Below are 143,163 nucleotides of genomic sequence, written 5' to 3'. Positions count from 1 at the left end.
TATTAGGTTCCTATCACTTTAAAAAATTGTGTCACTGATGAGGTGTTTTGAGTGTCCTGCCCCGACCTCATTTTTCCATTGTAAGTCCTGTGGTTTTTATTGTGCAATTTTGCATAGCCCAGTGAATTTTAGGAATGTGTTTGTTGCATCATAGCCAAGCTGATATATCTGATCTGTTGAGTGACTGAACCAATGCTTGTCTTTCTGAATTAAACCCTAATTTACGCATATATATATATATAAAATTTTGTTTTTTAAGACAGAATCTCCCTCTCACCCAGGCTGGAATGCCGTGGCATGATCTCGGCTCACTGCAACCTCCACGTCCCAAGCTCAAGCGATTCTCATGTCTCAGCCTCCCAAGTAGCTGGGATTACAGGCACCTGCCACCACGTCCAGATAATTTTTGTATTTTTGGTAGCGATGGGGTTTCACCATGTTGGCCAGGCTGGTCTCGAACTCCTGGCCTCAAGTGATCCGCCTGCCTTGGCCTCCCAAAGTGCTGGGATTACAGGCATGAGCCACCGCACCCAGCCTGCCTAGCCTATTTTTCTAATATTCTAATGAAATACATTTGCTAATTGCTTATTAAGGCTCTTTACAGCTGAAAAGCTTATGGCATAACATCGAACAATGTAGTGTTAATGTAAGGACGGGAAGCACCCGGTAAATGACAGCCTCCCTCCTCCTGCCCAAGACCCAACCAGTTCAGAGATAACACGACAAAGGGGACTCAGGAACATGCACACGAAAGCAATGGCTTTGTCACAGATCACGTCTGGGCTGGAGCGGGTAACTTTGGTGGCTGCACCAAAAGTTATGGATCTTCTCATCCCTACATCGCAGATTTGGTCTCACTGCCCAGAGTTAGGCAGCCCGGGTGGGAGTTCCCTCTTGAAGTTCATTGCAGGGAACTGCAGGTCAGAACGTGAGCTTCCTGCAGGCAGCAAGTGCCCCTCATATCCCAGGAGCTCCCTGTCCTATCTCCTGGTCTCATCTTACTCCACAGGCCTAGTTGGGCCAGGAAGCCTTGGACTCCTCTCTGAGCCTTTGGCCCTAGGCCAGAGAGAATCTCTCTGCTCTCCAGGTCTCTTCCTAGTTGAGAGGAACTGGGATCTCAGTGCCTCCGGGCACAGAGAGGGAATGGCATTCCTGCGAAATAAGCAGCTGCCACTGGCATCAGCGGGGAGCGACTGCAGAGACCTCTGGGAGGACCAGACCAAGGCCTGCTCTGGGAACACTGGAAATGCCACAACCACACCGAGGGCTTTCTGCCAACGGACACAACAGTGTGGACAAAACAATGTAGACAAATAGCACGACAGTGTAGACAAACGGGACGGAACCACCGCAAGACAAGCGGTTATTTCCTTCCCGACAATAAAGTAGATCAGATAACTTGAAAAATCTTTTGAGGCTGGACATTCTGAATTAAATATGACAAAATCCATTCTTGGATAGATGCAACTGTGGAAAAAAAGGAAATCTTGCAAACAACAAAGCTGCTGGGAGTGTGAGTGGCCACTGACACTGATGCAGCTGCTGCCCCGGAGGAATTCCTCATCTCAGGAGCCCTGAGCTTCGGCTGTAAACGAGACTGGGACTTCCACACAGGTGTGCATCCTAGAAGGGCCATATATATACTCAGTGAAAAGGTGAATTCATTTTCCAGCCATCAGCAAGCAGAGGTGAGAAAGACATTTTCCTATCCAGGGCTCTCATTAAGACAATAAAAGTGTCTCCTGTAAGATTTGTGACAGGTGCCCCATCCTCTTGCGTGTTTGGGTTTAAACTGAACATCATTTTTTTGAGGCCCTGGAACCAACAAGCTAAGAAACCAACATTAAGTGGCCCAGGCTGAAAGATGCTTACAGGGCCACACAGCAATGGAAGCCAGCTGCCCTGGAGAGGTCTGCCTTCCCTTGAGGCAGAGAGCCAGCCAGTTCAGCCTCATTTTCAGGCTGTAAGATTAGCAGATAAAAGATATAACATAAATATTATTTAAAAACAATGAGTTACTGAATAAAAATACTGGCTTGGGCTCAGCACAGTGGCTTATGTGTGGAATCCCAGCACTTTGGGAGGCCCAGGCAGGAGGATGACTTGAACCCAGGAGTTGGAGACCAGCCTGAGCAATGCAGCAAGACCCTCTCTCTGCAAAAAAAAAAAAAAAAAAAAAAAAAAGTTTTTAAAAATTACCAGGCTGATTACATTAAAGGCGTTGAACAAAAATAAAAACTGACAGGGTGTGATGGCACGTGTAATCTCAGTTTCTTGGGAGGCTGAGGCAGGAGGATCACCTGAACCCAGCAGTTCAAGGCTGCAGTGAGCTATGATCCTCTCACTGAACTTTAGGTGACGGATTGAAGCCCCATCCCAAAAACAAAACAAAACTAACTTTTGTAGAATACCCTAGTACCCAAGGTCAGAAGGAACAGGAACTGACATGGGTCTTCAGTCTATCTTCTCGGGGCAGCAACTACTCCTGAATTTCCCTTCTTCGTGGCCTTTCCTGTGGACACGACTCCAGCATCAGCCCCGGAGACTCCCCGCAAGTTCCCCATTAGATCCATCTTGCTTGAGTTGCACTTCGAAGATTCGACCTGGAAAAGGCGGCTGCGGTGCCTCGCGAAGTTCACTGGATGCAGCTGACCCTTCCACATTTCTCCCAGACATGCTCTCTGTCCCTCTAGGGTCACTGCCTCAGGAGCTGGGCATTTCTAGACAAGTCAGGTGAAGCGACTGTCATGGCTGCCACTTTACACCATAGATGTGTAAGTGCACATATGTGTATATGTATGTCTATATGCTCAACGAGGGCCAAAGTATCCAGTTCCTAAAACTAAGTTTATTCTCAAATGAACTATGTACAGGAGAGAAAAAGACTGACACCTGCCTTGAATTTGTGGTGAATTGCTGTATTAGTCCATTTTCATATTGCTATAAAGAACTGCCTGAGACTGGGTGATTTATAATGGAAAGAGGTTTAATTGACTCACAGTTCAACATGGCTGGGGAGGTCTCAGGAAACTTACAATCATGGCAGAAGGCGAAGGGAAAGCAAGGCACCTCCTCCCCAAGGCAGCAGGGAGATGTGCTGAGCAAAGGGGAAGAGCCCCTTATAAAACCATCAGATCTCGTGAGAACTCACTATCACGAGAACAGTGTGGGGAAAACCGCCCGCATGATTCAACGACCTCCACCTGGTCTCTCCCTTGACACATGGGGATTATGGGGATTACAATTCAAGATGAGATTTGGGTAGGGACAGACACAAAGCCTAACCAGATCACTTGCTTAAGGGAAGTTTTTCTCTTCTAAACCAGATTGTAAAGGTCTTTTGTTTGTCCCCCTTGGGGTTTTTCACCACGGGGTCCTGGGCCTTTGGGATGAGCTGGGTGGGCCTTTCCGTGGACAGGAAGTGAGTGCAAGGTGAGTGGTGGGAGAACCTGCAGGCCCCCCACCCCGCTCCCAGGGGTGAGTCCCTTCAGAGGAGAGTCCAAGTGATAGCTGTCACTGACATGACTTTTCTCGTGGCTACAGATGGTATTTTCCCTGGAAATCTTCCTCCAGCTTTGGGAGTGCTCTCAAGTGTGGGGGCATCAGAATTGCTTGGGGTGCCTGGGAAAACACAGATCCAGGCTGTAGATTATATTGGCTCATGGATGGTTTGATTCACCACAAAGTCTGAGAAGCATTTGCTCTACAAAGTTATTTTTTAAATTATTTCACTATAATTGTTGATTTTTGTTTTTGTTTTTTGAGACAGGGTCTCTCTGTCACCCAGGCTGGAGTACAGTGGTGCAGTCATGGCTCACTTCTGTCTTGAACCTTTGAGCTCAAGGGATCCTCCTATTTTAGCCTCCCAAGTACCTGGGACTACAGGTCTACACCACCACACCTGGCTGAGGTTTTTAGTTTTGTAGAGATGGGGTTTAGCTATGTTGCCCAGGCTGGTCTCAACCTCCTGGGGTCAAGCAATCCCCCAGCCTCAGCCTCCCAAAGTGCTGGGATTATAGGCATGAGCCGCTGTGCCTGGCTGACAGTTTGATTTTTCATATGCCATTGAAGTCATTTTACCTCATGGTTTCGAAATACTTTTTGGTCTTCTTAGCAGTTTAAAAATATTTTTTGTTTTTTCTCCTAAGTTTGGAGCTTTCCTGTTACTAATTACTTTTTTTTTTTTTTTTTTTGACAGGTGCACACTACCACATCCAGCTAATTTTTGTACTTATTTATTTGTTTTGGTAGAGCTAGGGTCTTGCTATGGTACCCAGGCTGGTCTTCAACTTCTAGGCTCAAGCAGTCCTCCTGCATCAGCCTCCCAAAGTGCTGGAATTACAGGCTGAGGCAGCGTGCGAGCCCTAATTACTTTTATTAGGCCAAATTCCTTGTGTGGAATTCCTGTGCTTTGCACACAAATTGCCAGGTTGGCCCCAGAAAGGTGGATTCCATTTTCCCCTTTCCGTGCCTATGTGGGTGACCAGTGTCCCGAATCCTACAGGAGCTCTTGTTGATCTTTGTCCTCTATTCTCTGAGATAAAGTCCACCATGGATTTCTGCTGCTTTTATTCATTGTCAGTCCACACATAGGGACAAAGTACTGTGCTCTCCTTAGAAAGCCATTTGCTAAATGAGAACTCCGGGGAGGGCGGGCCTGAAGGAACACTTGCTGTCAGTCATTTCGATCAGGGATCAGGGCAGAGACCACTGGCATGGGTAGAGCTTCCCCGCCATTCCCCATGAGGAAGGCAGGGCTGATGGGGGACGAAGGGTGGGCAGTGGTGCTTAAGAAGAGGAGAAGCCCCAGGGGTAGGCAGTCTCTGCTGTGGATTTCCCTGCCGTCAGCCCCAGGCACTTAGCAATTCTTGCTGTCAGATTCTCACTTGCTCTCACCTGTGCTGCAGGAAATCAGGGTCTTGTGCCAGATGGGGTGGCCTGAGCCCCGGGCCCCTCACAGCATCCAATGGCAAAGTCTCAGCAGAGCCATTGCCTAAAGATGTTAAGAGTATTAAATCAAAGCACAACATGCCTGCAGAAATGTATACAAATCATCAAGCTACAGCTGGAAACATTTTTACAAAGCAAGCCCACCCACGGAATCAACACCGTGAGGCCACTTCCCACCCCTTCCCAACCTCCCCGACTAAGGTGACGGCTGTGTTTCCCTTCTTCTAACTCCGTGAACCGGTTTTACCCGTTCTTGAACTTCATTGTGTCAACATAAAGGAAGAAACTGAGGCAAAATTAACATAAATAGAGAGTTTATTTGGGCCACGCTGGAGGACTGAAGCCCAGGAGACATAGACTCAAGTTACCCTGACGATGAGCTCCAACAAGCAGCAGACACAAATAGATTTTTAAAGGAAAGTTGAAGGAGCTGTATGGTCATTTACCAGCAACGTACATTGGTTCTTTGAAATAGCATCAGTGCCTTTCGGCCGGAGCCGCCATCTTCCAGTAATTCACCAAAATGATGAACGCAAAGGGAAAGAGGAGAGGCACCCGATACATGTTCTCCAGGCCTTTTAGAAAACATGAAATTGTTCCTCTGGCCAGGTATACACGAATCTATAAGAAAGGTGACACTGTAGACATCAAGGGAATGGGGACTGTTCAAAAAGGAAGCCCCACAAGTGTCACCATGGCAAAGCTGGAAGAGTCCACAGTGTTCCCCAGCATGCTGCTGGCATTGCTGTAGACAAACAAGTTAAGGGCAAGACTCCTGCCAAGGGAACTAATGTGCGTATTGAGCAGATGAAGCACTCTAAGAGCCGAGACAGCTTCCTGAAACACATGAGGAAAATGATCAGAAAAGGAAAGAAGCCACAGAGAAAAGTACCTGGGTTCAACTGAAGCTTCAGCCTGCTCCACCCAGAGAAGCACACTTTGTGAGAACCAGTGGGAAGGAGCCTGAGCTGCTGGAACCTCTTCCCTATGAATTCATGGCATAATAGGTGTTTTTTTTTTTAAAAAAAAAAAAACCTCTGGACTATAAAAATGTTTCTCTTCATTGAGAAGTGTGGTGTCCCCTCCCCCAAAGAACTATTTAAAGCAAATTTTAATTGTGTCCTAATTCATTATGTAATGTCTTTACCTTTCGAATTTAACATATTTCTTGCTGAAAGACGTGAGGTAGCTTATTGTGCAACAAATTACTCAATTGGTTAGAAAATGGCCAGGTATTACATATGAAATATTTGTACTGGTTTGAAGATAGTCCCTCTAAATCATCAAGGGAGAAATAAAATAATTTACAAAAAAATTGCATCAGTTATTGATTGGCTGAACCTTGTTGTTTGTATCACACATTTCAGAAATGTAAAGATAATGGGCAAGGGCTAAGCTCTGATTTTTTATCTTGCCCAAATTCCTTTCTAAGGGGTCTGGGGAGTCATGCCCTACAAACCATAAATTCTCATCAGATGGGTTTTATTTAACCCTGTATATAGTGACTTACTTTCCAACCTGACTCTGGCATAACAAGGAAAAAAATCAAAACGTTTTACCCCAAAATACATTTCCTTGCCATACCTTGATATTGCCCTGCAAAGTCTCTTGTGGGAAAAATCCAGATTCTATAGGACTCTGCTTTCCCCTTTGTTGTTCTTCCTTTCTTTTCAGATCCAGGAGATAATCAGCTAGAGCCAGGTACACTTGTAGGTCTGATAAGAAACATTTTACAACCTGCTCTCTCTGAAGTCTGCGATCCGAAAGAGCTTTCTCCGCACAATAAAACTTGGTCTCCGTAATCCTTCATCTTAACCTGAACATTTCCTTTCCGTTAACCCCAGGTCTTCAGATAAACTCAACCAATTGTAAACCAGAAAATGTTTAAACTTACTTACAGCCTGGAAGCTCCCGCTTTGGGTTGTCCCACCTTTCTGAACTAAATCCTTGTATTTCCTTTTTTGTTTTGTTTTGTTTTAAGGAGTGGAGGCTTTAATAGGCAACAAGGGGCAAGAAGGATGGGAGAAGAAAGAAGCTCCCCTGTACAGAAACAGAGGTAGGGGCTCCAAAGCTGAGAGAGAGAATCTCCAAACCCATGTATTTCATATATATTTTTGTTTTGTTTTGTTTTGTTTTTTTGAGTTGGGGTCTCGCACTGTCACCCAGACTGGAGTGCAGTGGTGCGATCTTGGCTCACTGCAACCTTCACCTCCCGGGTTCAAGCGATTCTCCTGCCTCAGACTCCTGAGTAGCTGAGCTTACAGGTGCCTGCCACCATGCCTAGCTGATTTTTTTTATTTTTAGTAGAGATGGGGTTTCACTATGTTGGTCAGGCTGATCTTGAACTCCTGACCTCGTGATCCACCTGCCTCGGCCTCCCAAAGTGCTGGGATTACAGGCGTGAGCCACCGTGCCCGGCCCTCTTAAATATATTTGATTGATGTCTAATGTCTCCCTAAAAATATATAAAACCAAGCTGTATGTACCCCAACCACCTTGGGCACATGTTCTCAGGACCTCCTGAGGGCTGTGTCATGGGCCATGGTCACTCATATTTGGCTTAGAATAAACCCCTTAAAGTATTTCACAGAATTTGACTCTTTTCATTGACATGGATAAGGATCACATTGTACAACTTGTGGCAACTTTTAGGAAGTCTAGACAGTTGGCTAGTCTGGAAACTACAGGGAAGGAAAGAAAAAACCTTTGAACAGTGAACCCCAGGCATGGCTGCTGGGATCATCTCTCTCTGGGCCTGATAAATTTGCAGATCTCACATTCCTCAGGCTGCTCCGAGCCACTTTTCTTTCTTATTTCCTCCTTTGGATCAAGATCTTGCTCTCTGAAAGTTTTGATGATCAATATTTTATTTTATTTATTTTAGTTTTTTGGAAATGAATGCTCAGTGTTGCAAAGAAGAACCAGCACTGGGACAAAGGATCTCTCAGCAAGGCAAATTTACTTCTGCAGAAAAGTGCATCTCACATACGGAGCAATGGCAAGAGCACACAGAACAAAGGAAAGCAGGAGTGTTTATTATCTCAACGCAGCTTCTGCTTCTGTGTCTTTCCCCTATTGGCTAGGATTGGACAGCACAGGTCCCCCAGGACCAAAGTAGCCCCAACTGGCTAAACATTTAAACTTTTTTAGATAAAGTAGGCACGAAAGGGAGGTGAGAAGGGAGAGAAGGGGGGTCATTTACGGAGGAACTAGGAAGGTAACCTATTCCCTAATAAAGAAGGAAATGTGGACTGGGGTTGTAGCAAGTTCAGGCATGCCTAGGCATGTTCAGACAAGTTGGGGTGCAGCAAAGGCAAGGAGGTATTCGGAATTATAGGATAGAGAATGAGGAAACTGGATAAGCTGTTTGAAGAGGGAACCTAACTGTATCTAACATTTTATTTATTTATTTATTTATTGAGACAGGGTCTCACTCTGTTGCCCAGGCTTGAATGCAGTGGCGTGATCTTTGCTCACGTCCACCTCTGTTTCCAGGGTGCAAGCAATTCTAATGTCTCAGCCTCCCGAGTAGCTAGGACTACAGGCATGTGCCACCATGCCTGGCTAATTTTTTTATTTTTAGTAGAGACAGGGTTTTGACATGTTGCCTAGGCTGGCCTTGAACTAACTCCTGGCCTCAAGTGATCCGCCCTCCTTGGCCTCCCAGCGTGCTGGGATTATAGGCGTGAGCCACTGCACCTAGCTGATCAACATTTTAAGTGTAAATTTGCCCAGCATCACTGGGAAGGCTCATTCTCACATGGGGAGTGAGGAGCAAGAGGAGAGGTGCTCTGGCTCCTAAACTCAGTGAGGTCTCCAGGCAGAAGATATTGGCAGCACAATGGGACAGAGAAGCAGGATCCCAGGCCACCTGCTTGGAGAGAAGCTGTGGTGTGGCAGATCATTCCTAAGTGTTCTAGCTATCACGATTTTGGTTTTTGTTCTTGGCTTTAGACATCTAGAAACACAAGGCATAATCAAGTGAAGAATAAGAAATATGATGCAAATAAAATCCCAATCTGGAAAGCATTCCTATTCCTAAAGGTAATCAATCATATAAATCACGTGAGGGGTCTGTTTTTCTAACATCCTGCTTTTTTTTTTTTTTTTTTTTTTTTTGAGACAGAGCATCACTGTGTTGCTCAGGCTAGAGTGCATTGGTGTGATCTCAGCTCACTGCAACCTCTGCCTCCTGGGTTCCAGTGATACTCCTGCCTTAGCCTCCTGAGTTGCTGGGATTGCAGATCTGTACCACCATACCTGGCTTTTTTTTTTTTTTTTTTTTTTTTTTGTATTTTTAGCAGAGAAGGTGTTTCGCCACATTGGCCAGGCTGGTCTCGAACACCTTACCTCAAGTGATCCGCCCACCTTGGCTCTACAAAGTGCTGGGATTACAGGTGTGAGCCACCACACTCAGCCCGTTTAGCTTTTTGAGTGATTTCTAATCAATTTCCCATTTCTCGTCCTGGTCTGAAGAATAAGGTAACTGGCTACAGATCAGCTTCAGCTGGGGTTCTCCAGGTGCAAGATACCCATGCATGCAGGACTGCCTTTTTATTTATTTTATTTTTTTAAATTTTACATTAAGTTCTGGGGTACATGTGTAGAATGTGCAGGTTTGTCACATAGGCATACGTGTGCCATGATGGTTTGCTGCACCCATCAACCCGTCATCTAGGTCTTAAGCCCCACATGCATTAGGTATTTGTCCTAGTGCTCTCCCTCCCCTTGCCCTCCAACCCCTGACAGGGCCCCAGTGTGTGTTTTTCCCCTCCCTATGTCCTGTGTTCTTACTATTCAGCTCGCACTTATGTGTGAGAACATGCAGTGTTTGGTTTTCTGTTCCTGTGTCAGTTTGCTGAGAACGATGGCTTCCAGGTTCATCCATGTCCCTGCAAAGGACGTGACCTCGTTCTTTTTTATGGCTGCAAAGACTGCCTTTTTAAAATGAGAAATGCGAATGCATGAGTCAGTGCGTTTGAGTTTAGCTGCACAAGGGATTGGTAAACAATCCCCGACATGGGCCCTTCCAGGGAGCTGGAGCGAGTACCTTATTTGATAGAGTCCTTGATTTGATGTCTTTTCCAAGAATCAAAACCTCCTAGTTGCAGGCCATGACCTCTGATGTCTTCATCTCCTGGGTGTTGACTCTTCAAAGAATCCTTAATTTAGAGTTTTTAGTGAGAAGCTTGTATAAGGCCTTGCAATTATGAAGAATGTCACCTTTAGGATGAGCTGGTTCACTGGGCTCCATCCAGGCACATGGGGCTTCCTGCAGTTATTTCAAAGGGAGAAAGCTGAGGTTTTCCAAACTGATAGAAGGTGATTTAAGCAATACCAATGGAAAAGCCTTAGGCAAGACAAGGTTCAAAGTTTCTGTAAACTTTGCCAGTTGTTCTTGTATCTTCCCATTGAGGCAGGAAAATAAGGTCTGGAGGCAGGGAACATAAGGCCAATTCACACTTCAGTTACAACAGGAAATATCCTCTCCATAGGGCATCACTATACTTCATCCTCTTCATTTACACAGGGTGTACCCCAAGTAGAGGGTATTTAAACTCACAAAAACTTTGTAACAGGGCGTTTGAGCCCCTATGCTCAGGCCTGCTCCCACACTGTGGAGTGTCCTTTCATTTTCAATTAAACCCTTCATTGGCCTGGGCACAGTGGCTCACGCCTGTAATCCCAACACTTTGGGAGGTGAGGCAGGTGGATCACCTGAGGTCAGGAGTTCGAGACCAGCCTGGTCAACACGGTGAAACCCCGTCTCTACAAAAAGCACAAAAATTAGCTGGGCGTGGTGGCGGGTGCCTGTAATCCCAGCTACTTGGGCGGCTGAGGCAGGAGAATCACTTGAACCTGGGAGGCAGAGATTGCAGTGAGCTGAGATTATGCCACTGTACCCCAGCCTGGGCAACAGAGCAAGACTCTGTCCCAAGAAAAACAAGACAAATTCCTTCATTCTTTCCTTGCTTTGTTTGTGCGTTTTGTCCACTTCTTTGTTCAAGACACTGAGGACCTGGACGCCCTCCACTGTTAACACGATCTGTGTGTTCCTCCAGGCCAGAGACTGAGGGTGGCATGCACAATGCAGTGGTGAAAAATCGCAATATGTTACGAATAGACAGAATTGTCTGATAGGTGAAATGAGTTCCTCGGTTGCTGTGAAACTTGGAGGACTCCCCAAGAAGGAATAATCTTCTCTAGCAAAAATTTACCTACTGCTCAGGCCGTGGCTCTAGGGCATGGCAATGCTTCAACCCAATTAGAAAACATGGAAGTCATGACCAGGATGTATTTGTATCCTTGAGATAAAGGCAGTTGAACAAAATCCAGATGCCAGTATCTCAAAAGGTCCTGATGGGAAATGTCTCAGGGAAAAGCCCTTGAGGAACATGGAGTGCTTTTCAGAATTGTATTGGCACAAACAGTATGGGGGGAGTATACTTTTTTTTTTTTTTTTTTTTTGAAATGGCGTTTTGCTCTTGTTGCCCAGGCAACAAGTCTTGTTTTGTTTTGAGACAGAGTTTTGCTCTGTCACCCAGGCTGGCATGCAATGGCGCAATCTTGGCTCACTGCAACCTCTTTCCTCCTGGGTCCAAGCTATTCTCCTGCCTTAGCTTCCCAAGTAGCTGGGATTACAGGCACCTGCCACCATGCCTGGCTAATTTTGTAATTTTTTAGTAGAGATGGAGTTTCACCATGTTGGTCAATATGGTCTCAAACTCCTGACTTCAAGTGATCCACCTCGGCCTCCCAAAGTGCTCAGATTACAGGCATGAGCCACTGAGCCCAGCCGAGAGTACACCTTTTGAGGCATCATGGGTGATGGTTTCCAGTGATATTATTTTTCCATGAAATCATTTTATCTGACTCCAGTGAGTTAATTCATTAACATATTGTAAAAAGGGTAACTGAAGTCACGAGAGAAGAGTTGGTCTATCACTGAACTGTACTATAAACCTGTTTCAGGAAAGGAACTGACATTCCCCGCTTTCTTTTCCAAAGCTTTAACTCTTTTTCAGGGCCTTTCTCTGTGCTTCCTTCAGCAAGGTTTTTTTGTTTTGTTTTGTTTTTGAGATGGAGTCTCACTCTGTCTCCCAGGCTGGAGTGCAGTGGCATGATCTCAGCTCACTGCAACCTCCGCCTCCTGGTTTCAAGTAATTCTCCTGCCTCAACCTCCCGAGTAGCTGGGACTACAGGCGTGCGCCACCACACCTGGATAATTTTTATATTTTCAGTAGAGACAGAGTTTCATCATGTTGACCAGGCTGGTCTTGAATTCCTGGCCTCAAGTGATCCGCCCACCTTGGCCTCCCAAAGTGCTGGAATTACAGGCGTGAGCCACTGTGCTTGGCCTCCTTCCACATGATTTTAATTTTGGCGTGCGCTTGCAGGGATAGCTCAAGATGTATAGGTTTTGGGTAAGGAAAGACACTCAGGCAACATTTTTGGCCACAGCCTCTGTGAAGCAGTTGCTCTTACCATCAAAAGTGTCTAGCTTTCAATGTCTAGGAATTTTGATAAGGGCCAGTGATTTCAGTTTTTGAATGACTTCCAAGAGATCAAAGGCCTGTTGGCCATTTTTAAGGGATTGTCTGGAAGAAGTCAGGAAGCTACGTTATTTCTGGAGCATCCCCGAATCACGTGCTGCTGTAAGTGCCCATCTGCTCTCTGTGTAAATGTCAGCAACCTTGCTTTCTACTCATCGACAGGCTCTGGCTAACGCAATCAGTTTTGCTTGCTGGAACAACGTTGCCTCTGGGAGAATCTTTTATGACTTCAGTCACAGAGACGACTGCATCACCTTGCAGTGTCTTCCAACATTGCCATTTAATTAGGAGCCATCAGTAAACCAAATTACATCAGCATCCTCTGTAGTGTCTCCTGTGAGTTCTGCCTAGGAGTGAGAATTTGCTGGGTCAGGGCAATACAGTCAGGGAGCAGCCCATCAGAAGGCAATGGCAGCACAGTAGCAGGGCTAAGATCCCTACAATGGGAGAGTAATGTGAGGTGAAGGCAAGGGAAGAACTCCACATGAAGCAAGCCTGTGGCCAGAGTGATGCTGCTGAGGAAAGAGAGCGACCCTCTCACATTGTTTTCTATTGTTTTATACTCAGTACCTGTTTTAAGAAAAAACAAGGAAGTAAAACCAAAGACAGGCAGCCCGGCACCACGCCTGAAACCAGGCCTGGGCCTGCCTGGCCTAAACCCAGTAGTCAAAAATCAACTTATAACTTAGAAACTGATGTTATTCATAGATTCCAGACATTGTATAGAACATTGTGAAACTCCCTGCCCTGTTCTGTTTCACTCTGACCACCAGTGCATGCAGCCCCTGTCACGTACCCCTGCTTGTTCAAATCAATCATGACCCTTTCATGTGAAATCCTTAGTGCTGTGAGCCCTTAAAAGGGACAGAAATTGTGCACTCGGGGCGCTCGGATTTTAAGTCAGTCGCTTGCCGATGCTCCCAGCTGAATAAAGCCTTCCTTCTACAACTCGGTGTCAGAGAGGTTTTGTCTCAGCTTGTTCTGCTACACTGCAAATGATGAGTTGAAGAGCCTATCCACAGCATGAGAAATGTCAGGCCTCTGAGCCCAAGCCTGCATGTATACATCCAGATGGCCTGAAGCAACTGAAGAATCACAAAAGAAGTGAAAATGGTCGGTTCCTGCCTTAACTGATGACATTACCTTGTGAAATTCCTTCTCCTGGCTCAGAAGCTACCCCACTGAGAACCTTGTGATCCCCTCCCTGCCCACCAGAGATCAACCCCCTTTGACTGTAATTTTCCACTACCTACCCAAATCCTATAAAAACAGCCCCACCCCATCTCCCGACGCTGACTCTTTTTTTGGACTCAGCCTGCCTGCACCCGGGTGATTAAAAAGCTTTCTTGCTCACACAAAGCCTGTTTGGTGTTCTCTTCACACAGACGCATGTGAAAAGAAACACAAATGATGTGTGGCTGAAATTTTTCTCCCAATATACGTGGGTGCTTGTGACCATAAATGATCAGGCAGGGTTTGCCATAAGTTGCTCACATCATCCATTGGTTCTGAATTCAGAAAGTTTTCTTTCTTTTTTTATTTTTTTGAGACAGAGTCTCGCTCTATTGCCTGGGCTGGAGTGCAGTGGCACAATCTCAGTTCACTGCAACCTCCATCTCCTGGGTTCAAGCGATTCTACTGCCTCAGCCTCCCGAGTAACTGGGATTACAGGTGCCCACCACCATGCTGTCACGTGCATCTGTGTGAAGAGACCACCAAACAGGATTTGTGTGAGCAACAAGACTGTTTATTTCAAGCAGGTGGGCTGAGTCCGGAGAGTCAGTGAAGGGAGATAAGGATGGGGCTGTTTTATAGGATTTGGGTAGGTAATGGAAAACTACAGTCAAAGGGGGTTATTCTCTGGCAGGCAGGGGCAGGGGTCACAAGGTTCTCAGTGGGGTAGCTTCTGAGTCAGGAGAAGGAATTTCACAATGTAATGCCATCAGTTAAGGTAGGAACAGGCCATTTCCACTTCTTTTGTGATTCTTCAGTTGCTTCAGGCCATCTGGATGTATACAGCAGGTCACAGGGAATATGATGGCGTAGCTTGGGCTCAGAGGCCTGACATTCCTGTCTTCTTATATTAATAAGAAAAATAAAACAAAATAGTGTTGAAGCATTGGGATGGCGAAAATTTTGGGTGGTGGTATGGAGAAATAATGGGCGATGTTTCTCAGGGCTGCTTTGAGTGGGATTAGGGGTGGCGTGGGAACGTAGAGTGGCAGAGATTAAGCTGAAGGAAGATTTCGTGGTGAGGGGCGATACTGTGGGGTTGTTGAAAGGAGCATTTGTCATATAGAAAGATTGGTGATGGCCTGGATGCTGTTTTGTATGAATTGAGAACTAAATGGAAGACACAAAGTCCAAATAAGAGAAGGAGAAAAACAGGTATTAAAGGAATAAGAATTGGGAGGACCCAGGACATGTAATTAAAGAGTGCCCAAGGGGGTTCGGCATAATTACTTGCTTGGTTGGTGGGTTTTTGGGCTCTGTCCTTGACAGAGTCCTCCTTTGTAAGTTGGAGGTCGAGCTTGGTGAGGTGTGTTTTTAAAAGACCATTAGTCTGTTCTACCTTTGCTGAAGATTGAGGACGGTAAGGGGTATGAAGATTCCACTGAATACCAAGAGTCTGAGAAACTGCTTGGGAGATTTGACTAATAAAGGTCGGTCTGTTATTGGACTCTATAGAGGTGGGAAGGTTAAACTGAGGAATTATGTGCCGAGACCAGCTCAGTGGGGGAGACCCTAACCCAGCGGCGCTAGAGGAATTAAAGACACACACAGAAATACAGAGGTGTGAAGTGGGGAATCAGGGGTCTCACAGCCTTCAGAGCTGAGAGCCCTGAACAGAGATTTACCCACAGATTCATTAACAGCAAACCAGTCATTAGCATTGTTGCCATAGATACCAAATTAACTAAAAGTATCCCTTATGGGAAACAAAGGGATAGGCCGAATTAATTGCAGCAGGAACATGCCCGTAAGACACAGGTTGCTCATGCTTTTGTTTGTGGCTTAAGAATGCCTTTACGCGGTTTTCCGCCCTGGGTGGGCCAGGTGTTCGTTGCCCTCATTGCCATAAACCCACAACCTTCCAGCTTGGGCGTTAGGGCCATTATGGATGTGTCATAGCACTGCAGAGATTTTATTTATGACCAGTTTTGGGGCCAGTTTATGGCCAGATTTTGGGGGTCTCGCTCCCGTCATGTCTCCCTTCTTTGATTTGCAAAGAGATAAATGTAAGGGCAGCTTTGTCACGGTGAGCTACTTCTCGCAGGAGTCGGGATCCGCATCTGCAGACTGTACAAAGACAAACAACACAGATTAAAAGCACAATTGTTATTGAAATCACAGAGCTTCCAAGTGTTTTTATCCATTTAAATGGGTTACTAGCTGCTAATTTGTCTGCAGCTCCTTCAAGCACTCCGGTTCCTGGCATTAAGGTCAGGTGTGCCTGGGATGCTTTAAATGTTCTTTTAATTTTGCTACATCCAAAGACAAGTTTTCAGAATGTCCTTCTTTTTTTTTTTTTTTTTTTTTTTTTTTTTTTTTTTTTTGAGACAGAGTCTTGCTCTGTCGCCCCGGCTGGAGTGCACTGGCCAGATCTCAGCTCACTGCAAGCTCCACCTCCCGGGTTTACGCCATTCTCCTGCCTCGGCCTCCCTAGTAGATGGAACTACAGGCACCCGCCACCTCGCCCAGCTAGTTTTTTGTATTTTTTAGTAGAGGCAGGGTTTCACCGTGTTAGCCAGGATGGTCTCGATCTCCTGACCTCGTTATCCGCCCGTCTCGGCCTCCCAAAGTGCTGCGATCAGAGCGTCCTTCTAATGCTTTTTTATTCTTTCCCAAATTTTGATCTTATTAAGAGCATTTAATAGCACAAATCCTTATGTTTAGCTCCTAGAGCGGGCCATATCATTTGAGGTTGAGGTGCCACTATATCGCCATGGTTCCAGATAATAGGAACTTTTGCCATACTTCTTATCATTTTTACCATCTGACAATTTTGTTGATATCATCTGAACATAGTGTTGCCATAGCATGCAGACTGAGAGGTGCAATTCAAGCTAAACATCCCCTTAGGGGACCAATTAATAATGATTCCATAGGATTCATTGTGCAGCACCTCTGCCTGTTCTGCAAAGCAATCTTCCTAAACAAGTATGTTCATTTTTCTAACTGGATCCAATCCTGTTTACAAATAGGTTTTTGAGGGTGGTATGCCTCAATTATAGGAGCAGATTTATTATGGTAAGTACTGAGATCAGAAAGCATGTGTAACTGTGTCATAGTGATTGCATCCAGGCATTATTGCCAGACAAGATTGATAAATATGCCCAATAAGTATGATTGTTCTCTGTGTCAGCCCTTATTGAAGGAATACTCACAGCAGTGGTGATAACCGCTATCATAGCTACCATCAAATTATTCATTGTGACTGGTTGTCCCACTTTCTTCAGGTTTTCTTCCACCATCTGTGGCAGCTTCTTGATTTGTCCCCAGGTGGGTGGCTGTGTTTGACGGGTGTTGCTTGTGACAGTTGGGGTCCTCCTCAGTGTCAGCCTTGACATGGTTGCAACCACGGGGTCCTCGGGATCCTCCCGGAATCTCCTCCTCGGCATCTGGCTCATTATAAGGTTTCAGGTGTCTTAATGGTATCCAAATTGGCTGTTGATTTTGGCCTGGAGAAATACAAGCATAACCTCTACCCCAAGTTAGTATTTTACCTATTTCCCAACTTTCTGTTACTGGGTCTCTCCACCAAATCATATATTTTGTTTCTGTCTTTGCAGCTGGTTTCTGTAGATGCTGTTCAGCTGCTGATAACATCTGGCCTTTGGGCAGGCTCAAAAAATTTAAAGTTAATAATGCTAGGTTCAACTGCATTTATGGGGTTCCATATACTTTATCTCCCCCTTTCTGCTTTTGCAACTGCTGTTTTAGGGACAGATTCATTCTTTCCACTATGGCTTGTCCCTGAGAATCATATGGGATACCGGTAATGTGTTTAATATTCCACATAGAGAAAAATGTAGCCAGAACTTGGCTAGTATAGCCTGGGGCATTATCTGTTTTAATAGAAGCTGGAATGCCCATCACCACAAAACACTGCAAAAGAGGATGTTTAACACACGCAGAAGATTCTCCTGTTAGGCATGTAGCCCAGACAAAGTGAGAAAAGGTGTCCACACATACATGTACATAAGCTAGTCTCCCAAACGAGGGAAGATGTGTGACATCCATTTGCCAAATAGAGTTCGGTTCCAGTCCTCGAGGATTAACTCCTCCTGTAGAAGATGAGGAATGTACCATTTGGCAAGTTGGGCATCACTGGATAATAGCTTTAGCTTCTTTCCAGGTATTGCTGTATCTGCGTTTGAGACCAAAAGCATTAACATGGGTTAAATTGTGAAAGTGTCTAGCATTAGATATTGCAGTAGCATCTAGGCAATCAGCCATTTGATTCCCTTCAGTCAAAGGTCCTGGAAGAGGTGTATGAGCCCTAATGTGAGAGATGTAAAAAGGGTGCAGTCTACTCCTAACTGATGTTTGCAATTGGGTAAATAAAGTCATCAGTTGTTCATCTGTATGAAATCGTAACTGAGAATTTTCAATTAACTGTGTGGAGTGAACCACGTGTGAAGAATCAGAAATCACATTAATAGGTATATCAAAAGCAGTCAATACCTCAATTACAGCTACAAGCTCTGCTCTTTGAGCTGAAGTATAGGGCGTCTGAAAAACTTTACTTTTTGAGCCAAAATAAGAAGCTTTACCATTACTAGACTATCTGTAAAAACATTCTCAGCACCTTCAATTGGTTTAAATTTAGTTATTTTAGGGAGAATCCAATTAGCTAATTTCAAAAACGGAAACAGCTTCGTTTTAGGAAAGTGATTATCGAGAATACCCACAAAGTCAGCTAAATGGGTTTGCCAAGTAAGACTATTTATAAAAGCTTGCTGTATTTGTGCCTTCATGAGAGGGACAATAATTTTTCCAGGATCATATCCATGTAATTTAACAGTCTGAGTTCTCTGAATCCCTCTCATAGTAGCGATTTGATCTAAATAAGGAGTTAAGAGTCCGTGAATTAGTATGTGGAAGAAAAAGCCACTCTACTAAGTCCTGTTCTTGGACAATAACACCAGTAGGTGAATGCTGAGTTGAAAAGATTAGCAAATCAAGAGTCTTCTCTGGATCTATTCTATTTATGTGAGCTTTATGGACTTGCTTCTCCATCAGTTGTAACTCTGCCTCCGCCTCTGTTAATTGCCGAGGGCTAGTGAGACTAGGATTTCCTCTAAGGATAGAAAACAGATTACTCATGGCATAGGTAGGAATGCCTAGAGCAGGTCATATCCAATTAACATCCCCTAGTAAGTTTTGAAAATTGTTTAATGCTTTTAATTTATCCCTACATATGGTTACTTTCTGTGGCACAATGGTAGTGTCATTTACTAAGGTCCCCAAGTAGGAGTAAGGAGGAGTAGTCTGAATTTTGTCAGGAGCTATAATTAAACCAGTGTGAAAAATTGAATTTTGCAAGTGATCATGACATTGGAGTAATATTTCTCGAGTAGGGGGAGCACAAACTTTATCATCCACATAGTCTATATAATGGTTCTGGAATTAGAACTTGTGCTCCCCATTGTTGTAATAAATCTCTTCCCCATAAATGTATAGGTACAGAAGTTATAATTGGTTGACTAGTCACAGGTTGTCCATTGGGCCCCTCACAATGCAAAATATAACCACTTTGATATACTTCAGCGGCTTTACCAACTCCAACTATGTTAAATTGAGCAGGTTGAATTGGCCACGTGGATGGCCAGTGCTGTAGAGAAATGATTGAAATGTCTGCTCCTGTATCTACCAAACCTTTAAATTTCTTTCCTTGAATAGTTATTTCACAGGTAGGACGTTTATCAGTAATTTGATTTACCCAATAAGCTGCTTTGCCTTATTTATTTGTGCTTCCAAATCCTCCTGTTCATTTAATTTCACTTTTTCCCATTCCCACATACAGCACAATCAGGAGCTGTGCTATGCACTCTCCTGGCTCTGCTTTCCAGGGAACAGAAGTGGACATAACAATTTGAGTTGCCCCATTATAATCTGAATCAGTGACTCCTGTATGTATTTGTATGCCTTTCAAACTTAAACTAGACCTTCCTAAAAGTAATCCTATTGTCCCTGCTGGCAAGGGTTCACAGACTCCTGCTGGGACCTTTTGAGGGGGTTCCCCGGCAGAAGGCTCACAGCTTTCGTGCAGCATAAATCTACTGCAGCACTCCCGACTATGGCGGGGGACAGACATTGTACAGGGGTGAGGGAATGACCTGAGCTGGAAATGCCCCTGTTTAGAATGGGGCCTGGTACGGGTCCCTCATGGCGTTTCCCAAAATCGGGTTCCCTTCTTATCAAACTTAGAGTGACACTGACTAGCCCAGTGTTATCCTTTTTTACATTTTGGACATATTTCAGGCTCAACAGTTTTCTTTTTTCCTCTATCTGGTGGCCTGACTCGCTGATTTTTTTCTACATTCTTTTTTAGTATGACCGTGCTTCCCACAGTTAAAACAAGCTCCAGGAAATGGAGTATTTCCTTTATCCACTCTCAGTCCTGCCATTGCCTGTGCCAACGAGGTAGCTTTATGCAGAATACTTCCGATGAAATCACAGACCTTGAGATAATCAACTAAATGTGCTTTCCCTCTGATAGGCCACAGAGCAGCCTGGCAATTGGGATTAGCATTGTCGAAAGCTAATAACTGCAACACTGTGTCCTGAGCAGCAGAATCCGTAATCATCTTTTTAAGAGACTCTTGTAACTGGCCTATAAAATCAACATATGGTTCTCTGGGGTCCTGTTTTATAGCACTAAAGGAAGGGTATTGTTCCCCACCTGAAGTGATTTTTTCCCAAGCTCTAATGCACACTCCTTTAAGCTGTTCTATGGCATCACCTGTATGACCAGTTGTGCATCTAAACCAGCCCAGCCGCCAACCCCCAAAAGTCAGTCTGCCATTATAATAATTTGAGGTTGGGCCTGGGCATTGCAAGCAGCTTGAATGGAAGCTTCATCTGCCCACCAAGTTTTAAATTGTAAGAACTAAGCAGGAGTTAGACAAGCTCAAGTAAGAGCGTCCCAGTCAGTAGGTATCATTCGACTGGAAACAGTAACATTCTTTAACAGTCCCATTACAAAAGGAGAACCTGGTCCATACTGACTTATTGCTTGTTTTAATTCTTTGAGTAATTTAAAAGGAAAAGACTCAAATGCAGTTGTAATATTTCCCTGTTGATCTGGGGGGTGTATCCTAACAGGGAACTGCCAAGCCTCTAAATCACCCTCTCATCTAGCTTGCTGAATTCCTGCCTGAATAGAACTAAGAGCCATCACTCAAGGTGCTGCTCAGTCACGGGGGCAACTACTTTTCGCCCAGTGTCCTCTGGAAAGGAAAGATCGGGGGGGTCATTTTCTTCAAAACAATAATGAGGGGGTGCAGAACGGTAGGGAGGAACCTCTCCTTCCTTTGCCGTTTTAGCTTCAGCTGGCACATAAACATGCTTTGTAACCTCTTCTGTTACTTCGCTATACTCTTGGTCCTCCTTGTCATCAGTGTGAAAAAGTTCCAAGGTGGAACGAACCAGACCCCAAACTTGCCCCATTGTTACCCTAACGCTTCCAAACTCCCCTTCTTACTCACCGCGGGGATTGCTTTAAGAGTACTTGGGTGTCCTCCAGCTAGTTTTCCATTCCAACCGTCGCTCCGGCGACCCTTGGATTCGAGCCCCCACAAATGGACGCCACTTGCCGACACCAGCTTGGTCGGGGAGACCCTAAGCCAGTGGCACTAGAGGAATTAAAGACACACACACGACCGGCCGTGGTGGCTCACACCTGTAATCCCAGCACTTTGGGAGGCCGAGACGGGCAGATTACGAGGTGAGGAGATCGAGACCATCCTGGCTAACACGGTGAAACCCCATCTCTACTAAAACTACAAAAAATTAGCCAGGCGTAGTGGTGGGTGCCTGTAGTCCCAGCTAGTCAGGAGGCTGAGGCAGGAGAATGGCGTGAACCCAGGAGGTGGAGCTTGCAGTGAGCCGAGATCGTGCCACCACACTCCAGCCTGGGTGACAGAGGGAGACTCCATCTCAAAAAAAAAAAAAAAAAAAAAGACACACACACAGAAATATAGAGGTGTGAAGTGGGGAATCAGGGGTCTCACAGCCTTCAGAGCTGAGAGCCCTGAACAGAGATTTACCTACATATTGATTAACAGCAAACAAGTCATTAGCATTTTCTATAGTTTTAAATTAACTAAAAGTATCCCTTATGGGAAACAAAGGGATGGGCCAAATTAATTACAGCACGAACATGCCCTTAAGACACAGGTTGCTCATGCTTTTGTTTGTGACTTAAGAATGCCTTTAAGCGGTTTTCCGCCCTGGGCGGGCCAGGTGTTCCTTGCCCTCATTCCCGTAAACCTACAACCTTCCAGCTTGGGCATTAGGGCCATTATGGACATGTCATAGTGCTGCAGAGATTTTATTTATGGCCAATTTTGGGGCCAGTTTATGGCCAGATTTTGGGGGGCCTGCTCCCAACAGTTATGTCTTACAGAAGGGAAGAAATGACCACTGTGGGCCTTTTCAGACCCATCCAGTGCAAGTGTCTACCCAGAACAAGAGGTATTTTAGTTTCCTGACTCGGGGCATGTGAATAAAGTCAATTTGCCAGTCCTGGGTGGTGGCAAATCCCCGAGCTTGATGTGTAGGGAAGGGAGGGGGCCTGAACAATCCCTGAGGAGTAGTAGAATAGCAGATGGAACAACTGAGAAGTGATTTCCTTGAGAATAGATTTCCACAATGGAAAGGAAATGAGAGGTTCTAAGAGGTGGGCTAGCGGCTTGTAACCTACATGGAAGAGGTTATGAAATGACGATGGAATAGAATGGGCCTGTGAGGCTGGAAGGAGATATTTTCCTTGGTCCAAGAACCATTTGCCTTGTGTGGGAAGAGATTCATAGCTGTAAGGTTCAGTGGGGGAGTAGGTGGGAGTAACCAGATGGGAAGGAGAAAAACTGCCATGAGGGATAGAAGTTGGAAGCTAGCTGCTTTTTTAGCTACCTTATCAGCATAAGCATTGCCCTGAATGATGGGATCTGATGCATTTTGATGGCCCTTGCAGTGAATGACTCCAGCTTCCTTTGGAAGTAAAGTGGCCTTGAGAAGAGTTTTTATTAAAGAGGCATTAATGATGGAAGACCCTTGCATAATGAGGAAACCTCTTTCAGCCCATATAACAGCATGGTGGTGCAGGATATGGAAGACACATTTAGATTCAGTATAAATATTGATGCATAGTCCCTTTGCAAGAGTTGGGGCCTGAGTTAAGGCAATGAGTTTGGCTTGCTGAGAGGTAGTGGAAGGGGCAGAGCAGTAGCCTCAATGATAGATGTGGAAGATACTATAGCATAGCCTGCCTTTGCTGGTGAGTGGCGATTAGGCCTGGTGGAGCTGCCATCGGTAAACCAAGTATGATCAGGGTGAGGAACAGGAAAGAAGGAAATATGGGGAAATGGAGTGATTGTCAGGTGGATCAGAGAGATACAATCATGGGGGTCAGGTGTGGTATCCGGAATAATGCTGGAGGCTGGATTGAAATCTGGGCCAGGAACAATGGTAATTGTGAGAGACTCAACAAAGAGTGAGTACAGCTGAAGGAGCCGGGGAGCAGAAAGTATATGTGTCAGGTGTGAGGGAGAAAATAGATTTTGGAAGTTATGAGAACTGTAGAGAATGAGTTGAGCATAGTTTGTGATTTTGAGGGTCTCTAAAAGTATGAGGGCGGCAGCAGCTGCCACATGGAGATGTAGAGGGCTAGGCTAAAAGAGTAAGGTCAAGTTGTTTGGACAAAAAGTCTACAGGGCACGGTCCTGGTCCTTGTGTAAGAATTCTGACTGCACAACCCTGCACTCTGGCTGTGTGTAATGAAAAAAAAAGGTTGGGATGAGTCAGGGAGAGCTAGGGTGGGGGGCAGTCTCTAAAGCTGTCTTCAAGGAATGGAAAGAGGAGTGGGGAAAGGATTTAGGATCTATGGGGTCAGCTAGGTTTCCTTTTGTGAGTTTATATAATGGTTTTGTTAGGATGGCAAAACCAGGTATCCAAAGGCAAAAGTGTTCAACCATGCCCAGGAAGGAAAGGAGTTATTGTTTTATAGAAGGGGTTGGGGTTTGAGAGATCAGTTGGACACAATCGGCAGGGAGAGCACACGTGTTTTCACGAAGAATTATGCCAAGGTAGGTAATGGATGAAGAAGCAATTGGAGGTTTGGAGGGGGATACAAGATATTCTTTTGAGAATAGATGTTGGAGGAGCAGGAGGGTGTCCTTTTGGGAAGATTTGTAGGAGGGGCTATAACGTAGAAGGTCATCAAAAAATGTAATAAGGTGAGAAGCAGATGGATGGAAAGAAAGTAAATTATAAGAAAGGTCTTGACTGAAGTAATAGGGGCTGTCTGTTAAGCCTTGCGGCAGTACAGTCCGGGTAAATTGCTGAGACTGATGGGTGTCAGCGTCAGCCTAAGTGAAAGCGAAGAGAAGCTTGGATGAAGGGTGCGAAGGAATAGTAAAGAAAGAATGTTTGAGATCCAAAACAGAATAATGGGTTGTGGAGGGGTTGTGGAGGGAGGTACTGAGGATAGGAGAGTATATGGGTTTGGCACCATGGGGTGGATAAGTAAAATAATTTGATTGATAAGGCACAGATCCTGAACTAACTTGTAAGACTTGTCCGGTTTTTGGACAGGTAAAATGGGGGAATTGTAAGGAAAATGTATAGGCTTTAAGAGGCCACGTTTTAACAGGTGGGTGATAACAGGCTTTAACCTTTCTAAAGCGTGCTGTGGGATGGGATATTGGCATTGAGCGGGGTAAGGATGATTAGGTTTTAATGGGATGATAAGGGGTGCATGATCAGTCACCAAGGAGGGAGTAGAGGTGTCCTATACTTGTGGATTAAGGTGGGGAGATACAAGGGAAGGATGTGAAGGAAACTTTGAACTGGGGGAAACAGTGGCAATGAGGTATGGCTGTAGCCTAGGAAAAGTCAGGGAAGCAGATAATTTAGTTAAAATGCTTCGCCTAATAAGGGAGTTGGGCAGGTGGGGATAACTAAAAAGGAGTGCATAAAATAATTTTGTCTAAGTCGGCACCAGAATTGGGGAGTTTTAAGAGATCTAGAAGCCTGGCCATCAATACCCACAACAGTTATGGAGGCAAAGGAAACAGGTCCTTGAAAATAAGGTAATCTGGAGTGAGTAGCCTCCATATTGATTAAGAAGGGGATGGACTTACCCTCCACTGTGAGAGTTACCTGAAGCTCGGCGTCCGTGATGGTCTAGAGGGCTTTCGAGGTGATCAGGCAGCATCAGTCTTCAGCCGCTAAACAGAGATCTGGGAAAGAGTCAGTCAGAGAGCCTTGGGCCAGAGTTCCAGGGGCTCTGGGTGCCAGGTGAGTTAGACAGTCCAATTTCCAGTGGGGTCCCGCATAGATGGTGCACAGCTTAGGAGGAATGCTGGGCTGCGAGCATTCCTTGGCCCAGTGGCCAGAATCCCAGCACTTGAAGCAAGATCCTGGGGGAGGTGGTCCTGGAGGAATGCCTGGCCGCTGTGGTTCAGGTGTTTGGAAGTTCTCGTGTGCTGGAGACATGACAGGGGTTTCTCTCACAGTGGAGGCAAGGAACTGCAACTCAGAAATACGTTGCTACTTGGCTGCCTCTACTCTATTATTGTACACCTTGAAGGCGAGGTTAATTAAGTCCTGTTGTGGAGTTTGAGGGTTGGAATCTAATTTTTGGAGCTTTTTCTAATATCGGGAGCAGGTTGGGTAATAAAACCCATATTGAGAATAAGACAGCCTTTTGGCCTTTCAGGGTCTGGGGCTTAAAGCGTCTCAGGGTTGCTGCCAAACAAGCCATGAACTGGGCTGGGTTTTCATATTTGATGAAAAATAATCTAATCACTAACTGATTTGGGAGAGGTCAACTAAAGAAAAAGGAGCATTAACCTTGGCTATGCCTTCAGCTCCAGCCACCTCTTTAAGAGGAAATTGTTGAGCACGTCGAGGAGGGCTAGTTGCTGAACAAAACCGTAAGCCAACCGGGTGTGAAGAGAGGAGGTGATAAAAGGATTATAGGGTGGGGGAGCGGAGGCTGAGGAAGAATTGGGACCTGACTCAGCCTGGCGAGGAGCAGCCAGGGGAGGAGGGGAGAGGTCAGATGGGTCTGTAGAAAAGGAAGATTCAAAGGACTCAGAGCTTGGGGTGGAGACTGAACGAACAGACAGTAGAGAAAGAAGAAAGATTTGGGACAAGTCGCATTGGGAGCAGAGACTAGGGAGGGACCAGTGTGTAAAAGAATGCCTGGACATCAAGCACCTCAGACCCCTTTGCCCATTTTTTTGACAAAAATCATCCAGGTCTTATAAAATGGAGAAATCAAAAGTGCCATTTTCTGGCTATTTAGAACTATTATCAAGTTTGTATTGGGGCCAAGCGGTGTTGCAGAAGAAAGTAAGATGCTTAGGTTTTAGGTCAGGTGAGAGTTGAAGAGGTTTTAAGTTTTTGAGAACACAGGCCAAGGGAGAAGAAGGGGTAATGGAGGGTGGAAGGTTACCCATAGTGAAGGAGGCAAGCCCAGAGAAAAGAGAGGGTAGAGACTCGGAGAAGGGGGGTGTGGTGAGCAGTCCCGGGCTCCAGTGTGGGTGAGCAGCCAAAGCAGGAGTCCCTGCAGTTGACTTGCCACCAAGGGAATGTGGGTGAATGACCAAGGCAGGTGTCCCCGCAGTGATCAGACACCAATGGAGTGTGGGTGAATAATCAGGCAGACATCCCCACAGTGATCAGACACCAATGGAGTGTGGGTGAATAATCAGGCAGGCGTCCCCACAGTGATTAAACACCAAGGGAAGACTGTCTTCCCGAGTCCGTGACCGGTGCCAGAGTTTTGGGTCCATGGATAAAGTGTGTTTCCTTTGTCTCTACTAGAGAGGAAAAAGAACTGTAATTGGAAGAACAGGGAGACTGAAGGGTAGTGAGAGAGGCTGGAGAAGAGAGTGAAAAGACCACTCACCCGATTTGAAATTGGTGAGATGTTCCTTGGGCTGGTTGGTCTGAGGACCCGAGGTTGTAGGTGGATCTCCTCACGGAGTAAGGGTGAGGACAGGGGACTGGTCTCCTGAAGGAGTCCTCGTGTCCTGTGTCTTCAGCACCAAATGTCATGTGCATCCGTGTGAAGAGACCACCAAACAGGCCTTGTGTGAGCAACAAGACTGTTTATTTCACCTGCGTGCAGGCGGGCTGAGTCCGAAAAGAGAGTCAGCGAAGGGAGATGGGGTGGGGCCGTTTTATACGATTTGGGTAGGTAGTGGAAAATTACAGTCCAAGGGTGTTGTTCTCTGGCAGGCAGGGGCAAGGGTCACAAGGTGCTCAGTGGGGAAGCTTCTGAGCCAGGAGAAGGAATTTCACAACGTAATGTCATTAGTTAAGGCAGGAACCAGTCACTTTCACTTATTTTGTGATTCTTCAGTTGCTTCAGGCCATCTGGATGTATACGTGCAGGTCACAGGGGATGTGATGGCTTAGCTTGGGCTCAGAGGCCTGACACATGCCTGGCTAATTTTTGCATTTTTAGTAGAGACAGGGCTTCACCATGTTGACCAGGCTGGTCTCGAATTCCTGACCTCAGGTGATCCACCTGCCTTGGCCTCCCAAAGTGCTGGGATGACAGGCATGAGGCACCACTCCCAGCCTCAGGTGTTTCTTTGCAGCCATGCAAAAATAGTCTCACGCAGTCCCTATTTGAAATTCTGAAACTTGGGCCTTACAGTCATGGGTTGGTTAGGCACTCCCACCATGTCAGTGGTTTTGTTCCTCTGAGGAAGGGAACAGTTACATGTGATGGGGTTGAGAACAGAGAAGACAGCTCTGGTGTCAGTGAGGGCAGGAGTCTCTTCACTCAGCAGTGTGCCCACTCTCCTAATGGGAGAGGAAGGAGAAATAGAAACGCCCCCTTAGGCTCCCCACAGCAGCTCTATTTCTCTTGGGTGGTTTTTCTCTCCTGTTGCCATTTAAGTTGTTTGCAATCTTTTTAAAGGCGACTTTGTTTCTTGCCAGAGAAGCAGGCCCCTCTGTGGTCCTGTGGGCTTAAGAGGTTAGGTCTGGCCAGTCAGCTGCTGGAGCTGCCTGAGATGAAAGAAGCAGGTTGACCAGAAGATCTGCAAGAGTGTTCTGGGATTTGCTGAGCCTCTTCCTCTGGCGGAGGGCAGGTAGGAGAGATGGTAACCAGAGCATGGAAGGCCTAACAAAAGTGGATGTAGAGGTGTGGGAGGAGGCAACAGCAGAGCAGTGGGAGGAGAAAGAGAAGACATTTTCAAGGTTTTCTTTAGTTGTGAAATCGTTTCTGACCATTTTTGCTTATCTCCTAGAGGGAAGCCATTTTTTCCATACCCCTCTTAGAAGCTTCTACCTACCATTAAAATAGGCCTGTTGTTCAATTTGTCTGGTTCTAAAACCTAATAATCATGTGCACAAACATATTAACTTAGAAATTTCCAAAGACCCCGATTTTGGTCATTGCAATTTGGGGTCATCCTGAGTCATGTGGGTGCATCTACCCGGGTGTCCACAGCATGGCGCTCTACAGGGGTGACCCACAAACCCAACTGGTGCTTCCAAGTGGGGTTGCCCCTTAAAGGAAAGCTCAGTTTTTGACAACCATTTTCCCATACTTTTTTTTTTTTTTTTCTGAGGCGGAGTCTCACTCTGTCGCCCAGGCTGGAGTGCAGTGGCGCGATCTCGGCTCACTGCAAGCTCCGCCTCCTGGGTTCAAGCCATTCTCCCGCCTCAGCCTCCCGAGTAGCTGGGACTACAGGCGCCCGCCACCACGCCCAGCTAGTTTTTTGTATTTTTAGTAGAGATGGGGTTTCACCGTGTTAACCAGGATGGTCTCGATCTCCTGACCTCATGATCTGCCCGCCTCGGCCTCCCAAAGTGCAGGGATTACAGGCGTGAACCACCACGCCCGGCCTTTCCCATACTTTTAGAAATTCCTTCTCAAAAGTGATCAAGGCTGGGACAGAGTTTCAAGTGTGCTGCTTGTGAATGTCACTCCCTGGGGTCCCAGTGAGCCGTGATTGACTGTCTTATGTGTCTCAGAATCCCTGGTCTCCTTGCAGTGGTAGAGTGCTGAAGGCGCCAGGTGACCAGCCCTGATGTGCACCTTCCAGCTGTGGTCTGTCCTGCAGGGAGGCCCTCTCAGACTGCGACACATCATGGACAAACATCCCAACACCCCCATAAAATCTCTAGTCCCCTACAGCACCCAGCTGGGTTTGGAGGGAGCAAGTGTCTCTTAACTTCCAGGTGAGAGAACTCACCCTCATGCACCCTTTGGTTTGAAACTAGCAGGAATTGGTCACAATTGAAAAGACAAGTCCAAATTACTAGCAATACGAAATAGCTACAATTTTAAAATCATGCTATGTAATTTTAGGTCAAAAAAAGTGAAATCACCAGTGCTAGTGAAACCACCTTTGCAAAAAAGATAACAATGAGAAAATTATGACAGTGAAAGAGATCTGACCTAACCACCTCCATCCTGCTTTTAACCTCCAAGCTGCCCTTGTTCATTCCTGGGTGTAGGCCAAAGGAGGAAGGAAGGAATTTATAGTTGAACGCTGAAGCAAAGATGATAACAGTCTCTCCCCAAAGCAAACCCTCTCCTTGCCTGGGGATCGAACCCTCTTCTTGCCTTTGTAAAACTAACAAATGAGCCACAAGATGAGAAATTTTGACACAGGAGTCATGCAGCCAGAGGCCACAAGATTCCTGACCTCCCCAGTTGCTCCCATAGATAACGTTACTATTATGAAACCTAAGGTTGGTGTTTGAGGTGTTTTTCAGACCCTGTATTCTGATGGTTCAGCTGATGCTACACTGACTGGTGAACTGGCTCATCTTGTCTTGTGATCCCCACTCAAGAACCAACTCAGCCCAAGAGGACAGCTTTGACTCCTGGTGATTTCATCCCCAACCCAAGCAGTCAGCATTCCCACTTCCCTATCCTCCTGCCCACCAAACTATCTTTAAAAAATCCTAGGCTTTGAATTTTCAGGGAGGCTGATTTGAGTAGTAATAAAACTTTAATTTCCTGTTTAGGTGGTGATAACATGGGTTAAACTCTTATTTATTTATTTATTTATTTATTTATTTATTTATTTATGAGACGGAATTTTACTCTTGTTGCCCAGGCTGGAGTGCAATGGCACAATCTCAGATCATGACAACCTCTACCTCCCGGGTTCAAGCGATTCTCCTGCCTCAGCCTCCCAAGTAGCTGGGATTACAGGCAAGCACCACCACGCCTGGTTAATTTTGTATTTTTAGTAGAGATGGGGTTTCTCCATGTTGGTCAGGCTGGTCTCAAACTCCTGACCTCAGGTTATCTGCCCGCCTCAGCCTCCCAAAGTGCTGGGATTACAGGCATGAGCCACCGCATCCGGCCTGAAACTCTTTCTTTCTCTAATGCAATTCCCTGACTTGATAAATTGGCTCCCTCTGAGCAGTGGCAAGAGGAACCCATTGAGCAGTTACACTAGACTCCAACACTGTAACCCAAAACCCCTGCCACGAGGCCGAGGAGAAGACAGACATTCTCTGCAGAGCTTTTGCCTAAATCTCCTGTCCAGAGACAGAGACAGAAGCCCTCACTCTTGCAGGAAAGAAAGGGTTTGGAAAACAGCCCAAATAAAATTTCGGCCTCTTCACAACAGCCAAAATTTGGAAGCAACCTACATGTCCATCAACAGAGGTACTTACACACAATAGAGTACTATTCAGCCATAAAAAAGAATGAGATCCAGTCATTTGCAAAAACATGGATGGACTAGAGGTCATTACGATAAATGAAATAACCCAGTCTCAGAAAGACAAACATCGCAAGTTCTCATTTATTTGTGGGATCTAAAAGTCAAAACAATTGAACTGGTGGAGACAGAGAGTAAAAGGATGATTACCAGAGGCTGAGAAGGGTAGTGGGAGGGCGAAGGGGAGGTGGGTTCGTGAATACAAAACAAATTGTTAGAAACAATGAATAAGACCTAGGATTTGATAGCACAAAAGGGGGACTGTAGTCAATAATAATTTAATTTTATATTTTAAAATAACTAAAAGAGTATAATTGGATTGTTTGTAACATAAAGAATAAATGCTTGTGGGGGTGAATACCCCATTTCCACGATGAAATGATTACGCATTGCATTTATGGGGAACATCTTTTGTTCCAGGATTACATGTGCGAGCCACCAAACCCAGCCACAAGTCAGTTTCTAAAGGAAAAATGGGGCAGTTCCTAAGTTGTTTACCAAAACTTTTTATTGTCTCATTAAAATAACATAACCTGGTGATTTATTATACATGGTTCTTTGTATCACAAATTCCAGAAGCATGAAGATAATGGGTGAGGCTCACATTGTGCAACTTGTGGTAATATTTTAGGTAATTTATTAGTCAGCCTGGAAACTACAGGGAAGGAAAGAAAAAAACAAAATTCTTAAACAATTACCCCTGGGCATGGCTGCGGGGGTGTGACCGAGGTCCCATGATCCTGTCCCTCTGGACCTGATGCATTTTGCAGACTCCCCATTCCTCAGGCTGGTCTGAGCCGCTTTTCTTTATCAGTTGACAAGGATGCACACACCATGTGCTCTCTGCATCCGGCTTATTCACTCACAATTAAACTTATTCACTCACTTGTTGGAAGTTGCCAGGCCATAGGGTTTGGGTAGGTTCAGCTTTAGTAGACACTGCCAGTTTCCCCAGGTGTTTGTACAAAATGCACTCCCAGCTGGTCACGGTGGCTCACGCCTGTAATCCCGGCACTTTGGGAGGCCAAAGCGGGCTGATCACAAGGTCAGGAGATTGAGACCATCCTGGCTAACACGGTGAAACCCCGTCTCCACTGAAAATACAAAAAATTAGCCGGGCATGGGGGCGGGCACCTGTAGTCCCAGCTACTTGGGAGGCTGAGACAGGAGAATGGCGTGAACCCAGGAGGAGGAGTTTGCAGTGAGCTGAGATTGCACCACTGCACTCCAGCCTGGGCGACAGAGCGAGACTCCATCCCAGAAAAAAAAAAAAAAGTTGAGTGTGGTGGCACGCACCTGTAGTCCCAGCTACTTGGGAGGCTGAGGCAGAAGAATCGCTAGAACCCAGGAGGTGGACATTACAGTGAGCCAAGATCGCGCCACTGCACTCCAGCCTTGTGACAGAGCGAGACTCTGTCTCAAAAAAAAAAGTGCACTCCCACCAGCAAAGTGAGACGCCTCGGGGTGCTGGGTAGCCTGGTGAACACTTGGTATTCTCAGTTGCTCAGCTGGTGGTGGGTGCATGATTGTATCACTGCTTTGTAGATTTGAGACTGCTGGGGATAGCATTTGACATCCAAGACCTGCCCAAGGAGAGGAATCTAATACGAAGTCTCAGAAAGTTTCAAACTCTTTATTTTCACTCATTTTTTGAAGACATATGTTAATTAACTGTCAATCACACTGCAGTCTGACTGAGCTGGGCTCCCTCTATTTCTATATGCAATTAAGTTACCCAGGAAACACTTTATCTTTTTTAAAAGCTTTGATAAATAGGTTATAAGTATATTTAGAACTACACGGAAATTAAAATGTTATTGCTGTATGCAATGCTATAAATGAGATAAAACATGCAAATCTGATGGAATTCTGTGCCAAATGGCTAAATAGTCTTTCTTTTTTATTTCCACCCCCCCGCCCCCGAGACAAAATCTTGCTCTGTGGCCCTGGCTGGAGTACAGTGGTGCAATCTCAGGTGACAGCAACCTCCACCTCCTGGGTTCAAGCAATTCTCCTGCCTTAGCCTCCCAAGTAGCTGGGACTACAGGTGCCCACCGCCACGCCTGGCTAATTTTTGTATTTTTAGTAGAGACAGGCTTTCACCATGTTGGCCAGGCTGGTCTTGAACTCCTGACCCCAGGCAATCCACCTCCCAAAGTGCTGGTATTACAGGAATGAGCCACCGTGCCCGGCCAAGATACATATATATATTTACACTCACCGGACTATGGAGGATTCACTACCAGACCGGGAAGCAACAGCCTGGGCTCCAGAGTTGGCCACCGATCTGTGCACAGACAAGGAGAGGTCTCATGAAGCTTCGACGTGATCTGGGATCCTAGCTCTTTTTGTAACAAGTTGTTTGGTGTGAGGCCCAGTCATGAGGGGCCTTTGTGACTGGGCTCAAGGAACACAAAAGGGTCAACTTGTTTTAGCAATTTTCTATTGTTTTTCAATAACTAACGTATAGGAATAGATTGAATTAGAGATTTATCCAAAGCAGTGCTGGATAAACACCTCAAGGGGCTCACACAACCCATTCTGGGACTTGGTAACCATTGTTTGTGTCCGTGTTCAACTGAGTTCAAATTTAATGTTTAACTTTTCCTCCACACTTGCCTCTAACTTCCAAGTTGTCCTTGTTCATTTCTGGGCATAGGCCAGGCTAACTTTGGGAGGAATTCAGGTTATATTTTAACATTGAAGCAAGGATGATAATAGCCCTTCCCAAAACTATCTCCTCTTCATTCAGGAACCAAAACTGTCTTTGTAAGACTAATGAAAGACCCCAAGATTAGAATTATGGCTCAGGAGTCAGCTAGCCAGAGATCACAAGATTTGTAACCTCCCCAGTTGCTCCTATAGATAACATAATTGAAAAACGTAAGATTCGTGTCTGATGTATTTTTCAGACCCTGTATTCTGATGGATCAGCTGGAGCCACCTGGATTAGTAGCCCATACCAAGAAGCTGGCTCATCTGGCTTGTGATCTCACCCAAGAACTGACTCACTGCAAGAAGACAGCTTCAATCCCCTATGATTTTTATCTCTGATCCAACCAATTGGTGTTCCCATTCCCTAGCCCCATACCCAGCAAATGATCCTTGAAAAACCCTAGGCTCCCAGCTTTCAGAGAGGCTGATTTGCATAATAAGCTCCAGTATACCGCATGGCTAGCCCTGCCTTAATTAAACTTTCTCTACTGCACTACTACTGTCTTGGTAAATTGGCTGTTCTGTGCAGCTGGCAAAATTCCACTGGGCAATTACAGGCTCAGCTCATTCTCCATTATAACTTTGTTTAAAAATGGGCCAGGCGAGTGACTCACGCCTATAATCCCAGCACTTTGGGAGGCCAGGATGGGAGGATCACCTGAGCCCAGGAGTTCAAGACCAGCCTGGGCAAATAGTGGAACCTCATCTCCACAAAAAATTTTGTTAAAAATTAGCCAAGTGTGATGGCATACAACAGTTGTCCCAGTTACTCAGGAGGGTAAGGTGGGAGGATCACGTGAGCCCAGGAGGTCAAGGTTGCAGTGAGCCATGACTGCATAGATGCACTCCAGCCTGAGTGACAGAGTGAGACCCTGCCTCAAAAAAAAAAAAAATTATAAAAAAAGGTATAAAAATGACATCTGACTCTATGAATATACTAAAACCAGTGAATTGTACACTTTACACAAATGAAATAGCACCCAAGTACAGGTGTTGTTTAAAAGGACACCTTTGGATCCTTTATAGGATGTCACCATTGGAGGATCTGGGGAGAATATAGGGCTCTATTATTTGCAGTTTCCTGTGAGTCTATAATTTTTCAAAATAGAAGTTTAAAACTGGATTAGATAATAACAAATCTCAGTATTTACTAATTCCAGTTAAATAATTGGGGAAATCAGTCAAAATATTTAAAAGTAATCCTGGCCCCACTTTTCCAGCACATGCCCAAGGCCCTGGGTGCTGAGGGAGCCGTGGGGCCTCCTTCCCTGGGGTGGAGCCTTCTCTGTCCCTGGGCTCCTGGCACAGACTCCCTCCAGGGACTGGACTGGGTGGGCAGAGTCCTCACACTGTGCCCTCTCCCCACCCTGCCCACCCCAGCTCAGGGCCGGAATCCAGGGTTCCCAGGCTGGGTCCCGCCCATGGTCATATCTCCCTGTGGCTCCTGGTCTCTACTGCACCCCCCACCTCGGCACTGGGTTGACCCTGGAAGGCCTCCTGGGTGCAGGGAAGGGCGGGACCCTTGCCCTTGCTCGCATGTGGCGGCATCCCCCTGACAGCAGGAAGGGCCCTCCCCTGGCCACATCTGTGCAGGTTCCAATAACCGGTCACATGGGAGCATTTGGGCGTAGCATTAAAAAAATACCCTGAGTTAATTTCCTGGGCCCAGCTCCTTTCCACTCTGGATTTCAGCCCTTTCCACTCTGGAGAATAAGCCAGGGAAGTGGAATTGGGCCGCAGACACAGGAGTGGGAGAAAAGTGGATGAGAGGGTCCATGTAGTCAGACCAATACTCCCACTGAAACCAGATCATATGGTGGACTCAGTGTTTTAATCCTGTCTTTTTGGCCAGGCATGGTGTCTCCCATCTGTAATCCTGGCACTTTGGGAGGCTGAGGCACGTGGGTCGCTTGAGCCCAGGAGTTTGAGATCAGTCTGGGCAGCATAGCCAGACCCTGTCTCTCTAAAAAAAAAGTTTTTAATTAGCTGGGTGTGGTGGTGAACACCTGTAGCCTCAGCTACTGGGGAGGTTGAGGCAGGAAGATGGCTTGAGCTCAGGAGGTCAAGGCTACAGTGAGCCATGGTCACACCACTGTACTCCAGCGTGGGCAACAAAGAGAGATTTTGTCTCAAAAAATAAAATAAAATAAAAACGTGTCTGTTTAAAAAACTGGAATGCTGGCAAGATAATCACCAGACCCATGGAAGGGAAGCAGGACTCTGTGGGGTCAGCCAACCTGGAAGACCCAGGAGAGTTTAGGGGGTGAATGAGAACATTGATTCCCATGGGCTCTGGGGGAGGGAAAACAACACAACCTTTGGGTGCTGGAGTGGGGTATCTACGGAAAATCCCCTCCACACGGTGCTGGGCATGCAAAGGGAGGTCGTCCAGAAGCACATGCACAGCCTCTGGGGAGGGCGCCCACATTGCACCCCTCAAAATATTGCAACCATTATGTGCAAGGGCAAGGTGGGGCACAAAGGTAGCTAAGCACCAGAGACAGAAGCCAGGACCAAGAGGGGCTCCAGACCACAGAAACACGCCCGCCGGGCGGCAGAGTGGGGGACAGACTCTGTGCCCCGGTACTTCTATTCCGTGTCCTGGGTCTCACTTCACACCTTTCTTGCAGTTCATGTGTCTCTCACTGTGTCCACAATGATATTCTACATGTCCAGAAAGATTTTTTAGTAATTATAGGGTTTTTTGTTTCTAGAACTCATATTTATTTATTTTGATTGGTACACAATAATTGTACATATTTATGGGGTACATGGGATATTGTAATACATGCATATAATTTGTAATGATCAAATCAGGGTGTTAGGATATTCATCACCTCAAATATTTGTCATTTCTATGTGTTGGGAACATTTCAAATCTTCTTTTCTTTTTTTTTTTTTTTTTTGAGACGGAGTCTCACTCTGTCGCCCAGGTTGGGGTGCAGTGGCCGGATCTCAGCTCACTGCAAGCTCCACCTCCCGGGTTTACACCATTCTCCTGCCTCAGCCTCCTGAGTAGCTGGGACTACAGGCGCCCACCACCTCGCCCGGCTAGTTTTTTGTATTTTTAGTAGAGACGGGGTTTCACCATGTTAGCCAGGATGGTCTCGATCTCCCGACCTCGTGACCCGCCCGTCTCAGCCTCCCAAAGTGCTGGGATTACAGGCTTGAGCCACCGCACCTGGGCTTTTTTTTTTTTTTTTTTTTTTTTTTGAGATGGAGTCTTGCTCTGTCACCCAGACTGGAGTGCAGTGGTACAATCTCAGCTACTGCAACCTCCGCTTCCCAGGTTCAAGTGATTCCCCTGCCTCGGCTTCCCAAGTAGCTGGGACTACAGGTGCCCACCACCACGCCCAGCTAATTTTTGTGTTTTTAGTGGAGACAGGGGTCTTGCCACATTGGCCGGACTGGTCTCAAACTCCTGACCTCAAGTGATTCACCTGCTTTGGCCTCCCAAAGTCCTGGGATTATGGATGTGAGCCATGTGGAGGAAAAGTTAAATATCAAATTTGAACTCAGTTGAACTTGAACACAAGCAATGGTTATGTGCCAGTAAAGAGTCTCTGGGCATCTGCCCGGGAGCTAATAACCTATATACTGTTTGTTCTGGTAAGGTACATTTTCTACCTTAAGGCAAACAAACAACAGAATCTAGAGAATAGGCTAACCTTCCTGTGTTCCCTGAGTCCAGTCACAAAGGGCCCTCGTGCCTGGGGCTCAACCAAAAAAGGAATACTACAAAAGGTCTGGGGTCCCAGACCCCACGGAAGCTCCTCCAGACCTCTTCTCTGTGCACAGACGGGCGGCCGCCTCTGGAGCCCAGGCTGCTGCTTCCTGGTCTGGTGATGCTTCCTCCATAGTCTGGTGGGTGCAAATATATACAGATACATCTTGTCTTGTCCCTTCCCCACTGTGATTTGCTTATTATATCTGTGTTGCCATATACTTGGGATGAAGGCTGTTTACCCTTAAAAGCATTGTGTGTGCCTTTTCTTTTCCCCTCGGGCATTTCCCACACAGAACTTTTTGGTATCACAAACAGGATTCAAAAACGAAAGAATGCCATTTTTCAGTCGCAGGCACTGGGCTGGAGGCTCGGAGACTTCCCACACACTGGGATGGGAACTCCCCCGTTCTCCCCCTTGGCCATTGAATGGTCCAGGGAAACTGGTTTTTGTGAAAATTGGGAATCCAAGTGAGTGCATTTTGAACTGTTGGCTGTGTGTGGGATGCTGCAGGAAATTCTAGTTGATAAAGGGGACGCCGAGGGAATTTCCTGGCATGAATGGTGCTTGCTTACTGCTTATAAGTTAATGTGTCAAGATAGGGACAGGTTGCTACAAGAGAAACGTAAGCTGGAAAAGGAAAATGCTAATTTGACTTCCAGACTGGCCCTGGCCCAATGCCAGGCCCGCGTGTTGACTGATGAGGCTCAACGCTGGTGATGCTTCCTCCATAGTCTGGTGGGTGTAAATATATATATAGACATATCTTTTCTTCTCCCTTTCCCACTGTGATTTGTTTATTCCATCTGTGTTGCCATATACTTGGGATAAAGGCTGTTTACCCTTAATAGTATCGTGTATCGTGCCCTTTCTTCTCCCCTCTCGCGTCTCCTGCTCAGAACAATGTCCAGAAGTATTTTTTAGTAATTACAGTTGTTTTGTTTCTAGAATTCATATTTATTTTTGTTGGTACACAATAATTGTACATATTTATGGTGTACGTGGGAGATTGTAATACATACATACAATTTGTAATGATCAAATCAGGGTATTAGGATATTCGTCACCTCAAATATTTGCCATTTCTATGTGTTGGGAACATTTCATATCTTCTCTTCTAGCCTTTTTTTTTTTTTTTTTTTTTTGAGTTGGAGTCTTGTTCTGTCTCACAGACCGGAGTGCTGTGGCGTGATCTCGGCTCACTGCAACCTCCACCTCCCGGGTTGAAGTGATACTCTTGCCTCAGCCTCCCGAGTAGCTGGGACTACAAGCGTGCCACTACCACCTGGCTAAGTTTTGTATGTTTAGAAGAGACGGGGTTGCACCATGTTGGCCAGGCTGGTCTCAAACTGCTGACCTCAAGTGATCCACCCGACTCGGCCTCCCAAAGTGCTGGGATTACAGGTGTGAGCCTCGGTGCCTGGCCATCATCTAGCTATTTTGAAGTATACAAGAAATTATTTTTGACTATACTCACCCTACTGTGCCATCACACACTAGAACTTATTCCTTCTAACTGTATGTTTGTACTCATTAATCAATCTGTCTTCACCCCACCCTGCACCTTTCCCGGCTTCTGGTAACTATCTTTCTACTCTCTCTCTCTATGAGATCCCCTTTTAAAACTCCCACATATGAATAAAACATGCAATGTTTGTCTTTTTGTGCCTGGCTTATTTCAATTCACATAATAACCTCCAGTTCCATCCATGTTGCTGCAAATGACAACATTTTATTTTTTACAGGCAAATAGTATTGAAATTGTATACACATACACATATACATTCATCTGTTGCTGGATATATAGGTTGATTCCGTATCTTGGCCACTGTGAATAGTGCTGCAATAAACATGTGAGTGCAGGTATTTCTTTGATATACTGGTCTCCTTTCTTTTGGATAAATATCCAGGAGTGGGATTGCTGGATTGTATGGTAGTTCTATATTTAGCATTTTAAGAATTCTCCATTCTGTGTTTCTTATCGGCATACTAATGTACATTCCCACCAATGTTGTATAAGAGTTCCCTTTTCTCTGCCTCCTCGCCAGCATTTGTTTGTTGTCTTTTTGATAATAGCCATTCTAACTGGGGTGAGATGATATCTCATTGTGGTTTTAACTTGTATTTCCCTGATGATTATCTATGTTGAGCATGTTTTCACATACTTGCGGGCCATTTGTATGTCTTCTTTTGCTGAATGTCCATTCAGATCATTTGCCCATTTTTAATGTGGTTATTTGTTTTTTGGCTGTTGAGTTGTTTGAATCTTTGTATCTTCTGGATATTAGTCTCTTGTCAGATGAATAGTCTGCCTTCATTATGTTGAGGTATGTTCCCTCTATACTTAATTTGTTGAGAGTTTTTATCATGAAGAGATGTTGAATTTTATCAAATGTTTTTTCTGCATTTATTGAGATGATCATAAAGTTTTTGTTCTTCATTCTGTTGATGTGATATATCACATTTATTGATGTGTATATGTTGAACCATCCTGGCATCCCTGGAATAAATCCCACTTGATCATGGTGTATTATCTTTTTGATGTGTTGTTGGATTCAGTCTGCTAGTATTTTTTGAAGATTTTTGCATCTATGTTTATCAGAGATATTGGTCTGTAGTTTTCTCTTTCTTCTTTTGTCATGTCCTTGTTGTAAAGGTAAACTCAAGAAAATGAGCTGCTTTTGTTTTAGGTCTTGGCTGAGACTTAAAGTCTGGAAATTAGCCAAGAGGCACCTCAGAGGGGATTTTCAGTTTGGTTTGGACTGGGTAGTTCCCATGGTCTCAAGGCGGGCACTCTGGAGGCAATGGGAGCGTCCTCTCACTGCCACGCGGAGTGCAGGGTACAGTGGCTTCCAGGGAGGTTGGACGTCTCCTAGTCCCCGGTGCCGAGGTCACAGTTGACCGGAGAGAGCACCTGACGTGGCCGCGCATTTCGGACAGGGACTCCCGGAGGGAGCCTTCAAGACAGGGGGGAAACTTACCCAGCAGTGATCGAATTGAGTCTTAAATTTGGTGAGATGGCTCCAGGCTTGAGGAGGGGATCCTGGCTCGGGGAGAGGAGAGCCTGCCCAACCTCGCAGGGGTCTGGGGAGGGGTCTCCTCCTGGGTTTCAGGACCAAATGTAAAGGTAAACTGAGGCTGGAGCCAAACCAGGAACGAAGACACAAGGCAAATGGCAGTGAGAATAGCCTTTTATTAGGACTCACGGGAGAGGTTCCTCGGTCCAAAGGCATGGACCGAGGAAGTCGCGCTGAGGGAGGAGGGTAGGGGCTTCTTATAGCCTGAGAGGTAGGGAAGCTGGTTGTGCAAACAGGGCCTGGAGGGTCTTGAAACTATTAGGGCAGGAGTCGAGTAAGGGTCATGAGGGAGGGGTCTTTGGAAACTGTTAACCGAAACTGCTGTTTACGAACTTGTGGAATGCAGGTGAGCTGCAGGTCATGGGGGAGTGTGGTTGCCCAGCCGGAACTCTGACGCATGTAAGTCTGCGCGTGTGTACACGGGTGAAGGGAGTCTTTAACAAAAGGCCTGCTACGCCGGGTAACGCCGCCATGTTGGGTCTAGATTCCTGCCTAACACTTGTCTTATTTTTGGTATCAGGGTAATTCTGACTTCATAGAATGAGTTAGGAAGAATTCCTTCCTCTTCCATTTTTTTGGAATAGTTTGAGAAGAATTGATGTTAGCTGTTCTTTATAATTTTAGTAAAATTCAGCAGTAAAACCATTTGGTTCTCGGCTTTTCTTTGTTGGAAGATGTTTTTATTACTGATTCAATCTCATTACTCATTATTTGTCTGTTCGGGTCTTCTATTTCTTCCTGGTTCAATCTTAGTAGGATATATATATTCAGGACTTTATGTCCTCTGGGTTTTTGAATTTGTTAGTGTATAATTGTTTGTAACAGTCTCTAATCATCCTGTGTCTTTCTGCGTATTCATTGTAATGTCTCCTTTGTCATTTCTGATTTTATTTGGGTCTTCTATTTTTTTGTTAGCATAGCTAGTGGTTTATCAATTTGGCTTATATTTTTTAAAAACTAACTTTTTGTTTTGTTGATCTTTTGTATTGATTTTTCATCTTTATTTTGTTTAGTTCTGTTCTGATTTTATTTCTTTCCTTTGGTTGATTTTGGGTTTTATTTGATTTTGCTTTTCCAGTTCCTTGAGGTACATCATCAAGTTACTTATTTGAAATCTTTCTAATTTTTGATGTAGGCTTTTATTGCTATAAACTTTCCTCTTCACACTGCTTTTGCTCTATCCCACAGGTTTTGGTATGTAGTGTTCCTATTTTCATTCGTTTTAAGACATTTTTGGATTTTTATCTTAATTTCTTCATTGACCCAGTGGTCATTCAGGAGCATGGTGTTTAATTTACATGACTTTATATAGTTTCCAAAGTTCCTCTTGTTATTGATTTCTAGTTTTATTCCAATGTTGTCTGATAAGATACGTGATTGATTTTGACTTTTTAAAGTATTTTGAGGCTTGTCTGTGGCTTAACATATGGTCTATCCTGGAGAATGTTCCATGTGTTGATGAGAAGAATATATATTCTGCATCTGTCAGGTAAAATGTTCTGCAGATGTCTGTTAGGTTCATTTGGTCTAAATACAGTTTAAATCTAAGTTTTTTTTGGTTGATTTTCTGTCTAGATTATTTGTTCACTCCTGAGAGTAGGGTGTTAAATTCCCTAATTATTATTGTATTGGAATCTATCTCTCCCTTTAGAATTAATAACATTTATTTTATATATCTGGGTGCTCCAGTGTTGGGTGCATATATATTAAGAATTGCTTTATCCTCTTGCTTAAACTGATCACTTTGTCATATAATGACCTTCTTTGCCTCTCTTTATAGTTTTTGACTTAAAGTATGATTTATCTGATATAGGAATAGCTATTCCTGCTCACTTTGGGGTTTCATTTGCATAGAATATCTGTGTTCATCTCTTCACTTTCAGTCTATATGTGTCTTCACAAGTGAAGTGAGTTTCTTGTAGGCAACACAGAGTTGGGTTCTGGTTTTAATCCATTCAGCCAGTCTACACATGTATATCTATATTTTTTGAGATGGAGTTTCTCTCTTGTTACCCAGGCTGGAGTGCAATGGCAGGATCTCAGCTCACAGCAACCTCCTCCTCCCATGTTCAAGAGGTTCTCCTGCCTCAGCCTCCCGAATAGCTGGGATTACAGGTGTCCACCACCGTGCCTGGCTAATTTTTTTTTTGTATTTTTAGTAGAGACAGGGTTTTGCCATGTTGGCCAAGCTAGTCTTGAACTCCTGGCCTCAGGTGATCTCCCTGTCTCAGCCTCCCAAAGTACTGGAATTACAGTCATGAGCCACTGCAACTGGCCCAGTCTATATTTTTTAAGTGGAATAGGGTTTTTTTAATGTACAGAGTCTCACTCTGTCACCCAGGCTAGAGTGCAGCGGCAGAGTCTCGTCTCACTGCAACCTCCGCCTCTTGGATTCAAGTAATTCTCGTGCCTCAGCCACCTGAGTAGCTTGGATTATATGCATATGCCACAATGCCCAGCTAATTTTTGTAATTTAGTAGAGACAGGGTTTTGTCATGTTGGCCAGGCTGGTCACAAACTCTTGGCCTCCCAAAGTGCTGGGATTACAGGCATGAGCCACCGCACTCAGCCTTAAGTGGAGAATTTAATCCATTTACTTTCAAGGTTATTATTGATGGGTGAGTACTCATGCCTGTTCTTTTGTTAACTGTTTTCTCATTGTTTTGTATATCCTTTCTTCCTCCCTTGTTGTTTATCATTGTCAGTGGTGGTTTTTCATAGTTGAAACATTTGATTCCTTTCTCTTCTCATTTGTATATCTCTTTCTTATTTGCGTATTTCTCACTCTACCAGTGAGTTTATACGTTTCTGTGTTTTCATGATGATATTTTATAGATGTTAAACTCCTTTAAGCATTTCTTACAGGACCAGTCGAGTGGCAATTAGTTCTCTCTGTTTTTGTTCATCCGACAAAGACTTTATTTCTCCTTCATTTTTGAGGGACAGCTTTGCAGGCTGTACTATGCTTGACTGGCAGGTTTTTCTTTCAGCATTTTGAACGTATCATCACGTTCCCAGCCTATGAGATTTCTACTGGGAAATCCACTGTTAGTCTGATGAGGATTCCCTTATATGTGACTTGACACTTTACTCTTGCTGTTTTTAACATTCTCTCCCTCTCTCTCTCTCTCTCTCTCTCTCTCTCTCTCCTCTTTCTCTCACTCTTTTTGAGATAGGGTCTCACACTGTCACTCAGGCTGAAGTGCAGTGGTGTAATCATGGCTCACTGCAGCCTCAACTTCCTAGGCTCAAGTGATCCTCCTGCCTCAGCCTCCCACATAGCTAGTACTACAGGTATGTGCCACCACACCCAACTGATTTTTTTTATTTTTGTAGAGATGGAACTTGCTCTGTTGCCCAGGCTGGTCTTGAACTCCTGGACTCAAGTTAATCTGCCACCTCAGCCTCCCAAAGTGTTGGGATTACAGGCATGAGCCCATGCCCAGCCTCTCTTTGTCATTGACATTTGACAGTTTGACCATAATGTGCCTTGAAGAAGAGCTTTTTGTTAAGTCTATTTGGGAATATTTGAGCTCCCTGTATCTGGATGCCCATATCTCTTGTAAGATTGGGACATTTTCGGCCGGGCGCGGTGGCTCAAGCCTGTAATCCCAGCACTTTGGGAGGCCGAGACGGGCGGATCACGAGGTCGGGAGATCGAGACCATCCTGGCTAACACGGTGAAACCCCGTCTCTACTAAAAAGTACAAAAAACTAGCCGGGCGAGGTGCCGGGCGCCTGTAGTCCCAGCTACTCGGGAGGCTGAGGCAGGAGAATGGCGTGAACCCGGGAGGCGGAGCTTGCAGTGAGCTGAGATCCAGCCACTGCACTCCAGCCTGGGCAACAGAGTGAGACTCCGTCTCAAAAAAAAAAAAAAAAAAAAAAGATTGGGACATTTTCAGCTCTTATATCATTAAAAAGGTTTTCTACACTTTTGCCCATCTCTTCTTCAGGAACTCCAAAAATTTGAATATTTGGTAACTTACAGTGTTTCATATGTCATATAGCCTTTCTTCTTATTTTTTACTGTTTTTCTTTTTTGAGATAGGATCTTGCTCTATCACCCAGGCTAGAGCGCAGTGGTGCAATCTGGGCTCACTGCAACCTTCATCTCCCAGGTGCAAGTGATCCTCCTGCCTCAGCCTCCCAAGTAGCTGGGACTACAGGCATGCACCACCACACCTGGCTAATTTTTTGTATTTTTTGTAGAAATGAGGTTTCGCCATGTTGCCCAGGCTGGTCTCACACTCCGGGGCTCAAGCAATCTATCCGTGTGGACTCCCAAAGTGTTGAGATTACAGGCATGCACCACCACACCCTCTTTTATTTTTTGTTTGACAAGGTTATTTCAAAGCCGTGTTTTCAAATCCCAAAATTATTTCTTCTGCTTGACCTAGTCTATTGTCGAAGCTCTTGATTGTATTTTCTTTATTTTATTCTTCAATCCTGGAACAGAATTCTTCAGTTCCAGGATTCCCATTTGGCACTTTTTAAGGATAGCTATCTCTCTCTCTTTTTTTTTTTCTTTTTTTTTTTCACTTTTTTCATTTATATCATGAATTGTTTCCCTGGTTTTTTGTTTGTTTGTTTGTTTGTTTGTTTGAGATGAAGTCTGGCTCTGTCGCCAGGCTGGAGTGCAGTGGCGTGATCTTGATTCACTGCAACCTCCGCCTCCCCGGTTCAAATGATTTCCTGCCTCAGCCTCCCGAGTAGCTGGGATTACAGGCATGCGCCACCACGCCCAGCTAATTTTTGTGTTTTAGTAGAGACGGAGTTTCGCCATGTTGGCCAGGCCGGTCTCGAACTCCTGACCTCCAATGATCCACCCGCCTTGGCCTCGCAAAGTGCTGGGATTACAGGCGTGAGCCACCACACCTGGCCCCTGATTTCTTTGTATTGTTTATCTTTGTTCTCTTGTATCTCACTGAGTTTTTAAACTTATTTTGAAGTTTTTTGAACATTTCATCATTTCTTTTTCTTTAAGATCTGTTCCTAGTGAAATATTGTGTTCCTTTGGAGGTGTCACATTTCCTGTCTGTGTGTGTGTTTCTTGTGTCCTTCTGTTGATATCTGTGCATCTGGTGTAACAGTCATTTCTTCTAGTTTTATGGATTGGCTTTTGTAGGGAAAGACATTTTCCTATAGATACACTGATAATGTTGGTTGCTGTTTTATTCTGTTCTCACATCGCTATAAAGAACTACCTGAGACTGGCTAATTTATGAAGAGGTTGAATCAGCTCACGTTTCCACAGGCTGTCCAGGAAGCACAGCTGGGGAGGCCTCAGGAAACCTTCCATTATGGTGGAAGATGAAGGGGGAGCCAGCACATCCTTCATGGCTGGAGCTGGAGGAAGAGGGTGAAGGGGGAGGTGCCACACACTTTTAAACACCCAGATCTTGTGAGAACTCAGTCACTATCACTAGAACATCAAGGGGGAAATCTGCCCCCTTGATCCAGTCACCTCTCCCCAGACCCCTCCTCCAACACTGGCAATTACAATTTAACAAGAGATGTGGGTGGGGACACAAATCCAAATCATTCCATTCTGCCCCCGGCCCCTCCCAAATCTCATATCCTTCTCACACTGCAATATAGATCATCCCTCTCAACAGTCCCTCAAGTCTTTTTTTTTTTTTTTTTTTTTGAGACGGAGTCTTGCTCTGTCGCCCAGGCTGGAGTGCAGTGGCGCGATCTCCGCTCACTGCGAGCTCCGACCCCCCCCGGGTTCACGCCATTCTCCTGCTTCAGCCTCCCGAGTAGCTGGGACTACAGGCGCCCGCCACCTCGCCCGGCTGATTTTTTTGTATTTTTTAGTAGAGACGGGGTTTCACCGTGTTAGCCAGGATGGTCTCGATCTCCTGGCCTCGTGATCCGCCCGCCTTGGCCTCCCAAAGTGCTGGGATTACAGGCTTGAGCCACCGCGCCCGGCCAGTCCCTCAAGTCTTAACTCATTTCGGCATCAACTCAAAAGTCCATAGTCCAAAGTTCATCTGAGACAAGTCCCTTCCGCCTACGAGCCTGTAAAATCAAAAATAAATTAGTTATTTCCAAGATACAATAGGGGTACAAACATTGGCTAAACATTACTAATCCAAAAGGGAAAACTGGCCAAAACAAAGGGGCTACAGGCCCCATGCAAGTTTGAAACCCAACAGGGCAGTCATTAAATCTTAAAGCTCCAAAATAATCTCCTTCAACCCCGTGTCTCGTATCCAGGTCACATTGACTCAAGGGGTGGGCTCTGCCCTGTGGCTCTGCAGGATGCAGCCCCCACAGCTGTGGTGGCAGTGCGGAGCCAGGTGTGCTGATTCTCAGGCCCCTGGGTGGCATATGCAGGTGCTAATGGTGGTAGGTCCAGGTAGGCCAGTCCTTGGGCCTCCGGTTTGCTCAGGTGCCATCAGTGGGCAGGGCAGGTGGGCTCCTGGGCAGTGTGTGTGGCAACAATGGTGGCAGAAGTGATGGTGGGCCAACCCTGGAGCCATCAGTCAGCATGTAGCAGTCGGCTGCTTTTCCTTCCACCTCAATCATGGAAAATTCCCGACTCCTATAGAATTAAAGGAGAATTGCAAAGAGAATACCAAGATATCTAATGACAGAGCCTTCTGGGTATAGTTGTTTCCAGCTATGGGGTTTACGCAAATAGAGATATGATAAAAAAAAAAAAAATTATCATCCACTTTAGAAAAGGTACTAAAGAGACCACAGAAAGCTTTGTGGAGGCTGTGGTTCAGACCTGTAATCCCAGCACTTTGGGAAGCTGAGGCAGATGGATAGCTTGAGCCCAGGGGTTCAAGACCAGCCTGGGCAACATGGCAGCGATATCCCCTCTCTACAAAAAATTAAAAAATTAGGGCCAGGCGCGGTGGTTCACGCCTATAATCCCAGCACTTTGGGAGGCTTAGGCGGGTGGATCACAAGGTCAGGAGATCGAGACCATCATGGTGAAACTCCGTCTCTACTAAAAATACAAAAAATTAGCTGGGCATGGTGGCACATGCCTGTAGTCCCAGCTACCAGGGAGACTGAGGTAGGAGAATCGCTTGAACCTGGGAGGTGGAGGTTGCAGTGAGCCTACATGGCGCCACTGTACACCAGCCTGGCAACAGAGCGAGACTCTGTCTCAAAAAAAAAAAAAAATTAGTTGAGTGTGGTGGCACATGCCTGTAGTCCCCACTACTTGGGAGGCTGAGGTGGAGGATCACCTGAGCCCGAGAGATTGAGACTGCAGTGAGCAAGTTTGCACCACTGCACTCCAGCCTGGGTGACAAAATGAGACCCTGTCTTAAAAAATAAATAAATAAAATCTTTGCAGCCCAACTAAAGTCTCTAAATTCCTTACTTTATATGGTTTTAGAAAAATGCTTAGGTTTTATATAGCTAATTGCTACAAGTGTAACTAAAACCAAGAATGCAGTAGCTCAATGTATAGAATACAGATAAGCCAATTTTGTAACCTTATATTTTGGCTTTGGTTTTTGGCTCTTAAGTTGCTTGAAGTTTTTCAGGTTAATGAGTGTCTGCCTGCCTCCATTCCCATCTGGCCTAAAGTGTTTAATTGACTGCAAGTCTTTTGGCTGTAAGACCCTTGGCCATGGGGTTCCTCCGAGGGCCTGGATGGACCTGGGGCAGGGAGCCACACCACCCTGGCGATACGGGACAAAATTAAAGTTTAGCCACTGATGTCGCCTCTGGCAAATCTTGACCAAAGTGAGGAAAAGAGACATAAAAATTATATCCTAAGCCCCCAACAAACTGAACTGAGCCCTTCTTGGCCAAGGGAACCCCAGAGATACCTTGAAAACTGAGTTCCGGGCCATGATGGGAATGCAGGTCAGACACAGGAGGGCAGTCAGACACGCTACCCGTTCCCTCTCCAGCTGCCCTTAGGCTTTCTCCTGAGGGCTGGACAGAATCCAGCCTGGTCCACAGACTCCATCCCGACATCAACCAGACTCTGACGCTGCCGCTTCCTTTTGCATTGTCAATACAACCTTACCAACCAGCATGCCCTCCTGAGAAGAGACCACCGAACTCAGAGTGGTTCTGGCCAGTCTACAGAGGATGCACAGCGAGGGCTTTCTCTGCTTCCCCTTCTGACATCAGAGGCCCAAAAACTCCACCCTTGGATCATGCTAAAGCCACCATTTTTTGAACGTGGGTCCTATAGAAAGGCATGAAGCTCAATTGTGTATGTTTATATTTCTCCTCTCATAAATATTCATGGCTCCTCCTAAAGCTTATTGAATATGTACATTTGGCCACCCTGGTCAATATAAATCCGTGTTACCATTCCTACCCTCCAAACATCTGTTTCTAGCGTCCAGCCAGAGGCTATGCTTCCCAGCCTGTCAGAATGGCCATCTTCAGGCTGCAACCCTTTAGGAAGAATAAAGCTATCCTTTGCAAACTGGAAAAAAAAAATTACTTGTGGGAGTAATTTGAGTTTTGGGGGGGTTGTCTTGAGACGGAATCTCGCTCTGTCACCCAGGCTGGAATGCACTGGCCGGATCTCAACTCACTGCAACCTCCACCTACCAGGTTCAAGCAATTCTCCTGTCTCAGCCTTCAGATTAGCTGGGATTACAGGCGTGCGCCACCATGCCCAGATAATTTTTGTATTTTTAGTAGAGACTGGGTTTCGCCATGTTGGCCAGGCTGGTCTCAAACTCCTGACCTCAAGTGATCCACCTACCTCGGCCTCCTAAGTGCTGGGATTACAAGCATGAGCCACCACACCAGCCTCTTGTGGGAGTAATTTGACACCTCGAATAAAGGAACCTTCCTCCCAAGAGGCCGTGTTTACTATGGCATCATTGTCCAGGACCATTTTAAATAAAGTCTATGGCTTCAGTTTCTTCTTTTGTTTTGTTTTTGGATTCCTCACCTAATGTGAATTAGGATTGAAATTCTGCTGAGGGCCAGTGTTCCTGCGGTCACCCTCATTCTGTGGCGTGGTCCCAGCTCAGTGTGGGGAGTCACCTCTTAGCTGTCCTCCTCACACTGGGTGGTCCCTGGGCTTCTTTTTCTGTCCCCACTGCCCTGAGAAGCCATGAAAACCACAGTTGAAATTTCCCTGATTGGCAAAAGCTTCAGGGCAAAAGCCATTTCTTGCTTCTTCTTAGCTTTCTGGGTTCCTGCAATCCCTTCCATTTTGGCCTGGCAATTCCTTACTATCTCATCATCTATTCTATATATATATATTTTTTTTTCTTTCTTTCTTTTTTTTTAGAAAGAGTCTTGCTCTGTCACCCAGGCCGGAGTGCAGTGGTGCGATCTGGGGTTCACTGTAACCTCCACCTCCCGGGTTCAAGTGATTCTCCTGCCTCAGCCTCTTGAGTAGCTGGGATTATAGGCGCCTGCCACCATGTCCAGCTAATTTTTTGTATTTTTAGTACAGACGGGGTTTCACCTTGTTAGCCAGGATGGTCTCTATCTCCTGACCTCGTGATCCACCCACCTCGGCCTCCCAAAGTGCTGGGATTACAGGTGTGAGCCACCGCGCCCAGCCCAGCTATTCAACATTTTTAAGATTTTTAAAGATATGTATTTTATCCAGTTAGTTGTTTTCATTGGGAGGGTTGGTCCAAATAGTTTAGCCCAGAGTTACTGGAGACAAGAGTTTTACTCCAAGCCTGTCCTCCACCTGATTTCCTAGCTGGAAACTGAGGTCTTTGTCCTTATGAGCTGCCTGAAATACTAAACAGAAGGAAGTGCCACTCAAAGCTTGCTTTTATAGCCAATCCATATACCAAACCGGCATATTTGGGGGTGGCATTTCCTGAACTTCGGTATTAGGATTCCTGCCACAGATGAAGGCCGTGTTCTGCCTGGGGGGTGTCAGGTAGCAGGGCCTAAACACCTCTCCCAGCCACCATCTGGGGAGAGGGGTCTGCTTTCCAGGTGTTACTGAAAGCGAATACTGAAATTCCCCTGGGGAACCCGAGGAACCGCCTGAGGCCTAAAAGACACAGAGCCAGTCCCCGAAAGGAGTATTGAGAACTGAAGTCTTGCTGGGTCTCCCCACAGCGAAAGGTTTTTGGAGTGTGTTTCTTTGTGCATTTCGCGGGGACCCATCATTCCACTATAATCTCACACACAATAGAAACTGAATCCCAGGGTCCTCCACAAAGCATGGCACCTGCTAGCATTTTCCCTCCACAAACCTGGGAAGCTTACACAGATACAAGTTAGTTTCCAGTTTTCGCATTTGATTTTGAAAAATGTTCAAATGCCTAAGGCAGAACTAAAGTCTCAGCTCTGGGAGTCCATGGGCTGCAGAGAGTAATACTGCCTGGCATTCACACACACACACCACACACACACAACCCCACACACACACACCACACACACACAACCCCGCACACACACACCACACACATCCCCACACACACAAACCCCACACACACACACGCACCACACACACACAACCCCCCACACACACACCACACACACACCACACACACACCCCACACACACACCACACACACACACACCACACACACACCCCACACACCCCACACACACCACACACACACCACACACACCCCACACCCCACACACACACCACACACACACCACACACACACCCCACACAACACCCCACACACACACCACATACACATCACACACACACCCCACACACACACATCACACACACACATCCCCACACCCCACACACGCACCACACACACACCCCACACACACACCCCACACACACACCCCACACACACACCACACACACCACACACACCACACACACACCACACACACCACACACACACACCACACACACACACCACACACCACACACACACCACACACACACCCACACACCCCACACAACCCCACACACCACACACACACACACCCCACACACACCAAAGCCAAACACCAGCAACCTTCTCAAGGTTGTGTTTGTTTGTTTTTGAGACGGAGTTTCACTCTTGTTGCCCAGGCTGGAGTGCAATGGCAGGATCTCGGCTCACAACAACCTCTGCCTCCTAGGTTCAAGGATTCTCCTGCCTCAGCCTCCCGAGTAGCTGGGATTACAGGCATGCGCCACCATGCCCAGCTAGTTTTGTATTTTTAGTAGAGACAGGGTTTCTCCATGTTGGTCAGGCTGGTCTTGAACTCCCGAACTCGTGATCCGCCCACCTCGGCCTCCCAAAGTGCTGGGATTACAGGCGTGAGCTACAATGCCCGGCCAGTTCCCAAGGTTTTAAGAACATGGCTAGAAAGGCAAACAAAAAGAGCATCTTTTCTTTACGTAATTTCATTTTGTTTAACAACTGCATTATTGTCAAAATATTCAGGTGTTCAGGAAAAAAAAGTTGCTTCAATATCACTACAGAGGAAATAATGCTGTTAGTTGTAGAAGCTGATTTTGCTCCGTTCTGACAAAAGACAAAAAAAAAAACCACCTTTTGAAAGTACAGAGACACTTCAGCAAGTGGGTCAGGCATTATATATATAAATGAAAACAACAACAAATCCACCCAGAAAGCTGCAATTCAAGGTTGTAAATGAATCTAAAACGTGTGAAAAAATGTTCAGTTCAGTGCCCTGCAATCTATTTCAAACATAACTATAACTCTTACAACATTAAGTATTAGGTCACTGCCGGGCGCGGTGACTCACGGCAGCACTTTGGGAAGCCGAGGCAGGAGGATCACCTGACCAGCCTGGCCAATATGGTGGAATCCCGTCTCTACTAAAAATATAAAAATTAGCTGGGCACGGTGGCGCGTGCCTGTAGTCCCAGCTACTCGGGAGGCTGAGACAGCAGAATTGCTTGAACCCCGGAGGGGAGGCGGAGCTTGCAGTGAGCCTCCGTCGGGGGAAAAAAAAAAAAAGAAAAAGGAAGAAAGGAAGGAAGGGAGGGAAAAGAAAAGACAAGACAAGAAAAAGAAAAGAAAAGAAAAGAAAAGAAAAGAGAAAAGAAAAGAGAAAAGAAAGGAAAAGAAATTTTTAAAAATCAATTCTTGAATTTAGCCGTGCTAGAGACTTGGGAAACTGTAAAAGCACAAGCACCGATTTACACCTCGTGCCAGCACGGCTGAACACCCATGGTAAGGCTCGGGTACTGGGGCCTGTCTTCCACCTGGGCTCCAGCTGTGGCACAGGACGTCCCGCCGCTTCCACCTCCCGCGTACCTGCGCGCACACCGGGTCCCTCGCGGCCTCGCCCTCGGCCGTGACCTCCAGGGCCCCGCGCCCCGCCCCGGCGCGATCCGCGGAGGCCTCCCCGAAGCCGATGCCCTCGCCAAGCCCGGGTGGTCCAGAAGGACGCGCCAGCTCCGAGGCGCAGAGCTCTTGAGGCCGTGGGCGGGCACAGGGCCCCGGTGGATACTTGGCAGAAGCTTGTGGGACATGGCGGGGGCGCCTTCCTTCCGGGTGCCCGGAGAAGCAAACGCGAGGCGCGGGCTGCAGAGACTGGGCCGGGAGGAGGAGAACCCCCGCCTGGCTTGAGCTGAGCGGATCCGGGACTCCGAGGCTTCCCACGTGGGGCAGGTTCCCAGCGGACGCCTCCGCCGCACCCCTGGCGGGGACCCAGCTGCGCCCCTTCCCGCGGCCCTCCTAAGGCCTGGGTGCTTGGAGGCTCGAGGTCCTAAGGTCCATGTCGCCCGGAATCCCGGTGCCTAGGCCTTGTCGCGGGCCCTGGGACCAACTCGCGGGGGTCGGGAGCTGGGGGTTGAGAGAAAGACGATCCAGTGGGGAGGAGAAAGGAGACGCGCCGGGCTGGGGGAGTGAGTCCAGGACGCGGCAGAAAAGGGCAGGCCCTAGGGGACTGCCGCGTCCCAAGGCGCGCACGCGACCCTCCCCGCGCCGGGGATCCTCTCCCCGCCTCAGTCTCCCTGCCTCAGTCTTCCCGACCCCGCCTCAGTCTCCCCGCCTCAGTCGCCCCACTTATAGTGCCACTCCGACCCTAGCCCTGGGTCCAAAGGGGCAGGAGAGGTCGCGGGTGCCTCCACGGTCCTCGCCGCACGCAGAACTCCGCCGAATGCACCGGAGTCTCCGGGCCTCTGCGCGCCGCTGCTCCTGCAGCGTCAGGACCCGAACGACCCCTGGGCCCCAGGGACTGGGCCTTCCAGAGCCCCAGCAGGCACCCCTCCAGCAGCCGTGGGTGCCTGGTCGCTATGGAGGCAATGGGGGTGGAAACCAGGCCTGTGTCTTCACACAGGAGGAACTCCAGGCCCTCGTTTAGGACTCCAGGCCAAAGGCTGTGTCAGCCGCGGGTCCCTCGCCACCCCGCGCGCACAGGCCTGCGCCGAGTGCAGCCTCACACCGGGTGCCCGACGACGCCCCGAGGGGCCCCGGGTGCAGTTTGAAGGGAATCAGTAATACAGATCCTGGCTTGGAGAACACGACTTGACCTGCGGCCAGAATCAGACTCATTCCTCCTTCCTCCATTTGAATTAAACGAACCCCAAACACCAGGGCTCCGCCCCCCAACCCCTCCAGTTCCAGTTGGAAGCAAAGGACAGGGAACTCCCCCTCCTCTGCCCCTTCCCCTTGTGCCGCAGCCGAGGCTGTTTCCTCCTCCTCCACCTGTGCTCCCAGCAACCCCGGACCTTCCACTGTCCTAGACAGGCAGAGGAGCTGACGCTGCCGTTTCACTTGACCCACATTTCATTCCCTTTCTCGTTTCCTCTTTCCTTCCCTTGTGGCGTGATCACGGCTCACTGCAGCCTCCACCTCCCCGGCACAAACGATCCTCCCACCCCAGACTTCGGCAACCACACCTGGCTAATATTTTAAATTTTTGTAGGGACAAGGTCCCACTATGTTGCCCAGGCTGGTCTCGAACTCCTGCGCTCCGTCCTCCTGCCTCCACCTCCCAAGTGCTGGCATTACAGGTCTGAACCACCGCACCCGGCCCCCAAATTACAGTTTCTTCTCCAGAGAGCATCTCCCCCACCCCACAACCTACCTCACCCCACCCGCCCCGAGCCATCAGCCTCCCCGCGTGGGTGTCCGCCCTCCAGGTCTCTTTCTCAGGCTCCTCCTTCGGGTCACTTCACTGCAAGCCCAGGGCGAGCCCCTCATTCCCCCACTTATCCGATCTCACCCCCCTACCCTCCCCGCAGAGCAGAGAGCAGGTGACGGGCTTGGGCTGCCAGATGTGGACAACAGAGGGAAAGTGCACTCCAGGGCCAGCTGGCCCCTCCCACGCTCCCGTGGGGATTCTCCTGCAGCCGGAGCCCCTCCCCCCACTCGTGCCCCCTTCCCTCCAAGCCCTGGTCCCCCGATGACTGCCATAGGAGACTCCTGTCCCTTCAGGTGAAGTCCAGCCCCTCCCTCTTCAGGTGGTCTCGCCTTTTGGCCTCAAGGAGTCAATCTCAGACAGTCCAGTTTGTTCGGCTTGTATACATTTTAAGGTATTTTAAGAGCACTTTTCTATTTTAATAATACTTATTTCTTAAAATTATGAATACAGTATATTCTGGTTTCAAAATCAGTTCACAGTAGGAAATGTTCAAACTAAAAGGATAACCAAAGAACCAAGTAAATTACTGAGTCAATCATGGGTGCCTCCATTTTTTCACCAGCCTTTTTTTTTTCCAGAATGCCTTCTCCTACCAGATTTTATATAATTTAATTTTATCCCTCCCCCCAAATATTTTTAATAAAAACCAAAAAGAACCACCATCATTCCATCACTTTTTACAACTTGTTTTTTAAAAATATTGAACATCACCCCCTACCTCCACCCTGCACTTCCAGTCCCCCAGGAGTAACTAGTAGTAACATTTTCCAAATATACATATCTATATTGATAAATATGTGATCTTATTATACACATTCTTATGAAGTGACTGTTCAGGTCTCTTGCCCATTTTTATATTCGGCTGTCTTTTTCTTACTGGTACGTAGTTCTCTCTATATTCTGGAAGGAATACTTTGTCAGTGATATTGGATTGCAAATTTCTTCTCCAACTGTGCAGTTTGCCTTTTTACTCTGTCAGTGGTGTCTTATGATTAAGAGAAACTCTCAGTGTTAACATAGTTAAATGTATTATCCTTTCCTTTATGATCAATGCTATTGGTCTATGTAATAAGTACTTCTCTGCCCACAGTTCATGAAAATCTTCTGTTATGTTATCTTCTCTAACCCTTGTGGCTTTGTCTTTTGCAGTTAGAGCTACTATATATCTGGATTTTTGTTTTTGTATATTGTTTTATTTGTGTCCACCATCTGTTGATCAACTATCCTATTACATTTGTTGAAAGGACCATCCTTCCCCTACCACCATTAGACAGCGCCCATTTGTAGTAAATCAAGTGTCTATTGACGCAAGGGTCTGTTTCTCTGTTCTATTTGTCTGTCTTTCTACACTATTTGCTGTAGCTTTATTGTAAATTTTTAAACTTTAGTGTAAATTTTGATGCCTCTGGTGGACCAACATCTTCCCACCTTATTATTCTTTTTAAAGAATATTTTGCCTAACTTTGGTCCTATGCATCTCTATACAAGCTTTAGAATCAGCTTGATGGGCTGCAATCAAAATACTTGCCAGAATTTGATTAGGATTACATTGAAGCAAAATGGTTTCGGAAAATTGACGTCTTTAAAATATTGAGTCTTTTAATCAATGAACATGTTTGTCTGTTTCTGTTTAGTCTATCACAATAAAGTCTCATAGTTTTCTGCATAGAAGTCATGTACATCTTTTGTTAGATTGTTACCTAGGTATGTGCTGTCTTTTGATGCTATTAAAATGTATTTTTATTTTGCTCTTGCTTGTTATTTTTGTATTGTTGGTTTATAGAGTTGCAAATGATTTTTATATGTTGGCTTTGTATCCAGCAACCTTGTTAAACTCTCTTATTCATTTTAACAATTTATGCCAGGCACAGTGGCTCATGCCTGTAATCTCAGCACTTTGGGAGGCAAAGGTGGGAGGACTGCTTGAGCCCAGGAGTTCCAGACTGACCTGAACAACATAGTGAAACTCAGTCTCCAAAAAAAAAAAAAAAAAATTAAGTTAGCCAAGCCTGGTGGCACACAGTGTGGTCCCAGCTACTTTGGAGGCTGAAGTGAGAAGATCACTTGAGCCAAGGAGGTCGAGGTTGCAGTGAGCTATGATCGTGCCACTGTGCTCCAGCCTGTGTGACAGAGCAGGAGTCTGTCTCAAGAAAAGAAATACTAGATTTTTCAACTGGTTAGATAGATGATTAAAAAACAAAGAAGAAAGAAAAAGAAAAAAATGTAAAAAGAAAAAATTATTAGACATCTTTATATTTTCAATGAACATATTAATATCAGCTACATAACGAGAGTATTATGCCTTTTGTTTCTTTCCCTGGCCTTAGTCACATTGTTGAAAACCTCAGTACAGTATTAAGTAGAAGTGGAGATAGTGGGAAGGTTGACAAAGTTGTGTATAATATTTATTATGTATGGTATGATATTTACTAAAAACTTCTTGTGTGTACCTATCTTAAACAGACTGAGGACATTTTCTTTTATTCCCAAATGGCTAACAGTCTTTTTGTCATGAATGGATGTTGAATCTTATCAAATGCTTTTCCTACAGCTACTCAGATAGTCATATGATTTTTCTTCTCTATTCTTTTACATGGCCATTTAAATTTATTTTTAGCATATTAAGTTAATCTTACATTCCTGTGTTAAAGTCCACTTACTCATAGTGTGTTATCTTTTTACATTTAACACTGAGCTTATTTTATTTGGGATTTTCACACCTGTGAATGTGTGATTGTCTGTGAGACTGGCCAGTAAATTTCCTTTTTCATGATGTCCTTGTCTGTTTGATAACAAGGTTACTCTGCTTCACAAAACAAGTTCCTTCTTTTTCTAGTCTCTGAGTTTTTTCTTTTTTGTAAAATGAACTCTTTTTCTCCCTTAAATGTTTGTTACAATTAATCAGAGAAGACATTGGAACCTACAGCTTTCATGTGGGAAGTTTTTAATTATATACTCCATGTATTTAATAGATATGGAACTATTCTGATCTATTACTTTAATTTTAGCTTAATAAATTATATATTTTAGGAGTTTTCTTCTTTTCATCTAAATTTTCAAAGAACCAACATCTGGCTTTGTTGCTCTTCTCTGTTCTTTGTTTTCAAATAGTTTGTACTTTATTTTCTTGTCTTTTCTTTCTCTTTCTTTTTTTTTTTTTTTTTTTTTTTGGCTAGAGACAGGGTCTTGCTCCATTGCCCAGGCTGGAGTGCAGTAGCACAATCTCAGCTCACTGTAGCCTTAACTTCCTGGGCTCAATCCATCCTCCCACTCCAGTCTCCAGAGTAGCTGGGACTACAAATGCATACCACCACGCCTAGCTAATTGTTATTTACTTTCTTCTACTTTATTTGGAATTAATTTACTGGGTTTTTTTCTTTCTGACTTCTTTTTTTTTTTTTTTTTTTTTGAGACAGCCTAGGCTGTGGTCTAGGCTGCTGGAGTACAGTGGCACAACGACAGCTCACTGCTGCCTTGACCTCCCTGGGCTCAGGTGATCCTCCCACCTCAGCCTCCTGAGTAGCTAGGACCACAGGCGTGCACCACCATGCCCAACTAATTTTGTATTTTTGGTGGAGATGGTGGTATGGTTTGACCACCATGCCCAACTAATTTTGTATTTTTGGTGGAGATGGTGGTATGGTTTGGCTGTGTCCGCCCCAAATCTCATCTTGAATTGTAGTTCCCATGATCCCTGTCTGTCATGGGAGGGACCCAGTGGGAGTTAATTAAATCATGGGGGCAGTTACCTCCATGCTGCTGTTCTCAGAATAGTGAATGAGTTATCACAAGAACCGATGCTTTTATAAGGGCTCCCCCCCCCTTTTGCTCAGCACTTCTTCCTGTCTCCACGTGAAGAAGGACGTGTTTGCTTCCCCCTCCACCATGATCTTTAGTTTCCTGAGGCCTCCCCAGCCCTGCGGAACTGTGAGTCAGTTAAACCTTTTTCCTTTGTAAATTACGCAGTCTCGGGTATTTCTTCACAGCAGCGTGACAACAGACTAATATAGACGTGGTCTCACTATGTTGCCCGGGTGGTCTCGAACTCCCTGGGCTCAAACGGTCTACCTACCTCAGCCTCCCCAAGTGTTGGGATTACAGGTATGAGCCACCTCACCCTGCCTCCTTTCGACTTCTCGAGATGAATGTTTACCTCACTGATTTTTTTGACTCTTCTTTTCCATTATAAAAAATTTGAAACTGAAATTTGCCCCTTAAAATGGCTTTAGCTGCTTCTCACAGATTTGATGTATACTTGTTTTTCTTTCTCACTCGAGCTGGTTCCAGATTAGATCTGTTCGGACCCGGCAGGCACCTGGGGGGACACCGTGCGGGCAGGGAACCGGGGAGAGCAGGAGGGCGTGGGTCCGGGCCAAGGCTAGCGGGGGTCGCCGCTCCGTGACCGCCTCCTCCGCCCTGGCTCCGTGGGATGCGCGTCCGCCCTCCCAGGCCCCTTCCTCCCGCCACCCAACCCCCGCCCCGTTTCCCTCCCCTCTCCTCCCCTCCCCTCCCCACCAGCCCCAGGCCAGAGTCCCGCGCCGGTCCCCGCCCTCCCAGGCCCCTTCCTCCCTCACCTCACCTCCCCTCCCCTCCCGCCGCGTCCCGGCCCGGTCCCGCACCCCGCCAGGGCTGCCGGGGTGTGCTGCTGGGGAGCGCGGCGTGGGCAGGACCACGCTGGACACGCTGTTCGCGTGCGGCCGCTCCCCGCGCAATGCGCAGCGTGGGCTGAGGAGCGGCTCAGCGAGATCGAGGCGAACGCGGCGCCCACGCTGCTGGAAATCGTGGACGTGGCGGGCGCCGAGCACCTGGTCACGCTCCAGGACCTGGACATCGGCCACAGGGACGGCTTCGCGGTGCTCCCCGGCGTGTGCAGCGAGTTCTCTTTCCGGGCCGTGAGGCCGCTGCGCTAGCGCCTGCGCCGGCCGTGGGGACCCGGGGCCGTCCCGCTGGTGCTGGTGGGCACCCAGGCCGACCGGGACGACGAGCGCCAGGGGCAGCGAGGGGCGCTGCCCGTTCCCGGAGGTCACGGCCAAGAGCCAGCGGAGGGTGGACCAGGCGTTCACGCAGGCGGTGCGCGAGACGGAGGCCCGGCCCGGCCCGGCCCGAGGAGGAGTTGCAGAGTTGGGAAGTTTTCTGTTGTCCTCTGGACTCCTTCCAGAAAAAGATGGCCCTGGTGGCAGCCGCGAAGCGCGGGGAGGGAGTCGCGGACTGGGGCCGCGTTGGGAACCGAGCCTGCCTGGACGCTTCTAGCCCGCGCGCGGCCTCGAGTCCCACCGGTGCCCAGGCCTTGTTCCCCAAGACCCACGGGTGTAGAGCAGGCGCGCAGCCCCAGCGCCCCGAGCTCTCAAAGCTGTTCTTTACCAAAGTCTGCCCTTCGCAGCTTTCCAAGTTACTGTAATAGGTAAAAGGCAAGGGCTAACTTCTTAAGTATTTAATGGAGTTCTTTAGGCAGATTCTGCACTCGGAATTACTAAACGTTGAGAGCCCAGGATGGACTAACTATTCGGTGCATCTTTTTTTTTTTTTTTTTTTGAGACTGTCGCCAGGCTGGAGTTCAGTGGCGATCTCAGTGATCTCGGCTCACCGCAACCTCTGCCTCCCGGGTTCAAGCGATTCTCCCGCCTCAGCCTCCCGAGTAGCTGGGACTACAGGCACGCACCACCACGCGCGGCTAATTTTTATATTTTTAGTAGAGACGAGGTTTCACCATGTTGGCCAGGAAGGTCTTGATTTCTTGACCTCGTGATCCGCCTGCCTCGGCCTCCCGAAGTGCTGGGATTACAGGCGTGAACCACGGTGGCTGGCCTATTTGGCGCATCTTAAAGCAGCAATATACAGGATAGTAAATGGAAACAGGAGCGACTGCTTCTGTACTTTAACAACAGTGATTCATTCTGTTTGCAGAGTTTTTCTTCTTTAAAAGATGCCTTACTGCTTTAAGCCTGAATGGGCAGAATGTGCTTTCTTCAAATGCAATTTATATTTTTTTGAACTACCTGGTTCTGATAATTATAGTTTAGACTTGGAGCATTTAGCTGAAGTTTAGATCTTAGTTCCATGAAGTTTCCATCTCATTTTCAGCACTGAATTAAGCAATCACTTTTTCCTTTCTGTAGAGTTCTAAATATAGTTATGACCTACTTAGCACAACCTTGCAATTGGACAGGTGTCACTGGCAAATTAATTTTGTACCTAAAGAGAGTCCAGCGCTTTAGGTACAAAAGCTGTCAGTTTTGTGATTAACATCTGGTTGACTATGCACATGAAAATGGAGCACAAATACATTTTTAAACTTTGTAATTCTTACCATTTGACTTTGTGAATCATATTTAAAGCGCTATGTTCTAAGATTTCTGGATGCTGTCGGATGGCTTTACCATTATTTCTGGGAGTTTGTTTGTTGTAGAGAAAACTGCAGGAGGTGAGAGGAGAGAAAGACCCAGTTATGCAGCGGGCATTGCACCTGTGCTGTTAGCGGCAGCTGCCTTCATACTTTGCCTGAATTCCTGGAATTTTTAAATAGTGAAATGGGTATGGAACCCTATGAAGAATAGGTCATCTTTTTGTTGATTTTTAGCACAGCAAGCTTTATCTATTTTTTTTTTTTTTTTTTTTAAGACTTGCTCTGTTGCCTAGACTGGAGCACACTGGCCCAATCTTGGCTCACTGCAACCTCCATCTCCTGGATTCAAGCAATTCTCCTGCCTCCGTCTCCTGAGTAGCTGGGATTACAGGCACCTGCCACCATGCCTGGCTGATTTTTGTATTTTTAGTAGAAACGGAGTTTTCCCATATTGGCCAGGCTGATCTCGAACTCCTGACCTCAGGTGATCCACCTGCCTCAGCCCCCCAAAGTGTTGGGATTACAGGTGTGTGCCACCACACCCAGCCCTAATTGGTTTTTGTTTGTTTGTTTGTTTGTTTGTTTTTTGAGATGGAGTCTCACTCTGTCGCCCAGGCTGGGGTGCAGTGGCCGGATCTCAGCTCACTGCAAGCTCTGCCTCCCGGGTTTACGCCATTCTCCTGCCTCAGCCTCCCGAGTAGCTGGGACTACAGGCGCCCGCCACCTCGCCCGGCTAGTTTTTTGTATTTTTTAGTAGAGACGGGGTTTCACCGTGTAAGCCAGGATGGTCTCGATCTCCTGACCTCGTGATCCGAGCCTCCCAAAGTGCTGGGATTACAGGCTTGAGCCACCGCTCCCGGCAATAATTGTTTCTAAACGTCCTAAGTTTTATGACATTTTGGTTTGGGTGTTTTTTTGCCTTGGGTTGGATAGCTGTTCTAGGAAAACCAGTAACTGCAGCTCATTCTGGCAAGGGAGGTGGGGGGTGCTGATCATATTCCCCTGCCTCAAGGGAGAGTTGTCCTCACCAAGCTGCTCCCTCCCTCTGCTGGAAAGGAAGCAGAGCACCAGCTGCTTTCTGCTGTGCTCTGGGCCGTGTGAGGAAGTGCAGGGGAGGCACATGGAAATCAGCAACATCTTGTTCCCAGTCCTGACACCCTTGGCGAGCAAGTCCCTGCTGAGTCATGCTGGACAGGATGGGATGGGCCTCACGCAGATGCCACGCTCCACCCTGCTCGGCTGCTGGCCTGTGGGAACGCTTTGGGAGAGCTCTGTGGCCTGGTCCCTCTGGATCTCAAACTCCATCCAGGAAAAAGCACCCCATGTTCTCCAAACAAGCCAGCTCCTCCTTTGAACTCCTGACAGCTTCACACCCTTCCACTCCCATTCAGTTGCTCAGCTGTGAGCCAGCTGCCAGCTGCTGGATAGGCCGGAGGACAGGGCAGCCACCTTCCGCTCATGTGGGCAACAAAGCCACACCCACCCCTTTCCCCAACTTATACCGTCTCTCCCTCTCTCTGTCTCTCTCTGTCTCTCTGCTTTTGTCTGTCTCCCTGCCCAGATGCCTCCCTGCCCATGGGTGCATGCACACACCAGTGGCAGGCCCTGAAAGTACTTCCTCATTGAGTCAAAATAGTAGATAGGCAGCCATACCAGGTGACAGGGCAGAGAATCGGGCCATCCTCAATAAGACATGAAGATGTATTTTTATTTATTCATCTCCCACAATAGAAAGAGGTGCTCACGGCAATGAGAGTGGACGGCCATAAACTTAACCAAGTGGTAGCCTCAGGTAGCAGCGGTGGCATCTACTGGAAGAGGTCAGCCCTGGCTGGCACTTGGTGGACAGCCAGCTGAGCTAAAGAATGCAGGCCACGCGCAGTGACTCACTCCTATAATCCCAGCACTTTAGGAGGCCGAGGCGGGAGGATCACCTGAGGTTGGGAGTTCGAGACCAGCCTAACCAACATGGAGAAACCCCGCCTCTACTAAAAATACAAAATTAGCCAAGCGCGGTGGCACATGGCCTGTAATCCCAGCGACTCGGGAGGCTGAGGCAGGAGAATCACTTGAACCCAGGAGGCGGAGGTTGCGGTGAGCCGAGATGGTGCCATTGCACTCCAGCCTGGGCAATGAGAGTAAAGGGTGAAACTCCATCTCAAAAAAAAAAAATGCATCTACTCCCACTGGGGATGGAGGGTGTCTGCATTCACCTAGGACAGACAGACATGCACATTCGTGTGCTCTGTCTTCCCCTAAACCTCCTGAGGTCATCTGTGAAAATGATTTGCTATTCACTTAATCCGGAAAACCCCACAAAATCATGCAAATCAAGAGGTTCAAATCTTCGTGGTCACCTTAAGAACACTTGTGAAACTGCCCAGGCCATGAAGCGCATGCATATATGAAAAACCACCAGGTACCTGAAAGATGCCACTTTAGAGAAGCAGTGTGTGCCATTCCAGCGCTACAGCTGGGGAGTTGGTAGGTGTGTTGTGGGGTCCAGCCCCACAGGGTCGGTGGGTTCTTCTCCCCGTGTGCGGAGACGAGAGATTGTAGAAATAAAGACACGAGACAAAGAGATAAAAGGAAAGGCAGCTGGGCCCGGGGCACCACTACCACCAAGACGCCGAGGCCGGCAGCGGCCCCAAATGCCAGGCTGTGCTGATATTTACTGGATACAAGACAAAGGGGCAGCGTAAGGAGTGTGAGCCATCTCCAGTGATAGGTAAGGTCATGTGGGTCACGTGTCCACTGGACAGGGGGCCCTTCCCTGCCTGGCAGCCGAGGCAGAGAGAAAGAAAGGAGAGAGAGACAGCTTACGCCATTATTTCTGCATATCAGAGGCTTTTAGTACTTTCACTAATTTGCTACTGTTATCTAAAAGGCAGAGCCGGGTGTACAGGATGGAACATGAAGGCGGACCAGGAGCGTGACCGCTGAAGCACAGCATCACAGGGAGACGGTTAGGCCTTGGATAACTGCGGGCGGGTCTGACTGATGTCAAGCCCTCCACAAGAGGTGGAGGAGTGGAGTCTTCTCTGAACTGCCCCAGGGAAAGGGAGACTCCCTTTCCTGGTCTGCTAAGTAGTGGGTGTTTTTCCTTGGCACTGCCGCTGCCACTAGACCACGGTCCGCTTGGCAACAGGCATCTTCCCAGATGCTGGGGTTACCGCTAGACCAAGGAGCCCTCTGGTGGCCCTGCCCGGGCATAACAGAAGGCTCACACTCCTGTCTTCTGGTCACTTCTCACTATGTCCCCTCAGCCCCTATCTCTGTATGGCCTGGTTTTCCTAGGTTATGATTGTAGAGCGAAGATTATTATAATATTGGAATAAAGAGTAATTACTACAAACTAATGATTAATGATATTCATAAATAATCATATCTATGACCTATATCTAGTAGAACTATTCTTACTTTATGTATTTTATTATACTGGAACAGCTCGTGCCCTCGGTCTCTTGCCTCGGCACCTGGGTGGCTTGCCGCCCACATGTGCCCAGGTCAAGCAGTGGGGCTGGACACAGGGTTGGTGGCCCAAGAAGAGTGCTGAATTTTTGCTGCACGTGCTTAACAATGCAGAGAGCAATGCTGAACTTAAGGGTTTAGATGTAGATTCTCTGGTCATTGAGCACCTCCAAGTGAACCAAGCATCTAAGATGTGCCACCAGACCTACAGAGCTCATGGTGGGATTAACCCATACCTAAAAAAAAAGCTCTCCCTGCCACATCAAAATGATCCTTACGGCAAAAGAACAAATTTGTTCCTAAACTGGAAGATTGCCCACAAGAAAAAGATATCCCTGAGGAAACAAAAACTTATGGCACAGGAATAAATTTAGCACTCAAATAAATGCAGTTAAAAGCTTTTTGTTTTTTTAAAGTGCACTTCATGATCTTGTTAACTATTCTGCTCTCAATCACTTCTTCTTCTGAAGGAACTTTAAGGTTCTTGACACTCCACAGAACAGTGTGCTGGCTCCTGGTAGCGAAGACACCGTGTTAACCCATCTGATGGACAGAAAGTGCTGCTCCCGTGCCTGGTGATGGCAGGAAAGGAGTCGCTGCAGCAACTGTGGTCACCGGGGGCTTGGATCCTTCGAGGATGAAGGTCTGAGTCATCCAGAAACCAACAGCCTAGCCCAGCTGCATTGCTGTCCAGAGTAAGGAGGGTCTAAAATGAGTGGTGAGAAAGGAGGTGAAGGACACTACTTACAGCCTTGAGACCAGCAGCAGCGGTGGAGACTGTACTTAGACTTGTCCCACCAACCCTACTGTGTATTTTTTTTAGAGAGAGTACAACCAACCACCAATGTGAAGAATCGGTCCCAGGACAAGGTGGATGCGGGGGCTGAGTGGGTCTGAGTCGTGCAAGCAGCAGGCATAGAGTGGGCCTCTTGTCTCAGGGGCCTTGGTCTCTGCTGCTGGCATTCTCTGGGCAGAGGTGCCCGCTTGGCTAGCGCCGGGGAGCTTGCATCCCCAGGAACAGCCCACAGGAACCTGTGGCCATGTACCCCAGTTTCCTGAACCTTGGTGGGGCAATTCAAAGGGAGATCCTGACCTGATGCTTTTGATTCTCAGCATCCCTGAGGCCAAATCGCTCCTGCTGTGACTTGATTTGGTTGTGTAAACCAAAACTAAAATTCTAAGCCACCCGACTGACTGAATGGACCCATGGACCCCCTTCTTGGCCAAAGGGACTCAAACAAACCTGAAAAATTAGTTCAGACCGTGATGGGAAGGGAGGGGTCAGACACGCCTCGTTATAAGCCCTCCTGCCTTTGGAGTCCAGGCACAGCTGACCAGCATGACATTAAAACAGAGGCCTTAAGATCGACAAACAGACTCTTGGCAGCAATAAGATACCAAAATTCCAGCCTGACTCTAATATAGTGTCACATGACAGATAGCAGACCCTGAAGGAAATCAAAGTATTTACCCGAAAATATATTTTTGACATGGTCCTGCACGGCTGTCTCTTGTGGGGGAAATTTGCCTCCTGTAGAGAATCTCCTTCCCTTACTGGGTCTTTTCCAGAGAGCCTGATAATCTTTGAAAAGTCTCAACAGGAAATATTTGCCATCTATTGCCTCTAAGGGCAGCCACCTATGAGACTTATCCACATAATAAAAACCTTGGTCTCCACAACCCCTTACCTTATATCTTAACCCAGACATTCCTTTCTACAGATGCCAGGTCTTTAGGCAATAACTTAACTCTTTCAACCAATTGCCAATCAGAACCTTTGAAGGCACCTGTGACCAATAAGTCCCTGCTTCCAATTGTCCTGGCTTTCCAACCCAACTACTGTATACTTCATATGTATCGACTGATGTCTTCTATCTACCGGAAACTGAAACATATAAGGCCAAGCTGTAACCCAACCCCTTGGGGCACATGTTCTCAGGAGGTCCTGAGACTGACTCACAGGTCACGGCTCTCACACTGGACTCTGAACAAATCTCTTCAAATATTTCACAGAATTTGGCTTTTTCTGTCAACAGTGGTGTAAGCAATTAATTTCAAAGGGTAGCAACAATTCCATGCCCTTCGGTTTCTCTGAAACCTCTTTTGCTTCTATAATAGGAAATGTTTATTTGGAAACGCAAGGAATGACGCACTTGATGTTGTGCATGTTGGAACAAGCTGATTGCATAAGATGAGGAGTGGAGGACTACGTCCCAGGGTCTACTGGAGTCTGTGCCCTCTAACCTGGAGGAAGACTTTCAGGACCCATACATGGGGTCGTTCTGTCTTTACAGAACGTGTCCCAGGCATGTATGGAAACACAACATTGAGAGCAGAGATCGCCTGTGTTTAGGCTGTGACTATATAGCTAGTCATGACATTTCTGTGATAGGGTATAGATATATATGTTCAAATTCTCTAGGAGGCTGGGTGTGGTGGCTCAAACCTGTTATCCCAGCACTTTGGGAGACCAAGGCAGGTGGATCACCTGAAGTCAGAAGCTGGAGACCAGCCTGCCCAACATGGTGAAACCCTGTCTCTCCTAAAAATACAAAATTAGCCGGGTGTGGTGGCACACGCCTGTAGTCCCAGCTACTCAGGAGGCTGAGGCAGGAGAATCCCTTGAACCCAGGAGGTGGAGGTTGCAGTGAGCCGAGATCGCACCATTGCACTCCAGCCTGGGCAAAAAGAATGAAATTCTGTCTCAAAAAAAAAAAAAAATTCTCCAGGAGATGCCAAGCTGTTTTCCAAAGTATTGTTGTAATTTACACTTTTATCAGCAGCGGAAGAAAGCTCATCGCTCTTCATCCCTGCCAACTTACTCTTTTCTGACTTAAAATTTCTGCCACCCTGATGGGTTGGAAATGGCATTTCATTTCGGTTTAATTTGCATTTTCCTTATCACTAATGCAGTTGAGCATCTTTTTCATTAATTTATTTGCCATTTGTGCTAATTCTGTACATCTCTGTTTATTTCTTTTGCCCATTTTTATGTTTGTTTTTTTATCATTTTTATTGTGTCACAGGATTCTTAGGAAAGACAACATGTATGAAAATGTGTATGTCTTTTGTCAGTTATACGTATTGCAAATATTTTTGCATAACTTTACAGTATTTTTTGTATTGTAGTCAAATGTATCAACCTTTTCTGTTACAGTTTGCATTTTTGCCCTATTAAAGATATTCTTTCTCTAGAACCAGAAATACCATTTCACCCAGCAATCTCATTACTGGGTATATGCAAAGGATTATAAATCATTCTACTATAAAGACACATACACAGGTATGTTTACTGCAACACTATGTACAATAGCGAAGACTTGGAACCAACCCAGATACCCATCAATAATAGACCGGATAAAGAATACGTGGCACAAATACACCATGGACTACTATGCAGCCATAACAAAGAATGAGTTCGTGTCCTTTGCAGGGACATGGATGAAGCTGGAAACCATCATTCTCAGAAAACTAACACAGGAACAGAAAACCAAACACCACATGTTCTCACTCATAAGTGGGAGTTGAACAATGAGAACACATGGACACAGGGAGGGGAACATCACACACGGGGCCCTGTCAGGGGGTGGGGGGTAAGGGGATGGAGAGCATTAGGACAAATACCTAATGCACGCAGGGTTTATAACCTAGATGATGGGTTGATGGGTGCAGCAAACCACCATGGCACGTGTATACCTATGTAACAAACCTGCCTGCACGTTCTGCACAGGTATCCCAGAACTTAAAGTAAAATAAAAATTAAAAAAAGAAATCCTTTCCTACTCCAGTATATTCCCTTATATTATCTTCTAAAAGTATTGATTTCTGTGAATGGTGGGAAGAAGGGATCTATTTTCTTTTTTTCCATACAAATAACTAATTATCCCAGGATCATTTGTTCAAAAGTTCATTTCACTAACCACAATGCCAGCTATTTCATGAGTCAAGTTTCCATATATTTGTGGGTCTGTTTCTAGTCTTTTTACTTTGTTTTATTGATTAATTTTTCAATCTATCTCTGTGCCAATACCACATTGTGTTAGTTACTCCAGCTTTGTAATAAATTTTTATTTCTGATAGCTAAGCCTCTCTGCATTTTCTTCTTCAGGAATATGCTAGGTTTTGCTCTTTTATAGTTATTTTTTAATATTATTATTATTGTAGAGATGGGTCTCACTATGTTGCCAAAGATGGTCTTGAACTCTTGGGCTCAAGCGATCCTCCCACCTCAGCCTCCCAAAGTGAGAATTACAGGCATGAGCCACCATGCTTGGCCTGCTCTTCTATAGGTAATTTAGAATAAGCTTGTCCATCTACACACACACACACACACACACACACACACACACACACACACACCCCTGTTGAAATTTTCATTAGAAATGCTTTCAGTTCTTAATTTGGAAATGGATACTAAAATCCATAAACATGGTCCATCCTTTCATTTACTTAACTCTCTTCTAACACCTTTCAATACATTTTATAATTTTCTCCAAAAACATTTTGTGCAGTTTTAGCTAGATGTATTCCTAGGTGGTTTTACATTTCATTGGTTATTAAAGGATTATCATTTTCAAGTGCATTTCCTAACCCTTTCTTACCGGTTTACAGAAATGCAGTTGGGTTTGCATGTTGATTAATCTCTAGTCGTCTTGCTGCTATGATGTGAATGTTTGTGCCCCTCCAAAATTCATGTTGAAGCTTAATTCCCAGGGCAACAGGATTAAGAGCTGAGGCCTTTAGCAGGTGAGAGGCCATGAGAGCCCCACCCTCACAGATGAGGTTAATGCCTTATAAAAGGGCTAGAAGGAATTAGCTATGCTGGTTTGCCCTCTGCCTTTTGCCATGTGAGGACACAGCAACAAGGCACTTTCTTAGAAGTAGAGGTCAGGCTGGGTGCAGTGGTTCATGCCTATAATCCCAGCACTGTGGGAGGCCAATGCCGGCAGATCATCTGAGGTCAGGAGTTCGAGACCAGCCTGTCCAACATGGTGAAATCCCATCTCTACTAAAAATACAAAAATTAGCCGGCGTGGTGGCACACACCTGTAATCCCAGCTACTCGGGAGGCTGCAGGAGAACTGCTTGAACCTGGGAGGCAGAGGTTGCAGTGAGCTGCAATCACGCCATTTCACTCCAGCCTGAGCGACAGAGCGAGACAATGTCAAAAAAAAAAAAAAAAAAAAAAAAAAAAAAGAAGCAGAGGGCAGCCCCCAGCAGACACTGAATTAGACTTGATCTTAGACTTCTAGCCTCCGGAACTGTAAGAAATAAATGTCTGCTTTTTATCAATTACCCAGTCTCGGGTGTTTTGTTACGGCAGCAGGAACCACAGTGTAGTCCCAGCCTCCACTGGGACTGGTTCTTTAACGTGTGTCCCTTAACCCCCAGACTTATGGGCTGTTTCCTTATCATTTTGTGATTAGTTTATAACTTAATAGCATTAGAGTCGTAACTATGGATTGCATGGCACCACTACTGGAAATTTGTTATGACTCGGTGTGTGGCCAAGTAGGTGGTCGTTTTGTTTGGAGATTCTGGGTGCCCCTGAAAATAATGTGTATTCTGCATTGTTGGGTGTGTTATTTAACCAACATTTTCCAGGAAGGCTAGTCTCCTAATCATATTGTTCAAATCTTCTATGTTCTTACTGATATTCTGCCCCTTTGGTCTATCGGTCACCTGGAAAGATGTCTGAAGTTCTCCAACTATGATGGTGGATGTTTCTACTGGTAATTGACTTTTGTCAGTTTTTGCTTTTAAATATATATTTTCAACATTTTTCTTAAAATATGCATAAAGATGAATACACAAATCTTTAGTATAAGACTGAATGGATTATCCCAAAGTGAACACACCTCTGTAACCATCCCCCAAGTTAATAAATAGCACGTTGCCAGCACCCATTGAACAACCCCTCACCACCTCCCAATTCTGACCCCCTCATTTTTCCCAAAGGAACTATGATCTTGAAGCCTAATGTCATAAATTTGTTTTGCTTGGTTTTGGCTTTTATGTAAGTTGATCTATTCAGCATAAATTCTTTTTTCATTGTTGTTGTTTTTGTTTTCAGACTGAGTCTCGCTCTGTTGCCAGGCTGGAGTGCAGTGGCGTGATCTAGGTTCACTGCAAGCTCTGCCTCCCGGGTTCAAGCCATTCTCCTGCCTCAGCCTCCTGAGTAGCTGGGACTAGAGGCACACACCACCATGCCTGGCTAATTTCTATATTTTTTGTAGAGACGAGGTCCCACTGTGTTGCCTCAGCTGGTCTTGAACTCCTGGGCGCAAGCAATTCTCCCACCTGAGCCTCCCAGAGTGCTGGGATTACAAGCATGAGCCACTGTGCCCGACCTATAAACATCCTTACTTGTGTCTTTTAATAACATGTGCATTTCTGTTGGGTCTACACCTAGAGGTGAAAATGTTGCTTCATAGAGTGTGTATATATTCAACTTCAATCAATGTAGCCAAACAATTTTCCCACATGGTCTACGCCCAGGAATGAGCACAGATGGTTAGCTTGTGAGGGTAGAAGCAAAATGGAGCCAGCAGTCAGGTTTCTCTCACCGTCATAATTTTTGCAAAGGTGGTTTTACCACTACTCTCTAGTTTACATGGAGCTGATGGTGACAAGCTGTAGCCTGGCAAGGGTAGGGGGCAGCTGCAAACTGTGTTCCTCCTTAACACTCGGCGTTGTGGCGGCAGCTGTCCAGCTCCAATCCTGGATCCATTATGTGGCCTCCACCGAGACGATTGGCCTCTCTCAGCCTCCGTTTCTCCCTCCTCAAGAAAACGAGGGTGATAACAATAGCACCTTCCTGGGGTGCAGGTGAGCATGAGGGAGGCAGCAGAGGCAAAACTCCGTGCAGAATCAGCAGTCAATTCCAGAGATGGTGGTGGCAGGAGGGGTCCCATCCTCACTCTGTGCTGTGTGGCCCTGGGCTCCTTAGGCCCCTCTGGACTTTGTTTCCTCCTGATGTATCAAACACAGACTCAGGATCCCGACACCAGCTCCCAAGCGCGTCCAGGGAGAAAGCAGGAGTGAGGCAACCCTGGGGCCCAGAGCGTGTGAGGTTGTGCTAGGGGGAGGGCCTGGGTGCCCTCCCTCTCTGTATTCGTGGGGACACTGTGGCTGGGTGAATAACGGCCCCCAAAGGTATCAGTTCCTAATCCCTGGAACCTGTGTATGTTACCTTATACAGCAAAGTCTTTGCAGATGTGATTACATTAAGGATTTTAAGGTGGGAGAGGACCCTGGCTCATCCAGGTGGGCCCTAAATCACTTGTATCCTTATGACGCAGGTAGAGGGCGGCTGGCACACACACAGCAGAGAAGGCGATGTGAAGATGAGGCAGAGATCGGGGCTATGCAGCCAAGAGCACTAACAGCTGCAGAATCCAGAGGAAGCAGGAAAGAGGCAGGCTGTACTCTAGACCCCCAGGAGCGAGCGGAGTTCTGCCAACCCCTTGATTTCAGCCCAGTGATACTGATTGCAGGCTTCTGGCCTCTGAAACCGTGAGAGAAGACTTGTCTGTTGCTTTAAGCCACCAACTTTGTGGTGACTTGTTATAGCAGCCACAGGACCTAATACAGACACATGCTGTTCCCAGGAAAAACCCCAGCCATCCCCAGGCCACACACACACACACACATCCCCCAAGGCCTGGCCAGAAGAAAGAAGCCCTGCCCTGTGGCCCCCGCCCCCCACCACACACAGACAGATCCCCTCTGTCCTTTGTAGGCTTGGCGTGCCCCACGGAATACCCAAGCCTGACCTGCGAGGGAAACTGAGGAGCTGGGCCAGGCCTCGGGGCATCTCCTGGGGCTGCTGCCTTCCTGAGGCAGGTCCACCAGCCTCAACCCTAGCAGTCTCCCCCTGGGTCCCACTGACCCCGGACTCTAAACAGCCCGTAGCTGTGGCTGCCTGGAGAACCTGGCGATGGTGGGTGCAGGCTCCTCCCCTACCCTGGCTTTGTCCCTCCATCAGTCTTGCTGACTCACAGATGCTTCTGTTCATTCTAGAGCAATTAACTGCATATCTCTTTTAGATATTGCAATTATCATTGCCTTTTCTCATATCTCTTTCTGATTTGTTCCTGGTGTCCCTGGACAATAGCATCTTAGTTTCGATGTAATTTACAATGATTGTGGCCTTGTGGATTACGCATTTGATACTACACTTGATCTTAGCCAGAAGCCGGAGAAGCAACGGGTTAGGCATTTGAATCCCGGCATAACAAGCCCTTCTCTCCCTGTATCTTACAAAGATTCTTTTACATTTTCTTCTAGCTCCCTATTTTTACCTTTGACATTTGGAACTTTACTTTCTCTAGAGTCCTGCTTTGTATGTGAGGTTAAGTAAAGATCCATTATTTTCCCACTAAGTTAGAGATCCAGTCTTCTACACCAGGTGTTCCCAACCCCCAGGCTGTGGACCAGTACCAGTTCGTGGCCTGTAAGGACCTGGGCCACACAGCAGGAGGTGAGTGGCAGGCGAGTGAGCACTCCCGCCTGAGCTCCGCCTCCTGTCAAATCAGATTCTCATAGGAGCACAAACCCTATTGTGAATTTCACATGTGAGGGATCTAGGTTGAGTGCTCCTTCTGAGAATCTAATGCCTTTATCCTGAAGCCATCCTCCACCTCCCAGCAGTCGTGGAAAAAATTGTCCTCCATGAAATCAGTCCCTGGTGCCAAAAAGGTTGGGGACTACTTAAAAGACTCACTCCTGGCCAAGTGCAGTGGCATGTCTACAATCCCAGCACTTGGGGAGGCTGAGGCAGGCGGATCACGAGGCCAGGAGTTCCAGACCAGCCTGGCCAAGATGGTGAAACACCGTCTCTACTAAAAATACAAAAATTAGCTGGGTGTGGTGGTGGGCACCTATAATCTCAGCTACTCAGGAAGCTGAGGCAGGAGAATCGCTTGAACCTGGGAGGTGGAGGTTGCAGTGAACTGAGATCACGCCACTGCACTCTAGCCTGGGTGACGGAGCAAGACTCGGTCAGAAAAAAATAAAATAAAATAACTCCTTGGCTAGGCACGGTGGCTCACGTGTGTAATCCCAGCACTTTGGGAGGCCCAGGTGGGTGGATCACCTGAGGTCAGGAGTTCGAGACCACCTGGCAAACATGGTGAAACCCTGTCCCTACTAAAAATACAAAATTAGCTGGGCATGGTGGTGGATGCCTGGAATCCCAGATACTTGGGAGACTGAGGCAGGAGAATCGCTTGAACCTGGGAGGCAGAGGTTGCAGTGAGCCGAGATCGCACCATTGCACTCCAGCCTTGGCAACGAGAGCGAAACTCAGTCTCAAAAAAAAAAAAAAAAGACTCACTCCTTGTGCATGGGGGAGTGTATGATATTCTCACAAAGCTCGCCCTGCTCCAGCCCCACCCCACTCTGTGGACTGCTTGCTCCTGTTCCCAAAAGCCGCTCCTCTGAGGACGCTTCCTCGTGTGTCTTCACATCTGGGATTCCGCATTTTCAGTTGGCTTAGCGATTTGTGGCTGTAGGTCTTTCCTTCCATTTTCAGAGTATTTACTGAGCTCCTCAAAGACCCTGAGTGCATATTGATAGGGAAGACTTTGACTTTGGATTTGTAGATGACTTGGGCAATGTTGTCCGGATTCTACTGACCCACCAGGAGCAGGGTGGGCACCGCAGCCCTCTGAGTATGCAGCTGGCCTTGCGGGGGTAAGCCCCCACCAGCAAAGTGAGTCTGGGGGAGCGGTAGGGTGTTGGGGCACCTGCACCCCTGAACCATCTCCCTGAGTGAGAACATGCATCTCCAGGATGCCTTCACCGCCAGGAACTAACCAGGTGGTCTTGAGACTGGTGAACTCCATGGACCAAATGGAATTCAGGCTCCAAGCCTATCCCTGGCAATTCTCTTGCTTTTTCATTCACAGTGGGAAGCAACACCTCATGTCATGCTGTGACTGCAGCCCAAGGCAGGAAAGCACCCGCCTTTCTTAGGACCCCATGGGTAGCCCCCAACTTCACCAGCCCCTTTCCTGTGATGTCCTCATACATCTCTTTGGCCAGAGTCCTGTCACAGCCCAGTCCTGCAGTGTGGAGCTGGGAGGGGACCCTGGGAGGGGTTTAGAGGGGGTGAGCCCTCCTGTCCACCCCAAAAGCCTGGTCACAGTGGGGGCAGCAGCAGGTGCAGTCCAGCTCTGCTCATCTCCCAGCTAGAGCGGGAGGGAGGCACCACAGGGCTCCTCTAGTCCTGAGGAATGAGCGTCCTCTGTCCTCCCAAGGCACAGCCAGGCCAGCTGATGTGTGCTGCCCGGGGGCCGGGGTGGGAGCCAACAAACTCCCCCTAACCAGCCACTATCCAGTGGGAAGCCCTGGCCAGACCATGCTCAGATGCAGGCAGCGGCTCCCCACAGACGCAGGGCTCCAAGTAGCCGCACTCCAGAGCCTCTCCAGGACATTGAAGAGTTTCCCAAAGTCTAGGGAGAGAAGGAGCACCAGAGCCTCCTTAGTCACAGCCTCAGGGTCCAATGCACCCGCTTCTGTGGCCAACCCCACCTACCCTGTCACCTGAGACTCAGGAGGAGGGCCGCAGAGCCACCGGGACCTGAGCTTTGATTCTCTTAAGGCTCCACCAGGGCAACCCTTCAGCAGGGGATCCAGAGTGGGGGCTGTACGTGAATGAAGTTCAATCATTGAAGCTCACAAGCAATGGAGGCTGGATCTGAAGCTCTCAATCATTGGGGGATGCATGTGAAGCTGACAAGCAATGGGGGCTGCATCTGAGACTCTCAATCAATGGGGGCTGCGTCTAAGTCTCTCAGTCAATAGGAGCTGTATCTGAGACTCAGTCAATAGGGCCTGCATCTGAGACTCTCAATCAGTGGGCACTGCACCTAAGACTCTCAGTCAATGGAGGGACTGCACCTAAGACTCTCAATCAATAGGGGCTGCATCTGAGACTCAGTCAATGAGGGTTACATCTGAGAGTCAATCAACAGGGGTTGTGTCTGAGACTCAATCAATGGGAGCTGCCTCTTAGACTCTCAGTCAGTGGAGGCTGCTGTGTGAAGCTCTCAATCAATGGAGGCTGCATGTGAAGTTCTCAATGAATGCAGGGGTGCATCTGAGACGCTCAAGCAATGGTGGGTCCATCTGAGACTCTCAAGCAATGGGGGGTGCATCTGAGACTCTCAACCAATGGGGGGTACATCTGAGATTCTCAATCAATGGGGGCTGCTCTGGGGCTCTCAATCAATGGGGCTGCCTCTGAGGCTCTCAGTCAGTGGGGGGCTGCATCTAAGACTCTCAAACAATAGGAGCTGCATCTGAGACTCAAGAGAGGCTCCATCTGAAAGTCAATCAATGGTGGTTGCATCTGAGACTCAATCAATGCGAGCTGCCTCTGAGACTCTCAGTCAATGGGGACTGCATGTGAAGCTCTCAGTGGAGGCTGCATCTGAGGATCTCAATCCATGGAGGCTGCATCTGGGGCTATCAATCAATGGAGGTTGATTCTGAAGCTCTCAGTCAACCGAGGCTGCATCTGAAGCTCTCACTCAGTGGGGGCTGCATGTGAGCCTCTCCATCAATGGGGGCTGCTCTGGGGCTCTCAATCAATGGGGCTTTCTCTGGGGCTTTCAATCAATGGGGCTGCATCTGGGGCCCTCAGTCTATGGGGGCTACATCTGAGACTCAATCAATGGGGGCTGCATCTGAGAGTCACTGGGGGTTGTGTCTGAGAATCAACGAGGACTCTGCCTCTGACACGCTCAATCAATGGGGGCTGTATCTGAGACTTTCAGCCAACAGGGGCTGCATCTGGGACTCTCTATCAACGGGGCTGCCTCTGGGGCTCTCAGTCTATGAGGGCTGCATCTGCGAGCCAATCAACAGGGGTTGCATCTGAGACTCAATCAATGGAAGCTGCCTCTGAGACTCCCAATCAGTGGGGACTGCGTGTGAAGCTCTCAATCAATGGAGGCTGCATCTGAGACTCTTATCAGTGGAGACCACATCTGAGACGCAATCAAAGCTGTGTGGGAGTGCACGGCAAAGTCTGGCCTTTGGTGCCCTCTGGTGGGCATTGCGTGCCCTGCTGACCAGTCTGAGGACAGAGATGAGGAAAAGAAATCAGGGTAGTGGGGGGCTGTCCAGGGTTTTTCCCACCAACACGGATAACAGGGTGACCCTGAAGAAGTCACTCTCTTATCTTAGCCTTGGTTTCCCAATCTGCAAAGATGGTGACAGATACATTCCATTTCAACAGGCTGCCAGGGTCTAGGCGCAGCTGCTCATGCCTGTAATATCCGGTGCATTTTGGGAGACCGAGAGGGAAGGATCACTTGAGCCCAGGAGTTTAAGACCAGTCTGGGCAAGATAGTGAGACCCCCATCGCCACAAATAAAACGAAATAAAAATTAGCTGGGTGTGGTAGTGTGTGCTTGTGGGCCCAGGTGCTCTCGAGGCTGAGGTGGGAGGATCACTTGGGCCAGGGAGGCCAAGGCTGCAGTGAGCCACGATTGTGCCAGCACGCTCCAGCCTGGGTGACAGAGTAAGACCCTATCTTTAAAACACAAACAAACAAACTGCCAGGGATGAGATCGTTCAGATGAGACTGTGCAAGTCCACAGCCCTGGCAGTTCCTTCCTGTGTCTCCCAGAGGGGCTGAGTTCCAGAATAAGAGGGTTTCACCGTCCTACCCGCCCCCTCCATCCTGTGTCTGGCTGCCAGGGGATGTTCCTGAGCCCTTCAGGTTCCTGCTGGCCATAGGACAGTCCCCGAGTGCTCTGGCCTGGCTCTCCAGTACGGGATGCCCTGCCTGCCCCTTCCCCAGCATCAGCTGTGCTGACACCTTCTGTCCCCACACACACCACTACCGTGACCACCTCCTGGCCTTTGCCCCTGCTGACCCCCTTGGTCACTCCCTCCTGCTGTCCCCTTGTCCTCTGACAAATTCCTCCCTCCTGCTGTCCCCTTGTCCTCTGACAAATTCCTCCCTCCTGCTGTCCCCTTGTCCTCTGACAAATTCCTCCCTCCTGCTGTCCCCTTGTCCTCTGACAAATTCCTCCCTCCTGCTGTCCCCTTGCCCTCTGACAAATTCCTATCCTCCTTGTAACCCCAGTGTGGGTGGGCATCTTCTCCTCCTCTTAGAACCTTCCTGGATCCCACTCCTCACCCCCACCCCGCCCCAGCCTCCCCTGTCCCCAGCCCCACCCCAGGTCTCCCCTCTCCACAGCCCCTCCCCAGCCTGCAGTCCACTCACATCTTGTCCTATGAGACCCTGGGTGTCTCCCGTCCCACACGGCTTTAATTTTTATCTTCCTTACATGTCGTTCTCCCTCATTGAACTAGGAGATCCCCTGACCTTGGTTTTCTTCCAGGCCCAGGAGATACCTTGCCTGTGTTGGGAAGGGTACAAGTGTGTTGAAACCTCTGTCCGACTGAGGCGGCACATCAGCAGGCAGGAGCCAGGGAGCCCAGGGATGCCCGTGGGCGGTCCCTCTGCCTCCTCCCCCACACCTGCTTCTGGGTAGCCAGCGTTCATCTCTCGGAGGCCATGGGCTTGGGGGCTGGGTTCAGGAGAGCCATGCTGCAGGTGCTCCCCACACCTCGCAGGGCTGGCAGGAGAGGGCTATCAGCCAGCACTCCCGGTGCCCACCCCGGGTCCAGCTGGGCCAGAACTTATTGTTCAGAAGAAAATCAAGGCTGTTCTTTCCAGAATCCACTTTGAAGGGTTTCCTCTTCTCCCGGGACTGCAGCTCACAGGGACCTTCCTTCAGTTGTTTAATTTACTCTGTAACTTATAGCAAAAAGAACATTGATTCAAGACAATCCCTATCAGAATCTCAGCTGGCTTCTTTGTAGGAATTAAGCTGATCTTAAAATTCATGTGGAAACTCAAGGAACCCAGACGACCAAAAAAGTCTTGAAAAAGAGCAAAGATTGGAGGATGCAAAATTTACTGCAAAGCTACAGTAGTCAAGCCTGTGTGTGCTTATATACAGATAGATACATAGACCAATATGATAGAACTGAGAGTCCAGAAGCTCACATTTGGGGGTCAATTGATTTTGATGAGAGTGCCTTGGCTCTCATCAAAATCAACTGACCCCCAAATGTGGGGGTGAAGTGGGGGAAGAACAGTCTTTTCTTCAGCTGGGATCGCGGATAGCCACCTGCAGAAGAACGAAGTTGGAGCTCTACTTCACATCATATACAAAAAGTAAATGAAAATGTACAAGACCAGGCCGGGCGCAGTGGCTCACACCTGTAATTCCAGCACTTTGGGAGGCCGAGGTGGGCGGATCATGAGGTCAGGAGATCGAGACCATCCTGGCTAACATGGTGAAACCCCATCTCTACTAAAAATACAAAAAATTAGCCAGGCATGGTGGTGGGCGCCTGTAGTCCCAGCTACTCCAGAGGCTGAGGCAGGAGAATGGCGTGAACCCGGGAGGCAGAGGTTGCGGTGAGCCAAGATCAAGCCACTGCACTCCAACCTGGGTGACAAAGCAAGATTCTGTCTCAAAAAAAAAAAAAAGAAAAAAGAAAATGTACAAGACCTTTCAGTTTAAAGATTATAATCTCAAATCCACATAATTAACCTTTAATCCACATTTTAACCAATCTTTGATTGTAACTCATCTTTTAAATTAAAGAATCTTTAAATAATCATGATAACTAGTCTTTAAACATGTCCAGTTTTGGTGTCGTATCAAAGAAGAATAGTCACAACTATCTAAAAACGGTATTGAATTACTCATCCCTTTTCCAACAGCATGTCTGGGAGCGGCTGGATATTCCTTACACACTTCAGCCAAAATAATGTATCACAACAGACTCATGCAGAAGCAGATATGAGAATCTACCTGTCTCCTGTCAAGCCAGACATTAAAGATATTGACAAAAATGAAAGATAATGTCACCCTTATTGTCAACTTTGTTGTTGTGGTTTCAGAACATACTTATTTTTCATTTAAAATAATTACTAATGTTAACATGCTATGTGTTTGTCATTCTTTTAAAATAAATATTATTTCTAAACAAATATTCTTTTTAAATAAAAATTTATTTTCAAATGTATCTATTTATACAGTCATGTGTTGCTTAACAACAGGGATACGTTTTGAGACATGTCATTAGGCAATTTCGTGGTAGTGCAAACATCATGACGAAGACCTAGATGAGGCAGCCTGCTACACACCTGTACAATGTGGGACTATATTGAATATTGTAGGCAATTGTGACACAATGGTAAGTATTAACATTTGTGGATCTAGGCCAGGCGCGGTGGCTCATGCTTGTAATCCCAGAACTTTGGGAGGCCAAAGCAGATAGATCACCTGAGGTCAGGCCAACATGGTGAAACCCCATCTCTACTAAAAATACAAAAATTAGCCAGGCATGGCGGTAGTCACCTGTAGTCCCAGCTACTTGGGAGCCTGAGGCAGGAGAATCGCTTGAACCTGGGAGGTGGAGATTAGCTGAGATCGCACCACTGCACTCCAGCCTGGGTGACAGAGCCAGACCTGTCTAAAAAAAAAAACCAAAAAAACAAAAAAACAGCATTTGTGTATCTAAACAGATACAAACATAGACAAAGTACAGTAAAAGTATGGTATGAAAAATATAAATGTCACACAGGTTTAGGGCACTTACCATGAATGGAGCTTGCAGGACTGGATGTGGCTCTGGGCGAGTCACCAGTGGGTGGTGAGTGGATGTGAAGGCCTAGGACATTACTGGCCACTAATGTAAACTTTGTAAACACTGACGCTTAGGCCACATTAAGTTCATAAAAAATAGTTTTCTTTCTTTGATAATAAATTAGCCTTAGCTTACTGTAACGGTTTAACTTTATATACTTTTTACTTTTTAAAAAACATTTGGGCTCTTGTAATAACACTTAGCTTAAAACACAAATACATTGTATACCTGTATAAAAATATTTTCTTTCTTTTTTCTTTTTTTTTTTTTTTTTGAGATGGAGTTTCACTTTTGTTGGCCAGGCTGGAGTGCAATGGCATAATCTCGGCTTACTGCAACCTCTGCCTCCCGGGGTCAAGCGATTCTCCTGCTTCAGCCTCCCGAGTAGCTGAGATTACAAGCATGCACCACCATTCCTGGCTAATTTTGTATTTTTAGTAGACATGGAGTTTCTCCCTGTTGGTCAGGTTGGTCTCGAACTCCCAACCTCAGGTGATCTGCCCGCCTCGGCCTCCCAAAGTGCTAGGATTACAAGTGTGAGCCACTGCACCCAGCCATATATTTTTTCTTTATATCCTTATTCTATAAACTGCATACTGGTTTCTGGGTTTTTTGTTTGTTTGTTTGTTTGTTTGTTTGTTTTTGAGATGGAGTCTCTCTCTGTCGCCTAGGCCGGAATGCAGTGGCACAATCTCAGCTCACTACAACCTCTGCCTCCTGGGTTCAAGCGATTCTCCTACTTCAGCCTCCCAAGTAGCTGGGATTACAGGCATGTGCAACCACGTCCGGCTAATTTTTGTATTTTTAGTAGAGATGGGGTTTCACCACGTTGGCCAGGCTGGTCTCAAACTCCTGGACTCAAGTGATCCACCACCTCGGCCTCCCAAAGTGCTGGGATTATAGGTGTGAACCACCACACCTGGCCATATACACTGTTTTCGTTTTATTTTATTTTATTTATTTTTTTATATTTTTACTTTTTAAACTTGTTTTACCAAAAACTAAGACACAAGCACACACATTAGCCTAGGCCTACTCAGGGTAGAGTGCCTTCCGCCTCCACATCTTGGCGCCCTAGGAGGCCTTCGGGGCAATGGCAGGCATGGGCTGTCATCTCCTATGATAACGCCTTCTTCTGGATGCCTCCTGAAGGACCTGCTGTTAAAACAAGGCTGATTTAAGTAAAATTTTTTCTAAATAAGTAGGAGTGCACACTAAAATAATGACCAAACATATAGTAAAGTAAATCCATAAACCTCATAATTGTTTATTATGATTACGTAACACTGTGCACAGTTGCATGTGCTAAACTTCGACGCGACTGATGGTGCAGTAGGTTTGTCTACACCAGCACACCACACACACAAGCACAGCACGTTGCACTCGGATGAGCGTCAGGGCGACAGGCATTTTCCCTCCGTTTCCATCTCACCCCCCCGCCCCCCCGCCCCCCTGCGCCCACCGCGCATGCTCACAGGGCCTCTCCGCAGAGACCACAGCATGCGTGGAAGCGTCCGCTGGCATTCGGCTCACTGTCCACCTGGTGGCACCTTTGCCCAGGTAAGGCCCTAGAGAGCAGAACTGAGGCTTCCCCTTGGAAGAGAGGTGAAAGTCTGACCAAGTAGCTGGGATTACAGGCGCGCCCCGCCACACTCGGCTGATTTTTGTATTTTTAGTAGAGACAGGGTTTCGCCATGTTGGCCGGGCTGATCTCGAACTCCTGACCTCAGGTGATCCGCCCGCCTTGGCCTCCCAAAGTGCTGAGATTACAGGCGTGAGCCACCGCGCCCGGCCCTGACCGAGTGTTCTTTAAAATAAATAAATAAATAAATAAATAAATAAATAAATAAATACATACATAAAAGTTATTGAAAGACCGAAGATGGAGGCAGGGAATGGGGTGACAATGATGATCACAGTCCCTGGGAGCCCCCGTTACTCGCTGGGCGCTGTTAAGCGGCTTCGTGGCAGCCTCACACATAGCCTTCACAACCACTAGGGACAAGGGCTTCTCATTGCTTGCTCCAACCCACAGTAAGAAACACGTGGGTACTTACAATACATGCCCACAAATACACAGGCAATCACATTTCCCCTGCACACCCTGGCCCCTTCCCACACCTTCTCTTCCATTCTACTTAGGATTGCCAGATTTAGCAATACAAATACGGGACAGCTGATAAATTTGAATATCAGGAAAATACCTTTTTTTTTTTTTTTCAGTATGTGTCCACCCCATAGAATATTTGGGACATACATACTTTAAAAAAGTATTTGTTACTTATCTGAAATGCAGGTATGACTGGGTATCCTGTATTTCACCTGGAAACCCTAGTTCTACTCCACTTTTTTTTTGTAAACTGCTGGTTGTAACCCCCTAACCCAACGTTACAGCCTTTGATGAGTCCCAGCGCCCCCTTCTGTAGACCAGGAGACCTGGAGTATCCCATTCCACAGGGGAAGCCACAGTTGGGAGGAATTCAGACTCCTCCTTCCAAGGCCCACAGGTGAGCGGGTTCGGATGAGCATCTCAAGGGCGTGTGGACGCCACCGGAAGAGGTTTAAAGATGTTTAAAGATGACTTCTGCAGGCCAGGTGCACTGGCTCACACCTGTAATCCCAGCACTTCGGGAGGCTGAGGCGGGAGGATCACTTGGGGTCAGGAGTTTGAGACCACCTGGCCAACATGGTGAAACCCTGTCTCTACTACAAAAATTAGCCAAGTGTGGTGCCGGACACCTGTAGTCCCAGCTACTCAGGGGGCTGAGGCAGGAGAATCGCTTGAACCCAGGAGGCGGAGGCTGCGGTGAGCCAAAAAAGAAAGAAAGAAAGACTTCTGTGCACATAAATGACTAGTGGCAGTTACTTTGGTTTTAAAATATATATATTTACTGTATTAAAGTTCTACATTTAAAAACCTAGTTTTTCCTTAAGTGTTGAAGATCAACTTAAAAATCTGACCATGCTGTGTATAAATCCAGTCAATTCTAACAATCATTTACAGGAGGGCTTGTGGTTTACATTCAGTCTCATTTACAAGCTCGTTTAAATGAGAACTCTTAAACCTTTTAAATTTTATATTTAATTGCTTCAAATACTGCAATTGAATAACAAACAAAATATTCCCTAGGTCTTTGGTCCTTAAACATTAGCCAAATTCCTTTTACTAAATTCCTTTCAGTTTCAAACTGAAATATCATAAGACTAAATTAAAATACTCAATTAGGCATTGCAAATCCATGTCCCTTTCCAGGTGGGTTTCGTTCCCTGTGGGTCAGAGTCACTGACTGGGACCCAGGCCTGGAGTTCAGGACCGCCACCAGATGGCTTTTTCATGACAAAAAGGGATAAGTTTTAGATTCCCCATAAAGCCAATAAGGGGCCAGGTATGGTGGCTCAAGCCTGTAATCCCAGCACTTTGGGAGGACAAGGCAGGAGGATCACTGGACCCCAGGAGTTCAAGACCAGCATGGGCAATGTAGCAAAACCTCATCTCTACCAAAGGAAAAAAAAAATTAAAAATAGCCGGATGTGGTGGTGTACACCTGTAGTCTCAGCTACTTGGGAGGCTGCAGTGGGAGGATCGCTTGAGCCTGGAAGTTAGAGGCTGCAGTGAGCCGTGATCACACCACTGCACTCCAGCCTGGGAATGAGACTGTCTCAAAAAACAAAACAAATCCCTGCTTAAGGCTCCTCCACACAGTGAAGCCTTCCTGACACGCCCTGCCTGCCCCACAAAGTAATCCTTCCCTTCTCCCCGACCAGAGGGATTCTGGATCTTGTGCTCTGGATCCCTTTGCCAATGTGGTAAAGACTGTAGAGCCCTTTCCAGGGTACCATTTATACAGCATAACATAAAATACATAAGATTACGAACGAAACCAAATATACTGAAAATATTACCAAGCGTTTTTAAAACAGTGACTGGGTGATATAATGATCTTTATTGTTATTAGTCAGGTCTATGGCTGATCTAATAGCTGCTATGGGTCCAAATGGTGAGCCTCACTGACACTTCTAGATCTGTTACAACTGAAATGCAACAGGACAATGTCTGTGATGGTGACAAACTCAGGGACCCTGCTAATACTACTCTGGTTTGTTGCTTATGTTCGTAATTAAAGAAAATGCTAGATTTCAGGTAGAAATTAGTGAGACTAAAGATACAAGTTTCCCCTGCGTTCATGGAACTCCTGAATTTTGTCAACAGACCCCAGGACAGGAAACTCCACGGCATTTCTATGCCGTCTGTGAGCTCTGTTCTTCTCTGGATACTCTGCCTCTCCCTGGATGACAGTGGAGACGCTCTTGTTCAGAATGACAGCAGGACCGGGCATAGGTGGCTCACGCCTGGAATCCCAATACTTTGGGATGTTGAGGCAGGTGGATCACTTGAAGTCAGGAATTCGAGACCAGCCTGGCCAACATGGTGAAACCCCGTCTCTACTAAAAATATAAAAATTAGCCAGGCATGGTGGCAGGCACCTGTGGTGGCAGCTACTTGGGAGGCTGAGGCAGGAAAATCGCTTGAACACAAGAGGCAGAGGTTGCACTGAGCTGAGATTTCACTGCACTCTAGCCTGAATGACAGAGTGAGATTCCATCTCAAAAAAAAAGAGAAGAGAAGAGAAAAGAGAAGAGAAGAAAAAAGAAAAGAAAAGAAAAGAAAAAAGAAAAGAAAAGAAAAAAGAAAAGAAAAGAAAAGAAAGCAACCAGTGTTTGCAAAGGGCTTAAGCCAGTATAGGCCAGGTACTGTGAGAGGCCTTTCATATGCATTATTTTCTCCAGTCCTCCCAGCAACTATTAGCTTGGTGCAAAAGTAATTGTGGTTTTTGGCCAGGCATGGTGGCTCACACCTGTAATCCCAGGACTTTGGGAGGCTGAGGCAGGCGGATCACTTACAGTCAGGAGTTCGAGACCAGCCTGGCCAACATGGTGAAACTCTGTCTCTACTAAAAATACAAAAATTAGCCGGGCGTGGTGGCACATGTCTGTAATCCCAGCTACTGGGGAGGTTGAGGCAGGAGAATCGCTTGAACCCGCGATTGCAGTGAGCCGAGATCGCGCCACTATACTCCAGCCTGCGACACAGAGTGAGACCCTGTCTCAAAAAATAAATAAATAAAGCAAACAAAATCAAAAGTAATCGTGGTTTTTTGCCATTGGGATTAATGGCAAAAAACGACGATTACTTTTGCACCAACCTAATACTAGGCTTTGGATGCAGGTTTGTCTGACATTCCGGTCCGCTGTTTGTCAACACTAAGCCAGCATGTTTGCCCACATGCCTGCTTCTCCCATTAGGCAGTAGCCCTTCAATGGCAGGGAAGATCAGAGTCATCTTGGTGTGTGCAGCTAACACGGATGCCTGGCACAGAAGAGGCACTTGCTTTCCACCTGTTGGCTGGTCACGAAGTGCGGGGTCCACACACGCCTACCCTCTTTAGAGCCCATCCACGCTGACCTCCAATCTCACGTCCTCTTTACTCACCTACTTCTGCTGCCACCTAACCAAACTTCTCGGCTTTCAGTATAAACAAATCCTTTCTAGAGAAATAAAGCATTCCTAGTTCACTTTTGAGAAAAGTGAGCCCCTCGGGGAATTGCAGTGCTGAGAAGTCTGGTGGGAAGGGCACATTGATGGGGCTTGATGACAGGGAGGGATTGGCTAGATCCGCTTTGAGCACGGTCCAACCATCTTTATAGTTCATGACAACCAGCCTTTAAAATGCTTCGGGAATATCAGGATAGTGATCACCATCAGGGCACCGAGGACAGGGCGTAAGGGGGGCTTCTAAGAGGGGGTGTGATGTTCTGTTTCCTGATCTGGGTGCCAGCTCCCCAAAATTGGTCAGTGTATGACTGGTCATGGGCCCACACTTAGGTACCCGTGGTTCTCTGTATTTCATATTTCAATACAAAGCTCCAAAAATTGCTTCAGAAGTCAGTTAAGCTTCTCTTCCTCCAGATTGCAACCTCATATGCCAAAAGTTCATTTCTCTGCAGGCCAAGATGGAGCAGCCTTTTATAAACAGGCTTCCTAGAGTTTTGCCCCAAAGTATTCCTGTATCCCGGCAGCAAGCACCCTGACGCCCACCCAGCGGTCTGTATCTGTGTCAACCAGCAGCTCTCGGCCTGGCCTCATCCAGGGCCTGAAGCCTATTACAGACTCCCCCCCACCCTCCAGCAGCACATGGGGTGCACAACAAAGCTCAGCCCTGGACACAGCCGGTGCCGGGGGCCGGGGTGATGGGGCAGGAGGCCGGACGCAGGAGGCGAGCTGTCCAGGCGGGGCAGGACGAGGGAGTCCTGAATTGTAGACCTAAGGGGGAGAATCACTGGCACCCTAATTAGCTCTTGATGGCTTCCAAAGCTCTTTTAAGTCCTTTTTTTTTTTTTTTTTTTTAATCTCTCCAAGAACTCTGAGTGGTCAACAGGACAAGTAACATAATTCCCAGTTTACAGGTAAGGGCACCAAAGCCCACCCCAAACCGCTGGGGAGCAAGGCCAGGCCCAAACCCAGAGCTCAGAAAGGAGATGCGAGCAGCCGGGCCCTGGCCAACCACTTCTGGCCCCTTGGCAGGTCAGGCAGAGTGAGGGCGCAGGAGAGAGAGAAGACCTCTGTGCAAACCAGCGCAGCCAGACAGGGTGAGGGGCCCCTGCTGCCGCCACCAAAGACAAAACTGAACCTCGATCTGACGCAGACTCCAGGAAATATGGGGCAGGTCCATGACCCTGTGAGAAGGGAATCAGTCAAATCCAAAATGTGGGACATGCTACGGGACAACTGACCCAGTTTCTTTAATGAGTCAATGGCATTAAACTAAGGAGGGGTGACAGTTCTAAATTAAAAGACACTTTCAAAGGACCTTAAGACGGCAGTGCATACCGTGAGCGGATCTTATTTAGATCCTGATTTAAGTAACTCAACTATAAAAAGACCTTTTTTTGGACAGAGCAATTTAATTTGGTATTTGGTACATTTAATGTAGCACTTGGATATTCAAAGATATTAATCTTCAATTTACCATCAGGGCCCAGTGAGTTCTTTTTTTTCTTTTTTTTTTTCTGGAGACGGACTTTCACTCTTGTTGCCCAGGCTGGAGGGCAGTGGCACAATCTTGGCTCACTGCAACGTTTGCCTCCCAGGTTCAAGCGATTCTCCTGCCTCAGCCTCCCGAGTAGCTGGGATTACAGGTGTGCACCACCACACTCGGCTAATTTTTTTGTATTTTTAGTAGAGATGGGGTTTCACCATACTGATCAGGCTGGTCTTGAACTCCTGACCTCAAGTGATCTGCCCGCCTCAGCCTCCCAAAGTGCTGGGATTATAGGCGTAAACCACCATGCCCAGCCTATTTTTATTTTTTTAGTTTACTTTTTGAGTAGTTCTAGCAATGTATAAGGATTGATAGTTTGTGAATTTTATTCTCTCTTAGAGACCTTCTACAGAACATAAACCCATTCTGTCTTGCAATTCCTACACGGATTGGTTCAAGCCTTTTGTAAATCTAAGGTATATTTTGGAATCAGGGATCTTATTTTTCCTGTATCTTGAAATATTTTTCTATTTCATCATCCTGAGAATTATTTCATCATCACTCATCAAGTATTTCCAGTTATGCTAAAAGAGACTAAAATAACAAGAAAATGGAAAGCTGATGGACTTGCCTAAAAAGCAGAATGAAATAAACCATCTCTGCCACAGCACCCTTCCGTTTTCTTACTACATTGCTCACAGTATTGCATCAACTTTCAAGAAGGTAGAAGAGAATTCTGGAGATGACAGGCTTTCCTTTGTTTCACTCTTGTTGAACAACACAATCGAGCATTCTGAAATTTTCATTTTCCACCCATAACAGCAAGGAGAAGAAAACTGACTGAGGGAGACATTCATAATTATAGAAGTGGGGGAAGGCCCAACACAGTGGCTTATGCCTGTAATTCCAGCACTTTGGGAGGGTGAGGCAGGCAGATCACTTGAGGCCAGGAGTTTGAGACTAGCCTGGCCAACATGGCCAAACCCATCTCTACTTAAAATACAAAAATGAGCTGGGCATGATGGTGCATGCCTGTAGTCCCAGTTACTTGGTGCATGCCTGTAGTCGCAGTTACTTGGGAGGCTGAGGTGGGAGGATTGCTTGAACCTGGGAGGCAGAGGTTGCAGTGAGCCGAAATCGCACCACTGCACACCAGCCTAGGAGACAGAGTGAGACTCCATCTCAAAAAAAGAGGAAGAGGAAGGAAGAAGAAGGAAGAAGGAGGAAGAAGGAGGAAGGAGGAGGAAGAAGAAGAAGGAGGAAGGAGGAGGAAGAAGAAGAAGGAGGAAGGAGGAGGAAGAAGGAGGAAGAAGGAGGAAGAAGAAGGAAGAAGAAGGAAGAAGAAGAAGAAGTCGGCCCAGGGCCATGGCTCAGGCCTATAATCCAGCACTTTGGGAGGCTGGAGTGGGCGGACTGCTTGAGCCTAGGAGTTCGAGATCAGCCTGGACAACATGAAAAAACTCCATCTCTATTTAAAAAAAAAAGAAGAAGAAGAAGAAAAGAAAAATCCAGGCATGGTGGCGCATGCCTGTGGTCCCAGATACTCAGGAGGCTGAGGTGGGAGGATTGCTTGAGCCTGGGAGGTAGAGGCTACATTGAGCTATCATCATACCACTGCACTCCAGCCTGGGTGACAGAGCAAGACCCTGTCTCTTTAAAAAAAAAAAAAAAAAATAGAGGAGAAGGGACAGACAGCCACTCTGTCCCATTAGCCAGAGGCTAATGACGATGGTGAAATCAATTAAATGGGAGAAATTTCAGTGAGTATTCAGATGACCATATCCTAGACAAATTTTCTCAAATCTGTATTTCCAATGACACAAAAAAATTTGCATTCAATTAACAGGCAAGACTTCACTCAATATTTATAATAATAACTTGGACCATTACATTTTTCTAAAAGGACGTATGATGGTATCCTTTCACATTTTTTTGGTGTTTGTGAACAAAATGGGATACATTTCATAAGTGGACAAATGCCAGAGGCAGGTGTTTATACAAAGATACTGAGAGGAAAAAGATAATGCAAAATTTTAAATTAATTGAATTGATCATTCTAATGGGTGGTTATAGATTAAAAAATGAAAATGTTTTGCAATCATGGAACAAAAAAAAATGACCACACTCTCCAACAAAATTGTGTCAACGATTTCAAAAAGTTCATCCAAATATCACATTTTGACAATATCAGTGCAAGAAGAAGGAAAAGTAATGTTAGCCTAGAAACCTCTAGAGGTGCAGTTGAAACCTGGAATTAGCATTTTTAAGGTGGATGAGTTCCAGGCTCATGCAAGGCAGGTGATAAGTAGCCAGTTGCATTCAAAGGATGCTACCAATGTACCTTCAAAATCGCAAACATGGAATAAAAAGTTGAGTTTGCTGTGTCTTCATTCTGAAATGTCTAATGAAGTTGTATTTCACCATCCCTTTATTCTTCTGCAAATGACCAACAGGGACACCTCAGAGATATTGCAGGTTCTGTTCCAGACCACTGCAATAAAGCTAATACTGCAAGAAAGTGAGTCACAATTTCCCAGTGCATATAGAAGTCATGCCTTCATTATAGTATAGTCTATTTATAGTCTATTAAGAATGCACCATCCTGACTGACACAGTGAAACCCCATCTCTACTAAAAATACACAAAATAAACCGAGCGTGATGGCAGGCGCCTGTAGTCCCAGCTACTCAGGAGGCTGAGGCAGGAGAATGGCGGGAACCCGGGAGGCGGAGCTTGCAGTGAGCCGAGATCGCGCCACTGCACTCCAGCCTGGGCAACAGCGTGAGACTCCGTCTCAAAAAAAAAAAAAAAAGAAAGAAAGAAAGAGTGTCAGGCACAGTGGCTCACACCTGTAATCCCAGCACTTTGGGAGGCCGAGGCAGGTGGATCATGAGCTCAGGAGATCGAGACCATCCTGGCCAACATGGTGAAACTCCATCTCTACTAAAAATACAGAAATTAGCTGGGCATGGTGGCAGGCGCCTGTAGTCCCAGCTGAGGCAGGAGAATCACTTGAACCCAGGAGGCGGAGATTGCAGTGAGCCGAGATTGTGCCACTGCACTCCAGTGTGGCAACAGAGTGAGACTCCATCAAAAAAAAAAAGAAAGAAAGAGAGGGAGGGAGGAAGAAAGGAAGGGAGGGAGGAAGGGAGAGAGGGAGGGAGGGAGGGAGGGAGGGAAAGGAAGGAAGAAAGGAAGGAAGGAAGGAAGGAAGGAAGGAAGGAAGGAAGGAAGGAAGGAAGGAAGGAAGGAAGGAAGGAAAGGGAAGGGAGGAAGGAAGGAAGGAAGGAAGGAAGGAAGGAAGGAAGGAAGGAAGGAAGGAAGGAAGGAAGGAAGGAAGGAAGGAAGGAAAGAAGGAAGGAAATAAAGAGAAAATGACCTTCTTTGGGCTGGGCGTGGTGGCTCATGCCTGTAATCCCAGGACTTTGGGAGGCTGAGGTGGGAGGATTGTTTGACCTCAGGAGTTTGAAACTAGCCTGGGCAACATAGCAAAACCCTGTCTCTACTAATAATACAAAAATTAGCCAAGCATAGAGGCAAGTGCCTATAGTCCTGCTACACAAGAGGCTGAGGTGGAAGGATCACTTAAGAGTGAGAGGTAGGCCGGGCGCGGTGGCTCAAGCCTGTAATCCCAGCACTTTGGGAGGCTGAGACGGGTGGATCACGAGGTCAAGAGATCGAGACCATCCTGGCTAACACGGTGAAACCCCGTCTCTACTAAAAAAATACAAAAAACTAGCCGGGCGAGGTGGCGGGCGCCTGTAGTCCCAGCTACTCGGGAGGCTGAGGCAGGAGAATGGCGCAAACCCGGGAGGCGGAGCTTGCAGTGAGCTGAGATCCGGCCACTGCACTCCAGCCTGGGCGACAGAGCGAGACTCCATCTCAAAAAAAAAAAAAAAAACAAAAAGAGTGAGAGGTAGAGGCTGCAATGAGCTATGATCATGCCACAATGCCCCAGCCTCAGTGACAGAGTGAGATCCTGTCTTGAAAGAAAGAGACAGAGAGAGAAAGCAAGAGGAAGGAAAGAAGGGAGGGAGGGGGGGGAAGGAAAGAAGGAAGAAAGGAAGGAAGGAAGGAAGAAAGGAAGGAAGGAAGGAAAGAAGGAAGGAAAGAAGGAAGGAGGGAAGGAAGGAAGGAGAAAGGAAGAAATAAAGAGAGAAAGAAAGAAAGAAAAGAGAAAGAAAGAAAGAAAGAAAGAAAGAAGAAAGAGGAAGAAAAGAAAGAGAAAGAGGAAGGGAGGGAAGGAAGGAAGGACAGAGGGAGGGATGGAGGGAGGGAAGGAAGGAAGGAAAAGAAAGAAAAAAAAGAAAAAGAAAGAAAGAAAGAGGAAAGGAAGAAAGACAAGAAAAAGAAAGAAAGAGGAAGGGAGGGAGGGAAGGAAGGAAGGAAAAGAAAGAAAGAAAGAGGAAAGGAAGAAAGAAAAGAAAGAGAAAGAAAGAGGAAGGGAGGGAGGGAAGGAAGGAAGGACAGAGGGAGGGAGGGAAGGAAGGAAGGAAAAGAGAGAGAAAGAAAGAGAGAGACAGAAGAAAAAGAAAGAAAGAAAGAAAAGAAAGAAAGAAAGAAAGAAAGAAAGAAAGAAAGAAAGAAAGAAAGAAAGAAAGAAAGAAAGAAAGAAAGAAAGAAAGAAAATAAATGACCCAGATACTTTGTTGAGATGCTGGGCAAAGCGAAGGTGGCTGCCAAGGCCGAGTGGGTGCTGTGAGTGCTGCTGTTTGCTCTGCTCCTGTGAATGTCGGACCTTTCCATAATACTTATTTTTATTTTTATTTTTATTTTTTTTTTTGAGACGGAGTCTCGCGCTGTGTCACCCAGGCTGGAGTGCAGTGGCGCGATCTCGGCTCACTGCAAGCTCCGCCTCCCAGGTTCACACCATTCTCCTGCCTCAGCCTCCGAGTAGCTGGGACTACAGGCGCCCGCCACCATGCCCGGCTAGTTTTTTGTGTTTTTTTAGTAGAGACGGGGTTTCACCATGTTAGCCAGGATGGTCTCGATCTCCTGACCTCGTGATCCACCCGCCTCAGCCTCCCAAAGTGCTGGGATTACAGGCTTGAGCCACCGCGCCCGGCCTCCATAATACTTTTCTTCAGAAATGAGAGCAGGAGAATGCTCCAGCAATGCAGGTATCACTCTGCACAACTGGGAGTGCAAATGACATGCCCTAGTCAGGCCCTGGCGTGAAACGTGTCCACCTCCACACTGGGAATAGCAGAAGCCCCAGCGGCCAGTCTATCCTGGCTGCCCCAGAGCCTGAGACGCAGTCCTAGCCCAGCAGGCCGTCCAGTGGGAGAGGAGCTCAGGCCCCCAGGGAGGCTCCAAGGCAGGTCTTATCAACACCACTCAGTCAACCGGCCTTGGGGAGGTCAGTCTGAGGGCAGATGGAATCCCAGCTCCTGTCCACCAAGGCACAGGCCCTGATCTTAGGACGACTGCTGGTGGGGGGCTGTTCCCTCCCCAGCACAGCAGCTGACAAACGGGGATCCCAGCAAAAACTGCCAGAATCTTTGAAGTTAAAGCTCCATCAGTGCCATGTTTTGGGGTACCTCCCTCCCCAGGCAATGACAGCAGAAAAGCTTGTGAGAAACCAAGGCTGGCAGGTGCCCAAGAAGGCCAAGAGTGGATGCCATGGGAAGGCTGGGCAAGCCATGGAAGCCACTGCCTTCTCTGCCAGGCCACCACAGTCGTCCCCAGGGCCAGGCTTGATGACAGGCCCCTACATGCCCTTACCCAGCTCCAGCTGGGGGGCCGGGCAGTCAGGCAACCCACCCAGGCCGGTCTCCTTCACAACTCTGCCCAGAGTCTCTCCGAGATGTGCAGCTGCTTTCCAAGCTGAAACGTCTCCTGGTCCAGTGGGGCCCACTGGCACAACCAGCTCGTCCTGGTTTTAGCAGCGAAAGCCGTGTGTGCTCATCCTGGGGCCTGCTGCCCATCATTTAAATAACCAAAGGAGGCCGGGTGTGGTGGCTCACGCCTGTAATCCCAGCACTTTGGGAGGCCAAGGCAGGCGGGTCACTTGAGGACAGGAGTTTGAGAACAGCCTGGGCAACATGGTGAAACCCCATCTCTACTAAAAATACAAAAATTAGCTGGGTGTGGTGCTGCGCGCCTGTAATCCCAGCTATTTGGGAGGCTGAGGGACCAGAATCGCGTAAACCCAGGAGACAAAGGTTGCAGTGAGCCGAGATCGCACCACTGCATTCCAGCCTGGGCGACAGAGTGAGACCCTGTCTCAAATAAATAAATCAATCAATAACTAAGGGAGGCTGACCTAAGCAATTCTTCCCAACGTCCTTCCCGCCTTTCCTGATCACTTTTGAAAACTGCTGGAAAATTCTCTGCCTTAAGAAAGATGGGAAAATCTGTCTACACACTCCCCCTGCCCCACACATACCCACATATGGATGCAGCCTCTCTGAGGGCTTCTCAGGCTTTTGACTGTGACCCCACTATAAGAAATATGTTTACATTATTGCTCAGTGTGTGCACACACAAGTACAGGCACACACACGCACACACTCGGGAGTCATAATACTAAGTACTTAGAGACAATGACAACAGAGAGAGGTTGGAGTCAAATAACTAACCCTTCTCACCAGGGACCCAGGCATAGATGTGGCAGCCCCTTACCGCAGCCTCTGCTGGGGACAACTTTTCTGGGCAGAAGGCCTCAGGGCAGAATGCAGCCTCCGCCTTCCCAAGGCTCAGCTTGGGAGTCAGTGGTGGGAAAAGTCGGAAAGCAAGGCTGCAGGGTCAGCCTCTATTCCCCAATCAGGAAGAAACGCCGGGAGGGAGAAGTCTCTGCCCGAGACGGGAGGCCCCGGCTGTTTTGTGGGCTCTGCCAGGAGCGTTGGGTTTCCAGCCTTGGTTCCCAGGAGCGGTTTCTCCTCCCAGGGCCCCTCTGACCTCATCTACACAATAACCTGCAAGACCATGGCACCGCTAAGCGCTGTCTTCAGATTCGGAGAGTTTACAAAGATCATTCTCTCCCTCACTTATTCTACAAAGGTTTATTATGGTACCCAGAAACATCAGACACTGAGTCAGGCCCTGGAGCTAAAAAAGACAAAGAAGTCACAGTCCCAGAGCCCACAGAGTCTCAGAGCCCAGCCCAGAGACACAGGCTCCCCCACCCAACACCCTGCATGCGCGTCCATGTGTGCGCCTGTGTGTTGGGGACCGGGGTGTGGGCAGGGCACAGAGCTGCGTATGGTGGCCAGGTCACCTGCACAGGTAAGGCAGCTCCTGCCCTTGCCACCTCATCCTCAAGAGAAGCCTTTCCACGAGCCACACTGTGCTGTTGCCTTTTCCCCGCGTGGTCCACGGAGGTTATAATGCTCAGATTAACACACTCTGAGAATGGAAGTGACAGTGCAGCACAAAGCAGAGGTGACACGCGTGAGCTCACGGCCGGGTCCCCTCCGGCGTCCACCCTGCAAGAAGTCCCCCGCTGTCTGGGCTGCCAGTTTCATTCAGCAAATACTATTCTATAAACAACTGACCCAGATTCTCAGCGTGAATCAGGACGTTTCCCAGGCAGTCGAGGATGTACAGGGTTGAATTTCAATGTTGCTTAAAAGCATTAAAGCTTGAAGGCACACTCAGGCCACTCTTCCATGGGGACAATGGTGCTGGCACCATCCGAAGGCCACAGCCCCCGGGCAGCCAGGACCCCTCCTGGCGCCTCGCTCCCTCATGCTCAGGGCTGACTCAAGGAACCTCTGCAGAAAGAGGTGTTTTAAACTTTAATTAACCTACGTTCTTTCCTAGGCCTCGTGACCTGACTTTCCATCCTCTCTCCATTGGGACCTGCAGCAGCAATAGAATCACCTTCCATTTTAACCCCAATGCCCGTCAAACGTGGCCTGGCCGCCAGAGCAAAAGACGGGAGAATCAGGAAGTAGGGAGGAAGCGGGGACGGACGCATGGGCCAGGGCCACACTGCCCTTGACCCTCCATGTATCCTCACAGAGGTGAGGCGAGGCGAGGGACAGGTCCAGCTGTTAACGCTGGCGGAGTGTGGAGGGTGTGAGAATGCACCTCCCTCATGCCCCACAGCCCCAGGAACTGTCATCGGCCCCGGTCCCAGGTGCTGGGCTCTGAAATCCATGTTCTCCCAGCTACTCCCAGCCAGTGGTCTGGCATGGCAAAGGTACTGAAGCAGGCTCGTTCCCAGGGGACAGGAGATTTGCCGACGGTCCTTTCCTCAGGGCTGGACCTGCAGCACCGACCCACAGCCCTCCCCAGCTGCCTTTGGAGGGCCCAGATTAACACAGAGACCAGCCACCGACACCACAGTTCATGCCGCCGCCATTCCTCACCCAGCGGTGTCACAGGCCTCCCAGCCGGCACCCCCTGACACTCTGGCCCCCAGGTTCCATCCTCCATGCAGCAACCAGACCAGCGCTTCGAAAACATGGATATGAGGCCAGGTGTGGTGTAATCCCAGCACTTCGGGAGGCCAAGATAGGAGGACAGCTTGAGCCCAGGAGTTTGGGATCAACCTGGGCAATCACAGTGAGAACTTGTTGCAACAAAAATAAATTAAAAAAAAAAAAAAGTAAGTTAAATTAAATTATTAAAAAGACTTGTGACTGAAAGGCTCATAGAGCACCAAAAAGAAGACCCATGCCCACAGACTAAGAGGAAAAGAAAATCTAAACAGCCGAGACCAAATGGAGAAATCTATGTCTGAAACAATACAGAAGTAAAAGACCAGAAGCTATTAGCACAAGAGGAGTCAGGGCATCCTGGGGGACCAAAGGATGTGGGCAGTTGGTATGTCTGTGTCTGCTCAGGATAGCATACAGATGTTAATTCAGAAAACAGACAGCATTAAAAAGAAGTACAGGGCCAGGCGTGGTGGCTCACACCTGTAATCCCAGCACCTTGGGAGGTCAAGGCAGGTGGATCACGAGGTCAGGAGATTGAGACCATCCTGGCCAGCACGGTGAAACCCCATCTCTACTAAAAATACAAAAATTAGCTGGGCTTGGTGCCACATGCCTATAATCCCAGCTACTCGGGAGACTGAGCCAGGGGAATCGCTTGAACCCGGGAGTCGGAGGTTGCAGTGAGCTGAGATCATGCCACAGCACTCCAGTCTGGGCAACAGAGTGAGACTCTGTCTCAAAAAAAAGAAAAGAAAAGAGGCTGGGCACGGTGGCTCACACCCGTAATCCCAGCACTTTGGGAGGGTGAGGCAGGCGGATCACGAGGTCAAGAGATCGAGACCATCCTGGCTAACATGGTGAAACCCCATCTCTACTAAAAATACAAAAAAAAAAAAAAAAAATTAGCCGGGCGAGGTGGCGGGCACCTGTAGTTCCAGCTACTCAGGAGGCTGAGGCGGGAGAATGGCGTAAGTAAACCCGGGAGGCAGAACTTGCAGTGAGCCGAGACCGCACCACTGCACTCCAGCCTGGGTGACAAAGCGAGACTCCGTCTCAAAAAAAAAAAAAAAAGAAAAAGAAAAAAAGAAACGAAAAGGAAAGAAATACGGAAAAAGTGGGACCAACTGATACGTCAGATTAAAATGGTAGAAACTCATCCAAATAGATCAACAATTACAATAAAAGAAAGTCGACTAAACCTATCAGTCAAATGACAGACACAGATGCCGTGGATTTTTAAAAACATCATGACACACACGGTTTCCCAAAGACACACATAAAGCCTAAGGACATACAGAGTGGAAACGAAAGTCTGAAATGATGAAGCGGTGAATGCTTGCCAAGGGAAGATATGATCAGTTGAAAGAGACTCTAAGACAAAGCTGTATTAGGGATAGAGATGGCTACTAAGTAAGAGAAAAGGTTCAATTCACCCAGATGACAAAGTGATTTTAAACCTAAGTGCCCCAGACAGAGTGGCCTCGAAAACCACGACGTGCACAGAGAAACAGGCAGAGCACCGATCTTACTGGGGGTTCAGCACATCCCTCAATATACTGATCGTTCAAACATCAGCAGAAAAGCAGCAAGGGCTGACATCGGAAACTCAAGCAACAATGTGCATATAGCATTTTGCAGCCCAGGAAGAACAAATGCTCACGGGGGTCATTTTCAGAAATCTGTCATGGACTACCCCAGCCACGAGAAAGGGCCTCCATGCACTTCAAAGACCAGGTCTCACCCAGACTATGAGCGTGGACCAAGCCCACTAAGACAAGATCTTCCCAACAAAAGGGAGAGATTTTTTTAAAAAGATCTCGCATGTTTGTTTTGGATAGCAGAGACCACCACTAAGTCATTCACAGGTTAAAGAAAAATATCAACGTGGAAATACCTATATCTACTTGGAATTCTGGAAGGAAATTGGCCATGGCTAAGTTTTCTAGAATTGAGAAAAGAAAGATATTGGCACCCAGTCTCAGAGCCCAGCTCTTTAGCGCTCTTGAGAAACAAGGCAGAAACAAGACTTGGTACCAAATATGGAAGGGCAGGAAACAGAACAGCAAGTGGAACCCACACGTGTGCCCTGTGCGTCCTGAGAGAGAGAGCCCCCGCGTGGTGAGTGGGGCGGCCGGGCAGCCAGGGGTCAGACGTTTGTTTACACACAGACACACACGACAACATGCACACCAGGAACCGCCCCTCCTGCTCCGTTCTCTGGCATGCACAGCCTTGATATCTGTTTTTCAGGTTGACTGGAGATTGTTGGCCACATTTGCCAAGAAAAGATAAGCCGTCCTCACCATGGGCTTACCCATGGTGCACAGAACTCCCAGCCCAGAGACCCAGCCACTTCTGAGAACAGAATCACTGGCCACTTTAGAAGGCCCAGCCTAGGCTTGGTGCAGTGGTTCATGCCTGTAATCCCAACACTTTGGGAGACAGAGGATCACTTGAGCCCAGGAGTTCAAGACCAGCCTGGGCAACATGGTGAAAGCCCCTCTCTACCAAAAAAAAAAAAAAAAAAATACAAAAATACAAAAATTAGCCAGGCATGATGGCCTGCACCTGTGGTCCCAGCTACTTGGAAGAGTGAGGTGGGAGGATCACTTGAGTGCAGGAGGTCGAGGCTGCAGTGAGCTGAGATCAAACTGAACCACTGTACTCCAGCCCAGGCAACAGGAAAATACCCTGCCTAAAAAAAAAAAAAAAAAAAAAAAAAAAAAAAAAAAAAAGAAAGAAAAAGAAAAGAAAAGAAAAGAAAAGAAAAGAAAAGAAAAGAAGGCCCAGTCTAGGTACAACTTAAGCCCACCAGCATCCTTCGAACCATAGCGGTTCAAATTAAAACAAGCCATTGGCCCAATTCTTTTTTTTTTTTTTTTTTTTTTTTTGAGACGGAGTCTCGCTCTGTCGCCCAGGCTGGAGTGCAGTGGCCGGATCTCAGCTCACTGCAAGCTCCGCCTCCCGGGTTCACGCCATTCTCCTGCCTCAGCCTCCCGAGTAGCTGGGACTACAGGCGCCCGCCACCTCGCCCGGCTAGTTTTTTTTTTGTATTTTTTAGTAGAGACGGGGTTTCACCGGGTTAGCCAGGATGGTCTCGATCTCCTGACCTCGTGATCCGCCCGTCTCGGCCTCCCAAAGTGCTGGGATTACAGGCTTGAGCCACCACGCCCGGCCTAATTCTAATTTTCTTATGGGCAAAATGGAAAAACGTCTGGCCTGAGAAGGAAACGCCATATGTTACTCCTAGGGTGGGCTGATTAAGTCACTCTCCCCATCCGGGGCCAGAGCAGGATCTGTCGGGACTCAGCTTGGTGTGAAATGAGGCCTTTCCTGGAAATGCCGTTCATAGAACGAAACGAAGCAGTCATGACATAACAACTTGGCATTTCGCTGCATACAAATGCAGACCTTTCAACAAGATGTTGGGGTGGCCACCTGCTCTTTGGAAACACGGGGCTGGCAGAGCCCGCCCCTGCCCCTCGTCCCTGGCCCGGCACAATATTTTCTTTGTGTCGTGGACAGAGACCAACACTTCTCCTACGTCCGCTCCTACCGGGGGTTAATCCCAGCCCAGCCAGTGCAGGGGAGACAGGTGTCGCCAAAGAATCACAGTGGCTTCCCTCTCTGCCCTCCTGAGCCTCTGGGCAGTCCCACGCTGCCAGGTCATCTGCCCAGGAGTCTTCCCAGACCCTGCCCCCCTCTCCTTCATCTGCATCCAGGCATGTGCCTCATGACATCTCTTTGGGTTTCAGGCCAATATTAAATACACTAATCATGGTGTGGGAAGAGTTTCTGGGTCAACAATAACCAAAGGCACACAGAGACAAGGATTTGAGACAGGCACTGCACTGTGCCCGTCTGTCCTCCACCTCTCCACCCCTACATCCTGTAAGAGCTCCAGAGTAGACCCTGGGTACTTCGGGGGTCCCCTCATGGACCACAGGGTCCTAGGGGGCAGGACAGTGGCCAGTTTACCTGGGATTCCCCAGCAGGGCCTGGCCTGAGGCTGATGGTGCTCAGCAACTGTGCGGGATGAGCAAGCCGGTCCCTCCCTGTGCCTCTACATCTGCTCAGCCCCCCTGCCGCCAGCTTGACTGAGGCCTCCTTCCTTGGGCTGGCAGACTGCTGGCCTCCCCTATTCCCTCTACAGACCTGGCAAGGAGCAGCCCGCCCAGAGCACTGGCCCCAGGGTCACCACTCAGAGCCTTGGGGTGCTCACTTCCACCATGGTTTTTGTTGTTTGTTTGGTTGGTTGGTTTTGTTGTTGAGACACAGTCTCACTCTGCCGCCCAGGCTGGGGTGCAATGGTACAATCTTGGCTCACTGCAAACCTCCGCCTCCCAGGTTCAAGAGATTCTCCTGCCTCAGCCTCCTGAGTAGCTGGGATTACAGGCACCCGCCTCCCTCCGCGCCCAGATAATTTTTGTATTTTTAGTAGAGACAGGGTTTTGCCTTGTTGGCCAGGCTGGTCTCAAACTCCTAACCTCAGGTGATCTGTCTGCCTCAGCCTCCCAGAGTTTTGGGATGTCAGGCGTGAGCCACCACGCCTGGCCCCACCATGGTTTAAACTCTTCCTCTTCCTGTGCAGTGAGGCCCGATCATGCCCCAGTATCTGTACGTCGGAGTTGGACATCCCACCTTCACACCCACCCTCAGAGCTGCAGCCCCGTCCCGCCTCTGGCATGCCTCCCACTCCAGGAGCCTTCACAAGTGCTGTTCCCTCTGCCTGGAAAGGCTTCCCTGTTCTCCCATCCAAGCACTAACCAGGCCGGACGCTGCCGAGCTTCCGAGATCAGAGGAGATGGGGTGCACTCAGGGTGGTATGGCCATAGACAACCCTCCTCTATTCTGCTCATCTGGCCGCTTCCTGCTCAGCGTTTGGGGCTTCATTTACCTGGCAGCTTCCTTAAGGAGGCCTTCCATGACCCCCTTCCCTTCCCATTCACCCCAGCCCACAAGGCACATTGATTCTCTGAACTCAGGGTACTCCTGATTTAGCAATCATCACGTTGCATCATAATTGTTGGTTTCCTTGGAGGCACAGGGTCGGGCTCCGCGTGGGCAGGGGAAGTCTTCAGGGTGTGTTTGCTGGATTAACGAAAGGTAGACGCCAATACCTGACATCCCTGCGGGTGAGGATCCCCCTCCCTCAATCTGATCCTGAGAAGACGCCTTCTCAGGCCCTTTAGCCCCACCTACCCTGGCTCTCCCAGGTGAAAAGCAGCTGGTGGTGATATTTTCATGGCTGTGCCGGTTGGAACTTTTACTGTGGGGCCATTTCCTAAGATCATTTCCTAAGACTCTCTCATCACTCTGATGGGGACAGGAAATTGCTCTGGGCACAGCACTTGTGTGATCTCCAGCCACAAAGAGCCATTAATCTGGCCAAGAGCAGAAGCATACGGGTGAAGGGAGTGGAGGGGCTGCTGAAGATGGAGATGGTACTTAGTTTTCTTTGGTAGGTAGAAGAGTGCAGAGAGGGCCCTGCTCATCCCAGGAGAATGAAGTAGGCTTTTTGTTCTAAAGGGCCAGGTCTCTAAAAGCAATGGATTATATTGTTCAGGCTGCGTCAGTGGTGTTTGTGTTTTCAAAAGCAATAGTGGGTCGGGTGCAGTGGCTCATGCCTGTAATCCTAGCACTTTGGGAGGCCGAGGTGGGTGGATCATTTGAGATCAGGAGTTCGAGACCAGCCTGGCCAACATGGTGAAACCCCATCTCTACTAAAAATATAAAAATTAGCCAGGCGTGCTGGCAGACACCTGTAGGCCCAGGTACTCGGGAGGCTGAGGCAGGAGAATCACTTGAACCCAGGAGGTGGAGGTTGCAGTGAGCCGAGATCGTGCCACTATACTCTAGCCTGGGCAACAGAGTGAGATTCTGTCTCAAAAACAAAAAACAAAAACAAAAGCAAGAGCGGAAAGCTACCAGGCCGTTGTAGGGGGCTCCCTAAAGTCAGTTTATAACCAGGAACCAAAAACGGCTCGGCATGAGGAGGGGAGGAGGGGGTGTGTGTCTCAATGAGGGGAATGACAACACCTCTTTGTGCTCTACAGGTTTAGAAAATAAAATGGCCAAGCCTCTCCCCAGGTGTCAATGGGGTGGGAGGCATGGCCCAGCTCCTGAAGATGTCATGGCACCGTGGGCGGCCACCATGGGGAACTCGGCCGGGATGACAGAGACAGCCCTGCAGCATGGCATTGCTCACGGTGGGGCCAGGCCCTGGAGGAGTCTCCTGAAGCCACGACCATGTAGGGTCTGCACCCTCCCCTGCCCCAAACTCAGCACGTAGCAGATCAACCTCTGTACTATAAGCCAAGCCAATACGACAAGCACAGTGATCTGTGGACTACTCCCCAAGAACAAAACATCAAAGAACAGCCAAGCTGGCACGCTGACTCATGCCTGTAATCCTAGCACTTTTCAAGGCCGAGGCAGGCAGATCCCTTGAGCCTCGGAGTTCAAGACCAGCCTTGGCAACATGATGAAACCCTGTTTCTACAAAAGGCACAAAAATTAGCTGGGCGTGGTCGGAGGATCACTTGAGCCAAGGAGGTAGAGGCTGCAGTGAGCCTTGATCGCACCCTGCACTCCAGCATGGGCAACAGAGCAAGACCCTGTCTCTAAAAAGTAAATAAATAAAAATAATAGCCATTCATCCTGGCTCTCAGCATCTCCCATCTGCACCCTGTACTGGCCAGTTACCTGGTTCAGACACCATCTCTGCCTTCCCCAAGCTATTCTAGAGAGGGTTACCCCACAAGTCTCCCTTAGCAAAGTCTGACCATAGTAACAGCTAAGGATAGGTGCCTCTGATACTTCAGGTACTGTGCCAGGGGAGTGCCACAATTTACTCACCTGGCATTGGCACCAACCCGCCCAGACGGGCACCATAACTGCCCCCATCCCACTGCTGAGAAACAGGCATAGAGAGACTAAGTAAGTGTTGGGGTTTACTCATCCAGTAAGCAGGAGCGCAGAATTCAGACCCCAAACCCTCCTCACAGCCTTCCAGGGCTCCACCCCGCCCATGGTCTCACCATCCTTCCCAGTCACTGCCACCCACCTGCCCCCTCCTGGGCATCCTCCACACTCCTGGCTGTCCCCTCAATCCCTCCCCCAATACTCTTGGCCTCTGTTGGGTTTTCTCCCTGCTTTCCCCTACCTTCCAGGGTCCCTGATCCCAAAAAGCCCTTCCAGGTTCTCCCTAACCTGATGTGCCTCTCCATCCCTTGAACTCCCAAAGTCTCTCTCAATCTTTTGTCACCACAACTCACAGTTAGGGAAGAATTTTGCAAGACAAACAGCACATACATTCAAATAAGTAACTGAAACAGAACATTTCCCAGAACAATACTGTACTTAACCGTCACCAGATGCAAAGCACCCTGACCTAGTCTGTGCTGCTTTTATTTTTAAAAATGTTTTGCTGCATAGGATGTGCGACACCAAGAGTGAGCCCGAATGTAGCATGGACCAGGTGGTTATGATGCGTCCATGTTGGTTCATCAAGGGCAATCAATGCGCTACCCAGGGAGATGCTGATAATGGGGCAGGCTCTGCATGCTGGGGGTGAGGGGGCACCTGGGATAGTTCTGTACCTTCCTCTCAATGTTGCTAGGAACCTAAAACTGCTCTAAACTGCTCTAAAAAAATAAGATTTTTGCATGTAATCCCAGCACTTTGGGAGGCCGAGGCGGGCGGATCACAAGGTCAGGAGATCGAGACGATCCTGGCTATCACAGTGAAACTCCATCTCTACTAAAAACACAAAAAATTAGCCGGGCGTGGTGGCGGGCGCCTGTAGTCCCAGCTACTCGGGAGGCTGAGGCAGGAGAATGACATGAACCCAGGAGGCGGAGCTTGCAGTGAGCTGAGATCGTGCCACTGCACTCCAGCCTGGGCGACAGAGCGAGACTCTGTCTCAAAAATAAATAAATAAATAAATAATTTTTTTTTTGAGACAGAGTTTCACTCTTGTTGCCCAGATTGGAGTGCAATGGCATGATCTCGGCTCACTGCAACCTCCACCTCCCAGGTTCAAGTGATTCTCCTGCTTCAGCCTCCCTAGTAGCTGGGATTACAGGCACCCTCCACCACACCCAGCTGATGTTTGTATTTTTATTTATTTTATTTTATTTTATTTTATTTTATTTTTTGAGACAGAGTCTCGCTCAGTCGCCCAGGCTGGAGTGCAGTGGCGCGATCTCGGCTCACTGCAACCTCCGCCCCTCCAGGTTTAAGCAATTCTCTGCCTCAGCCTCCGGAGTAGCTGGGATTACAGGCACGTGCCACCACGCCCAGCTAATTTTTTTGTATTTTTAGTAGAGATGGGGTTTTGCCATGTAGGCCAGGCTGGTCTCGAACTCCTGACCTCAAGTGATCCACCTGCCTCGACCTGCCAAAGTGCTGGGATGACTGGTGTAAGCCACCACACCTGGCCAATAATCTTTTTTAAGAGACAGGGTCTTGCTCTGTTGCCCAGGCTAAAGCTGGTCTGTTGCCCACTTCCTCCCTACTTCCTGATGCTCCTGTCTTTTGCTCTGGGGGCCAGGCCAAGTGTAGCTCACTGCAGCCTTTATCTCCAAAGCTCAAGAGATCCTCTTGCCTCAGCCTCCTGAGCTGGGACTACAGGCACACAACACCACGCCTGGCTAATTTTTGTGTTTTTTGTAGAGATGAGGCTTCACCATGTTGACCAGGCTGGACCTGAGCTTCTGGGCTCAAGGAATCCTCCTGCCTCTGCCTCCCAAAGTGCTGGATTACAGGTGTGAGCCACTGCACCTGGCCAAAAAAAATTTAAATGCTCCTCTGGCCCCACTAAATTGATTGTACTTCTTGGTTGCTCCCTGCAGTGCGGACATTCCCTAGATAACTCGGTCATTCTTTGGGGCAAGTTTTTTATTTTCTCATTCCACTTTATTTATTTATTTTTATTTTTTTGAGACAGAGTCTTACTCTGTCACCCAGGCTGGAATGCAGTGGTGCAATCTCGGCTCACTGCAACCTCTGCCTCCCTGATTCAAGCGATTCTCCTGTCTCAGCTTCCCGAGTAGCTGGGACTACAGGAGTGTGCCACCATGCCTGGCTGATTTTTGTATTTTCAGTAGAGACAGGGTTTCACCATGTTGACCCGGCTGGTCTCGAACTCCTGACCTCAGGTGATCTACCCACCTCGGCGTCCCAAAGTGCTGAGATTATAAGCGTGAGCCACAGTGCCCGGCCTCTCATTCCGCTTTATATCATACCATGGAATTTAGGTAAAAGTCATGCTGCTGCCCATGGTGACCAACTGTCCTGCTTTGTTTGGGATGAGCTGGTTCCTAGGTGGAGGGACTTTTGGTGCTCTAACGCAGGGGTTCTCCACCCCTGGGCCACAGACTGGTACCAGTCCGTGGCCTGTAAGGAACTGGGCCACACAGCACAGCAGGGGGTGAGCAGCAGGTGAGTGAGCATTCCCACCTGAGCTCCACGTCCTGTCAGATCAGATTCGATTCTCCTGAGAGCGCTAACCCTACTGTGAACTGTGCATGCGAGGGATCTAGGTTGCATGCTCCTTATGAGAATCTAATGCCCGATGATCGGAGGTGAAACTGTTGTTTCATCCTGAAACCATCCCCACCTGCCACCAGTCTGTGGAAACTGGTCCCTGGTGCCAAAAAGGTTGGGGACCCCTGCTCCAATGAGAACGTCCCGAGCAAACCAGGAGGCACTCTGCCTCCTGACATGGGCCCCAGCATCCACACAGGGAAAGAGCTTTGCTCAGAACCTGCTTGCTGGCAGGCAATGTGCCAATGTGGGCAGCTGCTGTGTTACCACCCTAACATTGATAGCCCCGCAGGCTTCACCCTGGACATGCTCTCCACAAACACCTGCTGAGCTGCACTGGGCGGAACGGTTGTGAATTCCATTACTAAACAGGCAGGGGTCCCCTTTGCTGCTCACTGGGGGCTTCTCAAGTTTCTGACCAAAGGGCCATGTGGCCAGGAGGCAGCAGGCACAGGAGTTAGAGCAGTCAGAGTGGCCCCTGCCCAGAGACATGCAGCCGTCCCAGCAATATCAGTTGACACGGAAGCTTCCAGCACTCACTCTTGATCTCTGTATACATCTCAAGAACCTCACTTTAGGCCGGGTGCAGTGACTCAACACTTGTAATCCCAGCACTTGGGATGGCCAAAGTGGACAGATTCCTTGAGCCCAGGAGTTCGTGACCAGCCTGGGCAACATAGTAAGATCCCCTCCCCACCAATCTCTACAAAAAAAAGAAAAATCAGCCAGTAGTGGTGGCATGTGCCTGTAGTCCCAGCTACTCAGGAGGCTAAGGCTGGAGGATCACCTGAGCCTGGGAGGTTGAGGCTGCAGTGAGCTATGACTGCACCACTGCACTTAGGCCTGGGTGACAGAGCAAGACCCTGTCTCAAAAAAAAAAAAAAAAAAAAAAAACTAGCCTCACTTGGACAGCACTACACTACATACGGCACCATGATTCCCCTTTACTGAGACTCATCACAACCACATATGTCTCCACTGGCCAGGGATGGGCTAGAAGAGCTCAAAAGAGGAAAATGTTATTTGGAGGAAGTGGGGAACCTGCAGGGCTCCCCCAAGCACACGCTGCCCTGAGGGTATGTCATTCCAAGGAAAAAGGTTTTTTGTATTTGTTTTTGAGACAGAGTCTCACTCTGTCGCCCAGGCTGGAGTGCAGTGGCATGATCTCGGCTCACTGCAACCTCCGCCTCCCAGGTTCAAGCAATTCTCCTGCCTCAGCCTCCCAAGTAGCTGTGATTACAGGCGCCCGCCACCACGCCCAGCTAATTTTTGTATTTTTAGTAGAGATGAGGTTTCACCATGGTGGCCAGGCTGGTCTCAAATTCCTGATCTCGTGATCCACCCACCTCAGCCTCTCAAAGTGCTGGGATTATAGGCGTGAGCCACCGTGCCCGGCCTGGAAAAAGGTATTTTGAAGCGTAGTGCTGACGAGCAAGACATGTCTGCAGAGGCCCTGCTCATCCCAGGCCTGCCAGTTTGTGCCCCGGATTAGAGTTCTACTAAAACAATCTAAATTCTCACAGTACATGTTAATAACCTGAGAACCAAAGATAAAAATCTGCCTGTCTCAAGACATGTGAAATTTCATAGAAGACCAACAGAATCAGAGATGCAATAACGTTCACAATAAATTCTTTAGACAATTTAATCCAAAGAACCAAATAAAAACACTGTCATTGCAATTTTAAAAGGCTCGTAGGCACATAGTATGCATATCAGAATTTCTGCTGAACACTGAGTGTTGGGTTTTGTTGGGTGGCAGCTATCATTAAAATAGAAAAGTACCAGGAGCTGACTTGATCTGGGCAGTAACACAAAATTAAACAAACGTATCTACGTTTAAAAAAAGATTCAAATTCAAACTTGGAAGGATACATTATCTGAAAATAAAAAAATGTTTCTAGCTGGCAGGGAGGTAGAAGAGAGCCCTGAAAATAATTGTCTAAGACCTGGATTCTAGACCAGCTCTTCCTAAGGCAGCCCATATCTTAGTCATGGTTCTGAAAAATAAGGGTTGGGACCAAAAGGCCTTCCATGTCCCTTCTAGATCCAAGCATCTCTCACGCTAAAACAGAAATTGCAAGCTGGGTGCAGTGGCTCACACCTGTAATCCTAGTATTTTAGGAGGCCAAACAGGCAAATCACCTGAGCTCAGGAGTTTGAGACCAAGACAACATGATACATACAAAAAATTAGCCAGGTATGGTGGTGCATACCTGTAATACCAGCTACTTGGGAGGATGAGGCACAAGAATTGCTTGAAACCAGGAGGCAGAGGTTGTAGTGAGCTGACACTGCACCTCTGCACCCCACCCTGGGAGACAGAGTGAGACTCTGTCTCAAAACAAACAAACAAACAAATTAGGCCGGGCGCGGTGGCTCAAGCCTGTAATCCCAGCACTTTGGGAGGCCGAGACGGGCGGATCACAAGGTCAGGAGATCGAGACCATCCTCGCTAACACGGTGAAACCCCATCTCTACTAAAAAATGCAAAAAAACTAGCCGGGCGGGTTGGCGGGCGCCTGTAGTCCCAGCTACTCGGGAGGCTGAGGTAGGAGAATGGCGTAAACCCAGGAGGCGGAGCTTGCAGTGAGCTGAGATCCGGCCACTGCACCCCAGCCTGGGCGACAGAGCAAGACTCCGTCTCAAAAAAAAAAAAAAAAAAAAACAAATTAAAAAAAAAAAAGTATACAAAATTAGCTGGGCATGGTGGCGCATGCCTATAATCCCAGTTACTTGGGAGGCAGAGGCAAGAGAATCAATTGAACCCGCGAGGTGGAGGTTGCAGTGAGCCGAGATTGCACCATTGCACTCCAGCCTGGGCAACAAGAGTAAAACTCTATCTCAAAAATAAATAAATTAATTAATTAATTAAATTAAAAAGTAAAGCAGAAATTGAAAACCGGTGGCCCACTGGCCAGATAAAACCCGTCAATGTTTTGTTTGGCCTGCATGGAGATTTTTTTTTTTCTAACTGAATATAAATGCCTCTAAATTGAGGCCATCCAGTTTGCCACAATCACTGCTGTTCCTTATTGCTTTGCCCCAGTCTGCTTCCCTCTTTGCCATTGCCTGCTTGGCCCCTGAAGGACTCAGACTTGGGACTGCCGTGCTATGGGGCTAAGGGATCCCCAACACTGCACTTGTTCCCATTACCACTTAAACCCCACTGAAAGATTATCTCAATTTACTTTGGTTTCTACCTGCGTTGCTGAGCAAATTTCACAGCTTTACAATTTGGAGCGGGGTGGGCACCCTGTAGAGTACTATCATTCCTATTATATAGACACTAATAGCTCAAAAAACAAAAGAGACTTGTTCAAAGTCACAGAGTTAGTAAGTCAAGAGAGTTAACATAATTTCTATTTGCCAAGGAAATTTTTAATTTGAAAAATCTGGAAAGATACAAACTGAAAGCAAATTTCATATAAATATATACATGATTATAATATTTATGGTGTACATCATGTTTAATTGCAGAAATGTGATCTTTTATATATTCACCATTTTGTACATATTTGCTTTTTTTTTTTTTTTTTTTTTTAAGAGATGTGGGTCTCACTATGTTTCCGAGGTTGGAAAGAAGTGGTTATTCACAGGCGTGATGGTAACACAGCACAGCCTTGAACTGCTGGGCGCACAAGTGGTCCTCCTGCCTCAGCCTCCCGAGTATCTGGGACTATAGGTGTGCAACACTATGCCCAGCTTTTATGTTGTATATATTTGGATATAGTCACTTAGGCTATTATTATAGGGTAGTGGCTTTTTGTTATTGTGGTAAAATAATGGTTAAAGTTTACCATTTTAACCATTTTCAAGTGTACAGTTCAGTGGCATTAAGTCTATTTACATTATTGTTCAACTCTCACCAACATTCATCTCCAGAACTTTTTCACCTTGTAAAACTGAGACTCTGAAACATTGAACCACGACTCCTTCCAACCCCTGCCCCAGTCTACTTCCTGTCTCTATTAATTTGCCTGTTCTAGGAACCTCATACTAATATAATTCTACAGTAATTCTCCTTTTGTAACTGGCTTATTTCCCTTAGCTTAACGGATGAACCCTGAAGACATTATGCTAAAGGAAATAGACCAGTCATAGCTTTAAATTCTGACTATGATTTTAACGCAGCAAAGGTGTGTGTTAAAAATGGCTATGAACTTTGTAGATGCCTAGCAAGAGAGCACAGAATGTGAATGACCCAGCCCGGAAGACTTCCTTCTGCATGAAATACCCAAACATACAAGTAACCTTTATGAGCTAAACTAAAAAAGGATTTCTGAGCACAGGCTCCTGGCACATAAAGCTCAGAATAGCTGAGCTTCACTTACCAAGTATAACAGCACAAAATGTCACGCCGGGAATATTGAATGTGGGAGTTCATTGCTTAAGGAAAAAAAATCCCTCACCTAATTTAAGGAAACCCTAAATGAATCAGTTTTTTGTTGTTGTTGTTAAAAACTCTACATTCCATCTGGTGCTAACTATATTTGCTTAGAGAAAGCAGTACCACAAAAGAAAGGTTATTTAGAGCATGCAATGGTTTCTGGATGGTTCTTCCATCTACTAGAGAACTTGACAGAGACCTAAGAAATTGACTCTAAATATGGACATAAATTTGTGTAAATGGAAGGTTAGAAACATCACATTCTGGGCTAGGTGTGGTGGCTCACAGCTGTAATCTCAGCACTTTGGGAAGCCAAGGTGGGTGGATCACTTGAAGCCAGGAGTTGGAGACTAGCCTGGCCAACATGGTGAAACTCTCTACAAAAAATACAAAATACAAAACACAAAAAGTAGCCAGGCGTGGTGATGCATGCCTGTAGTCCCAGCTACTTGGGAGGCTTCGATCACTTGGGCCCAGGAGGCAGAGGTTGCAATGAGCCCAGATCAAGCCATTACGCAAGACCCTGTCAAAAAACAAAACAAACAAACAAACCGGGCGAAGTGGCTCATGCCTGTAATCCCAGCACTCATGCCTCTAATCCCGCTGAGGCAGGTGGATCACAAGGTCTGGAGTTCGACACTTCTGCCCAGGAGCCCAGCCAATATGGTGAAACCCCTGCCTCTACTAAACATACAAAAATTAGCTGGGTGTGGTGGTGTGCACCTGTAGTCCCAGCTACATGGGAGGTTGAAGCAGGAGAATCACTAGAACCTGGGAAGTGGAGGCTGCAGTGAGCCGAGATTGTGCCACCGCACTCCAGCCTGGGCAACAGAGACTCCATCTCAAAAAAATAAAAATAAAAAAAGAAGTATCACCTTCTGGGTCAAGAAAATAATCAGATTCGTTTTACCTTATACCAGAAGCCCTTGCTTCTGTACCGTCCGCCTCCTTGTAAGATGGTCACCCTGGGAAATTGGCAGGATAGCCTGTCCTACCTTGTGAGGGTATTAAAATGACTGCAGACTTGATTTCAGGAGAGTGACCAAAATACAGGTTAGTTTCCTGCTGTCCGTATCACAAGGGAGGAGTCTGATGGGAAAGAGAACACAGCCTGCTGGGCTTTACCAGGAAACACACTGTTTATCTCTCAGGACCCTGCCTCCCGCCCGTGTCCACATGCCAGCTCTGCTCAAGAGATCCTCCTGCCTCAGCCTCCAGAGGAGCTGGGATTATAGGTGGGCAACACCGTGCCTGGTTTTTATTTTGTATATATTTGGAATATAGTCACTTAGGTTTTAATTGTAGCCTCAGTCAAGCTGTGTAACCTCTCTGTGCCTCAGTTTCCTCATCTGTGCTGAAGTGGAGCAGCAATAGAGTCTCTGCCAGAGGATGGCTATTGTGGGGATCCAGTGATTAGTGTATCTGAAGCAACAAGGCCACCGAACCAGAGCTGCCACCGGACACTGGCTGATGCTTTAGGAGTCTCCCAGAGTGGATGATGAGCAAGAGCCATGCTCTACATTTCGTGTGATTTGGGATTTTTTAAAATCATGTCCCCAAAGTGATATGTTCTCTCACTAGACCCTCCAGAAGAAAAAACAAAATCTAATATGTTTAACACCTAACCCCAGGTACCTGTGAATGAGAACTTATTTGAAAATAGAGTTATTGCAGATTTAATCGAGTTACAATGTGGTCATGCTGGAGTAGAGCAGGTCCTCAATTCAATATGTCTGGTGTCCTTATAAGAGGAGACACAGAGGCCGGGTGCAGAGCCGAGGTGGCTTATACCTGTAATCCCAACACTTTGGGAGGCCAAGGTGGGTGGATCATCTGAAGTCAGGAGTTCAAGACCAGCCTGGCCTAAATGGCGAAACCCCATCTCTACTAAAAATACAAAAATTAGCCAGGCGTGGTGGCACACGCCTGTAATCCCAGCTACTGAGGAGGCTGAGGCAGGAGAATCGCCTGAACCTGGGAGGCAGAGGTTGCGGTGAGCCAAGATTGCATCACTGTACTCCAGCCTGGGCAACAAGAGCGACACTCCATCTTAAAAAAAAAAAAAAGAGACAGAGAGGAAAACGCCAAGTGAAGATACTTTACGCAAAGGTGACGAAACCAAGTGATGACAGAGGCGGATTTGGAGCTCTATGGCTGCAAGCTGAGAAACGCCAAAGACTGTTGGCAGCCACCAGATGCTAGAGACGGTGCATGGACCGGCCAACCCAAGGATTTTGTACCTTCTGGACTATGGAACTGTGAAAAAATGAATTTCCTTTTTTTTTTGTTTTTGAGACGGAATTTCACTCTGTCACCCAGGCTGGCGTGCTGTGGCGCGATCTCAGCTCACTGCACTCCAAGGTTCAAAGGATTCTCGTGCCTCAGCCTCCTGAGTAGCTGGGATTACAAGTGTCTGCCACCACGCCTGGTTAACTGTTCTATTTTTAGTAGAGATGGGGTTTCACCATGTTGGCCAGGCTGGTCTCAAACTCCTAACCTCAGGTGATCCGCCCGCCTCGGGCTCCCAAAGCACTGAGATTACAGGCATGAGCCACCGTGCCCGGCCAAAAACTAAAACTGAATTTCTGTTGTTTTAAGCCACACAGTTTCTGTTGCTTTGTTACAACAGCCCTGGGAAACAATGTCTTAGTTGTTTAAATCCTCTAGGGCTGGCAGAGAGAGGGCATGTGATACATATCCATTGAATGAATGAATAAATGAGTACAGATACACATAGAGGTAAGGCAAGCAATGGGGAATAAATGATGGGGCAGGTGTGGGTGAGCACACACACCTGGAGGAGGACAGAGCACACGCACACCTGGATGGGGAGAGCCACACACACACCTAGAGGGGGCCAGAGCCACACACACACCTGGAGGGGAACAGTGCACACTCACACCTGGAGGGGGGACACAGCACATGTGCACCTGCAGGGGGACAGCGCCTACATACACACATGGAGGGGGACAGTGCACACCCATACCTGGAGGGGGACAGAGCCTACACACACCTGGAGGGATAGAGTACATGCACACCTGGAAGAGACACAGCCCACGCAGACCTGGAGGGGCACAGAGCCCACGCACACCTGGAGGGGGAGAGCACACGCACACTTGGGGGGAGAGCACACGCACAGCTGGAGGGGGACAGAGCACACGCACAGCTGGAGGGGGACAGAGCACATGTACACCTGGAGGGGGAGAGCACACGCACACCTGGAAGGGGACAGAACATATGCACACCTGGAGGGGGGGAGCACACACACACTTGGGGGGGAGAGCACACACACAGCTGGAGGGGGACAGAGCACATGTACACCTGGAGGGGGAGAGCACACGCACACCTGGAGGGGGACAGAGCACATGTACACCTGCAGGGGGAGAGCACACACACACCTGGATGGGGAGTCATTGGTTCTTTTCTGTGAGCATTCAGTCCCCAACTTTGGGTCTAAAAGGTCAGCTGAAACTTGGCTCCTGGAAAATCTATCATGTGGGTATGTCCCAGAGCACAAGGGCTTCCAATTTTCCAAGGAACCAGAAATCTGAATTTTTAGGTGAAATCTTCCATTTTTATTTTATTTTGTCTCGTCTTGTCTTATCTTATCTTATTTTATGACAGAGTCTCACACTGTCACCCGGGCTATAGTGCAATGGCGCAATCTCGGCTCACTGCAACCTGTGCCTCCTGGGTTCAAGCGATTTTCCTGCCTCAGCCTCCCGAGTAGCTGGGACTACAGGTGCCTGCCACCGCACCAGCTAATTTTTTGTATTTTTAGTAGAGATGGGGTTTCACTATGCTGGCCAGGCTGGTCTCGAACTCCTGACCTCATGATCCACCCACCTCAGCCTCCCAAAGTGCTGCAATTACAGGTGTGAGCCACCGCACCTGGCCTAAAATCTTCCATGTTTTTCAATGTTGTTTTATAAAAGAAGTCCCCCATCTCGGGTCCATTTGCATCTCCAGTGTCTGCCGCCCCCTGGGCAGGACATGCAGTGGCTAATGAAAATCTGTGGCATAAAGGAAAATGCATCCTCACAGGTCTGAAGACAGAACACCTGAGTGGATCTTCTGGGACAAGCAGATGTCCTATGTTAGCTACCAGGGTTACGACTTGGATCCTGCCTCCCCTCACACGAAACTTAAAAAACCATTGGAGTAAAGGAAATGCAACTGAGGGAAGAGAGGCAAATTCCTGGGACCTAGATGCACCACACAGAACTGTTAGTCCCTAGTCAGGCGGAAGAACTCTGAAGCTGGGAGTCAGGACACCTGACCCCCCAACTGGAAGCAAATCATCTCTCTGAGTCTCAGCTTCCTCCTCCATAAAATGAAGGAATACAATGTATACTTACCACCTCCCAAGGTGTGAGGAGGCTGTGAGAGAGCATGGGTGACAAGGCTTTGTCAGCACCGCAAGGCCACTGGCACCTTCCTAACAGTAACGATCAGTCTAATGCCACTCCCACCACGTCGGCATGAGACCTGGGGCCCACTTCTCCAACACGCCCACTGGGGCAGAGATTTTGTTCTTCTTATTCACAGACTACCCAAATTAGGGCAACTTGACTATCTCAAAAGAAAACTGCTGAGACTATGCTAAGGGGAAGAAGGGTATCTGGGTTCCAACATCATGGGGGTCCCCCGGTTTTAAGGCACAGGACAGTCCTGGGACCAGCAGCTCCTGCATCTCCTGGGAATTTGTCACTGGGGTGCTGTGTGTGGCTTCAATGTGACCAAGACAACACCAATCCAATACTGTAGGGCCTGCTCTGATCCACCCACGTTTCATTGTCATCTGCTGCACGTAGGACGCTACACAGGCAGAATCAATGCCATTTTGCGTTTTTTTCTTTTTCCAGGAATGGGACAGTGCGTGATGGCTGCTGAGTGGGATCCATACTTGGGAGGAGGAAGACTTTATGTCAGTCTCCAGTGATCCTTCACCTGGACCCCCATCTTTCCTCAAACACCTCTGCTTCCTGCCTCTGTCCCTTTTGGAACTGAAGGCCTGTCCCTCGGCCAAAGTCCAGAGTCCTTTCTTCTCAAGCACAAGTCTCCTGCCCTCCAGTTGCTTGGCCCAGTAAGGAAGTCAGAGAAGGAAACAGGCAACTGCAATCAAGTGACATGAATGCCAGTGGTGTGGGGTGGGTGCGGCCTGGCTGTGGGGTGGGCAGGTCACGAAGGCAGGGAGACATGCTGCTCAGAGGGTCAGAGATTTCATGAAGCCAAGCTTCGGTGGGGTGCCCAGCAAGCAGATATTTGCCTCTACTTGTTTACATGTGACCTCCCGGGCAGGGTCTGTGATGTAGGTGGGCCTGCACCCTCACTGCCTAGCACAGAATTATGTATTGATAGGGATGCACTAGATTACCATGGTTTAGGACACCAGCCCTCAAGTCAGCCGACGCCTCTGTACTCACCAGATAACCTTCGGTTCCCTTCCAACAGCTTCAAATGTCTGCTTTATGAATACCCCTGTGACCAGCTGGTGCTAGAAGAAAAATGATGCATACACCCTGTAGCTTGTCCTGAAGCAGGGGGGAAAAGAATTTAAGTTAACAGTGTGCAGCTTTAAAAGTTGAGAGGTAGGGTGCGGTGGCTCACGCCTGTAATCCCAGCACTTTGGGAGGCTGAGGCGGGTGGATCACCTGAGGTTGGGAGTTCAAGACCAGCCTGACCAACATGGAGAAACGTCATCTCTTACTAAAATACAAAACTAGCCAGGAGCGGTGGTGCATGCCTGTAATCCCAGCTACTGAGGTGGCTGAGGCAGGAGAATCACTTGAACCTGGGAGGCAGAGGTTGCAGTGAGCTGAGATCATGCCACTGCACTCCAGCCTGACAACGGAGTGAGACTCTGTCTCAAAAAAAAAAAAAAAAAAAAAAGTTGAGAGGTGGGTGTCACAGAGGGGGACCAGCTGGCCAGCCAGACTGCCCCTCACAGTGGACAATACCTGAGTCCCTTTGAGCCCACAGCTCAGAAACACAAGGCTCTCAGTCCACACAGAGTTGACCTTGGTGGGGGGTGGGAGGGAGGGGACACTCATTCATGTTCAACAGAGTCACAGGCCAATATGTAAACAACCAGAAACAACCAGAACCCGGGAGGCGGAGCTTGCAGTGAGCTGAGACCCGGCCACTGCACTCCAGCCTGGGCGACAGAGCGAGACTCCGTCTCAAAAAAGAAGGCTAGTTTACCAATCTACCTTACCAGCAGCTATTCCTGTCTGCCATCAGGGTATGCGCTGATGTGTGCAATTCATGCAGTCATTCAACAAGGTTTTCACAAGCACCAAGTGTCCACTAGTTCATGAACTGTGAGCGCCTGACTGGGGAAAATAATGAAGCCAAATGAGGTGGAGATCCAGAAAGGGGAAATGGAATTGTGCAATGAGCTTGGCGTCACACAAGCTGGAGTTCAAACGCTGTCCATCATTTAATAGGGAGGCGACTTTGGGGAAAATTGCTTAACCTTTCTGAGTCTCTTTCCTCACCTGTAAAACAGGCGTAACAACATCTCCTTACATGATTATTAAAGAATGAGATTACATATGTCAAGTGTCTCATTGTGTTTGTTTTTCTGTTTATCTGGAGAGGCTATGCCACATAAGTTTTAAGGGAACAGGCTTTGGGGTCAGACAGATGTGTCTTTAAATCCTAGCTCTGCCACTTACTAGATACATGATTTGGGTAAGTTGCTTAATTTTTTTTCCACTATGCCTCAGTTTGCTCATTTGTAAAATGGAAATACAAATTCCTCACAGGGTCTGAGAAATAAGATAATGTATTCGAAGGACTTAGAAAACTCCTAGGATATGATAAGCATTTAACAAATGGTATGATTAAGAGTAATTTTTAGGGCCGGGCGCGGTGGCTCAAGCCTGTAATCCCAGCACTTTGGGAGGCCGAGATGGGCGCATCACGAGGTCAGGAGATCGAGACCATCCTGGCTAACACAGTGAAACCCCGTCTCTACTAAAAAATACAAAAAAACTAGCCGGGCAAGGTGGCGGGCGCCTGTAGTCCCAGCTACTCAGGAGGCTGAGGCAGGAGAATGGCGTAAACCCAGGAGGCGGAGCTTGCAGTGAGCTGAGATCCGGCCACTGCACTCCAGCCTGGGGGACAGAGCGAGACTCCGACTCAAAAAAAAAAAAAAAAGAGTAATTTTTAGGTGCCAATATCCAGAATAAACAAGGAACTCAAACAACTCACCAACAAAAAATAAATAAATCTAAATTTTAAATAGACAAAGGATCTCAATAGGCATTTCTCCAAGAAAGACATACAAGTGGCCAACACATGTATGAAAAAATGCTCAATGTCACTAATCAACAGGGAAATGCAAATCAAAACCACAAATCAAATGCTGGCAAGGGTGCAGAGAAACAGGAACTCTGATGCACTGTTGGTGGGAAGGTAAATCAGTATAGCCATTATGGAAAACAGCATGGAGGTGTCTCAAAAAACTAAAAATAGGCCGGGCGCGGTGGCTCAAGCCTGTAATCCCAGCACTTTGGGAGGCCGAGACGGGCGGATCACAAGGTCAGGAGATCGAGACCATCCTGGCTAACATGGTGAAACCCCGTCTCTACTAAAAATACAAAAAACTAGCCGGGCGAGGTGGCGGGCGCCTGTAGTCCCAGCTACTCCGGAGGCTGAGGCAGGAGAATGGCGTGAACCCGGGAGGCGGAGCTTGCAGTGAGCTGAGACCCGGCCACTGCACTCCAGCCTGGGCGACAGAGCGAGACTCCGTCTCAAAAAAAAAAAAAAAAAAAAAAAAAAAACTAAAAATAGATCTTCCATATGATCCAGCAATCCCACTACTGGGTATTTATCCAAAGGAAATCAAATCAATATTATCAAAGAGATATCTGCATCCCCATGTTTATTGCAGCACCAGTCACAATAGCAAAAGATACGGAATCAACTTAAGCATCCACCAACAAATGAATGGATAAGCTGGTTGCAGTGGCTCATGCCTGTAATCCCAGCACTTTGGGATGCCAAGGTGGTAGGATTTCTTGAGACCAGGAGTTCGAGACCAGCCTGGGCAACATAGTGAGACCACCCCCTATCTTATTATTTAAAAAAAAAAAAAAAAAAAAAAGCATAAAGAAAATGTGTTACAGGCTGTTCGTGCTGTCTCACGCCTGTAATCCCAGGACTTTGGGAGGCCAAGGTGGGTGGATCACGCAGTCAGGAGTTCAAGAACAGCCTATCCAATATGGTGAAACCCCATCGGTACTAAAAAAAATACAAAAATTAGCCAGGCGTGGTGGCACGCACCTGTTGTCCCAGCTACTTGGGAGGCTGAGGCAGGATGATCACTTGAACCCGGGAGCCGGAGGTTGTAGTGAGCTGAGATCAGGCCACTTGCACTCCAGCTTGGGCGACAGAGTGAGACTCCGTCTCAAAAAATAAGAAAAAGAAAGAAAAAAGTGTTTCATATATACTGGAATACTACTCAGTCATAAAAAATAATGAAACCCTGTTATCTGAAGCAACATGGCTGAGACTGAAGGACAATATCATATTAAGTAAAGTAAGTCAGGCACAGAAAGATAAATACCACATATTCTCATTCATATGTGGGAGTTAAAAAAGAATTTGAGTTCATGGAAGTAGAGAGTTGAATTGTGGTTTATTAGAAATGTGAATGGGAGAGGAGGAAAGGGAGAGATTGATACAAAATTACAGCTCAATAACTTCTAGTGCTCTGTAGTATTTCAGGGTGAATATACTTAACAACAACCTATTGAATATTTTCAAAAAGCTAGAAGACAGAATTCTGAATGTTCCCAACACAAAGAAATGATTAAAATCTGAGGTGATAGATATGCTCATTACTCTGCTTTAATCATTACACATTGTATACATGTACTGAAATATCACTTTGTATCCTGCAAATGTGTAATTATGTATTAACTAAAAGGGAGAAATAGAACACAAAACTAATTTTTTCAAGTTGTCCATGGTTGCATACAAATTAGTATACATATTAAAAGCAATTAATATTACTAGAGACTTCAATGAAATTAAAAATTGTACCATTAAACATACGAAAAAGCTAATTACTTCGTGTTTCATTATTAAAACTTTACTGAAAAGGAAGGCCTCTTACCTCAGACTAGTTTCATGCCTATACTTTCCAACAGAGTTTCTAAAATAACGTCATTTGTGTGCTGCCAAGCAAAAACTCAGATCTGTTTCAATATTGCTAAGTCATGCTCCACCGTGAAACAGCAGCAGCATGTCTGGGATCCCCCTTTCTAGTTTGTCTGATGAGAACCCTGGTACTCATAAGGCACTGTGCATTTGGCTTAACTACACGCCAGGGCACACACTGCAGGATTACAAAAGTCCCTGCCCTAAAGGACACAAATCACCTCTCAATTCTGGATCGTGCCTTTTTTTTCTTCCCACCAATACTGCCGATTTTTGTTTATAAAGCTTTTAAGTTATGGAAGCGCGATCTTGGATTTTGATGAAAATCAACATAGCTGCCAATTCTAACCTCAGTGCAAATGCAACTGGTCTAAAACAAAGGGCAGCCTCTTATCTACCTCATCCTGTCCTCAGCAACATTGCTCTTTTCCAGATCGGGAAACCTGCACGGCCGCTCAGGACTTCCCGATGACTGTACCTTAGAGATCAGAGTGCAGGTTAGCGGGGCTCTCACTCTAAACAGTCTAAGTGAGGTCTTCAAACTTCAGGGTGAACTACGGATGTGTTTTTAAGTCTCAAGTTTTCACAAAAAATTCCAAGTTTCAGAAAGAATGCGAGAGTTTCAACAGAACTAAAATATGAGAGCCTCTCTCTAAATAATAATTTTCTTTTTTTTTTTTTTAAGACAGTCTCACTCTGTTGTCCAGGCTGGAGTGCAGTGGTGTGATCTCGGCTCACTGCAACCTGTGCCTCCCAGGTTCAAGGATTCTCCTGCCTCAGCCTCCCGAGTAGCTGGGATTACAAGCGCGCCACCACGCCCAGCTGATTTTTTGTATTTTTAGTAGAGACGGGGTTCCACCATATTGGCCAGGCTGGTCTCAAATTCCTGACCTCAGGTGATCCGCCCACCTCAGCCCTCCCAAAGTGCTGGAATTACAGACGTGAGCCACCGCGACCGGCCTAAATAATAATAATTTTCAACAGAATACATTGGAATCTCATTATAAACGCCTGCTCTGGGCTACGATTTGCCTGTCAAGGAATTCACAAGTCATAAACTGGAGGGGTGGACCCGAGGTGATGCCCACTAGGAGCAAGGAGACAGAGAAGCACGAAGCACAGCGCTTTTCAAGCCTGGGAGCGCAGGGAGGCCTTCACCAGAAGGTGGGAACCCACCACGAAGCGCCTTCAGGAGGCCCCGGGATTCCAAACCAATTAAGGGCCTGCTCTTCCGAAAACGGGAGGCGACGCGCTGAGCTAAGTGCGCAGGCTGGGGTGCGGGCCGGCACCGAGGCGGCGCGGTCTCGCGACCGCCCTGGGCAGTGACTGGCTCGTTCCGCCAGCGGCCAATCCACCCCGAGTCCAAAACAGAAGACAGCCCTGGGATGAAAAACCCAAGCCTGGGTTTAGGGTGGAAAAACAACTATTGCTCGAGGCCCGGAGACGGGCGTCCCGGGAGGACGGGGAAGGGAGACGAGCGCCCACTGCGGAGAGAACGCGGTAGGGTTCCTCTCCCCGAAGGTGACGGCCGCAATAACACGGCCTCGAGAGCGGTTTCGAGGACGATGGCTCCTGCGTCCCGGGAGTCGCTGCGACGCCGCGGCCTGGCCCACACCCGGCGGGGGAGGAGACCAACCGCCATGTTCCCCGCAAAGCCCAAAGCGACAAGGCACGGAGCCCGGCACACCGGCCCCGCCACCACGGACACTCCGGCTCTCGCGAGACCCGAACACTGCGACGCGAAGACCTCTGGGAAAAGCGGGGGGAAGGGAGAGGAAGGAAGCGGGGCCGGGGCTGGAGGCGGGCCGAAGCCGCGAGTGGAGCCTCAGGAAGCAGAAGGGGCGCGGAAGGACGCGATTGACGTCGCAAGCGAGCCAATGACGAGCGAACTGTGGCAGACCTCCAGCCAATGGGCAGTGAGGCCTGACGCGGGGGGCGGACGCTGGGGCCGAGGGTAGCTTGAGCGCGGCGGCGGCGTTGTTCAGTCAGAGCGAGAACATTCCAGAGGTGAGTCCGGTGGTGGGGCGGCGGCCCCGCGCCCCCTGCCCGGTGCTCCCCGCCCCCTCGACCCCGCGGGCCGCTGGCTGGCGGGGAAGGCGCACCCCCCGACCCGCCCGCGGCTCACGGCGCCGTCTCTCCGCGCCAGGTCGCCAGGCTCCGGCGCTGACGGGTGTGGACCGCGGACGTCGCTGGGACAGCCCCTCCCCGCTGCTCGGCGGCGGCACCTGGCCCGGCCGCTCCTCGCTGCGCTTCGCCTCCGCCTCCTTGGACTCGGACTCGGGTTTAAATCGCGCCTCTCTTCATCCCAGTCCCGGGCGAGCAGCGTTGGGTTTATGTCTTTATTTGACGAAAACGGTGAGTCGCGGGCGCGGCGGACCAGGAGATGGCGGCCGCACAAGATGGCGGCGGCCGCCGCGTGACCCCGCCGCGGCGTGTGGCGCAGTTTGGGCGGACGGCGGGCGGGCGCGGGCTCGGGCACCGGCCGCCCCCTCCCCGCGCGCTCCCCGGCCTGGCGTCGCCCCCTCCCCGGCCTGGCGGGAGCGCGTGGCGCGTGCCCGCCGCTCGGGCTGAGTCAGGCTTCAGCTGCTGCATTTGTGAGTCATCGCGCGCTCCTGGCGGGGGCGGCCCGAGCCCCGGCGCCCCTCGGCTGGGTGTCGCTTCCCGGCTGCGCACCCTCCGGCGCCCGCCGGCTCCCGGGGGACGCGCTGGGGATGGGGCCAGACGCTCGGGTCGCGCGCCGCCCTCCTTGGCGGAGGTGTCCGGCTCGCCAGCCCCCGCGGAAACGCCTCGGAGCGCCGTAGCCATGGGGACCGGGTCGAAGGTTAACCGAGTGTTTGAATAGCGAGGAAAAGGGAGGCCGGGCCGAGCCTCCCTTGCTTAATGGCACTTTTGGGCGAGCACTGCTTTTAAGGAAGTGCTGCTTTGAAGTAAGCCATGGTTGCCGAAGCAACAATTAGTGGTAGAGAATAGTTTCCTAGTTACCCCTTAAAAATGATGGCGAAGGGGGGTGTGCCTGAGAAGTTATCTGATCCAGGCCGGGTGGGGGCGGAGAGGGTTCGGGTTCGTTCTTCAGCACTTCTAGGATGGCCGCAGAGGCAAACCTGCTGATTGCTGTCGGTCTGATGGAAACTCACGGCGGCTGAGGCAGCGCAGCTTCTGTTTTTTTATCAGGCATTTCCCTACCAGAGTCACAGCTTAGTCGAAATGGAGGCCTTTTATGTTCCCCCAGGTTGTACTGTGTTACGTGAGAATGACTGCTTGTGATCTCAGATGGTTTTTAAAGTGGAATTAAGCAGAAGCATTACTAGGATGTAAAAGGAGGTGTTTCCATCCAGCGATGATGTTAAACCTGGGGGGATTTTTGTGTGTTCTTTCCCTTTCTTTTTCAGAGCTGTTGCGCAGCCATTGGTACCTGTATTGGGGAAACATAGCATACAAGCAAGAAGCTTACAGCCTCAGTGGCGAAAATTTTTTCATGTCAGAGACCGAGAACTCTTGCAGTCGTTTATGTCATCCCTTCTTCTCCAGACAGAAGATACCAAAAAGTTGCAATCAAAGATCTCTTCATCTTATTGATAAAGCCACTAATAAGCCAAAATGTCTGTCAATGTCAACCGCAGCGTGTCAGACCAGTTCTATCGCTACAAGATGCCCCGTCTGATTGCCAAGGTAATAAACTACTCTTCAATTTAGTTGATAACTCTTTTTGTAGAATTTTGGAGTTTGCATCTGTCAGGGGAAACTGCACAATTAAAATTCTTATTTCCTTTAGGTCGAGGGCAAAGGAAATGGAATCAAGACAGTTATAGTCAACATGGTTGACGTTGCAAAGGCGCTTAATCGGCCTCCAACGTGTAAGTAAATCTTGGAAAAGTTCATAAAGGGCATATTATGGGATAGAGACCTCAAAGTAGTTGAGCTGCAAAACTTGTTCTAATTGTATGCTAGCTAATTAGCTTGCAAGTTAGTGAGGTACCGTGGTTTATTGGTAGCCATGAGTTCACAAAACTACCAGGGGAACACATTTAATTAAAGTGGATGGCCAGGTGCGGTGGTTCACACCTGTAACCCCCAGCACTTTGGAAGGCTGAGGCAGGCGAATCACGAGGTCAGGAGTTCTAGACCAACCTAGCCAACATAGTGAAACACTGAATCTACTAATAATACAAAAATTAGCCAGGCATGGTGGCATGCCCTGTAGTCCCAGCTGCTCAGGAGGCTGAGGCAGGAGAATCACTTGAACCCAGGAGGCCGAGGTTGTGGGGAGCTGAGACCATGCTGTTGCACTTCAGCCTGGGTGACAGACTCCATCTAAAAAAAAAAAAAGTGTGGGTATAAATGTGGGTGAATAACCAAAGATTTAGTTAACTGTAACGATCCAAATTCCTCTTCCATTCAAATAGATCCCACCAAATATTTTGGTTGTGAGCTGGGAGCACAGACCCAGTTTGATGTTAAGAATGACCGTTACATTGTCAATGGATCTCATGAGGCGAATAAGCTGCAAGACATGTTGGATGGATTCATTAAAAAATTTGTTCTCTGTCCTGAATGTGAGAATCCTGAAACAGATTTGGTAAGTGCTTTTGTGGTTGTCAAAAGAAAAAGCCGTATGCCTACTTTTGTTACCGTTAAGTCACCTTCGTGAGAAGGCAGCAAATACAAGTCAAAGACAAAACCTCCAGTTTTGGAGATATTTCTGTTCTTTTTTTTTAAAGTAGGTCACTGTGAAAAAAGTTTCCTTTAGAAGTGAAGCTGTCTGTAGTTTAAATGTCTTCTGATTAGATATTTTCATGTTTATGTTGTGGATAACATACTTGTTATTTTTTTGGCAGCATGTCAATCCAAAGAAGCAAACAATAGGTAATTCTTGTAAAGCCTGTGGCTATCGAGGCATGCTTGACACACATCATAAACTCTGCACATTCATTCTCAAAAACCCACCTGGTGAGTCTTCTGTGATGAACTCCTAAGATCCTAACATAAAGTAAACTAACTGTTGGGAACAAAATGGAAGGTTTTCTTGTAATAGGAATGTCAGGGAGACTGGGCATCGTGTCATGCTTGTATTCCCAGCATTTTGGGAGGCCAAGGTGGGCTTGAGGCCAGGAGTTCAGGACCAGCCTGGCCAACATAGTGAAACCTGTCTACTAAAAATACAAAATTAGCAGAGTGTGATGGTGTGCTCCTGTAATCCCAGCTACTCAGGTGGCTGAGGCATGAGCATCACTTGAACCTTGGAGGCAGAGGTTGCGCTGAGCTGAGATCTTGCCACTGCACTCCAGCCTGGGCAACAGTGACTCTGTCTCAAAAAAACAATGTAAGGAACTTTTTAGTCTTTGCACTATATTTTACCGAATCTAAGCTATCTTTCAAAAGTGTATTGTTAATTACCATTAAAGGTGAAAAATCGGCTGCCAATTAAACTGTGCCATATCAAGGCAGATTATCTTAGGGTAGATGAAGTAATGACTAAAATTCTGATGGAAACCCAGCAAAGGATCTTTTTACTGACATTGTTTGGTAAAGAGGGCCTCCTTCATTAAACTTGAGCATTGCAAGCAACACTCTGTGGCAGATGATGGAAACTGTCTGACACAATTTGAGCTTGCTATAGCAAGAAAGTCTAACCTATTCCGGTGTTCTCTCTCCCATGAGACAAGCCGTTATATAGACTTAAACAGTGCTTCACCTGTCGGCTGAAGCTGGGGTGAGTTTATGACTGTTCATGAGGGATGACAGAGAGCAAGCCTTTCACTCCCTGGTGAAGGCATCATCACTTCATCTTAATGTTACCTAGCAGTTAAATACTCCTAATATTTTGTGTCACTCCATTCTTAGACATTCTTATCTATGAAATACATGATGAATTTGATCTGCGATGCCTCTTAGCATTGCGTGCGCTGTGTGGTTTTTCTGAGGGGATCCATAGGAAAGTTAAGGGCAGGGTTTTAGATGTTAATGGGCAGTGAGGTAACGTAAGTTATGGGGTTAAATTTTTATTTCCCTTTTGCTCTATAGAGAATAGTGACAGTGGTACAGGAAAGAAAGAAAAGGAAAAGAAAAATAGAAAGGGCAAAGACAAGGAAAATGGCTCCGTATCCAGCAGTGAGACACCACCACCACCACCACCACCAAATGAAATCAGTCCTCCTCCACATACAGTGGTAAGTGCAGGGTTGATGGCCTAGGGGGCACTAAAGTTGTGTGAAGTGTATGGCAGTTGGTTGAGGTGGGCGGAAGTGTGGAAACTAGCCTTCAGTGTGTAATACAGTAATGTTTTGGATTTCAAGTAGTAGTGGTGGTTTGAATTAAGGTGAACCCAATTTTGGTGGGAGATGGACTTGATGCCAGTAGCTTGACAAAATCTGAACCTTTTTGTTGTTGTTTTTAAGACTTTTGATCAAGTAGCTGTTTTCGTAAACAGGAAGAAGAGGAGGATGACGACTGGGGAGAAGATACAACTGAGGAAGCTCAAAGGCGTCGAATGGATGAAATCAGTGACCATGCAAAAGTTCTGACACTCAGTGATGATTTGGAAAGAACAATTGAGGAGCGGGTCAATATCCTGTTTGATTTTGTTAAGGTAAAACATTTGCTTGGTCTGTAAATCGGCTTCAGCCCAGACTTGTGCCTTTAGATATATGATACTTTAAGCAGTGTAATTAGGATTACTCTAATGCACAACTCTTATTAACTCTTGTTCATTCATTAAATATCTTTTGCACGTGGTTCTAGGCACTATATTTTTGCAACTGCCCAATTAGGAAAAATATGTCCATCAGAGCAGGGACTGACTGCTATGTTGAGCCTGGCAAAGTGTGCCTCCATTTCACTGAATTGTTTTCGTTTTATTTGCAGAAAAAGAAAGAAGAGGGTATTATTGATTCATCTGACAAAGAAATTGTTGCTGAAGCAGAAAGACTGGATGTAAAAGCCATGGGCCCTCTTGTTCTGACTGAAGTTCTTTTTAATGAGAAGATTAGAGAACAGATTAAGAAATACAGACGCCATTTTCTACGAGTAAGCAAATTGCTGTGAATTCATAAATGAGATTACAGCTGTGTGGCTTTTGAGATGGTCATTTTAACCATTTTTGCTTGTCCTGTCATGCTTGAAAGTAGGGAAATTGACCCACCTTACAAGCCTCTGAGCATCTGAAAGTGCCGTATCTAGGCCCTTACAAAGTAATAGGGATGTTTATGCATTGACCTTTTTGAACCACTATTGTATGGGCCATGCACTTGCAGACACTCTTATTTGGGTACTAGAGTTGTCAACTTAGAACATACGAAAAAGCTTAACGCCAAGGTATCTATTTGCAGTTTTGTCACAACAACAAAAAAGCTCAACGGTACCTTCTTCATGGTTTGGAGTGTGTGGTAGCAATGCATCAAGCTCAGCTTATCTCCAAGATTCCACATATCTTGAAGGAGATGTACGATGCAGACCTTTTAGAAGAAGAGGTCATCATCAGCTGGTCGGAAAAGGTGGGGAATACATAGGTGGGCTCTTCAGGTTCACAAGTTTTGGGGTGGTGTGTTTTGTTTGTTTGTTTGTTTGTTTTGGAAATGAAGTCTCTGTTGCCCAGGCAGGAGTGCAATGGTATAATCTCGGCTCCCTGCAACCTCTGCCTCCCAGCTTCAAGTGATTCTCCTGCTTCAGCCTCCCGAGCAGCTGGGATTACAGGCACCTGCCATCACACCCAGCTAATTTTTGTATTTTTAGTAGACGGGATTTTCCCATGTTGGTCAGGTTGGTCTCATACTCCTGACCTCAGGTGATCCGCTGTGCTGAGGTTACAGGCGTGAGCCACCGCGCCCGGCCATTCACAAGTATTGTGACAGGGTTTTGAGATCAAGAAAAAATGTTTAATACCTAGCTAAAGTTCAGTCCCTGTGCTATATAGGTTGTGATTCCCACCGTGTCAGCTTTGTAGTCATAACAGACTGCTGAGACTAATGTGTTCACCGAGTACATTTATTCTGTTGAGGATTCAGACTTGTTAGGACCCAGTCCCCTCAGAGCTGGGAGCTCAGTAAGGGGGATTATATAAATAATCAAAAGTTGTTAAAGGTCCTCAGTTAAGAGATTTGTACTCACATTTTTTTAGGCCTCTAAGAAATATGTCTCCAAAGAACTTGCCAAAGAGATTCGTGTCAAAGCAGAACCGTTTATAAAATGGTTGAAGGAAGCAGAGGAAGAATCTTCTGGTGGTGAAGAAGAAGATGAAGACGAGAACATTGAGGTAAACATTTCGGGAGGAGGGTATTGGATACAGTGCTGGTGATGGGTGTTTGAGATTTAAAAAGGTTTGTGAGGAGTGAAAAAATGGCAGTTTGGGGTAATTTCAAGTTTAGAATTTAAGATGCAATAAAATAGAGTCTCTCAATAATTTGGAAAATACTAGGGTGGTGGAAACTTCTTACTCCTACACATTATAGTCTATAAGAAACTTTAAAAATGCTTAGACTGGAGCCTATGTAAGAGAACTTGCAGTGTTTGCATAACAAAGCTGTTCAGTGAAGAAGAAATAGCTGCAGCTAGGCAATTTTCCTCCTCTGTGATCACAGTTTATATTGATCTGTTTTATAAACAGATTTATCAGCTTATGTTGAATAAAATCATTCTTATCAGGTGGTGTATTCGAAGACTGCCAGTGTACCGAAAGTGGAAACCGTGAAGTCGGACAACAAGGATGACGACATCGATATTGATGCCATTTAAAGGGATGGATGCAACCTAGCTTAACAGTATAATGCTGCAAATTTTCTCCATTATCAGCCAGAAGTGCAACATGTATGTGCAAAAGCTAAAATGGCTTAACATCATGCTACACTTTACACTAAAAATCTATTACTGTGAGTGGTCTGTAATTAAGCCCAATGAGACATCTAGGGAGTCCATACACATCAGTGAGCAGATGTAGTTTGCTTATTTATAGCATGTTTCTTTTTGAAAAACTGGTGGTGGACATATTTGGATCACATTTATACAGTTATAAAAATAAAAGATTTGATTTTGGTCATTCTTCAGATGTTTGGCTCCGAATGACTTAAGCTGAAGTAACTGGCTCCTTTTTTTTTTTTTTTTAAATGTTGTGCCATCATTTCACCTGATGAGCATTCTTGGAGCCTGCCAGATATTGTTAGGTTCTGGGGCTGCAAAGAGGTCTTCAATAGGATGTAAAGCAAACTTAATTGTTATTCAGCCCATTAAGAAATACAGTACTAAAGTTTTATCTCTGTAGTCCCTCAAATTGGCATCTGGTAATGTACATTGTGAGGTAGACTGATAATCAAATGACAGTACAACGTCTTACCAAGAATACGATCTGAGTGTCCTATAAATAATGTAAGAGCAGATTTTGAAACTTGGAGAGCTGTTTTCTCATTTCATGTACACTTACCCCAAATTGTAGTCTTTGAAGTTGTGTGCATTGCACGTTGGATGAGCCAGGGAAATTATTACATTAACAAGCATTTTGTGTGTACGTAGTAGTTACTTTGTACTGAGAGAACTTGCTTTGGGGTGCAATTAAACAAACTGATTTTATTTGGGAGAAACAGGGAAGGGTGCACTTACTAGCAACCTAAGCATGATTTTTAAGCTTTTGCCCTTAGGGTTTAAATTACAATTCCAAAATGTTAGACATACTGTGTCTTTTCAGTGTGGCTTTAATTTCTGCCCCCTATGGTTCTTTAATACCTTTTACATTTGGACACATAGTTTATGCTTTTCAGATTTTGGTTGCTACCTTGCCAAAATAAGTGTTAACTGTGTTTCAAACTTGATTTTCTTTTTTTCTTTTTTTCCTTCCAGAATGTCTTATTTAAAAAGAAAACTAAAAGTATACTTCTAAGTCAGAGCCTCTATTTTGGTGTAAGACTTGGGATATTTTTTACTTCACATTGAATATAGCCAGGCACCCAAGAAGTCTGATGGCCACCTGAGTACAGGTGACAAGGACCTGAAAGAGCCCATGCAGGGCTTTAGATTTGGACACAAAAGAGTTGATAACTTCCTTGTGAATTCCTTGCCTAATCTAACTCATTATGGGTTCTGACTGTGTTTGAGTAATCATCTTCAAGGTTAAACCTGTAGGCAGTTGCCCCTTTTCACGAAGTGCACAGTGGGAATCGAGAATCGATAGGGTTAATTTTGGAGCAGTGGCTTATACCATTCACCTCTTTTTTTGTGACTTATTTCACAGGTAATGAGACCTTAATAACAAATAGGTGTAAAAAAATTTTCACATTGAAATGATACAAACATTTGATGTAATAAAACCTTGTTGGCTTGATATTTTTAAGGAATTGAAACCTAGCAGTCTTAATGGAGAGACAAGAATTGGTCTCCAGCTGCCTTTGATAGATTCGGGTGCAGGTGGAGCAGGAGCCATATACCTGGAGGGATTGTGCTTTGTCACACCAAAGAGGATTTTTTTTTTTCTTCAAACTCGTATGTTGCCTAGGTTTCAAATTCTTTGCCGCAAGGCTGATTTGCTTTCATTAACTGGAATTCTGTAGGAGATACTGGTTACCTAAGCTAAGTTGCACTCAGCATACTCAGAGTCAAGCTAATGAGGTTCTATTATAAAGCTTCTACTTTTAATCTGAGGGAAAACATGTTCAGGGCTTCTAGAACACTAAAAATTTTGGCTTAGACCAGTGTTCAGTCTGGTGCCAAACTTCCAGTGGAATTCAAATTCAATAATTTGAACTTTGTTCACAGGTTATCCTAATAGAGTAATTCTTCACTTTGCTCTATTGAACTGTCTTAAGGATTTGTTTAAACAGCTAAGTTACTTGATTAAAATAATGATAAAATTGTATTTTGTCTCTGCTTTAATATTAAAATTAAGTTTTCATTTTATAATTAGATCAAAGCATTGGAATCTGCCCTGTTTTGTAGCTGTTGCTTTGGATTTGTGTTGGATATATCCTGCAGTTACACTTGCCAGCCCCACTCACAAAAGTTGTTCGTTTCATTGGGTCACTGGCTGGCTTTATTTGCTAGTCTTGTCATCTGTGAACTGAGAATCTGCCTCAATTTTATTTCTTGAAATCTTAACAGGTACTTAATAGGGAACTCAGACTTCAAATACACAGCTGTGTAACTGTAATAGTATATCTCTAGTTAAGAATGAGGGAAGGGGGAGGATTGCTTTCTAAACAAGTACTTTCTGAAGTTGACTTAAAAATTTTTGGTGTGGGTCCTAAAGTTTAGAGATGGGCAAGGAGGTCTTCAATCCTCTGCTTCCCACTTGAGAAGGGAGGAGTATCAGGATTGAGCCCCAGGCTGTTTGTTCCAGTGTACCAAGCACTGTGCCTTTGGCCTGGAGATGGCAGAAATGAAAGCTGGCCATCTGCAGAAAGCAGATAAGTGAATTCGAACCTTTTGCATTATGTTAGCTCAGTCAGTCTTCACCATGGTCCTGAGGCATAGGTACTGTTGTACCAAGGTCAGTTATCATTTCTGACAAGTCTGCAGACAATCCTTATCTAACCAAGTATTTTCCTAATTGCTACAGCTTGACTTGCCAGTATTCCAGAGTAACCAGAAACTGCAAAGTTGACTTTGTTCCTGCATTGTCTTTTTGGTGGTTCAAATTTCAGCCTCCCTGACTACTACAAAGCCAGAGCAGTCTCAGTACCAGAAACGGTGCTGCACTTTTGTCTACTCCCTAGCATGTGCTGTGTGACCCCAAGGGGACAGGGAGTCACTTGGCATTGTGCCTGGCCGGGCGCAGTGGCTCCCACCTGTAATTCCAGCACTTTGGGAGGCCAGGGCGGCCGGATCACCTGAGGTCAGGAGTTCCAGACCAGCCTGGCCAACATGGTAAAACCCCATCTGTACTAAAAATACAGAAATTAGCTGGGCGTGGTGGCAGGCACCTGTAATCCCAGCTACTTGAGAGGCTGAGGCAGGAGAATCACTTGAACCTGGGAGGCAGAGGTTGCAGTAAGCTGAGATCCCACCATTGCACTCCAGCCTAGGTGACGAGTGAGACTTCATCTCAAAAAACAAAAAATTTGAGAATGGCATTGTGTCTAAGGACCTTAAGAAGAGACTAGGCCTGCTGGTGCAGCTGAGTGGGCTTCCCAGGAGGCAGCCTGCAGCCTGCCTTCCAGCGTGTCTAGTACTTGGTGAAGGGATCCTTCCACAGTACACCTGGATTGGTTGCAGTGGCATTGCATTACACGTGCTCTTCTCAAGGAGGAAACAAGCCCAGAGTCCCACAGCAAATGCACATGGAGGTTGGGTCCCGCCTACTGTCACAAGGCAATCCTTTGTCCTTTCTGTATGTGGCCCCCAAGTTTTTATTGCCCCATGGAGGACTTAGGGGTAGAGGTAAGGAAGAAATCTCTCATCTTTAGGGTGGTTGTACTAATCATCAACTAATCAGTGGAGAGAACAGTACAGCAGCTCCCTAGGTCCTTGGGTAACCTTGCAACAGACAGGGTTGGAGTCTTCTGAAGGGACCATTTGTGGCCTGAAAACCAAGTCCCAGAGCGGTGCGTGGCCGTCCACTCATTCATTCCACCACATCGTTGAGTACTCCATGTTGGGCCTTGGGCAGCTCACACTTGACTCCAAATCCCCACACCCCCTAGAGGAGCTCCCAGGCCAAGGGAGGCAAACAGCAGGGATAGAGCCTTACGGGGGAGAGGAGAGCACCACAGAAAGAGGCAGTGTTTGTGCTGGTTCTCAAAGGATGGGTAGGAGTTTGCCCAGGAGAGGAAAGTTGGGGAGCACACTCAGAAAGTGGAAGCTCCTCCATGGTGGATGGTGGGGCTGAGGCTGGCGGAAGCAGCAGGCTCTCCTGGTCATGCTTGCGTTTGCATCCCTCTGTTGCCAGGGTGGTTAAGGTGCTGTAGGAGACAGGCAGGGAAGCGAGGGGCGGGGCAGGGAGCAGACTGGTCAGAAGAATGCACTTCAGCCTGGGAAGGTTGGGTCACCAACCAGCCTTGTCTACCTACCACAAGGGCACAGTGGCTAGAGTGGAGAGATTTAACAGGTCCAGGCTCCTGTCCCACAGCCAGCAGAATCTGAGGTCCTAGGAGCAATGAAACCTCTCTTTCCTCTCTGAAGACTGGGATCACCTATTGAGGGCCTGCTTAAAAGGCCCTGGAGCTTCAGCAACAGTCCTCTGTGGTTACAAGTTTGGGGTCCTCAGATGTGACCACAGTCTCTGTCAAGTGTGTGTGTGTGTGTGTGTGTGAAACACTTGCTCAGTCGCCCAGGCTGGAGTGCAGTAGCAGGATCTCAGCTCACTGCAAGCTCCTGAGTTCAAGCAATTCTGTCTCCGCCTCTTGAGTAGCTGGGACTACAAGGCGCACGCCATCACACCCAGTTAATTTTTGTATTTTTAGTAGAAACGGGGTTTCACCGTGTTGGCCAGGCTGGTCTCAAACTCCTGACCTCAAGTGATCTGCCTCCCACAGTGCTGGGATTACTAATCCAGTTATTTTGATGGATGACGATACAAAGTCACGCAGCCAGCTTGGGGGAAGGGTACAGTTTTCCTAAGATTCACATAATGATAGAATCATTGGGAACCTCACTGCACGAGTCTGGCATTGCAAGGACTCAGAGACAGAAGCAGGTCTTTGGGTGATCATGATGTGTCTTGGGTGATCATGATGTGTCTTTGGGTGATCATGATGTGTCTTGGGTGATCATGATGTGTCTTTGGGTGATCATGATGTGTCAGTGTTGGCTCCTCAGTTTTAACAGATGTACCACTCTGGTGGGGAGGGAGTCTATGGAAACTGCCTTCCACCCAATTTTGCTGTGAGCCTAAAACCTCTTTTTAAAAACGGTCAATTACCTAAAAAAAATCGAGTCTTGGCCGGGCGCGGTGGCTCAAGCCTGTAATCCCAGCACTTTGGGAGGCCGAGACGGGCGGATCACGAGGTCAGGAGATCGAGACCATCCTGGCTAACACGGGCGAAACCGTGTCTCTACTAAAAAAAAAAAATACAAAAAAGAAAAAAATCGAGTCTTTTTTTCCTTTTTAGAAAAGGAGAGTAGAAAACACAATTATCTAAAAAGCAGGAAAATCTGAAAGATATATTAACAAGTTGACATATTTTTAAAAATCCAAATGAAAGCAAATGGAATAAATCTATCAGGTAAAGGACAAGTCATAAGCTTGGATTTTTAAGTCTAGCAATGCACTGTCTACAAGAGCATCATCTAAAATGTGACAAAAGATGTTGAAAGGTATAGTAGACGTACACTAACCAAAAATGTAGCTCTTTGAATCTCAGAAAAAAATTTTTAATAAAGTGTGAAAGTTGTCAGAATCAAAATGGAGTCACTTGTGTTCAAGAAACAAAAAACAACCTGAACAAATAGAGTAGGGTTTGCAGTCTTTGGTGATAGTGCAGGGTCTCATGCTGGTATGCCCAATAACAAAATTATCACAAAAGATTGCAAAAACCACAGCCTTGCACAAAAAGCATCACCACCTTATACAAAAAAATACTTCAAGGACATGTACCCAACAACAACCTGTCCAGCTGTGGATTTGCATCACCCTTGTTACGGATCTTTGTAGCCACAGGTAGTAATCTCAATTATATGTAATCTTCAGTTATCCTTTAAAAACCATTCTCTCAGCCAGGCATGGTGGCTCACGCCTGTAATACCAGCACTTTGGGAGGCTGAGGTGGGTGGATCACCTGAGGTCAGGAGTTCAAGACCAGCCTGTCCAACATGGCGAAACCCCATCTCTACTAAAAATACAAAAAATTAGCCAGGTGTGGTGGTGCATACCTGTATCCCAGCTACTCGGAAGGCTGAGACAGGAGGATCGCTTGAACCTGGGAGGTGTAGGCTGCAGTGAGCCGAGATTGTGCTATTGCGTTCCAGCCTGGGTGACAGAGTAAGACTCCGTCTCAAAAAAAAAAAATTCTCGCCCTTTACCTCCCTTTAAGTACACACATAGCTCACAGTGACGTGTATTCCCATTACAATTCCTGAATACATATCTTTCAGAGAGCCTCTCTCTGTTATTTTATTGACATAAATGGGGTCAGAAATGGGACCTAAAGAAAGATCACTTATCAGAAAAAATTATTCTTTTTAGCCAGTAGGCATATGAGCCCTCTGCACTGTAGGCTTCCATGGCTCAAATTTTTGGCCCTGGTGAGTGTTCTCTCAGGCCAGCCCTCCCTGGTTTTGGTGGAGGCTTTTTTTTTTTTTTTTTTTTGGTAGAGACTTTGATATTCAAGATCCAGTTTGGTTATAAGACCACCTTAATAAAAAACCTTACATCCCTCCTGAGATGATAAAAGACTTTGGCTTTTCTGGTAAGTCCTTTCTGGTATAAAGACAGAGGTCTCTCTGGCTTGAGTATTCCGGTTTCTACCGAATTCACCTTCTGTCTGTGAGGCATGTCATTTCTGGTGAATTCACTTTTGGTCTCAGCGTGTAATTTAATATTTGGTTTGATCTGCATGCCTGGGTTAAAATTTTGTGAACACTCATCTCTTGGTGTCCTGTAATTTGGTTTCATTCATTTCCCTGGATTTTTTTCTAAAAATCTTCCACGTTTTCAATAGTGGGCTCAGGATGTCTAATTAAAAGCCACTAGGGCAGTTGCCACCATCTAAACCACCAATCCAAACTCCTGACATTCTCTGAAAGGATAAAAAAGATATTCTGGCCGGGCACGGTGGCTCACACCTGTAATTCCAGCACTTTGGGAGGCCGAGGCGGGTGGAGACGGGCAGATCACCTGAGGTCGGGAGTTCGAGACCAGCCTGACTGATATGGAGAAACCCTGTCTCTACTAAAAGATACAAAATCAGCCAGGTTTGGTGGCGCATGCCTGTAATTCCAGCTACTCAGGAGGCTGAGGCAGGAGAATCGCTTGAACCCGGGAGATGGAGGTTGCAGTGAGCCGAGATTGTGCCATTACACTCCAGCTTGGGCAACAAGAGCAAAACTCCCATCTCAAAAAGAAAAAAAAAAGAGAAATTCTTTGCTCTTGAGAGATTAACAAAAAGCAGAATGGGATTCTCAACCCTTATACTAGGCTTTCTGGGACTCTAGCCAGTTACATATGATAGCCCATTTTTGTGAACATGTTTTAAATGATGGGCAAATTATGTCAAGGAAAAATCAGAGTTCAAATGGTCATTACTTGAATTAAAAAACAAAAAAAAAAAAAACACCAAAACTCTGCAACTATAGAGTTAAAGTAGGCCGAGCGCAGTGACTCATGCCTGTAATCCCAGCACTTTGGGAGGTCAAGGTGGTTGGATCACTTGAGGTCAGGAATTTGAGACCAGCCTAACATAGTGAAACCCCATCTCTACAAAAAATACAAAAATTACTTGGGCGTGATGGCACACACGTAATTCCGGCTACTTGGGAGGCTGAGGCATGAGAATCGCTTGAACCCTGGAGGTGGAGGCTGCAGGGAGCCGAGATTGCGCCGCTGCACTCCAGGCTGGGCAACAAAGCAAGACTCCGTATCAAAGAAAAAACAAAAACAACAACAACAACAAAAAACTACAGTTAATGTAAAGACTTCTAAGTTATCTCTGTCTCTTTTTTACTGGCTTTTCCTACTGGTATTGAGATAAAACTTACTGCTTATGGCATTCCAGCCAAGATTTTTTTTTTTTTTTTTAAGTCTTAAAAGGCTTTCAAATTAATGGCTTATAAATTACAAAAGCCCGTGGTAACCAACAAACCTAGACACCTTTTGGAAACATAAATTTAAATTTGCTTGACTAATTGCTTAGGGTGATGGAACAGTTAATTGAAAGATTAACAGTCTAAAAGAAAAGAGATGGATAAATATAAAGGTTAGGCTTTCAGATTAAATGGGCCAGAATCTTCAGCTCAGAGCAATAATACAAAATATCATTATGGGCTGGAGCGCGGTGGCTCACACATGTAATCCCAGCACTTTGGGAGGCTGAGATGGGTGGATCACCTGAGGTCAGGAGTTTGAGACCAGCCTGGCCAACATGGTGAAACCCTGTCTCTATTTAAAAAAAAAAAATACAAAAATTAACTGAGTGGGGCGGCATGTGCCTGTAATCCCAGCCACTCAGGAGGCTGAGGCAGGAGAATCGCTTGAACCCAGAAGGTGGAGGTTGCAATGAGCTGAGACTGCACCCTTGCACTCTAGCCTGGGCAACAAGAGTGAAACTCCGTCTCAAAAACAAAACAAAAAAACAAAAAACTTCATACTGTTATATGTTGAAATTTTTGCAAAGCTTGATACAGTGCCTTACGCCTGTAATACCAGCACTGTGGGAGGCCAAGGTGGGCAGATCACTAAAGCCCAGGAATTCAAGACCAGCCAGGGCAACATGGTGGAACCCCATCTTTACTAAAAATGCAAAAAATTAGCCAGATGTGGTGGCATGTGCCTGTAGTCCCAGTTACTCAGGAGACTGAGGAAGGAGGATTGCTTGAGCCTGGGAGGCAGAGGTTACAGTAAGCTGAGATCGTGCCGCTGCATTCCAGCCTGGGTGACAGATTGAGACCCTGTCTCAAAAAAAATAAAAAAATTTTTTTGCAGAATGGCTCATGCCTGTAATCCCAACACTTTGGGAGGCTGAGGTAGGAGGATCACTTAAGGCCAGGAGTTTGAGACCAGCCTGGGCAACAAAGCGATACCCTGTCTCTACAAAAAAACTGAAAAATTTAGCCAGGCACAGTGTCCTGCGCCTGTAGTCCCAGCTACTCAAGAGACTAAGGTAGGAGGATCCCTTGAACCCAAGAGTTTAAGGCTGCAGAAAGCTATGATCGTACCACTGCAGTCCAGCCTGGGTGACAGAGCAAGACCCTGTCTCAAAAAAAGAAAATTTACAGAAGTACAACTCCTAACAGAATAATGCTGGCCTGGTGTTTTGAAATGATAGCAAAAAAAACTATGGAATAGACAAAATTGAACTCAATAATGGACTCTAGGTAGACTTAGCTGACAGCCGCTCCCTTTAAACCTCCCTTGTTGTTCACAGGTGGCTAGAAGGGTTTTGACACTGGCTTCTAGTCGCCAATCACTCTCCCGCAGTGTGGGACAAGACTGGCAACCAGGACAGGTCCATCCTGGTATCAAGGGACAATCAAAACCTAACCACAGGATGATTGACCAGTGATGCTTTCAGAGAAAGATCTTGATCAGAAGGGGGAAATGTGAAGGTTGTCAAAATGAGAATGGAGTCATTTGTGTTTTGTTTTTTGTTTTTGGTTTATTTGTTTGTTTGTTTGTTTGTTTGTTTTTGAGACGGAGTCATGCTCTGTCACCCAGGCTGGAGTACAGTGGCGCAATCTCAGCTCACTGCAAGCTCTGCCTCCCAGGTTCATGCCATTCTCCTGCCTCAGCCTCCCGAGTAGCTGGGACTACAGGTGCCCACCGCAATGCCCAGCTAATTTTTTGTATTTTTAGTAGAGACGGGGTTTCACCATGTTAGCCAGGATGGTCTCGATCTCCTGACCTCGTGATCTGCCCGCCTTGGCCTCCCAAAGTGTTGGGATTACAGGCGTGAGCCACTGCGCCTAGCCTCATTTGTGTTTTAAAAGGCAAAAACCAAACCAAAAAAAAAAAAAAAAAACAACCCTGAGAAATAGAGCCAGGCAAGGCTATGAAGGGAACATTTTCATGCTTGTTTGTCCTGTCACGACTATCAACTAAAGGATCACAAAAGACTGCAAAAACCACAACCTGTACAAAGGCCATCACAACCTTCCACAAGTAAGACTTCTGCAAGGACATCTACCCAGCAACTGCCTGTCCAACCTTGGACCGGCATCGGCCTTGCTATTGACCTTCATGGCCAAGGCTAACAAAACGATTATGTAATCCTCCTCGCTTTTCCTTTAAAAGCTATTCTCTCCCTTTACCTCCCTAAAGTACACACATAGCTCACTATGACATGTATATTCCCATTGCAATGCCCTATTCGCAGATACCCTTTTCTTTGAGAGAGCCTGTCTGTTTATTTTGTTGACAAACCAAGAAAAGTCATTAGGAATAAAGAGGATTGGCACAATGTGATGAACAGTTCAACGCATCAGAAATAAAAGTTCTGACCGGGCGCAGTGGCTCACACCTGTAATCCAACCACTTTGGGAGTCCAAGGCGGGTGGGTCACCTGAGGTCAGGAGTTCGAGACCAGCCTGGCCGACGTAGTGAAACCCCGCCTCTACTAAAAAATACAAAAATTAGCCGGGCGTGGAGGTGGGTGCCTGTAATCCCAGCTACTCAGGAGGCTGAGGCAGGAGAATTGCTTGAACCCGGGAAGTGGAGGTTGCAGTAAGCTGAGATCACACCACTGCACTCCAGCCAGGGCGACAGAGCAAGACTCTGTCTCAAAAAAAAAAAAAAAAAGAAAAGAAAAGAAAGAACAGTTCTATCATTGAATGCACCTGATGAAATACTCTCAAAATATATAAAGCAGGCCGGGCGCGGTGGCTCAAGCCTGTAATCCCAGCACTTTGGGAGGCCGAGACGGGCGGATCACGAGGTCAGGAGATCGAGACCATCCTGGCTAACACGGTGAAACCCCGTCTCTACTACAAAATACAAAAAAACTAGCCGGGCGAGGTGGCGGGCGCCTGTAGTCCCAGCTACTCGGGAGGCTGAGGCAGGAGAATGGCGTGAACCCGGGAGGCGGAGCTTGCAGTGAGCTGAGATCCGGCCACTGCACTCCAGCCTGGGCAACAGAGCGAGACTCCATCTCAAAAAAAAAAAAAAAATATATATATATATATAAAGCAAAAGTTTATGAAAGAGCCATAGTAAAATAACACTACACACCCACCAGAACAACTGAAATTTGAAACTTGACAACACCAAATATGGTGAGAAAGTGGGGCCACTGGAACTCTTACATACTGTGGGTTGGTATGTAATATGGTACCAACACTTTAGGAAAAGTTCTAACAGTTTCTAACAAAAACTGAACATACACCTGGTTTCTAAACCCACAATTCCACTTCTAGAGAACTCCACACTTAATAGAAATGAAGCCAGGTGCGGTGGTTCACACCTGTAATCCCAGCACTTTGGGAGGCTGAGGGAGGCGGATCACAAGGTCAATAGATCCAGACCATCCTGGCCAACATGGCAAAACCTTGTCTCTACTAAAAATACAAAAATTAGCTGGGCGTGGTGGCGGGCGCCTGTCGTCCCAGCTACTCGAGAGGCTGAGACAGGTGAATCACTTGAACCCAGGAGGCGGAGCTTGCAGTGAGCCGAGATCGCGCCACTGCACTCCAGCCTGGCGAAAGAGCAAGACTTCGACTCAATAAATAAATAAAAATGAAAGCAAATGTTCCTGAAAAGACTTACGAGAATGGCCATTGAAGTTTTTTTCATAATAATCCCAAACTGTAAACATCACAAGGACCTATTAACAGGAGAGTGGATAAACTGTACCATATACTAAAAATTGGATATTAACAATAAAAAGGAATGAATTACTAATGTGCATAACAAAAGTTACAAATCTCAAAAATATACTGAAATGAAAGAAGCCTTACGAAAAAGAATACATATGTATGGTTCCATTTATATAAAGTTCTAAAACAGGCTACACTAATCTGTGGTGAAGAAATCAAGACAGTGATTGCTTCTGTGGATGGTGTGGGGTGGGGATTGATGGGAAAGGGCACAGGGGAACCTTCCATGGTGACAGCAATATTTTATATCTTGATAGAAGTTTGAGTTACATAGGTGTATGGATATATGCATTTGCCCCAAATTTGTTCATTTCATTGTATGCAAATTTTACCTTAGGCTGGGCATGGTGGCTCACACCTGTAATCCCAACACTTTGGGAGGGCCAGGCGGCCAGATCACCTGAGGTCAGGAGTTCGAGACCAGCCTGGCCAACATGGTGAAATCCTGTCTGTACTAAAAATACAAACATTAGCTGGGCGTGGTAGTGGGTGTCTGTAATCCCAGCTACTCGGGAGGCTGAGGCAGGAGAATCGCTTGTACCCAGGAGGCAGAGGTTACGGTGAGCCAAGATCGGCCATTGCACTCCAATCTGGGCGACAAGAGTGAAACTCTGTCTCAAAAAATAATAAAATAAAATAAAATAAAATAAAGTACAAAAAAATTAGCAGCATGTGGTGGGGCATGTCTGCAGTCATAGCTACTCAGGAGGCTGAGATGGAGGGCTCGCTTAAGCCTGGGAGGTTGAGGCTGCCATGAGCCATGATCATGCCACTGCACTTGAGCCTGGGGGACAGAGTAAGACCCTGTCTCAAAAAACATAAGTAGGGCCGGGCGCGGTGGCTCAAGCCTGTAATCCCAGCACTTTGGGAGGCCGAGACGGGCGGATCACGAGGTCAGGAGATCGAGACCATCCTGGCTAACACAGTGAAACCCCATCTCTACTAAAAAATACAAAAAACTAGCCGGGCGAGGTGGCGGGCGCCTGTAGTCCCAGCTACTCGGAGGGCTGAGGCAGGAGAATGGCGTAGACCCGGGAGGCGGAGCTTGCAGTGAGCTGAGATCCGGCCATAGCACTCCAGCCTGGGCGACAGAGCGAGACTCCGTCTCCAAAAAAAAAAAAAAAAAAAAAAAAAAAAAAAAACATAAGTAAAATAGATATATGATATATATTGTATATACAGATATTTCAATTAAAATATATAAAATATGAAATTATATATTTCATTACATGTCTAAGATTCTCAGAGTGGCCATGGCAACCAGTGTCTCTCAAGATGGCAGCTGCGGTGTCAGCATGGGTCCCAGAGTGGGTGGAGCAGAGTCCCCGGCACACCCTCAAGGGAGCTGGAACATCAGAGAAATCACCTTTGTTGTAGTAAGTCACTGAGACAGGAACAGTATTGTCAGCAGAGCCTCCTTGACTGAGGTGTGCCCGACACTGAGCGTGTCCCCTCTGAGTTCTCCTTTCAGTCTATGTTAGTCTACATCAGTCCATGTCAGTCCATATCAGTCTACATCAGTCCATGTCAGTCCATGTCAGTCTATGTCAGTCTACATTAGTCTATGTCAGTCTATGTCAGTCTATGTCAGTCCACGTTAGTCTATGTCAGTCTACGTTAGTCTGTATCAGCTCACGTCAGTCTATGTCAGTCCATATCAGTCTACGTCAGTCCATGTCAGTCCATGTCAGTCTATGTCAGTCTACATCAGTCTATGTCAGTCTATGTCAGTCCACGTTAGTCTATGTCAGTCTATGTTAGTCTATGTCAGTCTATGTCAGTCCACGTTAGTCTATGTCAGTCTACGTTAGTCTGTGTCAGTCTATGTCAGTCTATGTCAGTCCATGTCAGTCTACGTCAGTCTATGTCAGTCTACATTAGTCTATGTCAGTCTATGTCAATCTGCATTAGTCTGTCAGTCTACATCAGTCTATCTCAGTCTGCGTTAGTCTGTGTGTGTCTATGTTAGTCTATGTCAGTCTGTGTTAGTCTATGTCAGTCTATGTCAGTCCACGTTAGTTTATGTCAGTCTACGTTAGTCTATGTCAGTCTATGTCAGTCCATGTCAGTCTATGCCAGTCCATGTCAGTCTATGTCAGTCTATGTCAGTCCATGTCAGTCTATGTCAGTCCATATCAGTCTATGTCAGTCCATGTCAGTTTATGTCAGTCTATATCAGTCCATATCAGTCTATGTCAGTCCATGTCAGTTTATGTCAGTCTATATCAGTCCATATCAGTCTATGTCAGTCCATGTCAGTCCATGTCAGTCTATGTCAGTCTACATTAGTCTATGTCAGTCTATGTCAGTCTGTGTTAGTCTATGTCAGTCTGCATTAGTCTATGTCAGTCTGTGTTAGTCTATGTCAGTCTGTGTTAGTCTATGTCAGTCTACATTAGTCTATGTCAGTCTGCATTAGTCTATGTCAGTCTACATTAGTCTATGTCAGTCTGTGTTAGTCTATGTCAGTCTATATTAGTTTATGTCAGTCTACGTTAGTCTGTGTCAGTCTATGTTAGTCTATGTCAGTGTGTAAAAGGGATTTTTGCTGAAACATTTCTTTGTCATGCCTGTGGCTAGCCACCCAGATGCCCTCTACAGAAAAAAGTCAATATTATCAGAAATAGTTTATGCATATTCAAGCGAAATCATACTTTTTCTCCCTTTTTTATAACACAAACCATTGCGTGTTTTACATCCTGCTCTGAACCTTGTTTCTTTCACTTTATATTTTGGAAATTATTCCATAGCAGTACATGTATATTTTTGTCATCAATTTTTATAGCAAAATAATATTCCATTGCTAGAAGATAGCAATATTTATTTATTTAACCGGTGCCCTATTGATGGACCTTTGAGAAGTTTCCAAACTTTTGCTATTACAAACAATACTGGGTTAACCTCCAGCATACTGGGAAAAAGAATTATTATATAATAATTTACCTCGAGTCCAAAGGACCCTTTTAATTTTATTTATATTTTAAGTAGCCTTATAATAATTTACAGAAGAATAAAGGGATCATAACAAACAACCTTATTAGAAATTATAATACGAATGTAAGTGTAGGAAATCCAAATTTCAATCCCAAATTTTCCTGTTTTGAAAGTATATATACCAAGAAAGCACTGGGCACAGTGGCTTACACCTTAATCCCAGCACTTTGGGAGGCCGAGGCAGGCGGATCATGAGGTCAGGAGATTGAGACCATCCTGGCTAACACAGTGAAACCCCGTCTCTACTAAAAATATAAAAAAATTAGCCGGGCGTGGTGGCGGGCACCTGTAGTCCCAGCCACTTGGGAGGCTGAGGCAGGAGAATGGCGTGAACCCAGGAGGCCAAGCTTGCAGGAGCCGAGATCACGCCACTGCACTCCAACCTGGGCAACAGAACGAGACTCTGTCACAAAAAAAAAAGAAAAAAAGAAAAAAAGGTATATATACCAAGAAAGGGCTGGGCATGGTGGCTCACACCTATAATCCCAGCACTTTGGAGTTCAAAGTGGGTGGATCACTTGAGGTCAGGAGCTCAAGACGAGCCTGGACAACGTGGCAAAACCTCATCTCTACAAACAAAACAAAACCAAAAATATATGTGGGTGTGATGGTGCTTTCCTGTAGTCCCAGATACTTGGGGGGCTGAGGTGGGAGGATCACTTGAACCCAAGAGGCAGAGGTTGCAGTGAGCTGAGACTGAGCCACTGCACTCCAGCCTGGGTGGGTGACAGAATAAAACACTGTCTTAAAAAAAGAAAGAGGTGGCTGGGTGCAGTGGCCCACACCTGTAATCCCAGGACTTTGGGAGGCCGAGGTGGGTGGATCACCTGAAATCAGGAGTTCAAGACCAGCCTGGCCAATGTGGTGAAACCCCGTCTCTACTGAAAATACAAAAATTAGCCAGGCGTGGTGGTGCGTCCCTGTAATCCCAGCTACTTGGGAGGCTGAGGCAAGAGAATCACTTGAACCCGGGAGGTGGAGGTTGCAGTGAGCCAAGATCGCACCATTGCATTCCAGCCCGGGTGACAAGAGTGAAACTCCGTCAAGAAAGAGAGAGAGAGAGGGAGGGAGGGAGGGAGGAAAGGAAAGAAGGAAGGAAAGAAAGAAGGGAGGGAAGGGAGGGAGGGAGGGGGGAATGAAGGAAAGAAAGAAAGAAAAGAAAAGGAAAGAAGAAAAGAAAAGAGGCCAGGAACGGCGACTCACACCTATAACCCCAGCACTTTGGGAGGCCGAAGTGGGTGGATCATCTGAGGTAGGAGTTTGAGATCAGCCTGGCCAACACAGCGAAACCCCATCTTGACTAAAAATAAAAATTAGCCAGGTGTGGTGGTGGGCACCTGTAATCCCAGCTACTTGGGAGGCTGAGGCAGGAGAACTGCTTGAACCCAGGAGGTGGAGGTTGCAGTGAGTCAAGATCACACCATTGCACTCTAGCCTAGGCAACAAGAGCAAAACTCCATCTCAAAAAAGAAAGAAAGAAAGTATATATACCAAGAATGGACTGCATACAATGACTCACATCTGTAATCCCAGCACTTTGGAAGGCCAAGGTGGAAGCACTGCTTGAGCCCAGGAGTTCAAGACCAGCCTAGGCAACATAGTGAGACCCTGTCACTGTTAAAACAACAACAACAAACAAACAAACAAACAAAAAACAAGTAGGCAATGTTCTTTACTGCTCACGCCCTGTCTTGTATATTGAATCTAGAACATATCCATCTTGTAAAAACTGCTTCCAGATTTCAACTAC

The 143,163-nt window shown here is 47.0% G+C and overlaps 1 protein-coding gene, 2 long non-coding RNA genes and 1 other non-coding gene across 9 annotated transcripts; 2 read left to right on the top strand and 2 right to left on the bottom strand.

Moving 5' to 3' along the window:
• Positions 1-70,502: 70,502 nt before the first annotated feature.
• Positions 70,503-101,179, bottom strand: LOC105467366 (uncharacterized). 5 transcript variants are annotated; one of them, XR_011625480.1, is made up of 6 exons: positions 99,641-101,179; positions 79,399-80,604; positions 79,158-79,272; positions 77,003-77,539; positions 70,952-71,266; positions 70,503-70,731 (listed from the first exon to the last, which is right to left on the bottom strand). It is a non-coding gene; the product is annotated as an uncharacterized lncRNA (long non-coding RNA). The 5 variants fall into 5 exon arrangements; XR_011625482.1 differs by having other exon boundaries at positions 70,505-70,731; positions 77,003-77,533; positions 80,467-80,604; positions 99,641-99,989; XR_011625481.1 differs by having other exon boundaries at positions 70,505-70,731; positions 79,158-79,268; positions 80,467-80,604; positions 99,641-99,987.
• A 6,602-nt stretch (positions 101,180-107,781) lies between these two features.
• Positions 107,782-119,710, bottom strand: LOC139364167 (uncharacterized). Its single transcript, XR_011625484.1, has 3 exons — positions 115,030-119,710; positions 114,239-114,309; positions 107,782-113,927 (listed from the first exon to the last, which is right to left on the bottom strand). It is a non-coding gene; the product is annotated as an uncharacterized lncRNA (long non-coding RNA).
• Positions 119,711-119,854: 144 nt separating this feature from the next.
• On the top strand, positions 119,855-128,817 carry LOC105467364 (eukaryotic translation initiation factor 5). 2 transcript variants are annotated; one of them, XM_011716914.3, is made up of 12 exons: positions 119,855-119,990; positions 120,130-120,338; positions 121,373-121,652; positions 121,756-121,837; positions 122,387-122,559; positions 122,819-122,930; positions 124,005-124,150; positions 124,411-124,569; positions 124,845-125,006; positions 125,309-125,473; positions 126,097-126,231; positions 126,621-128,817. In XM_011716914.3, the coding sequence occupies exons 3-12, from the start codon at positions 121,581-121,583 to the stop codon at positions 126,708-126,710; spliced, it is 1,296 nt and encodes a 431-aa protein (XP_011715216.1). In that variant the 5' UTR covers positions 119,855-119,990; positions 120,130-120,338; positions 121,373-121,580; the 3' UTR covers positions 126,711-128,817. The 2 variants fall into 2 exon arrangements, with proteins under 2 accessions (XP_011715216.1, XP_011715217.1); XM_011716915.3 differs by lacking the exons at positions 119,855-119,990; positions 120,130-120,338 and adding an exon at positions 120,732-120,910.
• LOC112424203 (small nucleolar RNA SNORA28) lies at positions 123,543-123,668 on the top strand. The gene has a single exon (XR_003014927.1). It is a non-coding gene; the product is annotated as a small nucleolar RNA SNORA28 (small nucleolar RNA).
• Positions 128,818-143,163: the final 14,346 nt, after the last annotated feature.

The sequence above is a fragment of the Macaca nemestrina genome, chromosome 7 (genome assembly GCF_043159975.1).
Source record: "Macaca nemestrina isolate mMacNem1 chromosome 7, mMacNem.hap1, whole genome shotgun sequence".
NCBI classification, from domain to species: Eukaryota; Metazoa; Chordata; class Mammalia; order Primates; family Cercopithecidae; genus Macaca; species Macaca nemestrina.
The sequence above is the reverse complement of the archived record's forward strand: the minus strand, read 5'-3'. Positions and strand labels throughout refer to the sequence as shown.

Excerpts from the sequence above, each read along its gene's own strand:
- LOC105467364 (XM_011716914.3), top strand. The coding sequence starts at position 121,581 with ATGTCTGTCAATGTCAACCGCAGCGTGTCAGACCAGTTCTATCGCTAC. Across the intron at positions 121,653-121,755 it reads TGCCCCGTCTGATTGCCAAG|GTCGAGGGCAAAGGAAATGG; the intron begins GTAATAAACTAC and ends TATTTCCTTTAG. Across the intron at positions 125,474-126,096 it reads TCATCAGCTGGTCGGAAAAG|GCCTCTAAGAAATATGTCTC; the intron begins GTGGGGAATACA and ends ACATTTTTTTAG.